The sequence below is a fragment of the Cajanus cajan genome, chromosome 11, assembly GCF_000230855.2.
Source record: "Cajanus cajan strain Asha chromosome 11, NIPB_CcT2T_4, whole genome shotgun sequence".
NCBI classification, from domain to species: domain Eukaryota; kingdom Viridiplantae; phylum Streptophyta; class Magnoliopsida; order Fabales; family Fabaceae; genus Cajanus; species Cajanus cajan.
In genome coordinates this window covers 26,682,690-26,826,868 of record NC_138527.1, presented here as the reverse complement: position 1 = coordinate 26,826,868, position 144,179 = coordinate 26,682,690, and the positions used below count along the sequence as shown (strand labels likewise).

Sequence of the window (144,179 nt, the reverse complement as noted above, 5' to 3'; positions counted from 1 at the left end):
GGAGTTTCCAAAAAGATGAAAATTTCATAATGTCTGCCTTGATATTAAATTACATGAACTTGTCAATAAAATTTAGACAATATTTTGCTTATTGTGCAATATTTCCCAAAGATAAAGAAATTGAAAAGTAATAGATTTTTGGATGGCTAAAATGGATTCATTTCATTTGATGAAAAATTAGATGCTAAAGATTTTGGAAATGATGTGTGGAGTGAATTATATTGGAGATCTTTTTTTTCTTCAAGATATTGAGACGAATGAATATGGCAAAGTTATAAGTTTCAAGATGCATTATCTTGTTCATGATGTTGCACAATCTATTGCAAAAGATGTGCGTTGCATTACAAATCAAAATGATATAATTGCTTCATATGAAAGAATTCATCATCTATCAGATTATAGGTCGATGCATAATTCATTTGAGGAAATTGATCCAATCCAATTACAACATATGAAATCTTTGAGGACCTATCTATTACCAAATAGAATTGAAATTGGCCAGCTTTCTCCTCATGTGTTGAAATAGTATTCTTTGCGAGTGCTTCACTATGAAAGAAGAAAAAAATTGTCATCTTCAATTGGTGATTTAAAACATCTAAGGGACTTAAATCTTTCTAGAGGTGACTTTAAAACTCTTCCAGAATCACTATGTAAATTGTGAAATTTGCATACATTGAAATTAGACTATTGTCGACATCTCCAATGGTTTCCAAATAGTTGGATGTGCTTAAAAGCTCTACAATAGCTATCTTTGAATAGGTACAGCTCACTGTCAAGCTTGCCTTCTTAAATAGGAAACTTAACATCCTTAAGGAATTTAAGCACCTACAAGTTGGCAAGGAAAGAGGATTTCTTTTAGAAGAATTGGGACGACTAAAACTTGAAGGAGATATACACATCAAGCATTTGGAGAGAGTAAAAAGTATAGAGAATGCTAGAGAAGCCAAAATGTCAAGTCAGCCACTTAGCTAGTTGGTTTTGTCATGGGACAAAAATGAGGAGTCCGAATTTCAAGAAGACTTTGAGCAAATTTTTAAAGTGCTTCAACCTAGTACCCAACAACTTCAAACTTTGAGCATAGAAGGATACAAAGGTGTCTATTTCCCTCAATGGATGTCTAGTCCTTCTCTAAAAGTTGTTTACAACTTCCAACTTTGGGGAAACTAACTTCTCTAAAGACTCTACGCATATCTAACATGCTTCATGTAAAATACTTATATGAGGAGTCCTAAAATGATGTAGTAGTTTTCGTGGCTCTGTAGATTCTGTCATTGGAGATACTACTTAACCTAATAAAGTTATCAAAAGAGAGTTGGGAAAACATGCTCACCTGCCATTCCAGAGTTGAAATTACAGGAGATCCTAAATTATTGGATTTTCCTAGCCTTCCATCTATTAATAGTCTACGAGAATAGAAGGGGAATGCAACCAAGATTTTCTAAGTTCAATTCATAAACTCAGTAGTCTCAAATCCTTGTGTTTCAAAGATAATGAAGAATTAACATGCTTTCTAGATAGGATGCTACAAAACCTTACTTCTTTGAAGACACTACATTTTGATTGTCTCCGTGAACTCATAATACTCCCAACTAAAATCACTAATCATAATGATATCCAAGAACTGGTTATCCGATGATGCATGAACCTAGAGTTGTTGTTGCAAGGACTGCACTCTCTCAAGAGATTAATAATAGACAGATGTCGTAAGTTCAATGCTTTGGCATGTTTTCAATGCCTTGAGTATATATGGCTTGAAAGATGCAAAGAGATGGAAGGTTTCTATGAGGCTTTACAAAATATGACTTTCCTTCGGGAGTTAATATTATGAGATCTTCCAAACCTAGAATCCTTACTTGACTACTTTGGAAATCTTTCCTTGCTTCGCCAATTAGACATTGTTGACCTCCAAATTAAGGTGTCTTCCAATGAGCCTAAGGCTTAGCGGTCAAAAAATATTGAAGATTCACTATTGTTGTGAGTTAGAGGAGCAATGTGAGAAGGAAATCTAAAAGGATTGGCCAAAAATAGCTCAAATTCCCATGTTCAAGTTTTATAATGCAAGACACAGGTATATTATGATCATTGATCCTATTCCTTTCCACACACAAATGACATAATATCTTTTCACAAAGAGTAATGACACACGATACAAACTTTTAAACAATTTATACAACATCAATTTTTTTTTTGTTTCTTTCCCAACATTTATTTATTACATTTCAAACATCTATCTCTTTTTTCTTTTTTAGTTGTAAAAATTTATTCTAGTATCATTTCTATGTCGGAAAACCCTGTCAACATGTATACCCAATTTGAAAATTGAAAGAATAAATTTTAGTGGCCATTCGGTTTAAGGAAAGGCTTTCTATTTTCACTTTAAATTTCCAGGATTTAGAAAAAATATGTTTGCTTTGACGTCACATTTCCCTTTTCTCCACCTGGGCACTTTCTTCTTTCTCTATCAACATGACTTGCAATCCAATTATTAACTAGAAATTGGAATATGTAAACATTGTCGCAGCACACAACAGAAGAGCATGAAGGTGCGAAAGAGAGGAAAAGCCACAGGCACCGCAACAAGGGAACTCAGCCAAGTGGGGACAGGGACTGTCATGGTGGTTGCTGGTCTGTTGTGAGATGATGTTATGATTTGTTCAGTTTTAATGGAGTTAGAAAGTAGTGAGGGCATGAGACAGACCACACTAGAGAGAATTTTTTATTTTTAACGTGTAAATTTTTATTTGGATAGTCTAACTGTGAAGTGTTAAGTTTGTGTCTATTCGAGTCTTCCTCCATATTTAAGAACCATTCTTCAACAAAAATCTTTTTAGCTTTTTTTTTTTCTTTTTCAAAATGTGTTTTTAAGAGTTTGTCTAAACCACTTATCTCTTTTAATATAATATATTTTGTTATTTATGAATTAAATTTCAATTTTAAAAATATTATAATATTACAACATATATTATTTATCGCAAATCTTATTTTGGAAGACCAATGACGCGTACATTTGGATGCACGTTGTATCAGGGCAATGCACGTATTTTCTTTCAAAAACGCGATTCTTCCTCTGGATGCATGTTTGGAATTCTTCATCTTCACATGATTCTATAGATAAATATCAATCTTAGCTAAAGTTGGTGAAGATTATTTCTACGTTTTGAGAAAATTAATTTTGGTAAGTGGATATTTGATTTTCTTCATTTGTCCTCATGAAACTTCAATGTTCCCTTTCTCCTCACCTAATTCATAAATGTTTTGATTCTTCTCATCAATTTTATTTTCACCGATTTAGGGTTCTTTCCTCCTCGTGTGATGTCCTGATTCTTCTCATCAATTTTATTTTTACCGATTTAAAGTTCTTTCATCCTTACGTGTGTACATGTTACACCTATTTTGAACCAGAAATTTTATTGGGCATTTATTTTCTACTTCAATGCTAACTAACAACCTCTCCAAGTTATAACTTTTATTCAAGTTGCATTTTTGATGGATTGTGCGTTCATGCTTTATGGATCTGTTGGTTTGGCTGGTATAGAACTCTGTTCTTGCTGGCACATGAGCTTCCGGAAGAGGTCCAAATTCATCTTTATTATTTAGGACCAATTTCTCTCTTTAATTTTTAATTTTTCTTTATTTTAATTTTGTTGATTGTATTACAGTGAGTAATTGATTGGTCCATAGATGATTGAAGAAATATTAGATATAAACTTAAGTTCCATTCTCTTGTTTTGCAGGTAGCAAGCATATTTGTTCCTTCGGTTGTTTTTTTTTTTGCATTATTGACATTATTGGGTTGGTAAGATCACCATAACTACTTTGCTCCTTTGTTGAATTTTGCGGGGACAAAGAATGATACAACAAGAAAATTAAACTCCTCGTAACATGTGAGATGCGCATTCAAAAGAAGAATAGAGAAATTAAAATATGTAATTAAGAGAGAGAAAAGAGCAAGAGTCTCACTTTTCAAAATTATGTATTAAAATTATCATTTTTGGTAATTTCAATTATTAAAGTGATACCTTTGTAATTTATGGGACTAATTTGATCGGTACTTACAATTTCAAAGACTAATTATGCGTATTGTTCAATCATATCAATTCTTAATCACTTCACATACACTGAATCTGACAGATAGTTCATAAAATCGGGCCAGAACAGATTACCCGGCCGAATACAGTAAAATTGCTTTTAAATTAGGCAAATATTGCAACTATTAGACTTCTACAAATGAACAATATATGAATAACAAAGCCAAGAACTGATTTTCTATCATATATTTTGCAAGACCAACAACGACGTTGTGCAATCCATGTAGTAACCTAATAGACTTTGTTGTATTTTGTGGAGAAAAAAAAAATGATATAACAGAAAATTAAACTCCTAGTAACAAAGAACTTTTGAATTCTTATCATAAATATTAAGTCACATTAAACATGAAGGTTTTGATAACCTTTTTCCACTTTAGCTAGTTGTGGTAGTCTAGTGGAGAGTGCTCGCCCTTCAGAAGCATTGGTATTTGGTAGCACATAAAAAGTACGCACTTCATGAGTTGGAAGTGGTATATATGACACTTGCAAGAACAAGTATTGTGCTATGAAATTGAAATCACAATTCACAAGGGGCTATTATAATAGTCAATCGAAGCTAGAAGGGTTAAAATCATACTCGTATGATTATGATCACTGGATTTTCTGCAGCAGCTTTTCAACCATAATTCTCTGCTGAGCACCACTCAATGTCTCTGAGTTCATAATCGCATTAGCTACGATAATAGTCGTGGGTGGAGATGCTGCATTGACCTAGATGGAACAATATGAAAAGGAAAGCTGAAATTAATAGAATGAAAATTCCCCCATCTCCATTTCATAAATGATGATGGTCAAGCATATGCTTCATACGAGACATGTCCATTTAAAGAAGCAAAGACAAAGAACATAATGTCATGCTAGAAATAGAGGGTGTCTGCGTACCCAAACACGTCCATTTAAGCCAACTGCTATCTCAAAGGACAGTTTCTTCCCTAAAGCATCAAGTACTGGACATGTGGGTGAGCTGAGAAGCCTACAAACAACACACAATCTCTCATGTCATGATCTATTAATTTAATGCATGGACAGCAAACAACAAATTCCACAGGCATACATCCTTGAGAGACCGGTTGTACACTCAAACATATAGCCATCTTTTAGAGCACCAAATTCTGCTGCTTTCCCACTGGCTAAACAAACACCAAACAAAATATAAGCCAAAGAATTAAGTCTGCAAAATACAACAGAAATAAATTTAACTTAACCAACAAAAAATAATTAAGAGGTACTCAAGAAAAAAAAAAAACGATGTTAAAATGAAGTTGAGAATAAGATGCCTACCATCAGTGCATGACAGCTCTGGATTCATTCCAGGGTTTGCTTTTACAACCCGCACGTAAAGCAAAGTACCTATCTGCAGTTAATACATTAGGCAAAATAAAATACAACCTACAGAACCGTGATACACCAATCTTACAAAACATTGTTTAACACTCGAGAGGGGAACAAGTCAAGGGCTATGACAGCCAAACCAATGAGAGGAAAAGGATAATGTAAATGATTTTTACACTTCATCTCTACAAGAATTAATACAACATACACTCTTAGAAGACACATCTTTGCTAATCTGTCGTAGTAGCAAAATTCAAAGATAGTAGTCCTATATTATAATGGAAAAGCACTCCTTTCATAATAATGCCCTCGTCAAATCCTCGAAGATAAATAAAATACAGAAATATTGTGCTGCTGATTTGTTCTTCCATATTCAATAAATCCATGGAATTTGGGTAGACTAAAAGGAGCTGCAACATGTGTTGTTAAGACGCATTTGTAAATCCAATTTGGAAATATTCTATTTTCATCCATGGCATAATTCATACCAAGAAATACTTATAGCCTGCACCACATCAGCCACTAGTAATGGTTTCTGAGTCTGGACACACGCTGAACTCACAATTTCGTCTAGCAAGCACACTCCCTCCTGAGCATCCAGCATTCAATCTTATTTCATTTTTTTTCTCGTAAATGATAATGCCCCAAAATATCTTGGCAATCTTATCTAGAAGGGTGATCATTTTTGTTAAAAATAATAACTAGGAAATATTTTGGCCTGTGAAAGCAGATGGATGCTGACAAATGGGGAAAAGTATTTGAAAAAGTAACTTGGACAAGAATGAGGTATCGAGAGAGAAGATAAATGCCAATATATTCAACATTACATTTTCTTTTTCAAACAAGTATATCAAGGCTAAAAAAGGATAAAAGCTTTAAGTCAAGCTCCATAGCTAATAACAATCCTACTAGTGAAAAAGTTGACACTTGGAGCATTGATGCAAAAAGAAAATGACCCAATGTTATATATATTGAAAAGTAAATTTTACCATTAAAAAGGAAGAAAAGTACAACTGTTAAATGAATAAGATTTCCACCAAATCAGATAAAACAAATACATAGAAAGAACATTAAAATAAAAAATATAAAATGCAACTTGGCTCAAAGATACAGCCATGATAGGTTTGGTTTAAAATTTCTTAACTAAACACAGTGACACGACACAACTTTTCAAGCAGACTAGTTAAGTTACTAAAAGGGCAAAAGACCAGCATCAAGATCATGGCTTGTAACTGATTTCGAAGATTCTTTGATTTTTGTCATATTAGTCAAAGTTACTAGTGCCTCCAATGGTTGACCTCTTTTCTACTCCACAGTACAATGCATAATAATAATACTATCCCTTCACCTATATCAGATTATTTATATTAATAATTGAGGACTATAAAATGAACCTTATATATCCTTTACTTCGGGTGCACTGCAAAAAACTCCTAAATTCCTCAACAACCATCGTGATTGCAAATACCATTAACTATAGAAAGTTGAGTGATTTGAGGTAGACAAGGCTACCACAAAAAGAAATAATTATGATCGTTTTATGCTTACATACTCTGAATAAACATGCTTCTAAATTTCCTCAAAAATAAGTTCTCAACCAGCAGATAAAGATATGAAGTGATTTACTGAAAGTCTAAAACTACACAAAAATTATTGCATTCTTCTACTTCTGAGTCATGAGAGACATCAAGGATAATTTTATGCAATTAGCATACAAACATGGTTTATGCGCACCTCAAATTTAGGTATATTTCTTCTTGTTCCTCCTTCAAATGCAAGCACCGGTAAAAATGCTATAGCTGGTCCTTTTATGTCCACAAGAAAGTTCTGCACAGAAATAAATTGAGATTTTTATCATAGAATGAAACCCAAAGCTAGGTAAGAAACAAACTTAAATTTCTTTCAAGTAAAAAAAAAAAAAAATAGTACAACAGTTGAAATATGATAGAACCAAGCAATCCATTCATTTTGTGTCACGCTAGTAAATTCCTTTTAACAACTTAATGTTTACAATGTGCTTGTGTCTTTGTAGGCAAAAACTAATGGTGGAAGGGTAATCCACTATGCCTTGGCTAATTCTCTTTTTTATTCCTTAGTCCTCATTAACAACTTAAGACAGTTAAATACTAGAGCCTACATAAAACTTGGAAGTCAGCATGAAATCTTGAAAAACAAAAATAGAAGACTTCCTTACATCTGACAACAACTTTAGACAGTTAAATACTAGAGCCTACATAAAACTTGGAAGTCAGCAAGAAAGCTTGAAAAACAAAAATATTCCTTACATCTGATCTGGAGTCTACAACAATTCCAAGAACAGAATCCTCTGCATGTGGCACATACTGAACAAAACAAAATAAATCAGAATACATAACAAAACAAAATAGCATTGTTCTATTCCTAGGGGGAAAAAAATTAAAATCATACTCTGAATATAAAAATTAGGAAAGTTACATAACATAATTCAATGCTGAAAAAACAATTGTATGCATTAGGAGATAAGTTTTCTGGAAGAATGCAAACTGCTATCCATCTTAACAGCAAGAACTTAATTCCCAAATATGGTATAGAATATGTATAGATCATGACAGATACTATCTTCCAATGTAATGAAAAACAAATTTTGACACTAAAAGTGACAATAAACTGAAAATTGAAATAATTGATTTGAGGATATTATTCACATCATCTTTGGGCTTAGCCATCTTGTTTCTCATCAAAAACATATTAGCCCCCTCTAGTAAAAATGCTCCAGGAATACATGTAAGAAAAACACACACATACAATTATAGCAATTTGACAGTAAATTCATACGGCACTGAGAAATAAGTATATTAACCAGTAACAATCAAAAATCAGCATTGTCATGTCAGTCAGCCATGCATTTACACATTATACATAGATCATGACCACAGTATCATACTCAATTACTCACCCTCTTTTGAGAATTTTCAACCCAGTATTTATTAGGCTTTGAGAACCTTAGTGTGCCAGCTTTCATTACAGAAATCACATCACAGTCCTAAAAAATTGACATAAGCAAGAATCCATTACTATTAATATCATTGAACAGGATAAACAAAATGCAAGAACTGTCATCATGTATTATTTCCGTTTTGTTTATAATATGCTAGATGACGGAAAAGAATCAACAAATACGAAGTCAAAAACAAGACACCCCAAAATTCTAGGTTAATAAAATTTTGAGTTCTGTATCCTTATCCCTAAACATAAGAAATGCCACTTCATAATTTCCAAGAGATTTGAAAATTCGAGAGCTGAGCATATCTGATATGAACCGTGTCCAGCATGCATATAACTAAAAATGGATTGAAGGTATACACAAAGCATCCTAAAAGTTGTTATTGTCGAAAATGAACAACTAAAAAAGGGAGACACGTGAATGAGAATATTAATGAGTGTTATAAATTATGGAAAATCTGGGGACACACCTGTCGTAGACCACCTCCAAGTTTAATTGTGTGGTTTGTCATGTTAGATAGGTCAAGAACAACATCTCCGGGAAACTACACAACCATTGAATAAATTATAATTAGCATAAAAAAAATAATATCTGAACACATGCATAAGGGGAAGGGGAAGCACTAACCACTGATTGGTCAACTAGGCTTGTAGAGGATTTGGTTTCCATTTATTGAAAGCAAAAAGATGCTAACTGTGAAATTGATTCAGCATCCAAATGTAAGTTTTCACTTTGCAGGTAGAAATTGGATATGAAAAATTGTAAACAGTTATAATAATGTAAGGAAAGAACGTTTGACATTGTATTTCATAACAAGAAAAACAGAGCACTGAAGATACCGAGATGAGGGAAGAGGGAGTGGGTGGCCGCAGGTGAAGGCTGCGGCGACAGAGGGTACAAATACGGCGGAGAAAGTTGCCGGAGAGGAGAGGAGGTTGCTAGTTTGTACACAGTGTGCGCAACGAAAGAGAATTAGGTTTTGTTTTGGTCTTCAAAATTGAAAAAATGTCACACTAATGATCCCGCTACTTCAAAACACTAAAGGGTGCAATAAATAAATGATTTAATTGAAAATATATATATTAAAATAGTTTTACTGATGGTTTAATAATAAAAATAAAATAAAATAAAAGGAAAGAAAATTTATATTTTTTGTTTTTAATTAAAAAAATATTTCAATTTATATATTCGATTTTCAAATATTTGTGCTGTTAATACTTAATACTGAAAATATTTGTTGTAAAAGAAATTAATTGAATATATTTGTTAATTTTTTTAATTTTTTTAATTTTTAAAAAATATTTTAATCTTTAAAAAAATTATCAAATATTATCATATAAAATTTATTTATAGTGTTATACATGTAAAAACATCACATAAATACAAAATTCGGTTGACATAACATAATTATCTCAATATTAATGATATGAGAGATTAAGATAAAATATTTAAAAATTATAAGACTGAAAAACAACTGAAAGATAAAATTAAATTTATTATATATTTAAGAGACTAAAAACATATTTAATTTTAAAATAAATAAATAAAATAAGGTGGCAAAATGAGTATTGAGCATTAAAAAGATAAGGTTAAATAATTTGTTGTGTAACCAAATAAATGTATACATATTCACCGTGTACTTGTTCAGTGGCAGTAGTCATATTTAATATCTTAAAATATTAAATAAAAAAGTAAAACAAAATATCCGAGCACGTTACCTATTGTGACTGCCAACGCTTTGTAATGTCAATTGTGCCACAGCTTTTTAACCGGTTTTGTTTCTGCTATGAAAATTTGTTCCCCCAAAGCTACTTTACATCCAATATTTTCATTTAGTCCATTTGCTAATGATACATTGACACTCATTTATATTTAAAACAGAAAAGTTTGATTAACACCTAAAAGTTTGATATTTCTTTATTTCCATAAATATTTAAGACGTGTTTGGTCTACATTATATCTTTGCATGAATATATATTATAATTATCAAAATGCGCTCACTATATTAAAAAAAATACTTCATTTTCAAATTTAGGAAGAAAATAATAAAAACAGAAAATTTTTATTTTTTTTATTTTTAAATATTTTTAATAAATAAATAAAACAAAATATGTTTTTAATTATTTATAAAAATAAAACATTTTCTATAACTAGTTTGCTGTACACTTGCAATTTCGTAAACCTGTAAAATAAATGGAATTTTTTTATTTTTAAATTTGTATCATTTTATATCCTTGTGCTCCCATCATGTAAAAAGACTTGCACAACAATCCAGCTTCAACTGAGATCAAAATCACCTTGAACTATATTCACAACTCATCAAACTACAGAGGAAAAAAATATAACATCATACTATTTTACTTACAGAGAAACTTATCAATTATTCAAAATTTAAAATAAAAACAAAGTCAAAAATGAATTCTTTCCATACACAAATAGACCCTCTTCCACTTACTAGAGAGAATAATGGACTAGGCAAATAATGAAGAAACTACAGTGATGTTCTTATATCAGCTGATGATAGAACTGCAGTTGGCATGTTCATGTCATGGTCGGTGATAAACATACTTTGTTCTGGGATCCACAATGAGACCCTTTCCTCCATTCACTTCTAAGTCATGCCTACCAGATCACAAGTACAAAATGAATTAGAACCTATAATCTAAACTACATTTACAAGGAAATAGAAACATCAAACAAAATATGCTACTGGTATCAAGCCCAAATACCTTCAGATATCAAGTGCAACATTTTATGAAAAAGAAAATGTTAATAGCGCACTCTTTATTATTGGTTGAAAACTTGAAATTTTATTGAGAATTATAACAGTCCACCTGTGCTTTGCACTGTCTATGGACATGCGAAAAAGCAACCCATTTTAATAAAAAAAAAGTTTATATATATTTTTAATCTATCAAATATGTAGTAAATTTATTTAGTTTCTTAAATTTAAAATTGATTTTTTTAGTCCTTGAAACTTGAAAAAAAAAAAAAACTTAATTTAATCCTACTGCACAAATGTTGTTAGTGAATTTGTAAAATAAAAACTCACCCATTACTGAATATTTTGCACAAAATTTATCCATTAGTGTCCTTGTTAGTGACAGCATCATACTAAATCCAACTAATGTTGTGTATAACTGACTCAATTTGACATTGTCAGTGATGCTATTAGTGATCTTGAGAGACTAAAATAAGTTTTTTCTTCAAATTACAGAGACTAAAAAAATCAGATTTAAATTTAAAAAACCAAAAACAAATTTACTTAAAAGTTGAAGGACTAAACATATTTAAGCTAAAACAAGTTCAGAATGCAAAGAGAGAGTGTGCAGTGTGGGGAAATTTGACACAAAATGCTGACACGGGAATTTCATTCATTCCCTAATTAATGAGTCTTGCTTATGATTTTGTAATTCCCAACAAATTTCAATCAGTGTGTTAGTGTCACTCCTCTTTCATGGAACAACCTTATGAAAAGGAACAAATGATTAGAACACATGAAAACATAAAGACTCAACTGAAAGACGAAATCTGGGATGGTCAACTGTTCGCGGGGTACATATCTGAAGAGCTGTAGTAATCTATCAACGTATACCACTTTCTTCCAAACCTAAAAGTTAATCGTCAATGACAATAACATGTATAGGATGTCCTTAAATATAGTTTTAAGTCTGTAAATAAAATCTGATTCGTCACGCACCAAATTGTCGACAAGCAACTGAAGCGCGAGTACAGTCAATTTTAGTCCAAGAGTTGGGTGAAGGACATATATTGCCTGCACATACCAGATTGAGAGATCAGAACAAAGACTACAAAGGCATAATCATAATGCTTTTAAGAAAAGAGAAATGTTGCATACATGTAGATTGTGCTGGTGCTTCCTTCCAAGTATTTGTTGCAATCTTCTCATCCAACCTAGGTCCGGTTGCCTATTTATACAAAAACATTATCAAGAAACCATACTAATGAACATTGCATACAAATCGGGAGCAACCAATGATAGGAGTAACATAAATTTCACGAAGCAACCTGCTTATGTAAAATATTATTAACCAAACATCAAAACACAATTGTGTTACTATGTATTTGTTTATTCAAGTATGCTTCTCCTCAGTGGCATGTCTTGAATTAATTATAGAACAATTTTCCCAAACACTGTCACCTAACCTCTTAAGTTTTGTTTCACAAAAATCTACCACTTAAACAGGCAAATCTGCTATCAGCATAATAATGGGTTCAAATTTAACAGAATAATGATCCTTGACAAAGGAGCATATATTAAGCCACAACACATCAAATCAAAGGACAGCTAGATTTAAATACGACGTATGTGCCGAATTTAAGAAAGAAAAATAATGCAGAACCAACCACAATAGAGGTACATAAAGTAACTTCAAGATTCTATGCCACTCATGGAAAAAGGTCATGCCGATGTTACCAGAAACTATAAAAAGAACTATTGATATTTGATACTGAGGGAGACGTTTGGCAATTAAATACTATACAAGCGCAAACAAAAATGTTAAGCCATATTTCTGACGCTGAAACTTGAATTTCCAGTTCCTTTTTTCTAATTGAATAAACACGAATTTAAAGAATTTTAGCAATGAAAGCCTTTTTATTTATGTAATAAAATAATTCACATAATATAAGAACTAGTTCACCGATTAAGGTCTACCATTAGCTCATTCATAACCCTTGGCATATTTCATACCCCTAAAACATAAAAGAAAAGGACAAACCTGTAAATCCAATAATTCCATTATTTAACACTTACACTTGCAGAGATGCAGCAGAGTGAAAGTATACAATAGTATAAGGCTTCTGTATTATAGGCTCAAACTCCTGAAATTTAACACCAAGATGATTCTAAGTATATTCAAATAGTAAAAAGGGTAAGCCAAAAGAATACGGATTGAAACTTATGGTTATAATGAATAAATGAGTTTTAAGAGAAGTACACATGCCCAACATTGAATTTATGCTTGTTAGCAGTAAAATATGTCGAGCTGAAGGGTAGAACTGAATCACCTTCACCACGTAAAGCACAAATCGCTCCAGATCAAGACATCTAAGCAAAAAGTGAGCCCCCACAACCACCATGACTGGACGACCCTCACTGTCTACCCCTCCGCGATAGCTGAAAAACATAAATACCTCTGAAATTAAATGTAAATATTAATCTGAACACATGCATGAAATCTTCATTTTGAATTGTTAAGTAATGCAAAAATAGTGGAAAATTTTAAAAGAGTAAAAAGCTTGGTTATTTGTTTATCTATGATTGAGATCTTAAAAGAATTAGATCATATCCAGAAACATTTTTCTTTTCTCATCTGCAAAAGCGTGTATCATCAATATTACCAGACAGTCACTAAATATATCTTCAAGTCAGTTGATGAAAAGGCTGACAAGGATTGAAGAATTTACGATTTCAATGTTCAGTTTATCTCTTGTCCAAATGGCAGAAATTTCTCAGCCCAGAAAGTTTACAAACATTATAAATTGAATTTCATTAACCCTGTTAGAATTAAGCACGTGTATAATGAGTAGTGAGTCATTAGTATTACTTCCTCATCTGTGATTAGTGCTGATTAGCTCTAACTTAGGAGATTTTTTTTTTATGGTTAATAATATTATTCATAATATAAATATAAGCATGTGTAGACTGGTTGGCCGTACATATTTTTCTCCAATTCTATAAATCCAAACAATCAAATATATAATTATCCCTGAGTAATTTAGGAAGTCAGAGTATGCATAAGCAATGAAATAGATAGATTACTTACACAATTTTCATCTCTGCAATTTCAGACAAATTTAAGGATTTTGCTTTAGAAAGATATCTAGAGTGAAGAGAATATTCTTCAGCAGCAGACAATGGAGGTCCACCTAAGTCACCAAATCCAAGCAATTTAGCAAAATTCCAGCCTCTTTGTGCTTGAACAGTTTTCTCCCATTGCTCTAGACGTCTTTCATCAGGGTCTTTAATCAAAGACATGAAGGCAGGATCCAGAAATGTATCTAAATATGATGAAGTCCTATAAAAGCCACATTAATCAGGAAAACTCTACAAGTAAAATTATAAAAAATGGAAGGCTCCTGTTTAGTCAAATACCATTAAAAAGGTTCAAGAAAATAAAAAAGAATGATAATTAATACTGTGAAATACAAACATATAGCCACAAGAAGTGATTTCAAGTGCTTATTTGGTTTACACCGTAAAAACGTTTGAGGAAATGAAAAAGTATTCTTTTTTTCTGTTTTTTCATCGCCAATCATACATTTAATACTGCTGAAAAAGGCTTTCAAACAAGTAAGAAGAAATATCCGTATCTGTTGATAATGCTCAACATTTTGCTGACAAGCTGAAGCACAGTTGTAGCATTGTAAAATTGCAACAGAAATTTAGATTATTGAGCAAAAGGCAAAATCATATTTTGGTCTGACATCTGCTTTAATTCTTACTTTAGCCTTCGACATTTCTTTTGTTTTCACCTTAGTCCCTGAAATTTCTACTCACTTTAATTTAGTCCCTCCACCTAGTCATCTAATAAACAAAAATCATTGTTAGAATATATAAGAAAACATCTTATCATATCTTCTTATCATATCTTAGATATCTTTTAGGATTAGTTTACTTATTTCCTTATTATCTCTTGTGATTGATTCAATTTTCATTATCCCATGATTTGTTTCCTCTTTTAGTTAGAATAATGAACCTGGGCTGGTGCTTTAGGTTTCATGAACAAATCAACACATTGTAAATATACATTTAAATACATTATAGAATATTGTACAGCGAATCTTTCATTCCACATTTCAAATTGCAACTGAAGAATAAAACAATGTGGTTTTAGATGTATTCATCCCAATATATCTATCAACTCTCATGTCAATCATAATGATGTCACATCATTTCTAATAGTTAGCCTTAGATAACTAGTATATTGGTAGATAGACTAAATAAAGTGAATTTATACATGACAAGGACTAATATAGGGTCCTGATCTAGATTGTATTATTATTAGATTCTGTGAAACATACTATTTATCTGTTTAGAATGGTGATGCACATTCAAATATTTGTATGTAGAACACACTGAGCAATCTAGAAAGAAATATAAATATATGTAAAATCGTTGTATTAAATTAAAATTACTGACCTGGGAACCAAGCCAACATCACTAACAGGAAGATCAACTGTAGCTTCAGGAGGTTTTGAAACATTTTTTTTAGGCAAAGGCTTTATTCGGATTTTGCGCTCATCTATGACAGTCTCACCATTCTCATCCCCAACATCCGCAGGAAGCTTTGACAGAGCCATCTCCTCCTCTTGTTTATCCCGAGGGAAGTAGAGTGGAAGCAACCTACATCAAGATTATATAAAAGGTAACGGTGAATAATTAAGTCCAAATTTGAAATGAAAATAAAACAAATTTACTTTTGACTTGGTTTATTTCATATAAAGCACTGCAGATGTCAATAACAAAAACAAATTACCTTTTATATATTTCGGTATCAGTTGTGCTGATAGTGCAAAAGACAACAGCCGTTATATTGTCTTTTTGCTTCTCGAGAAACCGCCGCACAGTTCCTGAATAAAAAGACCTTAGAAGAAAATATAAAAGAATACAAAGTGTAGAAACGTAATAATAATATATTATCCATCAGACATCAGAAAACATTTACACCGTAGAAAAACATTCACGATGTCTACACTAAATGCACTCAGTATGGGCATGAATAAGAATCCCGATGTTATGTTTGGATATCTAGTGATGATTGGGAAGAAATGAGCACTCAGCAGCAGATTCTTCCTCTCCCCTTCCCCCAATGATTGATTTCCTTTCTCTATTTAAGATAAAGTTAGCTCATTATTTTTTCTTGTTTTTGGCACTAAAGGCTGCTATTTTCTGTATGGATGGAAGAGCAATGAAATAATTTATAACCAAAAGAAGGGCAAGTTAATTCCTGAGATTGTCAGACAGAGTTAACCTGCTTAATTGATTTGGTCAGAATAAACATCACACTAACCAACATATAAACTGCAAAATATGAGGTAAAAAACTCACTTATAGCTACATGTGCAGCTGGCTCACGGGGATAGTTCTTTGTCTCGGTATAAATACAGCCCATAGCAATGCTGATCAATATATGCCAACAAAAAACAAGTTTTAGATCTTTAAAGTTGCACAGGAGATGCCCTAACAAACTGTTTCAAGAAAAGAACTTTATCGCATTAGAAACCAAAACCTTTTAAGCCCATTCTCAATTAAGAGTTCTAAGCAAGAACGATAGCAATGGCTTAACGCATTTTCTGCAGCAGTGTGGTACTTCACAGCATACTTTGGGCCAACAGTATGGATAACTTTCCTGCCAAAAATTTATTGAAGGCATAAATATGGGTCAGCAACTAAGAAAGGCTTAAAGGCATATTAATACAAATCTAACTTCTACCCAAGAGAATTACATGTGAGACGTGACTAAGGAAGCAATATAGATCAGCAACAAAGGGGCAGAAGACCAGAATATATTAACATAACTTGTTTTTGTGCAGCATGACATATGAATTAATGATCTCAAACCGAAACACAGAAAAGAGAAAACATGCTGTTTACAATTGTCCAATTATACACACACATCTACATTTGTGTATAATATACAAATCCCATGCCGATACAACTATAATTCAAAAGGGATCAAAGTTAGCATGAGAATGCACCTTTGCATCAAATATCAATGCAACAGCACTGACTAAAAGACATTCTAAGTATCTTTTCTCCTAGAAAGGAGGCAAAAAAGTAAACCATGATTGCATAGTGACAGGGGGGGGGAATATACAAACCTTGCAGGAAGGTCATAGGCATTGGTAACTTTGGCCATCCCTGTTCTACATCCACCCTGTCAACAATAAAGATATGTGATATCAATTTTATCATCATATTCATATTTCATTTCCAGAAAGCTGCTTTTCCTGGCACGACATTCCATGAATTGTTGAAACACAATAATGATACAATGCTGACATCTTAGCTCAATCTCCCAGCCAAACTATTATCTCTCACAAGAAATCCAAACCTTTATTGAAGATATAGTTAGTAATAAATTAATAAGTTCAAATGTTATCAATATGATACATCAAACACATAACAATACATCTTTGCAGAAGCAATTTATAACTATACCAAAGTTGCACATTCTTCTGCAAGACCAGGTCCAGCTGCAGCATGCAACCCAGGGCTGCTGTGTGCTTCGTCCAAGATCTGAAGACAATAAATAAAGCAAGCTAAGAAATATGAGACTATTAGATCCATTAAATTTATTGGAGGTCCAGTTCTAGCCTGTTATGTAGTAATCATTATATTACATAATCACAATTGACTAAGGTGCAAAATAATTGTAGAAATTGAGAGAATTTATATGTAACTCAATTTCGAATATCACAGTAGATGCAGGAGAGCAACAAGACAACAAGTGAACAGTGATAAGGGGTAAACAAAAACTGGTCTTATGTGATGTTAATTTAAAATACAGATCCTGCTTTATTGACATTAATTGAATAAATTTATGCAAGGATTCTTTCATAAGGGTTCAATGTTATGCAATTTTATTTTATCAGCAACAAAATCACTGTTAGCCTAAAATTTAATTGCATTCAAACACCAAAGAGCAAGTGCCTCTAAGAATTCAATGACTTGGGAAAAAGAAATATTTATGAAATTTCTCAATAGATGGGCTTCTTATATGTTGAATATTAGATTTTAGGTAGGGAAAGAAGAGAAAATAAAGACTGAATAATCTGAAATTCATATTGATTTGATGTGATACAAATACAAAGCACTAACCAATATTTACAATAATATTGGACTCCTAATTCTAATTAAAAAAGGAAACAAAACATGAAATATGGAAACCACTAAGAGTAAGAGATCATTTACAATGCTCTAAAATACCATGAAGGTATTATGAGATATTTTTTACATATTCTAAAACTCTTCCCCAAACTAAAATTTATTAAGATTCCAACTTGTTAATGATGAATATTTAACTGCCACAGGAAGGTGGCAAATACCAAACAGGGGCAAGGAGGCCTGATTTAACTAGAGACAGCTGCAGAAGATAATCAGATGTAGTGGTGGCCCAAAAAGGGGGAAGTACACACGAACACATACGAGAAAGGCTGAACATGTAGAATCTGGCAACTTTGACAGCGTGTCCCTGCTCTGGAAGCAGCAAGACTCTGGTGACTGGACAAGTTAGTTGGACTGGAGATGAGCACAGATTTAAGACAGAAGCTGTGAAAGGAGATAGACAAAAGGCAGAAAGAACATGATTTAGGATGTTGGAATTTGTGAACGACTGCATGGCCAACTAGAAAGAAAAAAATAAGAATCATGAAGATGACGACATCATCACAATAAATTTCTAGGTTTTAATTTTCATGGAACCTGGCAGCAAAATTGCAATGGGAAAAGTCAAGAAGTATGGTACTACCTCAATACCATGTTGAAACTTTAGGTAGGGAAGGATGAAAAGCTAGATTTGAAATTGATATTGACTTGATGTAATAAAAAAGACAAAGCATTAGCCCCTATTTATTATAAGACTCCTGGTTTTACTTAAATAAGCAAGAGAAATATAATAAAAAGTGGAAACCAATCCTAAGAAATCATTTACAACATTCTAAAATATCTTGAAATAAAACAATGACATTGTGAGATATTTTCTAGATATTCCAACATCACCAAAGCATGTTCCGAAATAGGATGCATGCTAAACAATAAATCTGAGCTTGAAGGATGATAACTCTTTCTCGATTGGAGAGAACATATACATGAAGAAAAGAATTGCTTTATATAATATAACAACCACTTTGCCTTTGGTGTCCTTTAGGGTCCAAACTCCCTATTACAAATCACTATCGCATAAAAGAATGAAGAAAGAAAAACAGTACAAAAATTAAAACGATCTGAAGCAGATTAAAGCCATTCACATTGCAACAAAGGTCATCAGGTTGAGGTTGAGCTGTAACTTAAAAGCAGCAATAAAAAATTATTAATTTATCAAAAAAGCTCACTGTCAATTTAGGGTATACACATATAAGTAAATAACATTAAGTTCCTTCACACGGTTCTATTTCCTGTTTTGCTTGCACTACACAAAAGTTGCAGTGCAAACATGGAAAACATGACTACATTTACTAACTTTGCAATTACCAAATCAATAAAAGCTAAACCAAACTACAGAAATATATAAAGAAAAATTAAACTCCAATACTAAACCAACACCCACACACTGACCTCATTTGTTGAATTTACCACAGCATCCACCTCAAGGTTCCAGGGGTTCCCCCTCCACAAGTATATCTTCGAATTAACTTCATGGTCAACAGGAAACCTCGACACTGAACCACCGCCACCGCCCTCCAATCCCAACTTGAACGTCAAAGGGTCAGGGAAGTATGAACTAGAAAATGATGAGTCTCCATTGTCATTCCCTAGGGAATGCTCAGCATCAATCCACCTTGGAACTTGATCCAAAGTCACCACAGAGTCCCCACTATCATTTGGCAATCCGCCACGGGGCGTGGCTGAATCTGAAGAGGCCACAGGCCTATACATTTCAGGAAATCTTATCAACAGCACCAATCCCTTTGTTGAGGCTCCAAATAACCTTTCCAAGTCCCACAATCACTACAATAGCACATCAACAAACCAAAATTCACACCTCAGCTATGCAATCACCACAACCTCAACAATAAGAACTCTCTATCTCTCTCGTTTCAAACCAAAAACAACTACACGAGATTCCAAAACAAATTTCAAGGGTAACCCATTTCTTCAACTATCATTTGTGCCACACAGGAAGAAAATGCAATAAATAAAAAAAAAAGACATAAATGGAATCTCAATTCTCAAGTTAATATGAACAGGAAAACCTAATCAGATAATTAGATAATTTCCCCTTCGAACAGAAAGTTGAAATTCTGACATATATGAAAAGGGAAAACGTCAATTTGATGGGAAAAAAACGTTAATTACCTGAAACTGAAATCTGGGTGTCGAAAAGGAACACTTTTTTTCGCTTCTTCCTCGTTAAAGTTTGCCTTTTTGGGATCAAATGAGCAAAAAAAAAAAAAAAAAAATACAAACGCTGTTATGGCTGGTTCCACGAGATGCTGCGCTTGCAAAAGTTTAAGTTTTAATTTTTAATTTTTAATTTTTGATTTTTAACGACAAAAGAAAATGATAATGTTTGTTATTTTATTTGTTTGTCTTTTAGCGGCTCGTATATCAATGAGCTTATGCTCAGAATATCTGATTGCGGTGTCAATGATTAAGCAACACCGGAATGGCTCAATACTAATTAATTAATAATACCCTAAGATTTTGATTGCATCGTTATTTACAGAAAATTATCATTTATGTTTACTGTTTATTTATACACATATTACTCTACTAATATTTTAACACCTAATATAAAATATTTATTATATATAACTAAAATTTAAAATTTAAAATTAATTATATATATTAATAATTATCATGTTTGAATATATGTTATATAATAATATTTTTATTTATTCATAATTTTTTTAAAATATTAAAATTTATTTTATAAATAATTAAATAAATAAAAATTAAATCTAATATATATATATATGGAATAGGCTAAAAAAGTTATATAATTATATTTTTTATATTACGTTATGTGTAAAACTGGAAATATTAAAGTATTTTTAGAATAATTGTTCTTTAATTTTTTAATTTTTTAATTTAAAAAATAAAGTTTGTTTGAAATCATAATTAAAATTATAATAAAAAAGAATATTTTTTTTTAACTAAATTCATAATTTAAATTCTAAATATTTTTATCTTTACTTTCTTAAAGTGAGCATTTTCAATATACATCAGTATTTTATGATCTATTTCGTTTTTTTTTCTTTCACCTTCTCACACAAAAGGCTTCTTGAAGAAGTTTATTTTATATATTGTAATAATTTGACAAATTATCACACTTTGTACAATATAACTATAATATATCATAAAACATAAATATAATATAGTCTGTGATTATCATCCAAGTAATCCCTGAATATTCATACAGCCTTATATATAAGGAATAAACACATAAATATTAGGTTGCAAAACATAAAAATTCGAAATTGTTAATCAAGTAACAACTAAAAACATGTTGTATCAGCTTAGCACTAGATCCTGCTTGCAATTTGGCCTAATCCTTCCTTGTTCGTGTATAATATGATTATTGCAAATCAAGAACATGGAAAAGTAAGGGTGAGCTAGTAACCAATGAAACAACATAATATAGAAGTAATAAGGCAACTATATAATAATTTTCACTCAACTCCACAACAACAGGTCAAAACTTAGCTTAGCAACACAAATCAACATATCAATTTATCAACATAATAACTCTCAACCTAACAAAATAATTTATCAACATAATATATAAACAACACAACAACGTTATGTGTCATCACAATTTCAACTAAGAGATCTTTTACAACACAAGTGAACAATTTAAGTAGTTTGACCTTATTGAATCATAATGTCTCATTCCTAAAATGGAGATAAAGTTAGTAACGTCTGGCATACCAATGCCAAGTCAAACACAACAAGTGACATACCAATGCCTATTCAACAAGTGGCATATCAAGTGCTATTCACTTTATGAGCTCAAATAAAGATTGCACTTGGGAGATGTAGTTAGATCACTTAAGTGAGTGAGTACTTGCTCTTAACGAGAGAAATTCCTTATAATGACCAAGTGAGCTTTCCAAGCGAGCTAAATCAGAGACCGCTCCTGAAATGATTGTACCAAGTCGCTTGAGCAAGCCCCTTGGGCACTCTTAGTAAGCAAACACAATAGATACAACCTAATTAAGAACATACATCTTCAAACATGAATAACTCAAATTTCCATCTTAAATTCACCAAATCCTTCTTCAATCCAACATGTAACTATCAACATATATACAAAATAAGCAACTCAGATTCATCAAGGATTTCAACATGCAACACTCAATACATCTCAACACCAATCATTCCTTTTCCAATCATCAAGAAACACCAAAAATATAACTCTTAGGGTTCTATCCTTCAATTTCAACATAGATCATGATTTAAGCATGAGTTTAACACAACAATTCAACATATTCCTCTTAAAAGATTAAACAACAAGCTTCTTTTACCTCAAATGTTCAAAAAACAAGGGAAAGAAAGAAGAACAACGAAGAACATGACTCCTCGAGCTCTCGTCACACAACAACTCAACTTATGATTCTTTGCTCTTAAGCTTTGGATCTCAATTCCACTACTACAATCACTCCGAAGAAGGATTAGAGCACTTCTAAGAAGTCAGGAGGAAGAAAGGTCTGTTTTGCCTCTATAGTCTCTTTCATTAGATGATCTAGAGTGTATGAGAAATAAACATATGAAATTCAAGTTTTCAAAGAAAAAAATTGATCAACTTTGACCTTAAGACAAAATAACCCCAAACAACTAAATTCGTAAGAATTCCTTAATTTTTATAATTTTAAAATATTAAAAGAAATACATCAACATAAATCATTTATCGAATAAAAAGTAAATAAACAATGATTCACAACACAATGTTACAAATGTAATTTTTCCTTTCTTATTTTTTTCTTACTTATTCTCTTACTTTTTTGTTCTCAATCTCTCCATCCATTTTGTTTTCATCTTTACTTCCATGTTTATCTTATGTTCACATTTTGGTCATGTATTTTATTCATGACTTCATTGCTACATAGTGTAAAAAATATACTTTTTATTTATTTATTTGGTGAATGAGTTTAAGATATTGTTTGTCTTCTCAATTTTTTTTATGGACTTTAGTGGTTCTTTGTTTTTGGGTTTCTGTTTGGGTGTTTTATGGATTGATTGATTTAACAAATAAAAAAGACTTCCTTCTACGCTTTTCCCTAATCGAAAAACATATTTCTCCATTTTGACTCCCTCTAATAATCATTTAACTATATAACAATCAAACCAAAAAAACATGATAAAGCTAATCCTTTTAACTTTAATAAAGTATTTACTTTGACAGTTAAATATGTTCACTATAAAATTTGGGTGTTTTATGGATTGATTGATTTAATAAAAAAAATTCTTCTACTTTTTTCCCTCGACAAAAAACATATTTCTCCATCTTGACTTCATCTAATAATTATCTAACTATGTAATAACATTGTTGATCAAATAAAAAAAATGTGTGATAAAATTAATCTTTTTAAACTTTGATAAAGTATGTGTTTGTTTTGATATTTAAATATATTAACTACAAAATGAGTGATTATTGACTAATTAAAAGATAGTTAAATTTTAAACATGTTAGTTACAAAAATAATCATCAGAATAATTATAAAATTTGTAAATCATTTTCGTTAAAAGATAATTCTATTATGATTTTTTTTAATTTATCAAATTATCTAAAATTTAAAATTTAATTATGTTAGTTACTAAACAATCGTTAGAAAAATTACAAGATTTATAAATTCTTGTCACCAAAAGATAATTCTATTATAAGAAAATTAAGTCCCTAAACTAAATTCTAAAGCCTAAACTTTAAAACCCTGTACCCGTAAATCTTAAACCCTAAATTTGAACCCTCAAAAATAAAATATTGTTTAACTTTATCAAATTATCTAAAAATTTATAATTAAAAATTGTAAATATGTCGGTTTCAATAAAAAATCACTAAGATAATTATAAGATTTGTAAACTCAATTTACTAGAACACAATTTTGTTATAAGAAAATAAGACAACTATTCTGAAAAAAAAAAAAAGATAATTCTTAGTGGACATGCCATCAATTTAGTTATAAATTAGCTATCCACAATATAGAAAGGAAAGAAAAGACGTTTACGAGAATATTGTTACGAGAGCATACGGTAAGAGATAGTTTTTCTTTCACACGTATTAAAGTTGTGGTATTTTAGTCATGTAAGTCTACAAATGGTGATCAACCCAAATAAAAACAAAACACATAAGGAGTGAGAATATATCTCATTTATGTACAATATATATAAAACATAAGGATATTTATACATACATACATCATAATTATATTTATAGATTTACATTAATCCTCATCCACACGTCGGGGATGTGGAGAAAAGATAAACATTAGAAGAGGGTTAAATAGTGTATATTAAAAACTCGCACATTTTCTACAGTGAAGTAGTAACCATAGTCAGATGAAGCAAAAAGAATAGACATATGAAACACTGAATACTTTTATACTTGTTTGCTTCAACCACTGAAATTATGTTCATTTAATAATCTAAGTAGATTGAGTTTCATTATCTTTAAACAAAGATACAAGTATTCTTTTAACAAGCCACTTTTGGCTCAACCCTAAATATTTTTGGACTTGACTTTTCAAGTAACTACCCAAGTATTCTTTTAACAAGTCTCTTCATGCTTAACAATCAAGTATTCTTTTATAAACAAGTCTCTCTAGACTCAAAATAAGTATTCTTTTATAGACAAACCTCTACATGCTCAACCTTATAACAATGGTTATAAAGGTTATTCAAATGTTGTGTTCGTCTCACTTAAATGTCATACAACCAATTATAGAGCAATGAATGTATATAGGAAATAATAGATTTTGAGAGAGTGTTTTTGTACATATGTATATGTGTCAATTACAATTGGTGTCTCTCTTTTTTTTATGCTTTGAATTTTATTATATAAAAGCTGGAAGAAGATGACTATTGCAATACTTTGAGTCCAACTCACAAGTTTGTTTCTTTTGTCTTCATTGTCTTTCCTTATGGTGATAGGTAACCATTTGACACATTTAATGTGAATATTAATGTATTTCACCAAATAATACCTCTTATCTGATCAAGGAAGCTACTTATCAACTTTCCATACCAAACGAAACTTGTAGAAGCGATGTCAGCGTAAAGTAATTATAGTAGTGACTTTATCTATTTTTCTCCATGATTTTAGGGATTTGGTTTTAGTGAAAAGCATGGTCCTTCTCTTTAACAAATTTATGAGTTTTAAGATGGTCTTTTGGTTTGATCTATTAAGAAACGAAACATTCAAAACAAACTTTGTCATTGGTCTCAATAAATGATAAATATTTAATGTATATGAGACAAACTGTATACTTCGTCTAATTAACAATCATCTTACAAATGATCTACATCTTACAGACAATCTATGTCTTATACTTCATTTGATAAACCTTTCAAAAATATGTTTCAAAATTATTTTTGTAGACATTTATTCTATATAAAAATACTTTACTTGTTAGCATTACAATTCTAAATTTAAGAGATCGTCTTTTGACTTAACACAAGACAACACTTCTTTTATTAACACACTGACAATGCATCTGTTCATCATCAATAATTAAAAAATACATACTTCAGGCACTCACAATTATCAATATAAACCCATGTGCATATGCATGTGCTTAACTCTACATACATGTGGTATCAAACCTCCTCCTCATCTTTTACTCAAAATAGTCTATGAGTTGTGGAATGGGACCACCCCATCTATAGTATAGGAACCACCCATCTATGGTAATTCTCCATGAACCACCTTCAACTAGGGGATGTCTATCATGGTTTTGTCAAAATGTTACAGTTGGCCATGATTACTTTCCATTTTTGGTAGTTGTTTCCCACCATAACACATCGAAGGCATAAGTATATGAAACATAAAATTTTTCCTACATAGACTCACATTATCCTACAAATAAAGTATATATGCATGGATTTTAATAATCACATCACATCATTACATATATGTACAATTGTCTACATTACTTGCCAGTCCACAACACTAGAATTAACCACCACTACTCATCTCATTACTCATAGTAATTCCATACAACAGACATCAATATAATTTCTCATACAACAATACTCATACATATTCACCAAGAAATATCATTCATTTACAAGGTTATATTATTCACTTAACTATTATGCATTACTATTTACTGATCAATTAATCACTTAAAATGCAAAAAAAATTTGGTCATGCCTCAATTTGAAATAAAATAGAAAGATAATTCACTTAACATATAAAAAATTAATAAACAATCAAATCAAGGTTCTAGCTCAATCTAACATGGTTACCACTACCCAATAAAGAAACTAATTCTTTATCTAAAAAAAGAAACACCTTAATCAAGGAGTTGAATATAAGTGATTAATATGTTAAACTCAAGGTTGAATATTTGAACAATGTTCTAATTCGATCCTTGACAAAAATAATCTTTAACTAGATTTTACTTACTTTCCGACGAGTTAGATTAGTCTAAGTCTTGGAAAGTTAGTGCGAAAGTAAAAAAAAAAAATCTTAAAATAAAAGAATACTTCATAAAAGTAATATGTTTTTTTTATCTAATAAATGTAAATATAAAATATCAAGTATGTATAATATAAGTATATTTTTTATTTAATTTTTTTATAAAATAAATAATAAAACTATAATATTAAAATAAATAATATAACATTACTAGTGTATTAAAAATAATAATAAAAAAGTTAAAGAGGAAATAAGAGACAAAAATAATGATTGTAAGGTTATATATTCTGTATGAAAATTATATTAAATAATAAATTTACTAAATAACAATTATTTTATAAATAAATTTATCATTTATTAATTTTAATGATAAATATTTTATTTTTATTTTAGATTTTTTATTATAGATTTATATTTATGTTTAGACACGATGTGTCTGTTTATTTGAACTAAAAAAATTATTTTTAAACAAATGTTTTCAAGAAAAGACAATTATAAATTTTGCTTTTAAAAAAATAAAAATCATTTATCTTAGAAAAAAATTTAAACAAATACATAAAAAAAAATATATGCTTATTTAAAATCAACGAATGCCACGTTTCAAAAACTAGGAAATAAGAAAACAAAAGTGTGAATTATGCATATGATTTCAATAAAACAAAATAAGTTATGCTTTATTAATTAAGAAGAAATTAATTTATTCCAACAATAAATTTATTTAGAATTAATTTTAAATAATTTTTAAAATTTTTAATTTAATTTATGTATTAAAAACTTTAAATTTAAAAATTAAATTTTTAAAATTTAAAATAAAATATAAATTATTTAACACAATTAGAATAAATGATTAAACTTGAGAATACTCAAAAAAATAAATTAATAAATTACATCCTGTTAAAAGAAGGGTAAAATTTAGTTTAGATCCTACAAGTGTTTTTTGCGTTATTCCACCATGATGATGATACACAAGCAATATCAAATGTTATTTCATTGAATAAAGTTTGAATTTCAATTACTGTGTGTGTGAATCGTGATGTATCAGTGGAGGAAGTTCGAGTTCTTTGAGGAAAAGTACGGCGCCAAATGCGCGATTCCCGAGGACGACGACGTCGTCGAGAAGAAGATCCAGTGCTGTTCCAGCGGTAGGGGCAAAGTGGTCACCGGCTTCGACGACGGCGTCGTTTGCTTCTTCGATCGTGGCTTCAAGTTCAATTACGCTTTCCAACCTCACTCCTCTTCCGTTCTCTTTCTTCAGCAGCTCAAGGTCTTCCGATTTTCTCAGATTCTTTTTGATTGCGTGTCGTGTTGTTCGAATTTTCTAGAATGCTAGTTTTGATTGTGAAAATTGGTCAAGGAATTAGCTGGATTGGTAGTGTGGAGATTTTGGTTTTTAAGGGTTTGTGAAGGGCATTTTGTGGTTTGATTGTTTTGTTAGGCGTAGTAGTTCAATTAAGCTTTGATTCTTGAATTCAAGTTCAATTATGCTTTTAGTTGTTGGAAATTAGTAGTAGTTCAACCTCTCTCTTGAGCACCTCTAGGTGAGATGGGATCATTGTTTGAATTTTCCAGAATCCGGTTTTCAATTGTGTCTGATTGCTGGTTGCTTTGGTGTTGGAGTTTTCTAGAATCATAATTTTAATTGTGAAAATTGAAAGAGTTACCGGGCGGAGTAGCTAGGGTTCTGGTTGCATGTTGCGGGAAATTGTGGACAAATGTGGCCAACGCAAGTGTGGTGGGGTGACTCTAAAAGTCTTGACGTTATGGATAAAACTGTAGTTGCGTACCCTTTTTTAAATCCTTTACTAAGGATTGGACATTGCCACGTTGGTGAAGGGCTTTGGTGGTTTAAGAATATGTTTGGATATTCAATTCCAATAATGCATACTGAGTTCACATGTTCCAAAGCATGAAATGGAGAAGCAGAAATTTATGTCATTCATGTTGATCATTGGTTTAGTTACTTTAATTTCAACTGATAGCCAAACACACTAAAAATATTTTGTTGGGTAGTCTAGGACTGTGCTTTGATTCTTGAATTGAAGTTAAAAGTGGTGTGTTTTATGTGTTGATTAACCAGCAACGCAACCTTCTGGTAACAATTGGGGAGGATGAACAGCTTACTCCCCAGCAATCAGCTTTGTGCCTCAAGGTTTTTGATCTTGACAAGATGCAACCGGAGGGTTCGAGCACGACGAGTCCTGATTGTGTTGGGATTCTGCGGATATTCACTAATCAGTTCCCCGAGGCAAAGGTAATGAATCAATGGTGCTGTTATGTATGCTTGTTACTCTTCATATTTTGATTAATGATATCCATATGGTTTTGGTAAAACTGGGTAGTAATGTAGTTTTATTATCTTGGTCCTGTGTGTTTTGATGGTTCTGGAACTATGGTGTACTGCAGATTACATCATTTTTAGTGTTGGAAGAAGTGCCTCCTATACTACTCATAGCTATTGGATTGGACAATGGTTCTATTTACTGCATCAAAGGAGACATTGCGCGGGAGCGTATCACCCGTTTCAAGCTTCAGGTGGAAAACAGCCATTTGGACAAAACTCTTTCTGCAGTAACTGGACTTGGGTTTAGGGTGGATGGTCAATCTCTACAGTTATTTGCTGTGACGCCAGGTTCAGTGAGCTTGTTTTCGTTGCACGATCAACCGCCAAGAAGGCAAACCCTTGATCAGATTGGATGTGGTTTGAACAGTGTTGCAATGAGTGACCGCTCTGTATGCTTTCTTTGTTCCTTTTTCTCTAAATTTTTCATTTCATAATTGTATTCTCTGTGAACGTTGAATGTTCCTATTTGTTAATATGACCAGGAGTTGATAATAGGTCGACCAGAGGCAGTATATTTTTATGAAGTTGATGGGCGTGGTCCTTGTTGGGCTTTTGAGGGAGAGAAGAAATTGCTAGGATGGTTCCGCGGCTACCTTTTGTGCGTTATTGCAGATCAAAGAACAGGAAAGCATACTTTCAACATCTATGACCTGAAGAATCGATTAATAGCCCACAGTGCATTGGTTAAAGAAGTTTCGCATATGCTCTATGAATGGGGTAACATTATACTTGTAATGAATGACAAATCAGCTTTATGTATTGGAGAAAAGGATATGGAAAGCAAGTTAGACATGTTATTCAGGAAAAACCTATATACTGTAGCAATTAATCTTGTACAGACTCAGCAAGCAGATGCTGCAGCTACTGCTGAAGTGCTAAGGAAATATGGGGATCATCTATATGGCAAGCAAGACTATGATGAGGCAATGGCCCAGTACATACATACTATTGGTCACCTTGAACCTTCTTATGTTATACAGAAGTTTTTGGATGCTCAAAGAATCTACAACCTCACAAATTACTTGGAAAAGCTACATGAGAAGGGTCTTGCTTCTAAAGATCACACTACACTTCTATTAAACTGTTACACCAAATTGAAAGATGTTGAAAAGTTAAATCTATTTATTAAAAGCGATGACAGCATTGGGGAACTTAAATTTGATGTGGAGACAGCAATCAGGGTTTGCCGTGCTGCCAATTATCATGAGCATGCAATGTATGTTGCAAAGAAGGCAGGGCGCCATGAATGGTACTTGAAGATCTTGCTTGAAGATCTTGGTAGCTATGAAGAAGCATTGGAATATATTTCAAGCCTTGAATCAAGTCAGGCAGGGATGACAATAAAGGAATATGGGAAGATTCTGATAGAGCACAAGCCAGTGGAGACAATTCAGATTCTCATAAGGCTTTGCACGGAGGATGGTGACAAAAAAGGGCTCTCAAATGGAGTGTATATGTCTATGTTGCCATCTCCTGTTGATTTTCTGAGCATTTTCATTCATCATCCCCAGTCCCTCATGGATTTTCTAGAAAAATATACCAATAAGGTCAAAGATTCACCTGCTCAAGTTGAGATTCACAATACCCTCTTAGAGTTGTATATATCCAATGAATTGAACTTTCCTTCAATGTCGCAAGTTAATGAAGGTGGAAATTACCTTAATGGAGTATCAGCAAAATCTATGATTTCAAGTGCTCAGTCTAATGGAAACATTGCTGGTCACAAAAGTTCAGAACAGGAAAAGGACCGTCTCAAAAGGCGTGAGAAGGGTTTACACTTGCTGAAGAGTGCATGGCCTCCAGAGACAGAACATCCGCTATATGATGTTGATTTAGCTATTATACTATGTGAAATGAATGCATTCAAAGATGGGCTTTTGTATTTGTATGAAAAGATGAAACTCTATAAAGAAGTGATTGCTTGCTATATGCAGGCACATGATCATGAGGGGTTAATTGCGTGCTGCAAAAGGCTGGGGGATTCAGTTAAAGGAGGGGACCCATCTCTTTGGGCAGATCTACTTAAATATTTTGGTGAGCTTGGAGAAGATTGTTCTAAAGAAGTAAAAGAAGTTCTGACATATATTGAGAGAGATGATATTTTGCCCCCTATAATTGTGCTTCAAACTCTTTCCCGAAATCCATGCCTCACACTTTCCGTGATCAAAGATTACATTGCTCGAAAGCTTGAGCGGGAATCAAAGATGATTGAGGAGGACCGACAAGCCATTGAGAAATATCAGGTTGGGTATTTTTTCTATTTATTTGTTTGTTTTTTGGGTATAACTGTATAAGGCTAGCTCTTAATTTTATTTGATGGTTTATATGTTTGTGTGTCCATCCATTGTGTCCATTGTACATAACAAATAGCTCTTGTAATTCATTTTATTTGATGCTTGAAGCCTGAATGCCTAAGTAACTATTGAACTATGAATGAAAAACAGTTGTTCGAAATTTAGAGCATTAACACAGTTGGGTGATTTTGATTATTGAATGTGAAGCAGACATCTGTCTTCTGTCATAGCATCTTCATGTCATAAAAAAGCATGCCACATGCTTTTTATTCATGTGAATTGAATTTCCATCGCCTAGAACACTTTTTGCTCCTGTTGAGGATGAAGACTAGTGTATTGTGATGATAAACTGGTAAATACAAATGATGATTTTGATAAGAAATAATTTCTTTGAATATATTGAAATGTAATTTATTAAGAAATTAAGAAATACTTCTCATATGCTCTTATATATAGATAATGTTTTTTTTTGTTTGCCTCATGCCACTCTGGTGACCTTCTTTGTTAATTGTTATTTATTTATTTATTTTTATGTAATTGTGTGGAGGAATTTACGGAAAGTATTTTTGTGCAGGAAGATACACTGGCAATGAGGAAAGAGATTCAAGATCTTAGGACAAATGCTAGAATTTTTCAGCTTAGCAAGTGCACTGCGTGCACCTTCACCCTTGATCTGCCTGCTGTGCACTTCATGTGCATGCACTCATTCCACCTGCGCTGCCTTGGTGATAATGAAAAAGAATGCCCAGAGTGTGCTCCTGAATATAGGTCTGTCTTAGAAATGAAAAGAAACTTAGAGAAAAATTCTAAGGATCAGGACAGATTTTTTCAGCAGGTGAAGAGCTCTAAAGATGGATTTTCTGTCATTGCTGAATATTTTGGAAAGGGGATCATCAGCAAAATAAGCAATGGATCCGCTTCTGGTCCCAGATCCGGAACTGTATCATCCACTAGTGGTTTCTAAAACTTGACATTTCGGCCACATGCTTTCAGCACTTGTTATCCATTTAACATTCAACAAGTTGGGCTCTGGATATTGGATGAAATTTGTTTATTTTTTGGGTTTTTTACTGCTTGTTGTCTGGAGTCCAAGGTTCATATTTTCCATAAGGTGTTGATTGTTATAAATTATCCAGGAGTGGTTCATTGACTTCATTCAATAAGGAAAGTCCCTGAATGGTCATCCTCTTTTGTCACAGTATTGACCTTTTTGGGAGGATTTGAAGTTTCGGGTTCTTTGGATCTGAACAGATCATTTTCATGACAGCCTCTCCTTAATGGAAATACTAGACAAATATTCTAGGCAATGCGAGATTTATTAGGTTTGATTTCAAGCGATACTTATCTTTTTCTTGTTTTTCAGTATGTAAAATTATGACTGATTAGCTGGAATCATGGAAATGATATTTTTATTTTGATTGATTTTAATTTTTTGAAGGCCATGACTCCATGAGCAATAGTAAAAATGTGAATTGTAAGTTACTGCGAACTGTCATTGATTTCGTGGATTTGATGTCCTTTTGTTATTTTCGGTTGTAATTAGAAATTCCATTTACTTTCTGCATTCACTCTGTTCTGCATGACACATTTCATGTGAGTGACTTCTGAATCTAATTTGGTTCATGCCAGAATTTTAAATTTTGGTTGACATTTAGAAGTTGATGCGGTTCTAGCTCTTTGATCTTGGATTTTGAAACTTAAAACATTTATTAGGTATCTTCAGATACTGATTTAAGAAAGTTAAATCACAGCACCAATTGAAAGTTAAACGTGTTCAACTCAACCCAACTTGTTTTTTTTGAGTTGAGTTGACTCATTTGACATCTTTACATTTGATTCATTTAAAAAAATTGGAGGATTAAAAGGAGAATTTTATTTTGTCAAAAAAGGAAAACTTTGTTTTTTAAGGGTTAAAAGGATAATTTAACCATTGTTTTTGGTCTCATTTTCTGATACATTTTCAAAAAAATGAGATATTAAAAGGAGATTTAAAAAAAAAAAATTTCATCGGACAAAATATATATTTAACACAGACACACATGTATATATATATATATGTGTGTGTGAATGTTAATATATTCCCACCTATTTTTTAGTTAGAGTATATTAGTAACTTATACCAAAATTTTAGGACAAAAAAACTACTCATTTCTTTTGATTTGGTTAATTTGTATATAAGATATTATAGTAATTTAATTTTAAATGAAAATAAAATATTTTTTCTCTCTTATTAACTTCATTCTTTAAGTCATTTCTCTCTCCTATTAGATTCTTTCTCCAACTTATTTCTCTTTTCTATTAAATTATTTCTCTAACTTCCTATTAAATTCTTTCTTTAACTCATTTCTCTCTCATCTCTAGGGATGACAAATATACCCGTATCCGCGAGTAATACCCGAACCCGTCCCAACTTTGACGGGGAATACCTGGTTTGACCGGGTACGGGTACGGGTACGGGTAAAACCCGATACTTTAAATCGGGTACGGGTACGGGTATGTACTTACCCGCCCCGTACCCGTACCCGCACCCGTCTCCGTTTTTATTTTTAATTTAATACACACTTTTAATTTAATTATATTAAAGAATTTTAATAATTTTTTATGTGTGATTATTTAATATAGTACGAGATAGAGAAATAACTTAATTATAATTATAATATAATAAAAAATAATAATTTTAAAATATCATATTTTTTTATAAAAAATAAAAAATAAAAAAATTGACGGGTACGGGTACGGGTACGGGTATACCCGATACCCGACGAGGACGGGGATGAGGATGAAAATCACATACCCGACGGGTACAGGTACGGGGACGGGGATGAGTTTGACTCGCGGGGACGGGGACGGGTATCATGAAACCCGTACCCGACCCACCCTGTTGCCATCCCTACTCATCTCTCATGATGTCTCCTATGAACAAATAAAAATTTAATTAATAGAAGAAAAAAAAGAAATGAATTGGAGAATAAAATGATGTTAATATGAGAGTGAAAATATTTTATTTTCTTTAAAATTAAATTAAATTACTATAATATCTTTTGTACAAATTAACCAAATCAAAAGAAATGAATGATTTTCTTGTTCTAAAATTTTGGTGTAGGTTGCTAACATACTCCAACTAAAAAATAGGTGAGAGTATATTAGCATTTCCCTATATACTCCCACCTATTTTTTATACAAATTAACCAAATAAAAAGAAATGAGTGATGTTTTTGTTCTAAAATTTTGGAGTAAGTTACTAATATACTCCAACTAAAAAATAGATGAAAGTATATTAACATTCCCTATATATATATATATATATATATATATATATATTTATAGATTAAAATAAAGCATAACACTATATAAGGTCAGAATCAATCATCAACCTCTTTGAAGATCTATAGTGGAATTACATATTGCATATCTCATTCATGGTGCCTATTCATATTGAATGATATAAAATACAAACAAAATCAAATTTAATAGAAATAAAAGTGAATAATATTATCTAATTTATTATTATGATATTCACCAAATTAAATACGATTAAGGTTTATTACAATATTATCATGACCTACTTTTATCCACTATTACTCTCCCATCACATTTTAACTCTTAAAGAATCCAGAAACTTTAGAATCGATAGTTATTATTTTTTGTGACATTTTGAGATGAAGTAATAAGTATGAAATCAATTCCTATATATTAAATACAAATGGTTATATTTTGCGAAGGCATTTCTAGCTATTTTTTTTCAATAAAACTTTTTTTAGGGATGTTTTTAATTTTTTTATATAATTTAATTTTTATTTATTATAATTATTTATGAATTAAATTTTAATATTTTAAAATAAATTATTTATAAGTAAAAACATATTTTTCTGTACTATGAATTATTTATTATAAATATAAAATATAATTTATATACTTAAAATATTTATTTATATAAATTTTTATATAATGTATATATTCAAACATATTGTTTATTTATGTGTATAATTATTATAAATTTTAGTTATATAGTATATATTCCTTCTTAACTTATATATAAAGTAAAATATAATCAATTTTATATAAATTAAGAAAGTTCATTGAGTGTATTTAATTTTTACAATTTTACATAAAATGTACATTATATTTCTTAAAATATTCTTAAAGACATTTATGATGGATGGTGTTCTCATTTGTTATTATAAGAATATTTTTAGATTAAAAATATTTAATAAAATTAACTTAATTAAAATTTATTTATATTTTAGTAATTTTTTTTAAGTATTTATTACTTTAAAAGGGAGTAATAAATATTTAATTTGTATAACAACTTATTGAAATACCGGTTGTAATTATTGAAAGAGATAAGTCAGTATATTAAATTATTACGTTCTCATAACATTCAGTCAAGACATATTAATAATCAACACCAACATCATATTTATTCATTTTCAAATATCATTTGTAGCATCATATTTATTCTAATCAATTATTTGATGTTCAAATTAAAAATATAGATGTTATTATGTATGTATGTAATTTAATAATTATATTTTATTTTTTTATGGATATATTCGTGCAATGCCTCAAATTATATATGTATGTATGTATGCATGTATATATTGTAATTCTTGATAAAGTTACTCTACTTAATAATTCATGATATATATTAAATTTAGCGATCATATATTTAAATTGAAAGTTTTTAATATATATATCAAATCACAAATTTTTTAAAATTTTGAAATTTATTTAATTTCATTTCATTAATTTAAATTTATGAATAATCATAAAAATATTTTTATATGTTGATTTGAATCTATATAACAAAATATTATATGATTCATAAATTTTTTAAAAATTTATAAATTTGATCTATATATTAAAAATTTTTAATTTAACAATTTAGTGGTTCAAATTCAACAAACATCATGAGCTATTGAATAAAGTAACTTTAGTAAGAGTTACTCTTGAGTAATTTGATCCAACCGTTGAATTAAAAATTCTTGATACATATATTAAGTCTACAAAATCTTAAAATATTTAAAAATTATTTAATACTCAATTTTATTAATTCAAATCAACGTATAAAATATTTTTATGATTATTCATCAATTTGAATTAAACAAACGGAGTATCAAATTGTTTTCAAAATTTTTAAAATTTTGCAAACTTGATATTAAAAAATTTTAATTTAATAATTGAATCATTAAAATTTGATATAAAACGTGAGTATATTAGTATTCTCTCTCTCTCTCTCTCTATATATATATATATATATTAAATTAGAACATTTATCACAAACTAGAATGTGCTTCATTCTTTAACAAGTGTTATAGTTAACTCAATTTAAAAACTCAAAGAAGGGTAATTAACTCAGTTTACCAACATATTAGTAATATTTTGCTTGACGGAAACTCCTATCATAACACAAGTCCCAAACATTATATTTTCTACCCTATAAGAAAATGTATTCACGTGTCATGTTCCACTGTTGTACTAAGTAAGTTGTGTCAATAGGACTTCTTATGTGATAGTCTACCCTATAATAATGTTTTGTTGTTATGGCATTGAGTGGATTTGTCTACCCTTTTGCACTATGTGTGTGGTTTTGCTTGTTTTTGTTGTTGTTATAATGTGTTCTGGCTACTAGTAGACCTACTCTGATTCCTACAGTGAACATGTTGCCTCAATCTCAATGACTACTAGCTTCAATTATTCTTTATCTTTTCACAATCTAATGTTTCTTACTCCGTCAAAATACACACACACACATATATATATATATATATTTTGGAAGATTAATTTAAATTAATATATAAAATAATTTTATAATTATCCATCAATTTAAATTAATGAAATGAAGTATTAAATATTTTTAAAATTTTAAAAAATTTGCATACTTAATCTATGTATTAAAAACGGCTTGATCATTAAAATTTGATATAGAACATGTATTATTGAATAGAATAAGTTTAGATAGACTTACTCATGGAGTAAACGGATCCCTCCTCATATATATAAATAATTTCATATAAATTAAGGAAGATAATTAAATATATTTATTTTTTTACAATTTATATAAAATATATATATTATATTATATAAAATATCTTTAATCACATTTGTTATAAACAATATTCTTATTTATTATCTTAGATGTAATTTTAGATTAAAAATATTAAATAAAGTTAATTGGGTTAAAATTTGGTTCTATTTAAATGAAAAATGTTTTTTTTTTTTCTTCTTCTTATTTATAGGTTCAGAAGGGTATCACTCAAGATTTTTCTTGATACTGCATTACAACTCCTAATATGAGGCATTGGATATGATCATATAATGTTAGTAGCAAGTATCAGCAAATCAACGAATTCGTTACAGAAGCCTTTCTCACGCCATCATCATCTTAACTCAAGGAGAGCCTAATAAGTGCATGCTTGGTTTCTAGTTGAAAAACACTAAATCCCTGTTGAAATGAAAAAAAAAAAATTTGTTTATCAATTTGGTGCATTGAAATGTGTATCTTTTCCTGTGCATTGATGCAAACAGTTCACAATCACACCTTAAGTAACACCATTTTTGGGACATAAGTTATCAATCTCTTATATTTGATTTTTGTCTGCATTAAAATAATATTTAATAAAAAAATACATTTTACAAACGCAGATTAATTATTAGTGGTTACTGGTTAGTTTTAATATATTATGTGAGCTATTTCCTTAGGAAAAAAACACACCCTGAGTGTGTTTAACAAATTTAAGACACAAACATTCTTTAATTGTTAATTTGTTATCATTTTATCATCTTTCACAAATATTGACTTGACCATCAGAGTGTAGCTTGACTCATGAAAGATCATCAGATATTCCAAATTCAACCTCAAATATTTTTTACCTTGGGCTGGTGCTCATAAGAATGTTTATCAGATTTTGTCAATAGCCAATTCACTTCAGATGCCATAAACTTGCACAAGAATAGTGGTAACAAAAGAGGGGCAAAAGCATTAAGGAAAACAAAACAAAACCATCTAAAGTAGGAATCAAGGTAGATGTAAGAGCTTTTCTTTCTCAATATCACAAATAAATCATGTGCAATTGTTTCAAAAACAAAATTTTGAAACTCTGCATGAGGCCTAATTGATTCATCACCTAGAGCAATTCTAAATGCTAAAGTTGCACTTGCACCTATTCATAGTTTATAAGAAACTATATATAATTTATTTGTGTTCTCTATGCTCTAGTGGCATCATATATATCACTCCACTCCAGCCTTCTGCTTCAACATTGCTATGAATTTCTCCCTCTCAGCTGGAGACATTCCCTCAGTTGAACAATCTCCAACTCCCCATTCTGCCCCACGTATGCAGTACTTGTTCTCAATTTCTTTACGGTTCCTGAAGAGTAAAACACAAGTGTTATTGTACATTGCTTATAATGGATGAAGAAAAATCACAAAAAAATGTCATGATTATAATAAGGTTTTAAATTGTGCTCACGGCCTCAGTTTTATCATGATGTTGAAGTTAGAATCGCAATTAAGGACCGTTTTTTAAAATCTAGATTATTATTAACCATCGATTATCCATAGCAGCATCCTAAGGTTTTGACTATGAAAACTGTCGAGCACTGGGGGATTACCACACATATACACATCTCCACATTGGTGAGATATTGTCCGCTTTGGGCCCAAGCCCGCACGGTTTTGCTTTTGGACACTACTCAAAAGGCTTCTCAACCAATGGAGACAATTGTGTGTATATAAACTCATGTCCATCCCAACATGTTCATCCTCTTGTTTGAATGATGTGGGACTTTGCTTGCATCCCAATAATAACAATACACAGAATTAAAAAAAAAAATTACTTCTCTTTATTCAACTTGGATTGTTCAAGCAGTTTCTTCATCAGGGGGGATGATTTAATTCTTGCATCATTCTCAGCATATTTCTTCTGGTTTTCTTCTGCAAAATAAAAAAGAACCCAATTTCAATTTCATCAAATTGAGTTTATAAGAGAAAACAGACTTCGCACTAACAATGTAAAATAATTTTACACTATCATCCAATCTTAAACAAACATATATAATACATTTGTTCACTTTTACAAAACTATCTTAAAAGTTATATTTATAGTGATTTCTGATTGGTTTAAGGTGTAAAATTATTTTACACTTCCAGTACTTTACAAAATACAAAAGTGCTGCAAAACAAAAACATAATAGTTTAAGTTGAGACCATTGAGACGTTTGATAAAGTCAATCTGAGGTAGCTGAGGACCAGGAATAGACTCTAGTCCAGAAATTCCTGACATGAACCCAGCATGTGCTGCAAAATAAGAAAATGCTCAACCTTTAAGATACAACTTAGTCCTTAGTAACAGTAATAAGCATGTTTATGTTTATATCCAATGAAGGTTCAGCCAACACAACAATCACCACATATCAAAGTGAAAAAACTGCATGCCACATAAGAACACACAGTATTCTCTTCATCGCATAATGTCTGCAGCTTAAGATTTCTACACACATATTAACACCAACAATAAATGTATAATTTTACTAAAATAACTTATTCTCTCAATAAATATATTACTTTTAAGTTTGGTGGTTGGATAATTTATAAATAGACAAATTAAAAAAAAAAAAATGGTTACAAAATAAAATATCATTTATTTTAAGACATTTTAGGAAAACTAAAATAGCAGCAGTAGTACCTGGGGTTGACCAGAGAAGAATTGCAATTGAAGCAGCCAAAGGAACTGATTTGTGAAGAAGTTTGCAAGAAAATTGTGTGTCTCTTGTAGGCATCACAATCTGAAACTTCTTTAGAGGGGTGCTGAGTTTTTGAGTGAAGGTGGAATGTGTGGATGACATCTGAATGGAAGATGGTAGTGAAGTGGAACCCATGATTGGCTTCTCCCTTCTCTGTTCAACACTCAAGGAGATAAGGGAGAGCAGAAACAGAAGGCTCTTATTGCTTCTCTTAAATATTCTCTTATATATGCTACTATTTTACCACTTTGGTCTTTTTTTTTTTATCTGTAGTAAAATTACTAAGTTGGTGCACTTTTTAAAAGTTTACTAACTTAGGGAAAGTGGTGTTGGTTTTTTATTTTTATTTTTTATTCTTTACGAAAATAATTTCTATCACCAATTATTTAATGAGTTGTATTTTATGTGTATGACTATGCAAACATAAGGTATACCCATAATTATTTTATAATTTATTTGATCAATGAACAAAAAATAATGTAAATTACTGAGATAAACTCTTTCTCTGTTATAAGAAATAGGGAAGATGGGTAGTCACACACGTTAATAAGATAAACTCGTAACCACTATTCTCTCTCCATATATCTATTAATTACGTGAAAAGTAATTAGCTGAAAAAAAAAGTATGAGACGATGTATATCAATATATAATCTTAAAAGTAATTTTAAAAAAATAATATTAATTGTTAAAAAATTTAGTTATTAACTAAATTTAAAATACATGCATTGTCAGCATAAAAGATTTTATACAATCAATCAATTAAAAATAAATTTTAGTGTGACTTTTAAGGTAGATTTTAATGTTACTAACTAAATTTAATAAATATACTATTATCGTAAAAGAATTTATACAATCAATCAATTAAAAATCAATTTTGATAGAATTTTTGGTAAAGAGGAAAGAAATGAAGAGAAAAACAGAGAAAATGAGATAAGAAAAGTGTAAAGGAAATGTAAGAAAATAGAGTAGAAAAAAAAATTATTTGGTAAGAGGAAAATAAAAGGAAAATGGAGTGGAATTTTATTATGTTTATAGATAATTTTTTAAAATAAATAAATAGATTATTATTATTTAAATAAATAAATATAATTCTATAAATAATTTTATTGAAAAAATAAATATTTTTATTATATTTATATTATTTTAATGAATAGATATAATATTCATAAATAAATTTCTTTTAAAATATAAATGAAAATGATTTTTTATTATTATATTTATTTATTATTATTATTTTTACTTTATTATATATATATATAACATAATCATCCCTTTATTTGAATATAATAAATAAAAATAATATTTATTTATTATTATTATTATTATTTATTTTTATTATCATTTTTATTTTTGTTTAACCAACATCCATACACTTATCCTTAATTCTTTTTTACCAAACAACTATCATTTTTTAATTTTCACACTTCTTTTCTCTTTCCACTCTTGCTCCTACTTTTTCTTTTCTAAACATACCCTTAAGGTAATTTGTAACGACTTGTCGTGGCTGTCACACTACGAAACAACACTACACACTACTGGAATATATATACTAAAATAGTATAATAAAATATTTACAACACAAGTTGCTAATCAAGCAACTAACAACAACCAGTTATATACAACAAAATATGCTACTATAAGGAAGCTTACAAAAAAAAATCCATCTCCAGGCACCTCCTAGGGCCTCTAGCAGCTATTTCCCAGCCTATCCCTGCCCTGCTCCCATACAACGTATGATCATCGCAGTCCAAATCATAGGGAAACATGTAAGGATAAGCTAGAGACAATAAACAACTCATAAATATCGAATATGAAACACAACTATATAATCATCTTCACATCCAACACAAAGATAAACAACACATATATTATACATCTTAACATCATTTCAACTTGATTCCACATATCAACGCTGTATCAACACTTCAACGCAACTACTGTACAAACCATTGAAATAGTTATCATATTCATCATAACAACAACCAACACATGTGTTACACACCTCTCAACAACACATGTTTAAAACAACTTACAACACAGGTAATCTAGCGACACTAGCATCATCATCAACTTGTATACAATTAAGCAACTTACAACATAACAACACTATCATTATCCTCAACAGGATCAACATACAACACAATCACAACTTAACAACACAACAACATAGATACAACTCTTATCAACAACAAATCAACTTATCAACAACTTATGCGTCGTCACGCATTTCAACTCGGAGATCTCCTACAACGTGGTAAGTAGTCTAAGTGGCTAGGTCCTACCGAACCGACAACACAGAACTTTTTTGGGCTTGCTAGGTAAACAACAAATTTGGATAGAAATCCACAACACAATAACGATTTCTCAGACTTTGCCACTTAAACAAGGAAGTATAGTACTCGGTTAGGAACTAAGTTCCCGATTTCGTACTATACTCAAATTGGTCGCTTTGTAATCCGTATAGCTCGACCTTGCCCCTGTACCGTGGTCGCTTTGTAATCGGTATAGCTCAATCTTGCCCCTATACCGTGGTCGCTTTGTAATCGGTATAGCTCGACCTTGCCCCTATACCGTGGTCGCTTTGTAATTGGTATAGCTCGACCTTGCCCCTATACCGTGGTCGCTTTATAATTGGTATAACTCGACCTTGTCCCTATACCGTGGTCGCTTTATACACGTGTGCCTCAACCTTGCCCAGACACGGGACCAACTAAGTCCTAGAGGAGAACAATACAACGTCCACTCCAAGGGACAACTTTCCAAGGAGGGTTTTCAACAAATTAGGCTCTCAGAGCACCACAACTATCTCAATCCGCACAATGGGATGAGCAACTTCGAAAACATGTCCTCTAGTCCTAGTGATCAACAACTTATCATCACAAATGAATCAACTTACAACTCAATAGCACAGCTCAACTTAACAACTTAAACAACACACAACTTTCAACTCATCATCTCAATCAACTTTCAACTTAAACAATATGGTATATCAGCACAACAACTCATCAACGCTGTTTAATAACACATTTTAGCAACACAACATCTCATTTGTACTTTAAACAACACAATCAACTCAACAACTTATTAGCTCAACTCATAATTTACAACTCAATCATCATAAAATAATATCTTTTCAACACATGACACAACATACAACTTTATAGCAACATACAACTCTTCTCTAACAACTTAACAACATGGTCTACTAATAAATTTTGTATAAATCTCAATACGTCTACACAATTCACATCATGCTTCTCACAACTCACAACATTATAAATAATCCACACATAAATATAACAACTTTAGCAACATACCATGTATTCAACGTATTTTATATTTGGCACAACTACTCATTTAGTTTACAACACTATACTCAACATGCATCTCTTCATTTCACTTTCTACTCATCATACATCTCAATGTAATTATACAACTTCATATGAGTTCCTAAACTCACATACAACCAAACAACATACAATCTAGCTTCCCTTACCTAAAGATTGGCTCAGAATAGCCAAGAACTAAGAAGAAGTAGAATTTCCTTTTCGAAGCTCAACCCGGGACTTCAATCCACCCAAAGTAAGCTTCCTAGTCCAGAGTCCTTCTCTCTAAAAATCTCTCCTTCTCCTCAACTGCACAACCTCTATTTATAAAAGTCTGAAGTGGCCAAAATGGCCCGTTTCAAATCCAGAACGGCCCGTTCTGGGTTCCTTCATCATGTGTAAAATTCACATGCAGAACGGCCCGTTCTGTCACGTCTAGAACGGCCCATTCTAAAATCGGAACGGTCCGTTCTGGAGTTGAATTTAACTCACAATAACCATTTTGGAGCGACCCGTTCCAGTCCAAGATTCATAGACCTATTTAGTAGTTTGGAACGGCCTGTTCCAATTTGGGAACGGCCCGTTCTGGGTTACTAAATCACCATTGTTTTAATAGTTTGGAACAACCCGTTCCAATCTGGGAACGCTCCATTCCAGTCTACTAATTACGTTACATAATTTATCAAAGTTGTCAAACATACCATACATAGTCTATGATTGAATAATTGTATAAAAATACTTTATATTTTTTTATGTTTTTTCCCTTTTTCTCTTTTAGTTAAAAAAATCTTTCATAAAAGAAGATAGATAGTACTTTTTATTCATTTATATTGTAGTCAAGTTCAATTATGATATTTAATATGTAACTAATCAATTTCATATACTACTTATTTGCTTTGCTGAAAAATATATACTATTTCACTCACATTTAAGTAACTATACGCACGTTAGTTTGAAACATTGGTTAGCCTCAAATGTGAGTTAAGGAAGATTTATTGGCATGAACAAAAATGAAAGTGCATAGTTATTTGATGAATATGCATTGTATTGATTTTTATTTTGAACCATAAATAATGTAATTTAATTTTCTCTCAATGTTCACCAATTTTTACACTACTCCATACATACCAACTCTCATACCTCGTCTTGACTTTCCACAAACCACCAATTTTGAATCAGCACGCAGAACAGCGACTAGTCCCAAAATTACTATTATGATATTATTAATATTGATATACCAATGATTATAGTTTTTTTTTATTTTTTATTTTTTATGAGATCTTAAAATTGAATTCATTTTCATATTTATCAATCTAGGACTATACCATTGACAAGACCAAAGGGAGTGTGTTGTAATTATTTTTATATCCATCAAAATTGAATACAGCATTAAAGAATTTACAACAACTTACAAATTTGAATACGGTATTAAAGACTTTACTACAACTTACTATTCTTCTCAACAAACTGAGTTAACTCTTTGGTAAAGGGAGTGCGTTGTAAACGGTAATGCGAGGAAAGACCACAAGAAAAACAGAGAGAAATTCTATATCTTTCTGATTTTAAAAGAAGACAAATAAAAAAAAAATAAAAAAAAACCAAAACGGATTGGTTTAACAACTGAGAATACAAGGGTAAAACTGAGCTTTTGCCTGTGTTAGATAGTTGTCAGAGAAACCATGATTAATGCATTGAAATATATAAACACCAGAACTCCACAATTCTGCTCTCTTTTGCATTAGTGACAATTTTCTCATTTTGTTATAGCTGTATCACTACTCAAGCATGGCCTTGGTAGCATCAATTAATATTGGTCTAAATTCATCTGTAGCTCGACCAAGCACTGTGTACCCTTCCTTGTCCTCCACATCTACAGCTGCTCCATGTCTTATCAGAAGGAGGGCTACCTGCAAACAGAAAAAAAGGGAAGAGACTTATGCACCTGAATTAATGTATGTTCGTCCACAATTACAAGCCTCCAATAACAAAACTGATTTCTCATCATTGATAGTATATAATATACTCTATAGCTAATTACAAAATTACTAATGAAGCCACCAATGTTTTGGTTGAAGTGGCTCATATTAATTGAGCATGTGGTCAGGGTTGAATCAAGAGATTCAGGAAAAAAGAAAAAACACTGACCCCACCACTGCATCTGACCATATCTCCGGAAATTAATCTCTCGCCATTCAAGGGAGATGACTTTTAGGGAAACCAAAGCTTGATGAAGTCAACTCCAAATCCAATGTACTCATCATTGACATCAATTTGTTATATATATTAATATTAATATTTATACTAAGGTCTTATTTTGGAAAAAACTTCTCCATGAGTACTTATTATAGGAGAAGATGGTATAAAGGTAAAACGAATTTAACTTCTCCAATAAGCTAAAATCAAATTATTAACTTTAGCCTATAGAAGTTAGATGAGAGGACTTTTATAAAAATTTAGTGCATAAGTTTGATTTAGCCTACGGAAAAGTGCAATTCATATAACTTTTCTATTTTCTTCTTTTATACGTGCTTATAAAGAAGTTTATCAAAACAAGGCCTAAAGAAAAATAACTAATGAAACAAACTTCAAAACATTCATTTGCAGATTCTATGCAAGAATTTGCAGTGTAACCCTCCTTGCACCTCAGTGCATCTAAAATCAAAAGTTAGAAATGTCATTTAATACTCTAGGAAATATAAAATGCAAACACTAAAAGTAATTATATTTCCATGATGTTTAAACTCCAAGTTTCTAACAGAACTCCAATACTCCATGAAGTATATCAAGTAAGTGAAAATACCTAAAGGAAACACAATATTTCAAGGGATGAAAAAGAAGTTTTGTGAACAAAACCATTAAGCATGGTGAAGTAGTCAAAATAAAAAAATTTATAAGATTCATACTAGTTTCATCTACAAAAAATATATACAGATTCCTGAGAAATACTGTATGGATGTGTCAACTCACACTTTTGCTGTTATACTGAATACACACATGTGTGCACACGCATAACATAAGCATACCTCTTTGTTACAGCAAATCACAGCATTCATTAGAGGGGTTTGGCCAGCTTTATCAACGGCATCAACCTCTGCTCCTTCTTCAATCAAAAGTTCACACATCTCAGATTTTCCAGTGCTAGCTGCTCGATGCAATGGAGTGCAACCAACCTGATCATAGTACAAGACATACACTAAATTATTATACATGTTACCTTTAACAATGTGATTAAGAAAAGAAAGTGGTACATTGAAACTGAAGTGTCACAAACATATCAAATGCATTTGTGCTACAACCTTATCCTTTATATTAATCTTGGCATCATGGGAGATGAGCATTTCAGCGATCTTCAACCAACCTTTGCTGGCCGCATAGTGTAAAGCAGTGCGACCCCCATCATTTTTTAGATTAACATCAACTCCTATCAAACATGAAGAACAAAAGCATTTGAGATAAATGATGAAACTTTGTACACTGAAAATGAAATATAGTCCTTAAAGGATTAGTTCATCATAAGAGCTGTATTTTATTACTAGTCTTGCTAATCTTCAAGATCAGTTCCACGAATTACAAAATAAAGACACTCAGACAGCGCACTAGCAGACTGCATATTCAATCAACATATTTATAAAATGAAAAGTAATAGAATACCACAGTTGACACCTGAAAGCACTCGACTAACAGTTATCATCTTTTACAATGACAAGGTGCATCAATTTAAAAGCTTCCTAATGCTAATCCATGATTTGAATGGGGCCAAAAGATGAGCACATAGTGGTGGAAGAGGCTTAAAGTTAAACACTTCGAATATGGAGAAAGATATACTTTAAGTCCTCAACTCTATTTAAATATTAAATATAATAAGAAACTGAAACATGCATCAGCATAGCTCCACGAAGATGATGATTATAAATAAATAATTATATACACACAAATAATACCAGTTCCTAAGGTTTTACATAGTGGTCGCAATCACATTACAATTTAGTCACAATACTTTATATAGCTGAGAATGCAAACAAATGTGGCTGATGCAATTGCAATTGCAACCGCAATTCAGTAGCAGATACCCTGAAAATCTTGACATTAAGGTCACAGTCACCAACGTGGACCTTTTTTCAAAACCATTGTATACAATTAAGTCTTACAATTAAGTTCAGGGTAATTTAAAACATACACTCTACTCTCATACTAATCACTTCCACCCTATTTTTCTCTTCCTATCTCTTTCTACCTTTCTCATCACATCACATATCATATCTATCACTTTCTCTCTCTACTTTTCTTTTTTCCCCTCTATATCCTCCTCCACCCCAAAACGAGCTGGACATTTAACTTAATCCATAGTTCAAATTAATCAAACATATCAGTCTCAGAAAACAGACATCAATTACTTATCCACTCAGCTTACACTTCAAGATGGTGACTGAAATCAGGAATAATATAAAAATTAAGTAAGAACCAGTATTATCATCGCTCTTCATTAGTACTTAAAGTAATCAAATTATATAAGTGATCTCTCAAGTATTAGAAATCACGCTACGTAGTCCCTGAAGTATCAAAAAAATCATTCAAATTAGTCCTTCAACATTAGTAAAGTATACCACAATAGTAACTAAGCCGATGGGTTTTCAATACTTTAGGAACTACTTATAGTTTCATTGAGTAAACACTAAGTTTGGTCCTTAAATTTGTAATGCACTATCATATTGGTCCTTGAAACAAAGAAATTGTCAAATAAGTCCCTAGAATGTTAAATAACTCTTTAAATTTAACTACTTATTATAAATTCATTCTGATGCCTGAATGTGGATCAATATTATCACTTGGGTCACACATTTTTTTTTTAATGTTTGGACTAACATGATTATCAATTTGCACTTTCAGGGACTTATTTTATAATTTCTTAGTTTCAGGGGCTTATATTTACAGCTTTCTCCAAATTCATGTATCAATTAACGTGTTTACTCTAGCTTCATAACAATTAATGGTTTCCTCAATAAAAATAAAGAGCATTTACCTTTGGTCAAGAGAATCTCGACAATCTCCGAATTCCCAATGCTGGCTGCTGAGTGAAGCGGCGCCCAGCCTTCCTCATCAGCAGAATTGACGACAGCAGCAGACCCATCACAGGATGAGAGGATCTCCACCACCTGAGACACTCATTCGCAGCCATGAAAACCCTAATTTGATGGGAAACGGGAAAAGAAGGTGTTTTGACGAGAAGGGGTACCTGGAAGTGACCGGAAGCGACGGCGACGTGGAGAAGGGAGCGGCGGTCGTCGTTGGTGAGAGAGAGGGCATTGGAAAGGGTTTGATGAGAGAGGGATTTGAAGGCTGAGGCGTCACCCTCTTCGGCAGCTTTGAACAAGTCCTTTGGTTGCTTCTTCTTCTCGCAGCTGTCAACTTCCATATTCTCCATCACTTCCTTAACAATCTGCTTTTCACCTTCAAACTTGCACAAATACACGCCACTGCACAAACTAACGTCTAAATCTTTTTTTTATTAAGCTTAATTACTCCTTAAGTCTGTCTTTTTATTATTATTTTTTTCTTCTTACTAATATTAGTTTAATATTAATTTTCTTTTGCCCTTATATTTTTAGTTTCTTTTTTATTTTTATTGTTAATTTCTTTTTTTTTTTCTCTAAAATTATTTGTTTTTTTTCTCTCACGTAATAGATGTCTTCAGTTTTATGAGTGTAAACAAATGGTATCATAGATGAGAATGCAAAAGAAATACAAATTGTTAACAAATTTCATTTTAAAGGTAGTTTAATAAAATAAATTTAATACCAGATAAATGAAGTTAAATTAAAATTTTTATTATATTAAAAAATAACTTAAAAAATAATGATAAGGATTAACAAAATTAAAAAAATAACAAGAGATTAAATTTTTTTATATTAAAATATAAAAATTAGAAAAGATTAAAAAAGACAAATATAGAGACTAATTTTTTAAACTATAAAAATTAAAATGTAAAGTAAATCAAACTATAAAAAATTAACAAAATATTTTAACCTTAAGATTTTAAGGATTTTTTTTCCTCACATTTTATCTGTTTTAATTAGTTTTGCATCACAATATAAGTCATGCATATAAACTTAAATATAAATTATAATTTAATATTCTTTTAAGAATTTTTTTTTATATTTAATATCATCTATATATATTAAATTAAATATAGAAGAAGAGATTCATTTATTTTATTTAATAATTTATATTTTATTTCAAATTTTAATAATTTAATAATTAAATTTAAAGTTCTTAATATATATATTAAAGTTTTTAATTTTTAAAAAATTTACATATTTAATTTATATTAAAAATTTTAAATTTAATTATTAAATCATTAAAATTTAATATAAATTATGAATTAATAAATAAAAAATTATATATTTAATTTATGTATTAAAAATTTTAAATATAATAATTAAATTGTTAAAATTTAATATAAATTATGAATTATTAAATGATAAACTTATTCTTAAAATTCATGAATCCGTCTTTTAAATATAATATTTATTTAAATCCTCCTGGTTGGTATAAAATAAAAAATAAAAAAATCCTTCCGGTCACTCACTCTGGTGACTCATCTCTAATTCACTTCCAAACGCTGCAATTTGTAAGTTTTCAGTCCTTGTGCTTCTGAGTAGATGTTTAGTTGTTTACCATTTTGATGATTTTGTCTCTTCCATATCTGTCGTTTTTGTTGGGAATCTAAGACTCTGAGTTTTTCAGCTGTGTTGGATTTATTTTAGCTGCCATTCATTCTCTGACTGTGCTGTTTATTTTTTCTGTTACTTGCAAATTTTTTCATGGACTGATAATTTTGTATATTTGGTAATTGGTACGTTAAGCTAATAGCAGAAAACGTACTGAATTGGTTTGCTTAAGCTGATATTGCTTCATATTATAAGTTTTGATATGTTCAATGGAGCTGTTTGCTTACCTTAGGAATCTGATAATATGATGATTAAGCCAATCCATTGAATCTTCAGTATAGTGACTCATTTTAATTCATTTGATTTTTTATGGGGTTCTCTTGGATGCATGGTATTTTGAAACCGCAAAGACGAATAATGACAATTCTGTATTCATTATTCTCGTATGAAAACACCTCTCTCTCTCACTTGATATGACCCCCTTATATACATACATACACATAAAGAAAAGAATGCACATCGCACGGTGAATAACAAGCTAACAAAGAAAGGTTGTTTTACTTTTAAAAGTCACATGCAAAAGCAAGTGTAATTCCCATTAGCATATTTCAAAGTAAGTCCTTTAGTCATTTGTAATATCTTAGTTATCACAATAGATAATTTATCTATTCCTGGTTTGATCTTTATGCTTGAGTTTTGACAGTACTGTAAAAATTTTCATCCTCCAGCCATGAACAACAACTTAATTACTATCGAGCTTGTTGAGCTAAAAAATTGTTCCTCTTGTTTGTTTTTTAAGGTATATATCACAAGGTTTTTCAATGCCATCTTATGTTAAATTAGATTTGATATGTTATCATGTTCACTAGATTAGCATGCTTTTAATTTAAGGAAATTTTTTATTGGTCACAAATGGTTGATATTATTTAGATGTGATACATTATTGCTGGCTACTTTCTAGTTTCTATTTCAAATAGGTAAGATCACTTCCTTTTACTGATTGGATTAAAATTAAATATATATTTTTTTATTTTTTATTTTATATATTCGTGTTTTATCTATTTTAAAGCATAATATGCCTGTAGTCCCCCATTCTATCTCTGGATGGCAAAATGTCCCAATGGCCCATCTGTAAAATTTTTAGTGAGTGCTGGTAATATTCTCATCTGCTTATTATCATAAGATTAATACAAATACTATTCTACTTTCTATGATGGTGTAGAGTTTTGATCTCTGTCTAAACTTCTTCTGGTATCATTTTGCTGATCTCTCTTTTTCCCTCACTGCTATCCAGTGCACACAATGGAGGAATTGAAGCTAACTGGAAACCAACTAATAGGTTCCCGTCCTATTTTGACATTTTCAGCAAATTTTGAAAAAATACACATTGGAAACTGTTAAAGGAGATATTGTTACAGGTATGTCATGTATGTGGTTGGTTTCTTTCCTAGAAAGTAGTATTTCTTTATTGCCCATAGTTTCATCTGGAAGAAAGACTAGGAAATATATGTAATCCACATGTTGATTACTCTTGTATCTACCATTTCATATAGAACAGTAAGGTTAGTTCAATAATTTCATATTAGATTGTTAATTCATGGAGTTGTACACCATGAATTGCTAGTCTATTTAAGAATTGTTTAATGTGCTCTTTCCTAATTTATTTGGGATTTTGCACTATGTTTGCCATATATCTGTCCAGGAGTATTTTATTAACCTGTCATTACTGACCAGAGAATTTTACTAATGTTATGTTCATCTGTTGTCAAAAGTTTAAATTAAGATGTGGAGATCTGTTCCATGCATATATTCCTATCCTCAATTTTCTCTTCTTATGACACTCTTGTTCATATATTGTATTTGAGTGTGATCAGTGGACATTTTGCTGTGTATATGAGTGTGCTTTTCGGTGAATAATTAGTAAAACTTGGTGCAATTTTGATTGTTGCTGATATACCATATATCTTTATTTCTTTCAGATATTTGAAACGCCAAAGGACAATAGAAAGTCTAAGCCATTCCATGATCACGCTTTTTTTTTTCTCAATAGTTGATGACAATATATGGTTTCAGAATTACCAGGTTTGTGCTTGTAGTACAAGATGTAAAGAATCTCCATATACATCCTTTACCTATTGCATTAGTTTAGATGTTGAAATCCAGAGATTTGTTGATTTTGGCATCCATTCACTGAAGAATCAGAGTTTCTATTCTTAACATTTCAACTTGAAGGATTTTAGGTGCATTAACGAATAGACTTGCGTACGAAAAAATAATGCTTAGCCACAACTTTGATGACCATGGATAAGGGACCAATTTGACAAGAGTTTAAATTTGATTTGCTACCAATGTAAAACATTTCATTCTATCAATGAATTAAGATATTCCACTGTTTTGAATGAGTGGCTGTGGTTCCATATGGTTCACTGGTAGTGCAAATTGCAAAAGTCCTAGAACTAGCAATAGGTCAAAATTGAATCCTTATTATACGTACATATCAGTATTTTTAACAAATAAGTGTATTGAGTCTTGTTGGCAGAATATGTAATAATATATATTAATGTTTCCCTCTTGTAACACACTGCGATATTTGTTGTGTTGCAATATTTGTTGTTGATGCTGTTTGTCCCATATGCTTTGGAAAAGTTAGTATTATTTTAGTCAGATTTGATGCCAAGTTGGGAGCAGGATATATATTTTGCCATTCAACTTTGAATCATTGTAAATCCCTTGTCCATCACAACAAGCTCTACAATATCTTTTTTACATTTTCTCCCAAATTCCAAGGTTGCTTACTTTCATTTTCTCCCATGATAGTATTTACAGTCAAATCATTATAAACAAACCCATCAATTAAATTTAAATTTATAATATAAGAAATCTGAACTAAATCTGGACAAGGTCATCATTTGTCATTGGTGTTACATGTAAGAATATGAACAAAAAACCACATTGACGTGGGTACATTAGAAAGGACCACCACAGTTAGGAGCAAGACACCCTCGCATTACAGGTCCTTTAATCTTCAAACTCAGCTCTTCGTTCAAATCCCTTTAAAAAAAACTTAATATTTTCTGGAGTTTAAAAATAAACTTCATCCACTGCAGTTTGATCCAACGACTTCCATTGACAGTATCCAACTATTTATTACTTTTTATTTTATTTTATTTATAAAAAAAACTTAATATTTTAAGGCCAATATGGATGCAATTTAAAAATTAAATTGTAGAGGATATGAATTTGATTCCACAATATAACAATATAATGAGAAAGAAAAGGAAAAAGATTACCAATTCCTAGTTAACACCTAGATAGAGCAATAGAGAAATATATGAAAATGCCTACATAGCATCACTGAATAAAAAAAATGTTTAGAAGGAGAATCAACTAACTACTAATACAGCCAAATTAGAAACAAAAAAAGTTCTTTTATAAAGAGCAAAATACAACAATTTAGTTCTTTTAAGATGTTGCAAAAGGTACCAAAAATCTTGCAATTGAATAAGGATTTTTTTTTCAATCTAATTTAGCAAACAAAAATGTCAGGAAAAAAGTAAACATTCAAACTGCACATTTTTTCCTTACATCCATCTATTCAAACAAAGTACAACAAAATGAACAAATTAGTTCACATTATACGCTTATAATTATCCAACGACCATAATCTCCACCCGCTACCTCCCCATCTATGATTTTAGTTTCCAACAAGATTCAGGGCAAACGTCATTTTAATGCATGTATATATTTGTTATCCATTAACTAGGTTCAAAAAGATCCTTAAAGGAAAGATCGAGAACAATTATCCACAACATGATTCATTGCCTATGAATATTTCAAAAAGTGGACGAATTGACAACCTTCTAATGTTGTGGAATGCTATTATTGTCATCAACTTGAAAAAAATCAACACTACTTCTCATTAATGGTTGTAGTTTGTGTTCGGTATGCCTTAATCAAGTAATTTAAATTTAAATCCTGAGCTAAAATAGATTATATTAAGAAGTGAATAGTTATCTAATGTGCACTCATAATTAATTTTTACTTAATGATAGATATTTTTTCATACAAATATCATGGTTAAAAAAAACTTAAAAATAGTTTCATTTCCTTACCTTTTCCTTTTGAAGGAGAAATGACGAGGGAAAAGTTATATTCCCTTACAGCATGCGACTGTTGAAATTGTGCAAATGATTGCAGCCACTTGCAATTCCACAATGCTGCTATTCTTACACGTCAATTTCTAAGATTTTCCCCTACAACTCCCTTTGGTTGAAAAATAAAAAAGAGAAATCCACTTTATTTCTCTCCCTTATTTTCTCTGATAAAAGAGAGGTGTAGAGGAAAATGACAGACAAAGAAAATGAAGTGTAAAATGTAACAACATTGATTTCTATACCATCCATTATGCAACTTTTCCTGAAATGTGAGAATATTATAACAGAATGTGGTGATAAAATATGAAAAGGGTTCATTATTTTTTGACACAACAGGTTGGCTCAAAGGGGTGACCTGAGAACACAAAGTAAATTCACCTTATAACATATATCATATGGCAGTGGAAATCAGCCTTGTGTTCTCAGATTCACTCCTCTGAGATAAACCATTTGTTAGACTATAGGAGGAACATTTGAATGAGCAAAAGAACACCTTTACTTCATAGGTTCAGGATATTTCTTTTTATATGGACATGGTTGGGTGACACAATGACCTTATGTCCTTTCATTCACTATGTTGTCATTCAGAAAACATCCTTAGTTTTCTAAGTTTATAATTTTCTTATGAGTTTAATTTTGACATATGTCATTATAACACATTCAACTAATTAAATAGTATCATAAGTATAACTTTTAAAAATAGCTATCACAAAAACTCTAAAAAATTGGTCGAATAGAGTAAGACAGAATCTCATCAATGTAATTTTGAATCCTATTTTGTTTATTTGGGGTGAGATAAATTTAAATACAGTTGTAAGAATTCTGAGTTTTAAGATGATTTTGCCTTGGATTGAGATATTGCCATCCCCTCTGGCCCTCTCCCCCAAGTTTAGTCCTATTCAATATTTTCCATGACAATTTATAATTAATATTTGAATTAAACAATTATTTTGTATGGATATGTTTGAGGGGATTGGTAAAGCCTTATATCCCGACATGGACTCACTATGTTGTCATTCTTTTTTATTTTATTTATATAACTATGTTGTCATTGTATCGACAGCATGAGAGAGATGTTATCATCTTTCCTACATTATTGACATTGGTGACGTAGCTTGCGTTAGGAAACACACTAAATCACTAAAGATGTTGTCATGTAATGTTCAGTGGCATTCCCGTAATTTCAAAATTAAACCAACTGAACATGATAAAAGAGGCCCAAAACATGGTAAGTTTTTGCATGGGGATAGCGAACATGTCTCCAAGAAAAAATGCAGTTGTAGGCTTGTAGCCGTAAATTTGTGATTTAAATTAAAAAGTAAAAAATTAATACATAACATACAACATATTTTTAATTTAATTCAAATATAGCTTATGGAAATTAATGTTTCTTATTTATAAATATTATTATTTTATAACATAAATGTTTTTTTTAATATATTTTCTTTTTTTGTCTTCCTATTTTTGATTGTAGAGATTTCAAACATAGAAATACAAGAAGCTAGCGAACAACACGTTAGGAACATAGAAAAGTGTTGGTGTGGACAAGGTCAAAAGTCCTAAAGATAAGGCCAAAGCCATATTAGTTATCCATTTCCACCTTAAATTTTCCAAATCTTTGTTTCCCTTTCCCTTACAAATACCCACCCCCACCCTTCACACAAACACATTAACCCTAACAAACACAACAAAAACTATACTTCTATTCTCATTATCTCTTTCTTGCAACAATGGATTCCAACTACAACTCCTCCTCCGACGGTCAAGAACAACAACACCGTAACTTCTCCCGCGACGAGAACCAATCTTCTTCCAAGTCATTGACCGGCAAGGTGGCCAACGCTGCTGGTGACATTCTCAACGCCGCCAGTAGCAAGTTTGATGACAAGGGTGCCATCGGCCAGTACGTTGACAAAGCTGCTGATTATCTCCACCAGTACGACTCCACCACCACCGACAATACCGGTCGAACCGGTAGCGGTCATGGTAGTAGTGACACTTACACCGGAAGTGGCTATGGTAGTAACAAACAAAGTGGTTATGGAGGTGGAGCCTATGGTAGTGGTGATGGTCGTTCTAGTGGCGGATACGGTGACAAAAGCCAATCTGGTGTAGGCTATGGTGGTGGTGATAGTCTTTCTAGCGGTGGATATGGTAGTAAAGGTAATTCTGGAAGTGGGTTTGGTAGTGATGGTCTTTCTAGTGGTGGATATGGTGGTGGTAGTCTTTCTAGTGGTGGATATGGTGAGAAAAAGAATTCTGGGAGTGGTTATGGTGGTAGTGACACTGGTGGATATGGTAATAAGAGCCATTCTGGTGTTGGATATGGGAGTGATAGTGTTTCTAGTGGTGGATATGGTGATAAAGGGCATTCTGGAAGTGGGTTTGGTTCGAGTGGAGGGTATGGTGATGGAGGACACTCAAATAGTGGGTATGGTTCCACTGGAGCTGGAGGTTATGGTGATGGAGGTCGTACTAATAGTGAATATGGTTCTGGTGGAGGGTATGGCGATGGAGGACGTTCTGGTGGAAGCTATGGTGGCGACTATCGTTCTGGTAGCAATAACAGTAGTGGTGATGGACGCTCTGGGGGAGGATATGGGAATGAGAGTTATGGGAATGATAGTTATGGAAGTGGTGGGTATGGTAACAAGGAGGGTCGTTATGGAGGTGGACAAGGTTATAGAGATTAGAAGAAGATTCATCAAGGTCAAGTTTGGAAGCTACCAGAGTTTTCTTGACCAAAAGTTAAAGACTGATTTCTTGAGTGGTGCTGGCTAGGGCTTGCAGCATGTATCTATATTTATGTATATTTTGTTATGAATAAGTTTGAGGCACACTTTAAATTTTGAGTGCTTTTTTGTTTAGGGTGGAAGGCAATGTATTGTTGTGGCTAGCTAGCTGCATGTTTATGTTGTCACGTACATTCGTCCTAGTTTTGTTTTGTTTTGGACTTCTACTATACTATATATATATGCTATCCCACCCTGTAATATTGGAGGTGATGTTTATGCCATGAAAATGTATATGCATTTGATCATGTGTTAATAAAAACAAGTTTATTTCATTTGCTTTTGTGGTTTCTTTGGTTTTAATTTGTTTTCAGTTGCTCTCTTGTCAACTTTAGGTGGCCTTTGTGTCTCTTTGATTTACTTTCTTAATTAGTTATTATTCTACACTTGTTATTTTTTTTATTTATTATAAATATGTGATTAATTATTACTCTGCACATAGTATTTGGTTTGCCACTTCACTTAACTTTTTTGTTTCCTCTCATTTCATTTAAATACAAAGATTGATTAAACATGGTCAAGGATGGAGTAATTATAATTCAAGCATTACATCTCTTGTTGTTATTCATTTTTCAAATTTATTTTTATGGTTTTAGTTCATTTATTTGCAATTCTATTATTAGGATGGTTTTACCATGTAGACATCCCCATAAGGATAATTAACCTTTTCATTTTTGTATCTAACATAATCCTGATTCTATTACTTGTACAACATATTTGATTTGATTGGATCATTGAATTTTTTTTTGTTAAAAGAATTCGATCATACTATATATAAATGTATTTTTACTTGAACAAAAAAAACTATAAGTTAGACATAAAAAAAATATCTTTCTTTATTCACTGTAGCAAACTCGGTCGCGACGGGACGGCGAAAAATAAATTGGAAAAGAGGAGTCGCCACCTATGTTTTTTATGGAAAAACATTGGAAAAACCATAAAATAGAAAATAGTCTACGAAAACCAGATTTTTAAGTTCGGGAGTCGATTACGTGTGAGGAAGGTATCAGCACCTCACAACGTTCGTCCTAAGACGATTACCTTTAATTAATTAAACTAATTATTTATAATTTATAAAATATTTATCTCACAAAAATTATCAAATATATTTTATTTAACTAATTTAAATTATGCATTGAAAAAAAGGTTAAAATTATTATTGTTATATAAAAAGGAGGATAATATTTTTTTTATTTTTTGGCTCGACAAGATTTAGTTCTTGCTCCTACGTATCTTCATGTGTAATGAAGAATCAGAGTCACGTAGTTCTTTGTAAAAAATATTTGTATGTTGATATTTTTTAATTAGATTTTATTTTTGTTAAATATAAGATTCTTGAACTGTCTCAGCTCATTCATCTTAAAAATATAAAATTAACTAAGGTGTACACCAAAGTCAATTCAATAAAATTTTAATTATAATTATTGCTAGCGATGTTATGATGTTAAAAATTCTTAGTCGGACATTTTTGTTTTTGGAGGAAAAATTTAAAGATAAGCTGTCACAACTTGTACTTTAAATTCAAAGGTTAAAAAGATGTCACATCTAATTAACCATTCCTCCAATAAAATTTTTAATACAATAATTTCATATATTTATATTAAATATTTTAAAACTATAGTATGATATTTAATCAAATTTTGAATTTAAATAAGGACTAAAGATATTACTAATATAAAAATAATAAAATAAAAAAAAGAAAAAGAAATGAGTTTAATATACTCACAATTCTTCGCTACAGAAGTGGGTCTCCTTCTCTGGGTTCCCTCTGGTCCAAGGTGGAGATGTGTGTGGGAAGGGTATCCTTTGAGAAGGCCAACGGGGAGAGATGTGTGTGTTGATGCCTTTGGGAAGGGGAAGGGCGCTATTTATAGACTTTCTGGAGGGACCGGTACGGCCCGTTCTGAATCCGGAACGGCCCGTTCCGGGGCTGCAATTTTACTCACAACGGCCAACTTCGGAACGGGCTGTTCCAATTTCGGAACGGCCCGTTCTGGACTAAAATTTTTAGGTATTTTGGTAGTTTGAGAACGGCCCGTTCTGGACTAAAAAATATAGGTCTTTTTGAAGGTTGGAACGGCCCGTTCCAGTTTGGGAACGGGCCGTTCCAATTTTTGGGAACAGCCCGTTTTGGGCAAGAAATATTAGGCTTTTTGGAAGGCTAGAACGGCCCGTTCCAGTTTTGGAACGGCCCGTTCCGGGCTAGAATTTATAGGTGTTTTTGGAAGGTTGGAACGACCCGTTCTAAATTCAGAACGGCCCGTTCCGGGCTAGAAATTTTAGGGCTTTTTTGAAAGGTTGGAACGGCCCGTTCCAGCTTTTGGAACGGCCCGTTCTGGGATATAAAGTTTAAGGCTTTTTGGAAAGTTAGAACGGCCCGTTCCAGATTGGGAACGGTCCGTTCTGGGCTAGAAATTTTATAAAAAATAGTAAATTACCCTCCATAAAAGTATAAACAATGAGGTGTTACATTTGACTTACGTATTTTTGTCTTTTTTATTCTTTTTTGAATATACCTTTTTTCTATTTTTTTTTAAACAAAAATTGACATTTCCCGGACGAAATTGGGTTACTACAGTTGCCCCTCTTTACTTAATTTTACTAGATAATATAAACAACTCTTGTTTCCATATTATCATAGTAAAATATAAGTAAAGAAAACACAAATTTCGTCCTTGAGCTTGAAACATTTAGGAACATGAGCACGAGGGACACGAAACATTAAAAAACATGAGCGCGAGAGCTCGAAACATTAAAAGACATGGGTGCGGGGGCTCAAAACATTAAAAAGGTGAGCGCGAGAGCTCAAAACATTGAAAAAAGTGAGCGCGAGGGCTCGAAAGATTGATAGAGTGAGCATGAAGGCGCGAAACATTAAACAACATGGGTGCGGGGGCTCAAAACATTAAAAAGGTGAGCGCGAGAGCTCAAAACATTAAAAAAGTGAGCGCGAGGGCTCGAAAGATTGATAGAGTGAGCATAGAGGCTTGAAAATTAAAAGAATGAGCACGAGACTCAAAAGATTGATAGAGTGAGCATAGAGGTTTGAAAATTAAAAGAGTGTGCATAGAAGCTTGAAAATTAATAGAGGCATGAAACATTAAAAGAGTGAGCACGGGGACTCGAAAGATTGATAGAGGCTTGAAAATTAAAAGAGTGAGCGCGGGGGCTCGAAAGATTGATAGAGGCTTGAAGATTAAAAGAGTGAGCACGAGGCTCGAAAGATTGATAGAGGCTTGAAAATTAAAAGAGTGAGCACAGGGGCTCAAAATTAAAAGAGTGAACATAGAGGCTTGAAAATTAAAAGAGTGGACATAGAGGCTTGAAAAGTAAAAGAGTGAGCATAGAGGCTTGAAAATTAATAGAGGCATGAAACATTAAAAGAGTGAGCACGGGGGCTCGAAAGATTGATAGAGGCTTGAAAATTAAAAGAGTGAGCGCGGCGGCTCGAAAGATTGATAGAGGCTTGAAAATTAAAAGAGTGAGCACATGGAGGCTTGAAAGATTGATAGAGGCTTGAAAATTAAAAGAGTGAGCACATGGACTCGAAAATTAAAAGAGTGGACATAGAGGCTTGAAAATTAAAAGAGTGGACATAGAGGCTTGAAAATTAAAAACGTGGGCGCGGGGACCCGAAAGATTGATAAAGGCTTGAAAATTAAAAACATGGGCGCGGGGACCCGAAAGATTGATAGAGTGAGCGTGGGGGCTCAAAATATTAAAAGACATGGGCGCGGGGACCCGAAACATGAAAGAGTGAGAATTTTGATAGAAACAATGTTGATGCCAAGTAGATAATAAACTTCAATGAATGTGTTATGCAAGTACATTACTTGATTACATGTGGATGATAAGTACCGAACTTTGGTACAAATGCTGTGGATGCTAAGCATGTATTGAACTTGAATGCATGAGTTAGGGATGGACCAAACTTTTGGTGATGCAAATGACAAGTATGCATTGGACTTGAATGGATGTGTTAAACAAAGTATTAGACATTAATGTGAACAATGTGGGTGTTGGACAAGTATTGGATTTGAATAGATGTACCAAACTATGATATAATGAATGTCAACCATGTGTTAAACTCAAACGTAGATGATATAGATGTCAGACAAGTGTGAGATTTTATATGCAAGTGATGAATTCGAATGCATGTATTAGGAAAGTACCAAACTTTGATGCAAATAAAGTGGATGCCAAGTGAGAATTTGAATGCACGAACACTTCAAACATATTAATACAAATGATGTAATGCTTGATTCGGTGTTAGGATGTTTATGAGGTGTCATTGACAAATTTCATTTTGTTTCTTTTTTCTTTTCAAAGAAAATCATAAAATGATTATTTTCTTTAGAAAAAGCAAATCTATGCAAAGCCCTTTCACCCTTTTTTTATCCTTTTCAAATTCATGAAATTCTGTTATTTCCTTTTTTGTCAATCGTCGAAAAATGATCTCACAATTTATCTTTTCAAACTTATCCCACCTAGAATCAAGTGAGACTCATTTGGCCTAACTTATCAATTAAGTGATTATCACCATCTTGTTATTCCCTTTGAAACATCATTTAATCAACATGCATAACAATGACACATGATTTTTTTTGGAAGACTATTCAAAAAGGATATTTGAACGTGACTTTATTTTGATATAGATAAAATAGAGCAAACTACCCCAAGATATGACAAAAATTGAGAACCTGGTGGGAATAAGAGATTGAGCAATTGCCCCAGTTTGATGTCAAATTAATGGAGTGAAAGGTGGAAGAATGTAGACTAACTTGGACTTGAACAAGTGAGGCAAATGATTTACATCACTTTAGACTCGAGTGGATAGAATCAAACAGTGACACATATGGGAAGGATAAACTGTATTTAGAATGGCGGAATATGGATGATACAGGCATTGACTTGATTAAACTTGAGACACATGATTTATATGGTTGAAATGAAAATGTGATGATAGTTGAGAACTTGTCCCGGTATAAAAGGAGTACTTTGAGTTGCCCTAGTTTATGAAGAAATAGGGAACAAAGTTGGATTAGACAATTATTCCAATTGAAAGTTAAGGTGATGAGATGGCAATGAGATGCTTTGCCCCAATGTGAAGTGGTTGTCCCAATTTAGTCTTGAAAGGAAGGGGTAGAATAAGAGACAATGATGAATGTGATTGCTTTGTTTTTTGACTCAGGGAAACGACATTGATATATGAATTGATGGAGGAATCAGACATGAAACAAATGTCTCATTTAATTGGGTAGGGGGAATCAAAGGAAGGCATGAATTGTGATTTGTTCCCAATCTAATCTTTTGAATGATTCTCATAATTATTGAGCATAGTAATCAAGGAATATTGATGAATAGAAGATTTTGCACTACATGTTTGTTTCTCTCCATGATGTAATGGATGTGCAAGTCTTATGAGCATTTGTATTTTTTTGTTTTTTTTTTAGCAATCGTGTTAACAATGATAGATGAGTTCAATTGTTTTGTCTTAAGACTAAACTTAAAAAAAGGAGCAACCAATTTTTGATCTGTATGGACTTTATCAGATTGTAACACTGGTCGGTGAGATGGATATGAAAGAAAAGATACAAAGGCCCAAATGTGTGTTTGGAGGTTATTCGAAACAAGGATCTTTGCTATAGTGTTGGCTTCAATGCTTTTTCGGTTTCTTTTCTTCGCCCCTCTTTTTTTCACCCCAGCTTTTGCCTAGGTTTTTCTTTTGGAGTTTGCAGTCTACCAGGTTGCTCTAACTTTTGCCTAGGCCGCCTTTTTGAGGTTTTCAGCCTAGCGAGCTCTTGTTTCTTTTATTCATTTTCATTTTTTTTAGACCTTAACTTTTGCCTAAGCTTCTCTTTTCGAGTTTTTAGCCTACCAGGTCGCTCTAAATTTTGCCTAAGCTGCCTTTTTAGGTTTTCAGCCTAGCGAGCTTTTTTATTTTTGTTATTATTTTGCATAATATTTCTTGGCTGCATCAGAATTTATTGGGTTCAATAGATCTTCCCGTCCACTTCCCTTTTATGATCTTTTTGAGGTGGTAAGAATTTCTTCAATACCAAATCACTTTCTTGAAGCTCTTGCGGGCGGACCTTTTTGACAAAAGCTCTCTTCAATTAGGTTCAACTGATCATAGCGAGCCTGAACCCATTATGCTTCCTCAAGTTTGCTTTCGGCCAATACTCTCAGAGAAGGTATCTCGACCTCAATAGAAAGGACTGCTTCCATACCATAAACCAGAGAATACGGAGTTGCCCCAGTAGAGGTGCGAACAAAAATGTGATATCCGTGCAGAGCAAAAAAGAGCATTTCATGCTAAATCCTGTAGGCGACCACCATCTTCTGAATAATCTTCTTTATATTCTTATTTGCCGCTTCTATTGCCCCATTCATCTTAGGACAATATGGTGAAGGATTGTGATGTTGAATTTTGATGAACTTAACCACCACATTACTTGTCACACTAGCATAAGAAGCTATCTTAACCAATAACATCAAGGATAAAACAATTCCTTCTTTATGCCTTTGGTTCATTTCTCTTCTTTTCCTTTTCCATTGTTTAGATGGTATCATGAACAAATTGAATGAAATGGGAACATTATGTTGCCCCTATTTTCAGGGTGAGCCTTATTTGAGGTAATTTTTGAGGAAAATTTTCACTTTTAGGCTCAAATTTGGGTGACAAGTGATGGTCATACATCATTTCAAATCTTGACTACTTATTTTTTAAAGGTTAATCCTAAGACAAAACTTAATGAACTCCATGTTAGTCTTTTTCTTTTTTCTTTTTTCTTTTTTTGTTTGTCCTAACTTTTGCTTAGACCGCCCTTTTGGGTTTTCAGTCTAACGGACTTTACATTTTTCACTCTTTTTTTGCTCATAAGACTTGTCTCCATTAAATGTGGTAGTTGGTGGGCCAGATACTCATAAAAATGATAAATTTGTCCCGATAAGAAATCTTCAAATTTTTGCCAAACTTGCTAATTGAGAATCATCTAATAGACTTGACTTTTTATGAGGACAAATTCTTTATTTTTGAAAGAATAATGAGGAAACTATGAGATGTAATGGGACAAAGACAATTTATGACAATGAAGATAACAACACAACTTGTTATGCAAGTTAATGAAATGAATACTTCAAAAGGTTAAAAATGGATTTAAAACCACGTCAATTGACAAGTTAAATGGTCAAAGAAGCTCATCTTCTCGATTGAGAATTAAATGTAAGTGAGAACAATAATTTCATGTTATTCCCTATTTTCTTTGTTTCCTGCTTTTTTCTTTTTCTTTTGAGACATTGCATAAATTTGTTGCTTGACATCCTCTTTAAAAGAAAATAATCAAATTAGATAGTTGTTATTTTTTTTTTAAAAAATGACATGAATGAGCAATCAATTAGACCTTTATTTTACTATGAAATGCATGTATAAAAGAAAAATGTTGGAGTGAAGAATTTGAAATGAAAAAAATGTTTTTTTGTTTTTCTTTTTGTTTTTTTTTTTTGTTTTTTAGAGAAACAAATGCATTTGATTCGGGATGATGAAATGAGAATGAATGCAATTATAGAGAATGATAAGAAAAGACGATGGACATGTTGATGAATATACCTAACATGATTACTTAATATAAATAATGCTTATGCGTGAATGTCATGGGAGATTATGAAAATATTGAATGTCATGAGATACATTTTAGACTAAATGCTCAAATGAAATAATGATCTTACTTTGAATTATGCAAGAGAGAACTGTATTCATTTTTTAGAAACAAATGTCAATGATGATCACAATTGCAATCTTTTAAAGTTGTATGCATGATTTCATAAAAAAAAAAATTTATGCAAAGATGTAAAATGTATATCATGAATAAATTATGAAATGTAGATGAATGCATGCATGCATGAATAGTTTTGTGGTGATGAATGTTATATTGAAGATGTGTGAGATATGATAAAAGTCAAAAAAATGTATGATGTGTATTATGAAATGGAATAAAATTCTCTTCTTTTTTTTTTTTGCGTCATTCGAACGTAAAGGTAGCATATTGCTCCTGTGATACTTAATAAGGACATCCTTAAGTTGAAAACTCTATGGACTACTAACACGTGTTCCTCTCAAAAGGGTGGGACTATAGTTCTAAAACAGGTTCCTAGAGCCAATAACCCTTCTTAGGATATTAGTCACAATAATAGGTAAACTATTAGAGGTGATAATACCCTTGAAAGGATCAAACTCTAAGTGAGGTCTTCATAATAACCAAACAAGATGTTCATCAAGATGGTTACTACTACTCAACATCTTACTATCCTAAGTTGCACTCAAGTCCGGGCATAGGACCCCACTCATAAACGTGTGTGAAATTGTGCAAGTGAAGTGTGTGAAGGGAGCAATCCTATACTATCCAATCTACAAAACACATCACATATGATATAGAAAATAAAATTCTTCTATCCTAAAGTTCAAATTCCACAACACATATTTATATAATTCATGCATATAAGACAAACAACAAATAAGGAACATAAACAAAAAATAAAATAAAATAAAAAGTGAGATAAACATTTAAAAAAAATTATTAATTAGTTTAACTAATTATTATAGGCTTGACTCTCAAAAATAGTTCCCAGCGGAGTCGCCATCTGTAGCAACCTCAGTCGCGACGGGACGGCGAAAAATAAATTGGAAAAGAGGAGTCGCCACCTATGTTTTTTATGGAAAAACATTGGAAAAACCATAAAATAGAAAATAGTCTACGAAAACCAGATTTTTAAGTTCGGGAGTCGATTACGTGTGAGGAAGGTATCAGCACCTCACAACGTTCGTCCTAAGACGATTACCTTTAATTAATTAAACTAATTATTTATAATTTATAAAATATTTATCTCACAAAAATTATCAAATATATTTTATTTAACTAATTTAAATTATGCATTGAAAAAAAGGTTAAAATTATTATTGTTATATAAAAAGGAGGATAATATTTTTTTTATTTTTTGGCTCGACAAGATTTAGTTCTTGCTCCTACGTATCTTCATGTGTAATGAAGAATCAGAGTCACGTAGTTCTTTGTAAAAAATATTTGTATGTTGATATTTTTTAATTAGATTTTATTTTTGTTAAATATAAGATTCTTGAACTGTCTCAGCTCATTCATCTTAAAAATATAAAATTAACTAAGGTGTACACCAAAGTCAATTCAATAAAATTTTAATTATAATTATTGCTAGCGATGTTATGATGTTAAAAATTCTTAGTCGGACATTTTTGTTTTTGGAGGAAAAATTTAAAGATAAGCTGTCACAACTTGTACTTTAAATTCAAAGGTTAAAAAGATGTCACATCTAATTAACCATTCCTCCAATAAAATTTTTAATACAATAATTTCATATATTTATATTAAATATTTTAAAACTATATTATGATATTTAATCAAATTTTGAATTTAAATAAGGACTAAAGATATTACTAATATAAAAATAATAAAATAAAAAAAAGAAAAAGAAATGAGTTTAATATACTCACAATTCTTCGCTACAGAAGTGGGTCTCCTTCTCTGGGTTCCCTCTGGTCCAAGGTGGAGATGTGTGTGGGAAGGGTATCCTTTGAGAAGGCCAAGGGGGGAGAGATGTGTGTGTTGATGCCTTTGGGAAGGGGAAGGGCGCTATTTATAGACTTTCTGGAGGGACCGGTACGGCCCGTTCTGAATCCGGAACGGCCCGTTCCGGGGCTGCAATTTTACTCACAACGGCCAACTTCGGAACGGGCTGTTCCAATTTCGGAACGGCCCGTTCTGGACTAAAATTTTTAGGTATTTTGGTAGTTTGAGAACGGCCCGTTCTGGACTAAAAAATATAGGTCTTTTTGAAGGTTGGAACGGCCCGTTCCAGTTTGGGAACGGGCCGTTCCAATTTTTGGGAACAGCCCGTTTTGGGCAAGAAATATTAGGCTTTTTGGAAGGGTAGAACGGCCCGTTCCAGTTTTGGAACGGCCCGTTCCGGGATAGAATTTATAGGTGTTTTTGGAAGGTTGGAACGGCCCGTTCTAAATTCAGAACGGCCCGTTCCGGGCTAGAAATTTTAGGGTTTTTTTGAAAGGTTGGAACGGCCGTTCCAGCTTTTGGAACGGCCCGTTCTGGGATATAAATTTTAAGGCTTTTTGGAAAGTTAGAACGGCCCGTTCCAGATTGGGAACGGCCCGTTCTGGGCTAGAAATTTTATAAAAAATAGTAAATTACCCTCATAAAAGTATAAACAATGAGGTGTTACATTTGACTTACGTATTTTTGTCTTTTTTATTCTTTTTTTGAATATACCTTTTTTCTATTTTTTTTTAAACAAAAATTGACATTTCCCGGACGAAATTGGGTTACTACATTCACTTTTTCAAGAAATTTTCAAGGAATCTTTGTATTAGTGACTATGGAAAAATTGATAAAGCACATGTCATTATGTTAGAGAGCAATACTTTTTTTTTTTCTATTTTATTGTTAGTCATTTGGTTTGTATATATATTAAATGAGCAAATTTTAATTTTGACGCTTTTATTTTTTATTTTCAGTTTTCATATCTCTAAAATTTAAATCCAATAACTTTTTTAATTCTTACCATTAAATGAAATTGACCAATTACTTATGTGTTTAACGAAAAGTCACACAGTTGTTACACAGCTATACCTCGTAATGTATATGTGGTGTCATGGCAACAAGTGACTCCTAAATATTATTTTGAACTTTAAAAATAAATATTATTTATCTATTCTAAAATAAATACTAGATAATATTATATAGATATTATAAATAATTTTCAAATTTTGAAAAGATAAAAATAAATATTTTTTTACAAGAATTACAACCAAAATTTATTTATTTTATAAGGATAATGAATAATGATTTTACATTTTATAAAAATAAAAATCAATACAAATATATATTTTTGAACAAAATTTAGAAAATAGTAATGATACATTAAAATAAAATTTGTATAATAATTTGTAAACATTTTATGAAAAAATATTTATTAATGATAGAAAAATAAAAAAAAATTATACAAATTGTTACATATAACAACTAAATTTATTTATTTTATAAGGATAATTAATAATGATTTTACATATAGAAATAAAAATCAATACAAATATATTTTTGAACAAAATTTAGAAAATAGTAATGATACACATTACAATAAAATTTGTATAATAATTTGTACACATTTTATGAAAAAAATATTTATTAATGATAGAAAAATAAAAATAATATTATACAAATTGTTACATATAATATTATACATAACATTACTCATTTTATTTTTTGATCTATTGATATCATGATAACGATATTAATACTACTTTCATTCTTTCACCACAGGACCAAAACCATTGGTTTATGTAACTTTAATTCAAAACCCAATAATTCAATCTGATTGGCTACTCTAGTTAATTTCATCAATAGTTAAACCGACAATAACATGTGGTATATTAAAATTTTCATACTTTTGCACATGTTGAATGTTACTTTCGAGTGGATAGTTTAAAACTCTAAAGTCTAATATTTGTGGGGGGCATTTATATCAACTAATTTTTTTTGTCTCCCTAGCAATTTAAATTTATAATCTATATTGAGAAATTATAATATGTAATTATTTTTAATCTTTACTTTTTAGTATATTATTATACTTTTTAGATGTTAATTTTTTTTGACAATTCCTTAATTTATTGGACAATAAAGAAGCAAAACATCATATCTTGCTCATCATCCAAAAATATCAAACTCTTGCTTCAACCACTTGTTAGTTACAATGGTTAAATTTTCTACTTTGAGATATGAAAATTTCTTGTTCCAAACAAGTTATCTTGTATTGTGACAATCAAAATGCATTACATATCGTAACAAATCTCATTTTTAATGAATGGACAAAACATCTAGACATTGATTGTTACCTTATTTGAGAGAAACTATAAGTTGGGTTGATGTGACTAATTCCTGTCTCATCCTCGAACTAACTAGCTGACATTTTCACAAAAACTCTCCCTCTAAGACTATTTAACTTAAACTTATTCAAGTTGAAGTTAATCAACATCTTTTTACCTCCAACTTGTTGGGGGCTAACATATAAAGAGTCCAATCCAACCCAAAAACAACATTGTGTCATACTAGAAATGGGTCATAATAGACACTCTACAACTTCACATTTTTGCATTCCAGAAATAGTTGAATAATAGTTGTAAATAGTTATGATTCTTCTAGAATTAGATGAACTGTATAATTTTCTTGTGCTATTTTTTATTATTTTTAATTCATTTTTATCCACATACCGAAGTTGTATATATAATGTACATTTCTTTCATCAATACACAATGAAATCTATTCCAATATCGATCCTATCTGTTTTCCTTTCGATCTTTCCCTTTTTAAACACTATTCCTTAATGATCTATGTGAGGCAGATTGGGGGTTGGTGATGGTTTTGAGAGCGTCCTGGGTAACTGATGGAGGGACCCAACATTCAGTGTTAATGCCGAAGGATAATGGTAGCTGTCATGTGTCATTCATTAGGATGAAGGTAAGGGGCTGTGTCCGAAAGTTATGCAATCCATTATATAATGGAATACATAGGTGAAATGATCTATGATAATGCCACGAGTCAACAAGCTTCCACACGTAGTGCCACGCCGATCACAACCTTCTGCTACGAAGCATGTTGTGGCAAAACTACCATGAGCTTGTTGGACAATACCTACCGTGGTTTGCCTGACGTGCTCCAATAATGTTATATACTTAGGGTCAAAGGTTAGTAAATTACCTAGACTAATGTGGGTATGGTTAATTTGATTTGGGAATTTGCAGAGGGTAAAGTATACTATTCCTAATAGCCACAAAATCTTGTACATGGGATATGGTACCCCTTTACCAATATTATATATATTTAACTTTATTTGCTGTTAAAAAAAAAACACTATTCCTTAAACTCTTCTAGGATAATCGGAACAGGGGAAGATGAATCCAACTCATCACTTGAATTCACCATTTCTTTGTCTATATTGAAAAAAACTCTCCTCTAGCTCATTCATTTTATTTAAAAGACTATGAAAATAAGTAAGCAAAAATACATTTTTGTCTTTTATATTATTTATTAATGTCAAATTAGTCTCACGTTAATTATTTGAATTAATTTAATCTCACATCTTTAAAATGTATCTCAATGTTTGATTTTTTGTCCCCTCTGTTAAAATACTTAACGGATATGTCTATGTGTCATGACAACAACATGACACATGTCATGCTCTCATGACATATATAAACATATCCATTAAGTATTTAAACGGAGGAAACAGAAAATCAAACATTGAGATATATTTTAAATATGTGAGACTAAATTAATTCAATTAATTAAAATGATACTAAATTGAATCTAATAAATAATATAAAGAATAAAAAATATATTTTTGATAAAAAATAAGTAAAACCTTTATCTTCTTCCATAACGAACAAACTTTCCTTTTAAGATTTAGGAGACACATGACAACTTTCTCCTTCATAGCATGCTTCTATGCCATCATCTTTCAACCTTTTAAATATCACACCATGCCATGTTTCATAGATTATATATTATTACTAGTAAAAGAGGCCCTTTATTGTCATTGCCTAAAGGCTTTTATATGCTTAAATATTGAGTGTAAAGTCAAAATACATATTGCATAAATCTTGGGAAAATAAATCAAATATCAGAATGCAAATACTAGTAATACATAAAATGACATTTATAACCTTAATTCTTAAAAGAATTTTTAAATTATCTTTTCTATAAATATTTTTTAATTATTGAAAATTTAATAATTATAAATATTTTGTATGAAAATAACACATATTTTTGTTAAATAAATTTTAAGTTTTATAGTTGGCCGACTTTCTCATAATTTGAATCTACCTTTTCCCTAATTATAATATAAGGTTACATGTAATTATTGATAGTTTCTTTCTTTAAATATTGAAATTTTATATAAAACTAAAACTAAAAATAAAAAAAAGATGAAAGATCGAGAAAATTTCTATATAAAAAAAAAATTCTTTTGTTGAAGAAAATTAGTCTAAAAAAATATTATAGTTTAAAATACCTACTCAAATTTTTTTTATATGGAAGAATTATAAAAATACTTTACACCTAAGAGTACATGAAGATAATCTATACTTCTATAATTCTATACTAATAATATATGCAATACATTTATTTCCTTACACATTTTTTAAACTATTTCACTTCTATAATAACCACTTTTAAACCACACCTCTTCCCAAGGACGGAGCCAAGGGGGGACCTACGGGTGCCACGGCCCCCCCAACAATTTTAATTTTTTTTTATATACATATATATTACTATATGGCACCCCCTATTTTTAATATAAACTCATATTTTTAATATAAACTCATATGTATATTACTATATGGCACCCCCTATATGGCACCCCCAGTATTGAAATCCTGGCTCCGTCCCTGCCTCTTCCATTGTCCTTTTCATTTCATTTATTTATTTTACAGGAAATTTTGTACTTCATTATTTTTAAATTTTATCTTTTTTATTTTTATTTTAAAACAAATAGAATCATAAAGTATTTCGTTTTCGTTAGTACTAAAAATTTTAAGAGTTAACTATAATTTTGATCCTTAAAAAATTGAGTCAATTTGATTTTACCTCCTCAACCATTTCTCTGTATTTTTAATCTTCCAATTTTGCATAATACCTCTTTTGAATCCTTTTTTAAACACCATTAATTTTTCTGTTAGAATTAAGCCACATCGGCTACCAATCACCATTAATTTTTTATGACATGAAAATTTGTTTTTTATTTTAAAATTAATTAATTATTTTTCAATTCAAACATAATCTAGAAACAGTACCAGGTTGCTGAGAACGAGGTAGTTGTTTTAGTATGGACTGCACAGATTTTAGGATACCCAAATTCAAGAAGTAATAAATAAATTTGCAAGCCGAAGTTCAAGAAAATTATAATACTAACAATAGTGAAAACAATGTGATGTGGGTTAAAAAGTGATAAATAAGGAGCGAAGCATGCTATATGCAAAGTTTTTAAGAAATCAACTTAAAGTTAGGTGCAATTAATTTTTTTAAGGTGTGATTGGTAGGGCTCTTTAAGTTTTATATCATCAATATATAATTTATATTTAATATAAGTTTTATTATTATATATTTATACATATTTTCGAAATAAAATTTTAATTTTGATTAAATAACAATGTTAATCACACTTAAGAAAAGGATTTTGTCCCTCAAAGACTTACATCGTGCAACACGTTCCTAATTCGTATGCCATATGTAATGAATAGCGAAAGGAGTCTATGTAAAATTAGTTTTTATTGCATCACTTAATTTAACTCTAAAAAAATTGATTATTTTTAAATTAAAAAATAAATAAATGGTAATTATATATATATATATATATATATTTATATATATACCTATATATATATATATTTATATATATATATATATATATATATATATATATATATATATTCTTTTTAAAAGAAAACGACAGTGTTAAGGAAGGACTCGAAAGAAGTATTATATAAGTTTAGAGGATTAAAAAATAATTTTTTTTCAAAGAATTAAATTGGATCAATTTTTAGAAGAATAAAATATAATTAATTATAATTTTAAATAAAATAATAAAAAAATACCTTTCAATCAAAACACGCTTCTTATTCTTTTATTAATATTTTAATTTACACATGTTAAATATTTATTATATATAATTATATTTATATTTAAATATATAAATTATATTTAAATTTATATAAATATTTTTTATAAATAATTTATATTATAAATAAATATTATTTTATTTATTGATTATTCATTTTAAAAATAATAAAATCTAATTTATAAATAATTATAATAAATAAAAATTAAATTAGATAAAAAAATTAAATTTTTAAAAAATTTATTGTAAAAATAAAAATTTCACTTTCATTCAAGATAAATATATGAATAGTTGATTCCAAGATTTAACGCGGTTGCATATACAAAGCAGATTTCGAACCCCTGACCTTGCTTAAGCGTGGATCAACCCCTACCGCTAAACCACACGCTTGAAGTTTAAATATCTATATATACTAATATAAAGGAAATATTCATTTTAATAATCATCTTGATTTTTATATTTTATTAATTATTATGTTTTAATTTTAATTTTTTTAAAAAATAATATTTTTTTTATTAAAATCTAAATCTTACAATTAATTTCCTCTAAAAAAAAATCTTGAAATTAATGAATTAATCATAACATTAATTAAATTATTATATTTTTATTACTTAATTTTAATTTTAATTTTAATTGAGAGTGTGGAATAATATTAATATATAAGTCCGTTGATAACGCAGATTTGACCGGTGTGGCGTTATGCAATTCTGTTTCTTTGTTGGAATCAGTTGTAAGGAATAAGGGAACTAGGGAAGGGCAGCTTCATTTTCCAACCAAACCTTCCATAACCCTCTTTCACTCCTCTTCCTCTTTCCCCAATTCCCTTACTCCATTCCCACGCGGTTAGTTACCTTTTCTTTCTTCTAATTTCATTTTTCTATAATTTTAATAGATCCTTATGATTCAGATTGAAATTTTCTTATGATGCTGTTTTAACTGCTTCACTTGCCCTTTCCTGTGATGAAACTGGTCGATCCGTGGTTGTCTTTGAATTGAAAACGCCACGTGAGTGAGCAATGTGAACCCAACACGTGATGTGTGCTTATTTAGATTCTGAGCTGCTCATGGAGTGAAAGGTTGTTTTTGCAATGTGGGTCGTGTCCGATTGTCGAAATTTTAATTTTTGTTTTATGCTTGGCCGGTTTTAGATTTGGTGGCGTGGTGCTGTGATATGATGGTCTTTCGTGGATTAACACTTTGTCTGGGTCAAGGTTTTAAATTATGGTCGCAGTTTTGTTGTGATGGTTGACATGGCTGCCACAGTTGCAGTCGCGGGGTGCCCAAAAGCCTTGATTTTACTGCCAAAATTGTGATCGTGGACTGTTTTTTTGAAAACTTTGGTTTGGGTTGTTAATTATGTTGTCTTACAAATTGTGCTTCATAGAAATGGGAGATCCATAAATACTGTGAACAACTTTGTCAGGCATTCTTTTATTTCATACGTTGTTGCTAATGATGCCCTTGATAACTTGTAAAAATTTCTGTCTTCTCTATTTTGACACAGGATTTTATGGTTCTGTTGATGGGTTTATTTTTGTCTTGGATGTCAGGCAATGCTTGATAGATTAATTGTGCTAGAAATGCTGTAAAATTTTGATATGTAGTACATACTGATGACTGATAGTAGTTGCAATTTCCATTTTTTTTTTTGTAGATTTTGATTGAGATAAAAGGGCTTGGTGGTCAACAGGGGAAGAGAAACTGCTGAGGCTCAGGTTCATGGGAAAGTGCTTCTGTTTTGACAATGACTTATGCACTGATATTTCAATGATTACTCCCTTTGCATTGTAAATTTGTTCGTCTTTCATGATGTGGAGGTTTGCATCAAATGCCCTTACATGCATTAGGAAGAAAAGAAGCTCCAAAGAGCCAAGTCATGATAATGCAGATTGCTCGGATGATGAGGTCTGCTCTAATGCCAGCAGAGATGAAGGGCTGGAATGCCCAATATGTTGGGAATCTTTCAACATAGTTGAGAATGTGCCTTATGTCTTATGGTGTGGCCACACCCTCTGTAAAAATTGCGTGCTAGGACTGCAATGGGCTGTGGTGAAATTTCCTACTCAGCAAATCAAGATCCCGTTCTTCATTTCTTGTCCATGGTGCCATTTGTTATCGCTCCGGTTCATTTACAAGGGAAATCTTAAATATCCTTGCAAGAACTTCTTCCTCCTGTGGATGGTTGAGAGCCTGAATGGTGACAGGCATAAGCTTGTTTCTACTTGTGCGGAGAACCAACCAATTTGGTCTCCCAAATGCAACCTTCTGGGAAGTCAAGTTACTAATTGTAACCTAAGAAGGGCGTCGATAAGTCATTGTTCTGGACAGTTGGGATCTAACCGTGATGTTGGTGTCAGTGATGGAGAGACACGCTACTTCAACCTTCTTAAATCTTTGGATTTCTTCTTTCACTTAACAGCCAAGTTCCCATTGGTCATCATTTTCCTTCTGATTGCACTATTTGCAATTCCCTGCAGTGCTGTTATTTTGGTCCTTTACTTGCTAGTCACTATTCTTTTTGCTATACCATCATTCCTCGTATTGTACTTTGCATATCCTACGATCCAGAGGCTGGTAAGAGAAATAACTTCTTAAGATATAGCCCTCAGCTGACCGTTACGTCATGTCAATCCGACTTCAGCAAATTCAGTATATATCTTTGGATTGATTGTTGAACTCTGGTAATTTCTTTGTTACTTTTAGGTTTTCATATTTTTATGGTTCTATTACCTTTGTAGTTTTTTTTTTTTTTTTGGTGCAATTTTCATGCTTTTAGTTGAAAATCTTGAGAGGAACTTTAATTTTTGGCAGTTGTAATTTGATTCTTAATTCCTTTTTTTCTTTTTCTGAATTGGGTAATTAAATATTTTGTACATAGAACAAGCTTCGCATGCTGAAAAGTTTATGTATCGAATTGCTATGGTTATGTGATTTCTTGTAGAAAATGTTTCATGCAATATCTATAGACTATAGGTCCGGGCTTGATTTGGACCGGAGCTTTGTCATTTCGGCCCATGCTTTTGCTGTTCAGTGACAACATGGTTGAAAAATTAGCCAGATTGTTCATTCGGTAGCATAATTGCCACTTTTTTATTTCAAAGAAGAAAAAAAATCTAATTAAAACATATACGTTAAAAATTATAATAATTATGCTAGTTGTTTTTGAGAGAATGTAACAACTTGAATAAGACTGTTTTGCTGCATTTCCAAGAAATTACAAATAGTAGTAGCTTGTTTAAAGAAAGCTTAAAAAACTGTATTATATATCACTTTTAAGCTTAAACAAATTGTCTATATTAATGACCTATTAAGGATCTATTTGTATAAACGTTTTTATAAGTATTTCTAGAAGAAAAAAAACAAGAAAAAAATATTTTTTCTTTTTTATAAGCTAATATTAGCTTATAACAAGTTGAAAATTATTTTGTTTAAAGGCTGATACGTAAGTTTTTCCATGAATAGTTCAATTTTAGTTTTTGAAGAAACTTATTCTTTATTTTCTTTATCTAAAATTGCTTATTAAGAAATTTATTCAAAACTGGCCCTAAGCTTTGGATTGCCACTTATTTATCATACATACCCATCTTATTAGTTGCTTTCTTTTCATAAAATCAGTACTACTTTCTATAGAGAATTACCGGTTGACTTTTGACGTATGTTCCACTTCACATACCCTGACATACGTGGAAAGTTACTTTGATTTTTGTTCATCTTGCCGTAATACCAAACACGCTTCTTTGAGTCCGATAAATAGGAGTGGCATGATGTTGATGATTAGCACCTTCCGCTGACCGCACAGAGTGACAGAAGCGAGCTATCCAAGTATCAGTTTCTGATACGAATTTCTGTTTGTAAGATTATTTCAGCTTCTACTTTAGTTCTACATATAAACAGCGCGGATGTAGTAGCTAGCAATTTTGGCATTTAATCCATGTTCATTGTCTGGATTTTCTTAAGTTCCATACCTTCTTTATTTTTTTCCTTGTGATGTTAAATACTAACTAACGTACCTACCCATGTTTGTGTCTTCCTCACAGTTTAACATGTCTAAATGCTGAAATCGAATGCTAAGGGGGAAAATAACAGTTTGGGTTAGCTTGATTAAACAATTAAACCCTGTAGTTTCATAACATGATAAATCATTTTATTGGTTAATAATTTGTCATTTCCTGAAAATGAAGTTAACACTCAAACTATGGTGGTAATATGTATAATCTTTTACCAAAACTAAATTCTAAAGCAAGAAAAACTGCAGCTAATTTACACAAGTAGCTTGTGTATCAATTCAACTTTTCAGTTTTTCTTTTTCCAATTTTTATAGGAAGGTGCCAGGACTACGATTTATATATAGATAGAACCAAGAAACATAAATTTAGATCTCTGTTTGTTCCCCAGCCTCTGTGATGCTACATAGTGATCTCAGAAGCAAAAGCAAATCCCTGGCAGCTTGCCTGTTGTTCGAATTACATTTGCCTTCTCTTTAGCTTTTAGTTCTTCATTCTTTCGGCTTTCTTCTGCCTTGGTTCTTGCTCCCTCTGCAATCTTATCTATAGCCGTAATCTTATTCTGAAAATCCTCTGAAGCTTTCATCCTTCTTTGCGCAAGTCCTCTCTGCAGTTTCAGAAGATCGTGATTAAGAACCCCATGCTAACCTTTTATAGATTAAATTTTTATTCACCGAAATTGTTTTGAGCTGTGTGCCACAGTCAGCTGTTATCCAAATTATACTGTTAGTTGGTTAGGTGATTGCTTCTCCGAAGCTTTGTTTTAGTTCTAACGCGGCAAATGTAGGTCACACTTGTAATTGTTCAATGCAAATTAGACTGTCTATTGTTTTGCACAAAGAATTATGTATTTAATTTTAAGTGTTCTAAACTCTAAAATGTTAGCAGACAAGACCCAAATTTACCAAGTTAGATTAAAGGCTTCATCTGAGTATGTGGAAACATTTAGAGGCATACTTTAGATAAAGTTTGATTACGGATACCGACAAAAGTATGTGGACTAAATTTTACTGTTCCTATTTTGCTTCATATTTTATGAGCATATCATGTTTTAAGCTGTTTGATAAAGCACATGCTGATATATGTCGTGGACGTTGCATATATCGTAAGTATACTTTTGGCAGAACAACTCTATTGAACACGCATGTCTGAAAATGTGATAACTGTTAGAAGAGTTGTTTCCTATAAAAGTATATGCGGGACGAGACCAGCATCCACACTATTCATCAGACAACTTGAAGCATGGTATAAACTCAAAATGTATATAGCACAGTAGAATCTTCCAAAACATAATGAAGTCTAATTTCAGATAGGTATAAAGAATGATTGAGCGAAACCTCTTCCTTATTTAGCTTGCGTCTGGCTTTCATCTTCTTCTTGTTTTGCCATGAATCTATTACCTCTCTCAAGTCATCGTACCTGACAATATCTTTTTAATTAGTATAAAACAGCATGTAATGTGCATGAATTAAGCACAGTAGCATTTATTCGAGTTCTAATTGAGAACTATTTCTTTAGTAGAATTTCAATGTATATAACTTCCAAAACCAAATACCTTTGTCTTATATCTTCAAGCTCGGCTTTCTCCCATTCATTTGCTTTTGTGTGCCTTTCGGTAACAATTGGTTGTCTTACAGGGTCAGGCATTGTAGTCTCAGGCTTTTCATTAGTGAAAGTTGAAGTCTTTTTCATTGATGGGGAAGGGGTAATGGCCTCTTCTGGCTTCTTCTCATCTGTGACTAAGGACTTTGGCACCTTCTTACCTTTGTCATCCTTAGATCTAAATGAACCTGAACATGAAGCACAAAAAGTTACTATACTTTGGGACCAAGCTACAATAAGTCAATAACAACAATAGTCTTATTCGACTAGCTACATGAATCACATGATGCCATTTGATCCGGTTGAAGACTAAATCTTCAGACATTATTTGTTATTAGATTCCTTCGAAAGGGTAAATATTATTAACTAGTGGAGTTCTACTTCTACGTTCTCGTCCTCACCTGACAATCGCTTCGATGCACTACTAAGTAGGGGAATTTGAGGTTTTGTGCCATCCACCTTGCTTTTGGTCTTTGTCAATGAGGCCTTCAGAGTCTCACTCTTCTGCTCAGAAACATCTTGCAAATTAATTGCAAATGCAGCAGCAGCTACTGCGGCAGCATGGTCCATGTCTCTGGAGTCATGATCCCCACTCCTCCTTGCAAACTGTTTCTGGAACCAATTCTGGCCACCCTGTTTCTTCTCTCCTGAAATTGTCACCAGAGTTTGTTAATAAATTGCTTCATTGATTTTAAGCCAAAAACTGACAGAAAAATAAGAACATCTTCATTCAAGTGTTTCAATCTTTAGTCAAATGGAATATTCATTTCTTTATCCTTTATTCTTTTAGTCTCTTATTACAGGTTTACAGAATATCACAAACTCATCTCCTTCCTTTTTACCTCTTCACCATGACACTCTTGCCTAATATGCTAAATAAAAATACAGATATACTATGACCTCAAGGGGAGGGAAAAAAAATTAAAACATTACCTTTGAAAGGTCGAGTTTTTTGTATTGGTATTTTCTGATCCCTGGGGCTACCAAGACCAGCTTTGCTCTCTTCTGCACCAGAAGTTTTCACCCTAACAGCAGTGTTCATGTAAACGAACAATAATTATGATCATCTTTAATTGTGGTTTAATACAACATCTGAAAATATATTTGTTGAAAGAAAAACCACTTTATGCAGCAGCCAGCTATTATCAACAAGGAAATCGGGAGATTGCAAAAAAGAGAAACGAAGATAATTTCATGTATAATGATCCATATTGATCATGCCATATTGATCATATCTAAGTTCGAATGGTTCATATTCAATTTATTGCAAACTACCCTTGATAACATAGCTAATGCAATCATGCCATTGTCACATGGTAAATACTGTACGAAAACAAAATTCTCTTTCTTTGTTAAGATTTCATTTCAGCCAGATATGGCTCGCATGAAATAGCAAAACATGTTTAGCAACCAAGATGTGTAGGGTAAAAAGTTAGAACTACTAACCTCATTTGATTAAAAAAATTCTCCATTAGAGTACAAATTCTGCTCTTAGGCTTCCCTTCTATGAGTATGGTGCCGTGTCATCCATTGGCCACATACAGGTGCTTTTTGAAATATATAGAAGAAACATGGAAGGGAAAGTTCCTTAAGGTTTGTCATGGACTGTTATTCCGAGGAGGGCAAGCAATATCAAAAATACTTTGCATGTGATACTTGGTTTGGAACTCAAGTGCCTTATGGGGGAAGACAGGTATTCTTTTCTTCTTTGGAGACTTGGCTGTCAATATAGGATCTTATTTGACCTTCTCCACCACTTTCTCTAATCCATATTTCTCTGCTGAAGATTTTTAAAGATCCCCAGTTGAGTTTTCTAGCGAAAATAACCAGAAATATTGCTTTCTGTTATGTCTTCAGCATCAATGGATAGTGGAAGGCCAAAAGCAAAAGAGAGCATATATTCCCAGTTGTGACTTTTTGTGCTGCATGAAAATGTTTCGTGATTTGATCTTCATAGAAAGAAGACAGTTTTGTAGATTTTCTCTGCTCCTTTCTTGAGAGAAATATAATGTATAAGACACGAATGAGGGCGGAGTTTATACTATGAGGAAATATATTTCTTGATCAATTAATAAAAATAGACCAAACAAAAGACTTGTCTTATATATTTTCAAAATGTATTTTTGAGACGTTAATACAAATTTTCGTTTCTATAATTTAAGATAATAATTGAAAATGAAAAAAAAAAAAAACTATCCTCTATGTTAATTTGTAATCGAATAATCATGTAAAAGTATTTTATGCCGCAAGTAGGTGTACTATTTAATCTAAAAATTATTATATATGAAATAATATATTATGTTAAATTTTGGCTAGTTTAGATATTTTTTTATTGATAAGGAATTATAATGACGATAATAAAAACCAAACCAAATTCTTTGCGTCTATCTCACATTTCAATTATTAGGTTGATCTAAGTCATCGTATTGATATATATTTATATTTAATTTGACTATTGTAATTAAAAAATAATAATACAGGACTCTTACGCTCACTTCGCAGTATTAAAATTTGATAAGGTACCATTTCTTTTTTCAATTTTTCTCTTTACAATTGACAAAATCAATATAAATTATATGACTTAACAATATTTTAACTTAAAATAATCAAATAATATTTTAACTTGTAAGTTAAGATTTTTACATTGCCAGCCATTGAAAATCATCCTAATAATTTTAAAATGATTATTACAATATTTAACCAGTTTGTCATATATATATATATATATATATATATATATATATATATATATATATATATATATATATAACATGATTGCATAATAATGTTAAAGTTTAATATATGATTGAAAAAAAATTGCAGAGTGCATACCCATTAAATTCGACATATAATAATTTAACTCTTAATCGTTATACTTAATAGGTGCCAAAAAAATTTATACTTAATAATTAACGATTTATTACATATTTACATTTAGTTAATAAATAATAATATTTAATGTTATTGGGAAGTTAAAAAAAAAACTACATTAAAATGATTATACTTTTTTTTATATAAAATGAGAAATATAGAAATTACATTACGAATATAGTTAATAATAAACTGTTTGATATATTTAATTAATTATAATATTTAATATCTATATTTGATTTTTTAATTATATTTTCAATTAAAAAGAATTAACAATTCATATCATTCTTTAAAAAAAATCACACATTTTTTCAAAAATATTATTTGTGATGAATCATTTATATATTAAATTAGAAATTAATAAAAAAGTATATTTTCATATATTTTTTTACATATTTAAATCATATTTTTCATATTCAATTAAATCAGTACAACACACTGATATTACATCTAATTTATTCGATTACTAACTAAATTTATTGATTAGATCATCGGTTAAAATAACACAAACGTGTTTTTATTAATTTTTATTTATTTTTTCTCCATTTAAGTACTACTATTTTTAGCAATAAAAAAATTTATCTTCTCCCGAATGGCATAAATATTAATATGAAAGCTTAAAAAATATATATGGTGAGATGTGACAAAAATAAGGCAAAAACAGTTTCTAATAAATAATAATTAATATTTCTGATTCAAAAAAAACAAATGACTTAAAAGAATCCTAAAGAAATTAATTATATAAACCTAGGAAAATGAAATTATATAACAGAACATGAACTAATGACCTAAAAAGCACAAAGAAATATTGTTTGCTGCTAGCTGATTAACTACATGCTGGTGCATCGAAACTCTTGCTATGCACAAACACAATTGAATCAGATTTCACAGTTATTGGAGCAAATGTATGAACCAACTTTGGCTTCATTTTTGGAATCTCCTTTGACTTGGTCAACTTTAGGGGAATTCCATTCAACAGCACTACATCACTTTGAAGATTTCCATCTTTAGGTGTCAAATGGTACTCTTCTCTCATAATCTTTGGTGTCTTTCTTTTTAGGGCCTCCAGAGAAGGGTATAGATTCATGTCATTGTCAAGGGATACTTGGAAGGAAGTGGAATTGGACATGTTTATAAGTAGCACACTGATACCAGGCTGAAAATAAATGAAGGCAAATTATAAAACTTAAAAACAAAAAAACAAATGACATTAACTGAATTTATATAAATTTTTTGGTAATTATTTGTTTTAACTATTATTTTTCTTTCACAAATGCCAATGAGTGATATACTAATTGAATAACATTTTTTTTATTAAAAGTGTTATGCTACTATTTCTAATGCACCCCAAAGATGTGATTTACAATAAAAAAATAATATTATTTGTTGATTTGTTAATCTATGGATTTCTTAACACATTTATGTCATTGTTAATTAAGACCCCTTTTTCTTTGTGCATAATTTTCTAATAAGAGAACTAAATTAAGTTAAAACATTTGAAAAGATAATTATTGGAAAGACTTCTTATAGTATTTGTGGAAGTTAGTTTAGATAAATACCAAACAATTTCTTTTAAAAAAAATGAATGAGCTTACCCCTTTCTTAGAACAATGAGCATATGCACGTAAATACGGAGAACCTTCATGAAAAACTGAAAGTACTTTACTTCCCATAAGTCGATGCCACAAAAGTGCTCTGATCAAAAGAAAAACAACATTAGAAAGAAATATTTATAAAAACCACTTAGGAATATATATGTGACTTGCCCATAATAATCTGGGTTAGGAATCAATGTTGTGGTGTTCAATAAAGCATAATTTCCGCCGACTAGAGCTTGTCTACAATAAACCTTGTGGTTGAATGTTGATGTCATTCCCAACTGATCTAGGTACCTAGTTATTCATTAAAATTATGTGACATATTAGTGAAATTTTGTAATGAAAAGAAAAAAAGGAAAGAAAAGAACTCAATTGAATTGAAATTACACATACCAAAAGCCATTAACAAAAGTATTTGAAACATCTTTGCCACCACTATTATAGGATCCACCAGATTCTCCAACCCATGCTCCTGCTGATGGTGAGTATTCATTGACTGCTACGGAGACATCTTTGAATGTTTGAGCAACTTTGCTCAAATAAAATGGGTTTTGAATCTTGTGGATAAGATTCTTATCATCACCTTCATTAAGTATAATTTATTTTAAAAACCAATCACTATGGTATATACACAAACAAAGTAGTGAAGTGCATATTATTAGATTAGACCAAAAAGGAGAATCCATTACATACCAGCACCAAGGTTGTAAATGTGATGGGTTATTCCATCAACCACACCAGGTTCAACATTCTGTAAGAAGCTATCAAACCAATTCTTATCATAGAAACCACCAGGGCCTAGCACCTTTGGCCTTGTATTCTCATTTGGGTATAGTAAATTAACTGCACGTTTTAGCTTAGTGATGTCTTTAGCATATTGAACACTATCTACTCTAGCACCTACTCCACCAGAGCATAACTCATTTCCTGATATGCAGTTTAAAAAACTCAAGTCAAAATATATCATCAAACAAAATAAAAATGTTTGGATATGTAATTCAAAGCTTCAATTTCAAAGACTTCAACTACCTAATTCATATGAATCAATTTTGTATCCTTTTGACATTGTGTACTCCATGAGACTTATGGCATTTGTTGGATCCCAATTTCCCACCCAGTTACCCTTGTGGGTCTGGGAATTTTTCTTTCCAATTAAGGCATTCAACCCAAAAGTGAATTTCACGCTGCAAAATAGAGAAGAAAAAAAAAAGAGAAGAAGAAGTGAGATTATAAATGCTAACAAGTTACATGCATAATCACATTGAGAAAAGGATATGAATTAATACTCAGTTTTGTTGAAAAAATTATTCATTTCATCCCATTTCTTTTTGGGAAGACATCCTTCACTGAAACCAAAGAGACCATTATGTTTCTTTTTCATAACGGGACATTCCTTTTGTTTTCCAAATTGGTAAACAATTTGATCTTCCAATGAACCTCCTAATCTGATTCTCAAGGGACTGAATGCTGCAATTTTTTTAAAATGATATAAACATCACAGTATACAAATAAGTACAACAAATTAAATTAAATACAAAATCTTTTTCTAAAAAATCTTATCTTCCGAGCCCAATCATGTCAAAACTAATAGTAATAACATTTTTCTGTGTATAAAAATTTCAAGTGGAACATTATAAGTAAAAGAAAAACATACCCTTGATGGCATTTGTTATAATTTTGTTACCAAAGTCCTACAAAAAATAAAAAAACATTAGATGAAAATATGCATGATGCTTACTTAATGATAAATACTAAACACTAGATTGAGATCTCAAATGAAAAAAAAGCTAAATACCATATTGAGAACACCTGCGTTCACCCAAGGACATTGATCGTAGTTACACTTATTAGAAGGCCACCAATCTAAAGTTGCACAAACAAAATTTTCATCTGTGGTAGCAATGGTTGTCACTGTTTCCACTCTAAGGTTCACATGTTCTGCTAAAGATAGACAAAATAATGAAAGGAGAACACAACAAAAGGTTACTTTGGCATCCATTTTCAATGAAAAATGGTGGAAAAGAAGAACTATAAGTTTATGTAGCTTTTGTTCTGTCACTCAAATTTATAGTCGTGTTTCCCAACACTATCCAACAACTTTGGTTAATGTTTAGTACTTTGAAGCACTATCCAACCATTATTTTTCTGTTAATATTTTTCTAAAGTAACAACTTTTAGGATAAATTACTTATTTTAAAATCTTCCAAATAATACTTTTAAGTAACTATAGTAACAAGTTTTGTTTATCTCAAATCTTTCCAGAATCTTTTAGTTAACAACTTTAACTGGTAACTTGTTTATATAACAGGATCTTTTAAGTAACAACTTAATGTTTATTTCAATTTTTCTCAAAATCTTTTATGTAACTTTTCGGATAGAATTGTTTGTCTTTATTCTTCCCATAATATTTTAAGTAAGAAATTTAATTAAGTAATATATATATATATATATATATATATAGTAAAGAAATTAATGTAAATGTTTAAAAAAATTTGAGACCAATAGAAAATATCTTCTTTATATATGGTATAGATTGAAAATAAATATATATATAAGTTACAAAAAATAAATTAATTGATATAACATATAGTTAGTACGTAAAAGGTAAAATAATTTTAAACAAAAATTGAGATCAAAAGTAGTTACTATTTTCATCAATATATAGTTACTTATTTTAAAATAATTTTTTCACTTTATCAATAAATGTAGAAAAAAATTAATTATTCAATCTATCAACAATAACTATTTACTTATTTTAGGACTATTTTTTATCTCAATTGTTGTTTAAAATTATTTTACCTTTTACTAATTATATATTATATCAATTAATTTACAGTTTGTAACTTATATATATTTTTATTTTCAATCCATACCATATATAAAGAAGAAATTTTCCTTTGGTCTCCATTTTTTTTTAAATATTTATATTTTTTTTTACCAACACATATCTTAAGGATAAAATAAAAAAGCATTTATATAAAAAATTAATTATTCACTCTGTCAACAATAATTATTTACTTATTTTGTAACCACTTTTCTCTCAATTTTACTTAAAATTATTTTACCTTTTACTAATTATGATTAAAAAAATTACTCATTACCTCAATTAATTTACATTTTGTAACCTCTATATATTTTTTTTATTTTAAATTAAATTCATAGGACTTGATGTGACTATTTTCACTCGTAATTATAATATTTTAAAAGAAAATTGTGCGTATAATAGATTATTCATTATTTTCATTTTATTTCATAGTTTAATTGTATTTTTAATACATCCATTTTATTAAACTAAAATTTTCTCAAGTCAAAATTTTAAAATTAATTCTTAGAAATAATAAGATTTATTTAATATTTTTTGTTTTTTTGGGGGTATATTTAGTTAAACACATTATTTGTCTTAAACTTTTTTATTTTAACAGAATAAATCTTTCTGCTACAATTTTAACATGCGAAAGGAATAGCTTAAAACACTTCCAAAGAAAATGTTTGTGTGTATATATAGTTACTATTAGAAGAAAAAAAACACTTCATGCATTTATAAATTTTATTTAAAGAATAATAAAATAAAGATAAAAAAATTACAATATGCAAACCAAGAGATATAAGATAATGTATAATTAGTAGGTGATAAAAATATACTCATACAGAAAATAAAAAGCAAAATCAGTTTTTAAAATGTATCTCTCCTGTACAATGATGTAGATTTTAATTTATATTGTACTTTTATAATATAACAAAAGTATCTTACACACCCTATAATATCAGTAAAGTTAATCACCTATACACGGTATAAAGTTTTTTATACTGATAACTAATCATATTTTTTAATAGTATCATATCAGTTATTCATTTAATAAAATAAAAATAAAATAAAATAATTTAAAAGATATGATTGATTGTCAGTATAAAAAACTTTACCCTGACAATGTATGGATGATTAACTCATATCAGTATTCAACCACTATTTTTCAGTTAATATTTTTCTTTTTAAGTAACAAATTTTATGATAAATTGTTTGTCTCAATTCTTTCTAGAAACTTTTAAGAAACAACTTTTTGGATAAAATGTTTATCTCAATTATTCTAAAAATCATTTTAAGTAACAATTTTTATGATCAACTGTTTATGTCAGTTCTTTCATAATCTTTTAAAGTAACAACTTATTGATAACTTGTTTATCTCAGCTCTTTTCACAAACTTTTAAGTAACAACTTTTATCATCAAATGTTTACCTCAGTTATTCTCAAAATCTTTTAACTAACAAGTTTTAAGATAAATTGTTTATCTTAATTATTTTCAGAATTTCTATTGTTACGAAATCATTTTCTAGCAAGATATTTTCATGATTAATATGATTATATGACTAATACTTTAACATCTATTTCATATGTTATATCGTCATGCAATTATTCAAAAGGAAAGTATTGATTAAAATTATAGTTATAAATTTAACCATAACTCGTAAAAAATAATAAGATAACTCTATTATCGTTTAAGTGTAAAGAAATTAAAAAAATGAATATTAAAATATGGTATTTCCTTTATTAATGTTATAAATAAGTATAATTTAAAACAAATTTCAACATTAAAAAAAAAAAACAAATTTACATATAAATACGTATTATGTTTAAATATATAAATTATAGTTAAAATTTGAATAAATAGATATTTTTAATATATAAATTATATTTTAAATTTATGCTAAATAATTTATATTATTGTATAAAATTATTTTTATTTATTAATAATTTATTTAAAAATATTAAAATTTAATTTATAAATAAAAATCAAATCAACCATTATATATTAAATTTGAATATCTATCTTGTACAAGAATATTTTTAGGGAATATTCTCTCACGAGAGTGTTTTTATATGGAATTTTTTAATTTCTTGTTAAATTCAATTTTTATTTATTATGAATTAAATTTTAATATTTTTAAAATAAATTATCAATAAATTAAAATAATATTGCATTATAATATAAATTATTTATCATAAATTTAAAATATAATTTTTATATTTAATATATATATATATATATATTAATACAAATTTTAAATATGATTTATATATTCAAACCTAATATTTATTTGTATATATAATTTATAAATTTTAATTATATATAAGAAGTATTTTGTTTGTGTATTGTGATACTCTCTACCATGCAAACAATTATAATATAAAACTGAAAAATCTCAAATAAAAAAAATAAAGTCAAAATTCATATATATAGGAAGAAACACATTTTAACATAAACTAGACTTAACAAAAATTAGGGGGTATAAGCGGGTTAAGTTGGACTGGATTTGGATGGATCCGTTATATGAACCAATAAAAAATTAACGGGTTTAGTTAGGTCGAGTTTGTGCAATTTTTTTTTTCAAAATCCAACCTAATCCAATTCGATTACGAACAACTTAGGTTGGATTGGGTTAATCAAGTTAGCATAATTAAATTTATTTATTTATTATAAAAATTTAAATATTTCAAAATATATGAAAATCATTTGATATATCGTTGCAAATACAATGCTATCAACCTATAAAGTAAACAATGACACAAATTAAATTCTAAAATAAATTTATTAATTTATTACATTATTATCAACTCAACAAACCAACATTTATTAATAAAAAATAAAGTTTAAAATAAATATATTATATTGTTACAATGTTATTAACCTAAAACACAAAACTCATTACTAAATAAGAGTGAAAATGAGTATTGTTTTGAGTAAATGATTATTCAAATACTATTATTATTATTATTATTGTTGTTTTTGTTGTTGTTGTTGTTAAATGATTGGATCACATCGAGTAACAGGTTAAAAACACAAAACCTGTTACACGATCCATACAGTGCTGAGTTTTGATCAAGTTAGGTTGGATCTGATCTTAACACTACAAAAATCGGATCTAGACTCATTGGATCGGTTTGAGTCAATTTTAATTGACAGATAATCATAAAATCAATTTATACATTTATTTGAATTAATGAAACGAAGTATCAAATAATCTTTAAATTTAAAAAAAAATTGCATATTTAATCTATACATTAAAATTTTTTAATTCAATGATTAGATCATTAAAATTTGATGTAAAACATGGATTATTGAACGAAATAAATCTAGATAGACTTATTCCTAGATTAAACAGATTTCATCATATATATATATATATATATATATATATATATAAGACATTACCATATTTTACTAAAACTGTGACATAGTAGGTTGGTTCAAGGTAAGTGAATGCTAGAGGGAATGGTATTTAAGGTTTTCTCTGAGAACAAAGTCTCATAAGCTCATTCTCAAAGAAACCTAGAGAGAGGTTTTAGAGAGAAGGACTTTGGTCTGTGAGCTTCTTTCTCTCCCAAACTTCTCTATTTGAATCTTCTTCTCCCCTAGGTCACTAATTCCATCTTTCTTTTCTTGAATTCAGGCGAAGAAGTTGGTTCTGGAGGGTTGAAGTCTGTGGGTTGAGCTCGAAGGGAAAATCTTTTTCTTCTTATTCTTGGCCATTTTGAGCCAATCTTTAGGTGAGGGAAGTTAGATTGTAGACTTATTGGTTGTATGTGAGTTTAGGAACTCATTTGGAGTAAGAATGTTGAGAATCATTGATTGATTTGAAGAATTTCTCATTTTTGGGGTTTCGGGAAAAAATTGGGAAAAAATTGAGTTTGGGAACTTCTCATGTTGAGTTTGAGGTTGCTTTTGAGTTGTATGGAGTTTATGTGTTACATTGCTTGGATTGCATGTGGTGGAAATCTTTTGATTTTCAGGTTTTTGAGGAAATTTCGAAGGTTTGGAGTTGGTTGTTTAAAGTTGCGTCGGGCGCGCATTCATCAGAAGCACCCAGTTTCAACTCACACCAGGTGCGAGGTTAGTTGCGCCGGGCGTGATTGAGACTGGAAGCCTCTAGATGAGTTGCGTTGGGCGTGGGAGAACCACACCGGGCGTGATATCAAATGGTGGTCCTGAATTTTGGGTTACTGGTGTGGCGCCAGGCGCAGGGAGGGTGGGTCGGGCTTGGAGACCCTTAGGGGGTCTTTGCCTGCTTTGGTGCCAGGCGTGAGCTGGGCAAGCCGAGGGTGTCCTAGGAGTCTCTAACTTGAAGACGTCGGACACGAGATGATTACGCCGGGCCTGGGAGAGATCTAGAGCTCTCAGGTTGGACTCAGGCTGGGCACGAGCTGATGTGCTTCGAGCGTGAGCCTAGTTGATAAAATGTTAAATGATGATAATTAATGTAGTATGATTAGTCAAAAATCTTGTTGATAATTGTGTAGTGAAGTTAAGTAGCGGTATAAAGATGATATATGAGTTAAAAAGTTGTGTGTTGTCTGAGTTGATGACCTGAACTGAGCTGTTGTGTTGCTATTTTGAGTTGTTGTTGAGTTGTATGTTGATTGTGCTGTGATGATGAGTTGTTGATCACTAGGACTAGAGGAGATATTTTCAAAGTTGTTCATCTCATTGTGCGGATTGAGATAGTTGTGGTGCTTTAGAGCCCAATTTGTTGAAAACCCTCCTTGGAAAGTTGCCCATTGGAGTGGATGATGTGTTGTTCTCTTCTAGGACTTAGTTGGTCCCGTGTGTGGGCAAGGTGAAGGCACACGTGTATGAAGCGACCACGGTATAGGGGTCAGGTTGAGCTATACCGATTACAAGCGGCCAAACTTAAGTAAAGTACGAAGTTAGGAACTTAGTTTCTAACCGAGTATCGGAGGGTTGTAATATTTGGAGAATAGTCGGTAGGCTAATCCCATAGGTGGCTTAGTTAAGCTAGCTAATGCCATGGTAGGCCTAAACCAGTTGTTCTATCTTGATAGAGTGCTATACTTCCTTGTTTAAGTGGCAAAGTCTGAGAATTTGTTATCGTGTTGTGGATTGACATCCAAATTTGTCGTTTACTTAGCAAGCCCAAAAAGGTTATGTGTTGTCAGTTCGGTAGGACCTAGCCACTTAGACTGTTCACCCATGTTGTAAGAGATCTCCGAGTTGTAATGCGTGACGACGCATAAGTTGTTAATGAGTTGAATTGGTGTTGCTATGAGTTGTATATATGTTGTTGTGTTGTGAAGTTGTGATTGAGTTGTGTGTTGCCATGTGTTGTATGTTGACCCTGTTGAGAATGATGATAGTATTGTTATGTTGTAAGTTGCTTATTTAAAATATATGTTGATTTTTTTCACTAGCTTACCCTTGCATGTTTTCATGTAATTTAGACTGTGATGATCATATATGTATGAGAGCAGAGTAGGGATAGACTGGAGATGAGTAGTAGAGCAACTGGTGATGCTCGAAATTGGATGTTACTTTGTAGTCTCCCGATTGTGGGTAGACATTTTGTGTAGATGCTTGTATGTAGTTGCTAGTCAAACAACATAATTGTTTATATATATATATATATGAGGAGGGTTCAAATGACACCGGTGTAACTTTTACTAAGTGTTACACCGTTCAATAACTTTATATTAAATTTGAATTTTGAAAATCCAATCGTTAGATTGAAAGTTCATATCTCTTAGATCATATATGTCAAATTTTGTTAAAATTGAACAACAACTTGAAGGTAATCAAAGTATTCATATTTTAGTATATTTTGAAATGTATATATTACGTCAATTTTGTTTTATAAGAATGAAGTATCAAATCATCTTAGATTAATATAAAATTTGATACATATGATCTAAGAGATATGAACTTTTAATCTAACGGTTGGATTTTCAAAATTCACAATTAATATAAATTTATTGAACGGTATAACACTTAGTAAAAATTACACCGATGTCGTTTGAACCCTCCTCTCTCTCTATATATATATATATATTATGGAGGTCTGGAGTATATATTTATATGTGCGATTAATATTGTCATTAATATTAATATATTAATTTTTTAATATATGTTAATATTATCATTTTAATCACACATAATTTTATATTTTGAATTAATATAATTATAAATTTATATGTATTTAACTATTTCTTAATTTTAAAGACTAATATTGAGTAAGTTTTTCAGATTTAAGGATGAATTTGAGTATTTATCCAGTAAAGTAAATGTGGACATAAAATTGCAGGGTGACGCGAATTGTTTCAATGTTGAACAGATGAACTTGGTGATCCAATGCAGTTAGTTCCATCATCCCATGTCAAGTTGCAGCAAGAGATGCCTAGTTCTATTGGAGAAATGCAAGAACATGAAGCACCTCAAGCAGGCCCATGCCCAAGTATTCACCTCTGGCCTTGACACCAACCCCTTTGCTCTTAGTAGGCTTTTGGATTTCTGCTCCCACCCTCATCATGGAAGCCTCACCTATGCATGCAGAGTCTTTGAACGCATTCACCACCCCACACTTTGCATATGCAACACCATAATCAAAACATTCCTTCTCAATGGCAAGTTCTGTGGCACCCTTCACGTCTTCACCAAGATGCTGCAGAGTGGTTTGAGCCCTGACAGCTACACCATCCCTTACGTGTTGAAGGCTTGTGCTGCCCTCCCCAGTTGTTCTTTGGGCCAAATGGTTCATGGGTACGGTTCAAAATCGGGTCTTGTGTTTGATATCTTTGTGGGTAATAGTTTGATGGCAATGTATTGTTTGTGTGGGGATGTGGTGGCTGCAAGGCACGTGTTTGATGAAATTCCTAGGTTGAGTGCAGTTTCTTGGAGTGTGATGATCTCGGGGTATGCAAAGGCGGGTAATGTTGATTCTGCTAGGTTGTTTTTTGATGAAGCACCTGAGAAGGATAGGGGAATTTGGGGTGCCATGATTTCTGGGTATGTGCAGAATAGTTGCTTCAAGGAAGGACTTCATTTGTTTCGTTTGTTGCAGTTGACTGAAGTGGTCCCTGATGAGTCCATATTTGTGAGCATTCTTTCTGCTTGTGCTCATTTGGGGGCTCTGGATATTGGCATTTGGATCCATAGATACTTGAATCGAGCAATGGTGCCATTGAGCACTCGTTTGAGTACTAGTTTGTTAGACATGTATGCCAAATGTGGGAATTTGGACATGGCTAAAAGATTATTCGATTCGGCGCCGGAGAAAGACATTGTGTGTTGGAATGCCATGATTTCTGGCATGGCTATGCATGGAGATGGAGCAAGTGCACTCAAGATGTTTTTAGATATGGAAAGAACTGGGATGAAGCCTGATGATATAACATTCATAGCTGTTTTCACTGCTTGTAGTTATTCAGGATTGGCACATGAGGGTTTGCAGTTGCTACATAAGATGTGTAGTGTGTACAAAATTGTGCCTAAGAGTGAACATTATGGTTGTCTAGTTGACTTGTTAAGCAGATCTGGTCATTTTGAAGAAGCTATGGTTATGATGAGAAGAATAACAAACTCATGGAATGCCTCAGAAGAGACATTGGCTTGGAGAGCATTTTTAAGTGCATGCTGCAATCAGGGACAAGCTCAACTAGCCGAAAGTGCAGCTGAAAGACTCTTATTGTTAGATAATCATAGTGGGGTGTATGTTTTGCTGTCTAATTTATATGCAGCATCTGGGAAACACAGTGATGCCAGAAGGGTGAGGGATATGATGAAAAACAAAGGGGTGGAAAAGGCACCAGGTTGTAGCTCAGTGGAGATTGATGGGGTTGTGAGTGAGTTCATTGCTGGTGAAGAAACGCATCCACAGATGAAGGAAATACACTCAGTTTTGGAGAAAATGCATATGCAGTTAGACTAGAATCATTTGATTATTCGTTCAATTATTTCAACCAGTTCCTTTAGCTTCTTGACTAGTTTGCAACATCAAGTCTAGTGGTCCATCAACAACTTGATTTAAGGCCGAAAGGAACATCCAAGTCTAGTAGTTTAACACAGGGAACTAGACATTTGGACTTGAAATTTGAAAAAGAAAAATACTCATTAGAACAAAAAGGAAAAAGAAATAAATTAATCTATAAAAGAGTAAATAGTATTTGATGTAAATATTTTTACATTATCATCTAATGACAAACTACTGTGTATATTAAGTTTGTTCAACGAAAATTTCTAATTGATTGGTCATGTATTACACTTATCGAGTTAAATTCAATATAACACCAAAACTTAGTCTTTAAGTGTTTAATTTTAATTTTTATTCAAAACATTTACATCTAGAAGTATATCAAAACAAAAATTTGTCATTGTAAATTGGAACATATTTTCAGGATTCGGTCTAAGTTTGTATTTTCTTAACATTAAAGATGAAATTCATTTGATAGATAGTGAGTGATAAATCTTTGTTAACCTTCAGTTCAATATGTAAGGTTTTTACATAATTTATATACGATCTCAGCATGTCATTAACTCGATCTTAGCATGTAATTAATTCTATTCAATATTCATGAATTGTCATCTTTTATTTATTATTTTATGAAAAAAAAATATCAAAAAAAAATTAAAAATATTTTCTTAAAATGCTTGTTTAAGATCATTTTTATATGTTTAGATGAAATTATTAAAATAATTAAAATCCAAAAAATATTAGATTTTAAGCTTAGACGAACAACCTATAATAACAATCACACATTAGGTTTCAACTTATATTTCCTCTTCTCAATGAAAGCCTAAATGCAAGCATGCAGCAAATCCCCTTTGTGTTTGTAACGGTTCTGAAAATTTAATTATTTCAATATTTGATTTTTAATATGTTATTATTTTTTATCATCATTGTTAAAGAAATGTAAATTTATTATTATTAAAATTCATTATATATAATTAATAATTATTAATTATTACAATTGATTGTATTCGAAATCAATTTTTGTTTAAATAAGTTTGCTAATTTATAAATAATTTTCATCGAATAAAAAGTTAACTTTATCACTATAAATTATAAAATAAAATGTATAAAAAAGAAAAAAAAAATATATTTAAAAAATTTATAAGTAACTTCGAAAAGTGTTTTAGAAAAGAAAAAAAAAACTGTTGAAGCAAAACAATTTTAAAACTCTATTGGACCAGTCGAACTCCGACTCAAATGTATAACTTCAATTTATTATTATTATTATTATTATTATTATATATAATATTTGTTATTAAATTGTATATCTTTTATATTTTCAATCAATATAAGAAATCAAACTGAATGTATTGTTTAATCATCTTAATAACTACAAAATCAACACATTATATTGTTAAACGATTGATTTAAATAATTTATGAAATATATTTAATTATATATTAATTTATTCAATTCAATCAATCTATAATTTGATTATTTAATATTATATTGACTACATTTTTTTTATTTCTTTAAGACATGAACATAAATATCTTTTTAAAATATTAATAAAAACCAAGTTACACTGTTTAATTAATCATCCACTGATACTACTCAACTCCCTGACCAGTTTTGATGATCAATTTCCTAAATAAAATTTCATATTTCAGATGACATTCCAAACATGATATTCAAACTTGCCTTTTCCTCCAAAGCTGAAAAGTGTCCCAAATAATCTGTCCCAAGCATGACAGGGATTCATTATTCACTTTGCGCACAGTAATATTACTTTTTCATTGAAAAAAATATATGAAATATCATCCCTCAATTTTTGAAGTTGATATCAAGATCCAATACTATCTATAATACAACATTTTGGAGACGTGAAAAGCTCTTAAATATTAAACTTAAACACTGTTTATTATGACATGACATATTAGACAAAATTGAATTACCTATTTGACTATTTCATTGGGATAATTAGAGGAACAATTGTTTCAGCAATTATACAAGTACACTTCCTGAAAAAAATATAAATATTTCGAACTTCATTAAACAATGAAGTCTGAATCAGAAACTTCAAGCACTTTATGAAAACCAATGGGGTTGACACCAGGCCGGAATGCATTTCCCTCGATGTACCTGCCAAGAGCATGTTATTACTCAGTTCAATTCAAAGAACAAGATAATTGGTATTTTTAACAACTTTGCTGGAAGCTCACATTTCTTTCAAAAATGGATGCTTGTAAAAGGGTTCTGGAATTCTCCCTGAAAACTGATTGTGATCCAAGTACCTGAAATTAAGATAAAAAAAATCTTGAAATTATTAAAACTTCACAAAGATACCAATCAAACTTCTTGCATGTATTTGAGAACATAATTGTCAATCTAACTAGCAGATGGCAAGGACATCATAGCAGAGTCCCATCTCCATAGTGTATTGTTTTGAAGCCCACAGCAACACATTAAGAGCATGTTTGGATACAACCTAAAAGTGTTGTTGAAAAGTTCTCTATAGATAAAAATCCTTTATTTTTAGTAGAGAAGCTCCCAAAACTCTTTTAAACTTGTATCCAAACAAGTTATATGACCATAATTTGTCAGCGAGAATTAATAAATAAAAGCTCATAAAACATGTGTCTCTAGTTCTTATACATTTGGATAACTCAATGCCTAAAAGTCAGGCAGGGATTGTACGTCCAAGACCAAAAAGGGCATTACATACACTTGCATCAATCTCTCTATGTATACGCTGATGTTGCAAACCTGCCCATCCCATTGGATTTTCTGTGATGCATCGGTTGTAAATACCATTTTTTGGGGCAAACCCATAGAACAGCAACAATAATAACCTTATCCCACTAGGTGAAGTGAGCTAAATAGATCACACAACACCGTTGGATTCAATTAAAAGCGAAACTCTCTGAACCAATAGCGCCAACAACTTTCCCATTATTCATCTTCTTAAAAGCTTATTTTACGTCTCCAACTCAATTTTCACAATAATAAGCCAAATTGTTTGTGCTCTTAGCATTCTAATCCTTCCATACTACAAGTCAATCCTCCTCACCCATCATTTGAAAAGCTTTTACAAGCATCCATTTGAGTTACCACCAATTAATTAGTTAATTCTTACATTTGTAACTAGTCAGTTTATCTGTTTAAGGTTTTTAAAATGAACATCAAGGATCAAGACCATAAGTTGTGTGATAAGACTTCCTCCTAGAATCAACCTTGCAATTCTTGCAACACTTATCAAAACTCCTTACCAAAAAAAAGGGCCTTACGATTCCAATCTTATAAGTGAGTAGATGTTCCTCTCGCTTCTTAAAACAAGTCTTCATAATCTTGAAATCATGACATCATGTCATAGAAATCAAGAATAGATTATTTCCTCAATTAGATCGCCAAAACCAAAACCACCATGAGATCTTACAAATTGTCTCACCTCACTATCAACATGTCTATTTAGATCCCCAACTATGAGAATCTAATCCTCCAATGGAAAATCTAGTACCAGATCCTCCAAAGCTTTCCAGAAACCTTTCTTTCAAGAGTGCTTCTGTTCCTACTTGTGTTGTGGTGGATATGCACTAATAATATTAATAGTCTTCCATGTAATTTTAAAGGTAATATTCTGTCCACAATCCTTTTTCATCCACCACATTGCTTCCAATCCTTGTCCACAATATTAGTCACTTCATTCTTTCCTCTGATTTTTTCAGTGTACCAATGTTTAACACGTGTAGTATCTAGCTCTTTAGTTTTTTCTCCAACCAATTTTGTTTCTCGAAGATACATGATGTTAATCCTTCTCAAAATCTATGGTATCCACTACATCCAAAGACAGCCCTATCAAAAATACCAATATCCCAACTACTAAATATAATTAGATACTCTAGGACTACTTTCTTTACCCACATCTGTCCAAAACATATGAGGACCTTGCTCATTTGGTAAACCATAGAACAAGTGCATAAATTAAAATTCTAAGACAGGTTAGTTGCAAAAAAAAAAAAAAAATACAAAAGTTGAGAGTTTCATGAAAAAATAATAATTGAATCCCTATTTGATGTACAACACTTTTAATGCAGATACCAATCAACTGCAGAAAGATAAACTTACAAGTAAGTCAATTTAGGAATATGAGCAATGCTAGATGGTATAACTCCTGACATTTTGTTGTAGGACAGGTACCTGCCTCCAACATATAATCAACACGTTATGGAAATTCGAAGGAATAAGAGATAGATCTTGAAAAAAAACAAAATTGTTGTATAGAAAAACTGTTCCGCTCTCTCACACACAAGAGAGAGGAAGAATGATAAGTGGTACAGAGGGAAAAAAGAAAAGGCAACACTCACAAGATTTCAAGACTGGTTAAGTTAGCAAGCTGTGCAGGTATTCCTCCAGTAAAATAATTATTGTTTAGATATCTGGTTACAGAACAAAACTTGTTAAAATTTAAAGAACACTGCATATTATTTAAAATCAAATGACAATATATGGAGGAAAATAATTCCCCAGCAATAACTTACAGATTGCGTAGTGCCGGAAAGCAACCTTCAATTCGAATGAGTTCCCTTATGGTACCCACCAAATGATTGTTACCAACATCCCTACAAGCATAACAATATTATAATTATAATTATAATGAGGAACAATTGAGTAAGATACAGATAATGTACTCTTCATTAGGAGATTATTAAAATGATTTGATTATTACATGTGCCGCAAGTTTTGCAGGGTGCCCAATTCTGGTGGTATTCTTCCGGTTAATCGGTTTTCATGGAGATAAAGGTAGCGAAGGTCCGGGAGATTTGCTAGCTCCTTGGGAATTTCTCCCTTGAAATTGTTGAAGCTTAGGTACCTGCATAAAGATATGACACCTCAAGTCTAACTAATATAAAAACAATGGTGAAAGAAAGACAAACAAGCCCAAAGATATGAGGAATGTAAAAGTTACTCACAGATGTGTTAAACTTTTAAGCTCACCAATTTCTGGAGGAATTGCATCCTGTAGTTTGTTCCACCTCAAATTTCTGTAGTGAACCATATATTTCACATCATAGAACTAAAATTATCAGTACGTCAACCACTGTTTGCATAAAAACGCAGTAAAAAAACAACAGCTTTTAACATAAAATATTTTGACCAAGTCTACTGCATCACATCAAAATATAAGTATCAAAACAAAATGCAAAGAGAAATCAAAATTGAAGAGGGATCATAAAATTCATACAGTATTTTAAGACGCTTCAACCGTCCAATTTGAGGAGGAATAGGCCCTGTCAACTTGTTATTATGGAGATCACTGCCATAAGCACACAGTAATTCAATTCATAAGAACTTCAAAGGGAGAAGCAAAATGGAAGCACTTCAATGTCACACATTGTAATTTAATATGAACAAAACAAAACCAAATGCGGATAAACAGCTGGCAAAGAATGCATCATCTTAACATGTGTATCTCAATCTTCGGTTCATAGTTTTGTATTTTGTAATAAACCAACAACCACCAACCAAATAAACAAGTGTATCTCAATCTCAGTAAGTGCATCTCAATCCTCCCTAGGGCTGTTTGGATACAAGCTTAATAATTTTTGAGACCTCTACCGGAAAAAACTCTTTATTATCAATAGAGAAGCTCTTAAATACTCTTCTAAAATTGGTATCCAAACATCCAACTCCAAAACCAACATAGGCATTAAGCAACAACATCACATATTTCACAAGCCGTTTCAAAGATCAACATTTAATGAAACATAAATGAATGAAAAACACTTACAGCCGTGTAAGATCCAACAAGCTGGTAACAGCAGTAGGAAAAGGTCCAACAATCGACACCGCATACACCTCACTGCAAATAACCAAAACCCAATCCCAATTATAACAACTCCACACCTCAAATCACATCCACAACATCTGAACTTAAAAACCAAAACTCTTTTTTCTTCATCAATTCAAAAAAAAAAAAAAACATTTTTTTCATTCTCATATATCAAGTTAAGAACTTTGAGATACGACGCTCACAGCTCGGTGACGACACGATAATCACCGACAGTGGAACAAGTGACACCCGACCACGGAGGAAGATCCCCATCTCCACAAGGATCATCACCGACCCACGCATACACCACTCTCCAACCAAGAGAAGCCTTGATCTCGTTCAAAGCCTTAACTGCAAAATCCCCCAAAAAAATAAAAATCACAAACGACTTCGACCCATCACGGGAAAAAGCTAAAAACGACAACCCAATGAACGGAATTTTCGAAATGTTAAGAGAAAACGACATGGGTGGGTGCGAGAAGAAGGTTACCATCACGCTTGAGGGTCTTGCAGTGCGCAAGGTGGAGAATTGACAGAAGAGTAATGAGGAGGAAGGGGAACGAAGTGAAGGGTGTCCGCGCCATTTTGAGGGCGCTATGAGAAATCGTCGGTGTCGCTATAGAAGGGGTTTTCTTTCTTTTTTCTGTTCCGAGAGTGGAAACGTAGATCTGAAGTGTTGTTGTTGAGTGAGATGTTTCTGTGTCTTTACTGTGTTTGATTCAGATTTTGGAAATTTGGGATTTGAAGGAGAGAGAGAGAAAGTGTGGGGGTTTGATTTCGTTTTGGTGATTGATTAATTGAAGTTGAGAGTGAGCGAACGCGGTATCAAGTTGGAAAATGAACATCCAACACACTCTTCCTCGTCGGCACTGAAATTTTTATGCAATTGTTTTTTTTTTTTCCACTCTCTTTAATTTGTTTATTAATTTTTACGATATTGGGTTTTGACCTGTTTTGTTGTCTGGTTGGGATAATGACTGTGACTCAGACATATGGGGTTGGGTTTCGGCCGTTAAAATGGCAAAATACCAGCACACTGGCCATTGTCAATGCCTTCTTTTTTTTTTATTTTATTTTTTATTTTTTTTTATAATAATAATCCTTTTAGTTAGATCTTTGAATTATAAGTGTGGATTAATTTAATTGAAATATAGCAACATTCGATAAAATTATGGTATTTTAAATATTTCCTTTTAGTGTCTTTTAATATTTAATCACGATTTTAGTTTTCCAATTTTAATGTTTAGTTTTAGAAGATTTGTAATTTAAATCATATACATCAAATAGACAGTTTAATTTGTGTTTTTTTACCGTTTTAAGTTATGATTTTAACCATATGTTAAGTAAATAATGTGATAATTAATATTTAAATTAAAATATGTTTTTAATTATTATTTTCATTTTAATAAAAGATGATGAAAATGAACTAAAAATAAGACTAAAAACTCAATTTAGTCGAAAGTAATTTCGATGATGATTATTATTAACAATTATTAACTAACAACATAACAAATATTTACACCAACAATGATAATTAAATTTTTATAAAAATATATATTTAGTTTCTTTACTTTAACAATTATTAAGAAAGTGTTCCTAAAATTAACACTTGATTCTTAATATTATAAAATTGGTCCATTTAAATTTGACAACTTTTTTTTAAATTTAATAACCATCGATCAATTTGGTTATTGACACAAAAGAAAAACTTCTGGATCAATTATTACATCTTAGAATTTTGCTACCCAAGGAGTGTCATCTCCTCTTTATGTCATTTCTATTATCTTTCACTTTGTTCATTCCATTGTTGCAGTTTTCTCTATAAATTTGTCAACATGCAAGTATTGTTTGGTATTTCATGGTTCTTGCTTGGTGATCCTCTTATTATTTCCATTTGCATTGTTAACAAAGACTATAGGAACACATTTTCTATGGCACCACGATGGGAACCAAATATACTTACTGGAAAAAAGTACTTTTTTGAAGTCTTCAATCCAATGTCTTTGATCCTCGATCTTTAGTCCTCAAGGTTGAAAATAGTGATTATGCGTGCAAAAAGGACTTTGATGCCAAAGTAAGCAATTATTTAGAGTGTACGAGTGTAATCTTAAGAGTAAACGTATTTTCTGAAGGTGAAATGCAAGTGTATATATAGTATAAGATAAAAAAAATATTACTATTAAGCGATACAATATTTAAGTGCATTCAAGACCTTTGATTGCTATGTAATGATCAAACATTACAATTTATTTCTCTCATGGGAATGTGCTCAACAGGTAAAGGACTACTCAGCCTTGGGAAATGCTTTGTTTGGTTGGACAAGTAATTTAGATCCTTGCTAAGTACGTAGTTGCAGTTGTATTATTATTATTATCAAGCTGAGAACCAACAGGTCCTTGGTACCAAAATCCTCAACCTATCTACTACAACTCCCAATAGTCTAGATTAATTGAATTAAGTTTGGTTTTACTACTTGTTGCATTTTATCTTTAGTTTGAGTTCCAAGTTACATAACAAAATTTGTGTCTTATGTTAATAGAATTGTGGATAGTAACTACTTGCTTAATTGGCTTGCGTGTAAAATCTAATCAATATTTGCCAAGTCCTATTAAGAAGACTCATACACTACTAACTAGAAGTTGATATTGGTATAGTTGTTAAAGGATCAAGATCAACTTATATTATTTCTTGAAAAATATAGTCAGTAATACAAGGTATCACATGATTAAAAGAATAGGGACAAGAGATGTTTTTAGAAGTCGTTACCAAAGCATGAGCTACTAAGTTTGTCTGCCATCTTGCAATGCCCACATGAAAGTGTGGTAAAGATTTAATAATTTTTTACATAAAGTCATGATATTCCCAAATTCAAAATAGTTTAGAGTGTCTCTCCTAACTTCATCTAAACATATGCTTACAATTGAGCTAAAAGAAAATTGGAGGCTCATCTTCCTTTATGATTCAGTTAATAGCCACTAGAAGAGCATAAGTTTCTCCTTCACACATATATCTATCTCAAAACTTTTGTTTTCATTGAAAAAAGTTGTAACACCCCAATTTTCAAAAAGGTTATTATTATTATTATTATTATTATTATTAGATGGTATTTGGTCATAATTATTTTAATAATTATAGAGGAATATTATTTTGTACGTTTTAAATAATTATTATTTTGGACAATTATTTTGTACGTATTAAATAAGTATTTTTATTAGTATTTTTAAATAAATATTTATATGTTTTAAGAGAAGGTTGATTTTATATGATATTTTGTTATTGAAATTATATTATTATATTTAGGGTCAGAAATATATTATTATTATAGAGAAAAAATATTTTATAATATACATGTATTTATTTTATTTAATTATTTTGAGGAAAATTAGAAGTGGGTTAGAAGAGAAGGAAAATGGGTTGGGTTGACCCAGTCCAATGGATTAATTTTAAGAAAGGAATCAGGTGGTGTTAACCCTATCTGCCTCATTTGCGTTCTGAAGGGTTAGGGAAAAAAAAGAGGAGAAACAAAGCGCTCTAAGGAAGAGTACTCAGGAACGATCTTAGATCACACCAAGACCATTCATCTTCTGCTCATCCAGGTACGGGGGAGATGGGTTTCTTCATATGTGAATATAGGGGTGTTCGGGTAGTGAGGGCAATCCCTAAGTCCCTCTAGGAACTCTATTTAAAATTCTGAACGATTATCTGTGCAATCGATGTTCTAAATTCTTAATTCATTTGGAAGAACTTATTTCTTGAATTGTCTTTGAATTCCATTGGGACTTTCTTGTTAATTCTTTATCCTTAAATTTGATGACTTGAATTTTATGTGTTAAGAAGAGTTTAGATTTTTTTTTGTAAAACCAATGGAAACCAATTTTTGAGGCTTGAGATGTGTATGGATTGATTTGGAACGTATGAAGAATATAAATGGAGTTAAACTGAACCAACGGGGTGTAGAAGTAGTGAAAATTGGTAAAAACCTTGTTGGAACTCGTAAAACGCAGGTTTAATTACACAGAGGGGAGTCTGGGCAGAGATTTGGGCGCTCAGCGCCAGTTTTGGGCATCGGGCGTCGGGACCCCGACATACGTTTGTAATTTTGCGATATCTTTCTGTGTAGTTATCCAAATCGAGTGCCGTTTGTTTTGTTAGAAACTAGACATCTGGGGCTACCATTTAGACACAAGAATCGTGTAAAAATATTAATATTTGATCAAGTTATGTGAGTTGCAATTTGAGCCTTCCAATCTGTGTGCGAACCACAACATCAATTTTTGTGAGCCCTGAATGGTAACCTAAAAGACTTTATTAGGATTTGTGTTCTTCATGAAAGTTGTAGATATTGATGTTAGGATTCTAATGGAGTTGGTATCACTTAGAAAGGATATGTATATCTCGAGTTATGGTTAAATTATTAACTGAATGTCATAGATATTGTGATGTGTGTGAAGAATTATGCAAAATTTGTGGTCTATAATGTTGATAACTTAATGATAGGTACCTAGCATGTGAGGATGATATTGCATGGATTGTTATTGACATGTGATGATGTTATATAATGGAGATGCATTAATTATGAGTTACGTGGGATGCATGAGTTGCATGAGACTTATGAGTTGCATGTGGTGCTTGAGAAGCCAGACGTGGCTATATTGCATTGGACCCTGGTCCCAGAGAGGGGTTGAGACAGGGGGGACCATGACGGGAGGCATTCCATGCGTGGGCCGTTGGGTGTTTAACTGCGCAGCTCACTGGCCACAGAGGGTTTAACGGTGGGTGGATTGCCTTTGCACGGGCCACTGGGTGTTTAACCGTGCAACATACCGGCCCTGGGAGGGTGTGAGAACGGTATGTCCGCATTGGCAACAACTAAGGGAATTGACGAGGTACGCCCATTGTGCGGAGTGCCAAGTTGAGACTCTTAGGAGAGGAGATGTGTATGAGCATATAGTGAGCATGTGTATGAAAGCTTGTATGATTGAAAAAAAATGATGTTTAGTAATTATATGAGATGTATTTGTTGTTTATAGTTAATGATGATATTTTGGTGCACGGTGTGGGGTGGGAATTGGGTAGCTCTATGTTCATATATGATGTTATCTATCTCTCACCGTCCTGTTTTTATGTGGTTTTTTTTTAGGTGAAGATGAAGGCACTCATAGTGTTGAGTTCTAAAGGGAAAGGGTTCTGCTCTGATAGGATGTGACATTGGGGCATGAATTTAGGATGCTTTAGTTATGAATTGTTATTTGTCGTTTGAGGAGACTTATTTTTAAGAGTTTTATATTCACCTTATATTTGTAAATTCTGGATCCCTTTCATTTTTCTTTAAAGACCTTGATAATTTTCTTTTAAGAGTAAAACTTTATTATTATTATTATTATTATTTCTATTTATTTCAAGACTTGTGAACCTATGAGTTTTTATTAAAATATGTGGACCCTTCTTGATGTTATATTTATTGAATTATTCTTATTGTTGTTACTTATCTATTATGGGGTAGAAGGGTGTCACAAAAGTTGTGTCCAATTAAATTTTAAAGTCCTAGGTAGAGCTAAGGGCCATTTGTAATGTTGCCTACAATGTGGGATGAGTCAAATCATTAACCTTTTGTTTAGCTTTCATCCATTCATTTAGAACCTCTTTAGCCTTGTGCATGATGCTCCTTGAATTGAGATTTTTGTCTACATATATTAACATGTTTATGTTCTTCCAAATGCATCAATGAGTTAAAGACAAAGTCTAAGACATGTTTTTTTTTTCTTTCTTGTCCAAAAAAATCAGAAACAACATCAATGAATGACAATTTTAGGTATGCAAGTTTGGAAGAGGTCCTAGAGGTCCATTGTGAGCCAAATTTTTTTTGATGTAGTCATAACTAAGGAATATGTGCCAACTATTCTTGAGGTTTGTTTCACAAAAGGTACAAGTGGTCAGACAACTTACACCATTTTTACTTGCAGTTTTGTTTGAGTAGGGAGGCAATCTCTATAAGTTTTCCCAATGAAAATTTTCACTTTTGGGGGAATTTATTATTGTTAACTAAGATGATAATAATATATTGAAATGACGACAAAACATTGAGACTATTGTGTGAGTTGACTAATGATCAAATCTCATATGTTATGAATTTGAGATATCAAGTCAGGCACACAAGTATAAATATTAGGAATAAGTATTTATATTAGATGGATCTACTATGAGAAGACCTCATAATAAGTTATACAAATTCTATATAAGCGATTCTCATGGTGATCATGGTAGAGTAGTCATTCGACTTGAAGTCACTACAATTCTTATATGTAAAACTTGTAGGTTTTAATGCTATCAAATGTTATTCATAATAGAATAATTATAAAAATGAAAATTGAGTCTGTAATGAATCATTTGAAGGGATGTGAGTGATGTAAAAAAGATTTTTCAATCTTGTATAATAAAAGTTGTGCCTTGGACCTCTCGATAAATCAAGACATGAAATATGTGTGGTCATGCATGAAGGGGCCAATATGAGATATTGTCATATTGGACCTATATATTGATGTTTAAAGGCTTTTGTTAAATACACCTTCACTAGTTAATAATACACCTTCAACCCTTTTTTTTATCCCCTAAATATCCGTTTCCAAAAGAGAAAAGTTTTAGCTACGAAAAGTATTTTTTAGAAGCAAAATAATACACTTCCAAAAAGTACTTTTTGGTAGTTAAATAAATTTGCTCTTCTATAAAGTATATTTTTCTCTTCCAAAAAATATGTAACGACCCGGCTGGTCACTACACACACCACTGTACACCAGAAACGCCAGACAGAAAGGACAAATATATAAATATAGGGTCTAGAATATAAATATATACAAAGTCCCTATCCGACTAGAATTAGAGTGTACAAAAAACAAAATACATTATCAACGGCTACACCAAGTAGCTGAAAACAACAAAGCATCAACAAGGATCCAGCTCCGCCTGCCAGATGCAGACTCACCACTAGCCACCCGCCTAACCCTGCTCTGCTCCCATACATAGTATGATCATCGCAGTCCAAACCACATGGAAACAACAAAGGGTAAACTAGTGAAAAGAAATAACATACATATATATAAATATATGAATAGTAAACAGCTACCATCAGCACAGCAAATCAACACATCAATCAATTTAACAAAATTCATTTAAAGTACCACATCATTTAGCCATAACAGCACACATCTCACATCATCAGCAAGCAACTCATCGATCTTACAGCGTAATCAGCAATAAGCACATAATGCGTCGTCACGCATATCACCTCGGAGATCTCCTACAACACCTCAGCCTTTCGGCCTACAACACCTCAGCCTTTTGGCCTACAACACCTCAGCCTTTCGGCCTACAACACCTCAGCCTTTCGGCCTACAACATCCAATATCAACACACAGTATAACACAACTGTACAGCTCAACATATCAACTCACAACAGTATTCAACTGATACAACTCAACAAAATCAACTTACGACAGCATACAACTGATATAACACAACATATCAACTTACAATAATTTACAATTGGCACAACTCAACATCAACAAGCAGCATTATCCACAAGTCATCAAATTATAATCAACAGCTTTTACTTGAACTCAACATAAACAACCTCTAACATCCATTAGTGAAGTTACATCTCCGTGCCCGGCGCACTCGTGGTTGCGCCCAGCGCAGTGCAACCAGAGAACACCAGGGGGCCAACGCGCCCAGCGCAAGCACGCCCGCGCCCGGCGGGACCCAGCCAGAGAGTTCAAGGCTCACTCGCGCCTGGCGCAATACCAATTGCGCTCGGTGCCCACAAGGCAGAGACTCCCAAGGAGTCTCACGCCCAGCGCGACAAGGGCCGCGCTCAGCGCAGCACATCAAAATCAGCATTCAGTACAGCTAGGTACTATACAACACAACTTACTACTCACAACTCAGCTCAGCACGACAATATACATATATATCCATTACAGCGTAACATTTCATCATCAACAACATAAAATAGCATGATCAACAATTTCATAATGTACGACATGTTCAACACATAATACGACCCAATCCTCTTATTTACAACTCATCTATCTTGTCAAATTACCCACCCAAACAACACCAATCAACCTAAGTACTTAGAACAACTTTCAACCTAACCAAATCACTAAATGTGAAATGGTAACCTTCACAGAAAACAGCACATCATGAGTTATACTACTCCTACCATGCTCATCCTTATCTCATATGAAATATAATCAAATTTCCTACAACTCTCATGAAGACACCAAGTCTTAATTCATTCATCTACCTTGTTAAATATTCTAAAAACCGCAATAGCTATAGGTAAAGCTGGCAGCCTGACCCCTCTTCACTAAAACGGCCATATCTGGAGTTCTAAAACTCCTTTTTGAGTAATTCCAGTGCCATTGGAAAGCTAACATCCAAGGCTACAACTTTTATGAAGACTATAAAGTCAAATTCTGAAACACAAATTCGCGCGCGGCGCGTTAAGTACGCGCCCGGCGCAATTCTCAACCAGAGACCTGCAAATTCTATTGCGCCCAGCGTGATTCACCCAGAAATTGCCCATTTCAAGTCGCGCCCAGTGCGAAGAACTGCGCCCGGCGCGAATTCAAACGGAAACCCTTACCTGCTATGAAAATTTCACCAAAACCTGCGAAACTTAACAGAAAATACACATGCAATCCAGCCAAACGTTCCTATTTTCATCAAAGAGCCCAAAAATACCAGCTTTTCATGCATGCAATCACAAATCATCAAAATCCCGAAATTTCTTCCAAACTTCCGAAACCCCCAAAATCCCCATTTTTCAGCAACCCCAGCTCAAAAGCCAGCAATCATCAAACAACAAATGAGTTTAAGCACTGAGTCACAGTCAAGCACAGTAAAATAACTAGCTTCCCTTACCTCGGCGCGAGAATCTGAGCTCCGGGAAGAAAACGAGCTTGAACGGAGAAGAAAAGGGGAAGTAGGAGAAGCTTGAGGAAGCTCCGCACGGCTCAGCAAGAAACCCAGCACCACTACTCAGCTCCTAAGATTCACCACAGCCACTCATGATCAGAGAAAGGAAAATGGGGAAGAAGAGAGTGAAAATGAGGAGTGAGTAAGAGAAGTGAGTGAAAGAGAGTGGGGGAGAGAAAAATAAGGGAGGGGGTCTCACAAAATACTTTTTTGAAATTTTTTTTTTGCTTCTAGAAAATATTTTTTAGAAGTATATTTGTTTGCTTTCGAAAAGTATTTTCCGAAAGTATGTTTTAGTACCCTGAAACTCCAAGAGTAAACATATACTTCTAGAAAGTACTTTTTAGTAGAGGAAAAAAATACTTTTGAAAAGTACTTTTTGAAAGAGAAAAAATATACTTCCAGAAAGTATTTTCTAGAAGACAAAAATATACTTCCAAAAAGAGCTTTTCAGAAGAAAAATATTTTTACTCTTTTGAAAAGTACTTTTTGAAAATGTATTTTAAGAATCACAAAATACAATTTTAGAACACTAACAATAAAAATTATATTGTTTCTAATCAATAATTTATCATAAACTCAATAGGTCATGCATTTGAAAATGATATCTTCATAAAATTCACAACCTTGTATTCAATGTATGCAATATTGATGATAAAGTGAAAATTTGGGGTTTAAAAAATGTTGAAATTAAAAGCGCAACAGAATATGATTAAAATTAATAAACATGAATTTATGAGTGTCTTGATTATTGGAGAGAAAATCAAGAAATAAAAGGGAGACGTATAAAAAGTGATTAGAGAAAAATATAGTGCAAATAATTAAAAAAAAGTGGATGAAGAAGGGGTGATGATGAAGATAGTTTTTGGAAATAAAATTATTTAAATAAGGAAATAAGTTAAGGTTTTTAAGGATTTTTTTGAAAAAAAGTTGAAATGGGGAGCATATCTATTAGTAAGGGGAAGTGTATATAATATTTGTTTGTTTAAACATTTACTTGGATATTAAGAAATGTATGATTGGACTTAATGAAAATGATACTCGTATGTCTTGTGTTCAATAAAAGAATATGGATGAAACGAAAAATTATCTTACAATAATTATGGTTGTAGAAAAATAAAATCGAATCACTAATATATTCTCATTAATCAGGTAACAATGATGTATTGTTAGCTATCAATCTTTGTCTATTATATTTAATATAATGATATTTAAATATTATTGTCAATTAAGTTAGAATATATGGGATTACATGCATAAAGTAAATATTTTAAGCTAAATCATTAATTTAAATGTCATTTAATTTAAAGGCTATTAATTAAATGGACAACTTTACCAAAACAAAAACAATAATTTTACCATAAAAAATTTAAATGGACAAAATATTAGGCTTGTATTGTACAAACCCAACAAGGAGGAAATTCAGTCAACAACAGCCTATTAATAAACTAGTTAGCCTAATCTTACCTATTGATCCATAAGAGAAATAGAGAGTCTCTTAGTGTTTTGTGTTATCTCACAAAATTAATCATGTCCGCCCCATAACTAGTACTAATTCTTGCTTCAACATTGTTCACATGATTTAAGTAGAGACACATGCTTTTAGTATTTAATGGTCAAATGATTATTGCTACCGCATCCAAACAAAAATTATTCAATAAAATTTCTTAAAGCATGTTTCAAAGCTAAAAATTTTAATCCTTAATGTGATTCATAAAAATGTGAAATTGTTAGAAGATGAATTATTTTACTCATGAGATAACATTATTGAGTCAATCGTTCGAACCAAAGGATCTAAGCCGATTTGATTACAATGTCCCTAATCTTTGTGTAAATCTCTAATGAGGTGCTAGGAGGGTTCCATACCACTGAACATAGGGAAAATTGGGTTGTTAGTCAAATAATGCCTCATGTACCTTTGCCCATTAAGGATTTAAAAACATCAAAATTTGGGTCCTAATTTGTTGAGCATCGGGGAGTTACCACACATATACACATGTCTCCACATTGGTGAGATATTTTTCGATTTGGGCCCAAGCCCTCACGGTTTTGCTTTTGGACATGACCCAAAAGACCTCTCAACTAATGGAGACAATTGTGTGTATATAAACCCATGACCATCCTCTTGTTTGAACGATGTGGGACTTTACTCTGATACCACATGTCTCCACATTGATAAGATATTGTCCGCTTTGGGCCCAAGCCCTCACGATTTTGCTTTTGGACATGACCCAAAAGGCCTCTCAACTAATGGAGACAATTGTGTGTATATAAACCCATGGCCATCCTCTTGTTTGAACGATGTGGAACTTTGCTTGCATCCCAACAATTCTCCCCTCAAACAACTCTTGCAGCATGCCAGCCATCTTACTCGTCGAGCCGGTTACTTAATTAGGTCATCGGCTCTGATACCACTTGTTGAGCATCGGAGGGTTACCACACATATACACATGTCTCCACATTGGTAAGATATTGTCCGCTTTGGGCCCAAGCCTTCACGATTTTACTTTTGGATATCACCCAAAAGGCCTCTCAACTAATGGAGACAATTGTGTGTATATAAATCCATAGTTTGAACGATGTGGGACTTTGCTTGCATTCCAACATAATCCCATTAGGTGGGTTGAAAATCCTGCTAGTTGACAATTTTTGGAAAACTTCGTAATGTTGGTGTTAATTAGGGGTGGCTTAGCCTAGGGTAGCCCACCCAGCCCACTAGTGGCTGCAAATGGTGTGTGACAAAACATTTGTATTTTTTTTCATAGAAAGTGACTATTTTATGTCTGTTAAAGCAACAATTGACGTAGAAATTATTAACTTTTTACATTAGTTCTTGCAATTAAATGTTTGTTTTGCAGTAGTGTTGAGCCGATGTTGAAGGCCTAAAATAATAAAGAAGGGCCTTGTTACATCAGTTGAAAGGACTTTGGAGACCTAATATCTTATCTTTGTGGATAATAATGTAGGCCATAATGTCATAACCACTAGATACAATGGGAGACAACAAAAATTAATATACACTCTTAATTAGCTAAATCTTATTTAATTTGCCATACAAACAATCACTTGTTTTACAACTTGTCTTATTGATAATTGTGTGATATGATACTGTGTGATTATATGAAAAAACACTTAACCCTTTCATTTTTGTTTTAAAAGTATTCCCTATTCAATGTTCAATGTTGTTGGTTGTCATAACCATATTAATAATAATTTCATGTGATGTGCTAATTAAATTGCACTCAAATTATATTAGGGGTGTGTTTGTTTTTAATTGAATAGAACTGAACCACTTTAATAAAATTGATTCTTAATTCAATTTGTTTGATAAGTTAATAAAATTGATTCTTATTTAAGAGAGAGTCGAGTCTTGTATTATTCAATCAAACGAATTATTAGCTCTTTCATGTTGACTTCAATTAAGATGATTCAATTCAATTTAGTTCAATTAGGTTTGATTTTATTTTTCACACGGTGACAATTTATTTCTTAGAATCTTTATCTTGCCTAGTCCAATCGTTTGGAACTATGTTTTTCTTTGGCTCTTGGCAACTACGTACTCAAGGCATTCATTCTACTTGCACAGTTCACAATGTTTGTTCATGCTAGGCATTAGGCAAGTAAGTGCCAAAGTGCTACATGCTTTTGTATAAGCTTGCATGTCCTTTTGCCCACATCTATTGTCATGCATTTGTTTCACTTTCTTCACTCCTTTCGCCACATATCTCATCAACATTCCTTCATCACTTTTCTCACTACTTATTTCTCCTTCAATGCCCCTTCTCCACTCTTCTATTTTAGTTGCTTGAGATGACTAGTTTCGAATCTACTTTCACAACTATAATATTCGTAAAGATTGTTAATTAGCACAATTAGCTGTGTTTTTTTAATTAAAGAATGAAGGTTGATCTCTACTTTTTTTTTATTATAAACATATCAATGCAGTGTTTTAAAGATGATAATTAAAAAAATTGATCTCTATTTTGAATAAAAGTTATAACTAATGATATTATTTTGTTTCTAAAGAGATCAATAAGGTGAGAAAAAAGTTATACCTTGTTAAAAATTTTTTGGTAAAATAACTAATCTTTTGTATTACTATATATCTTCATTACATGTATGGCTTTCATGCTTTCACTTTTTCTTCGAGCAGTGGAAATTAAACACCATCTTGTGTTCTCTATCAATTAAAAGCTGATATAGTTATATTTTCATTTTTTAGTAAACTAATCTCAATTAAATTAATTTTCACTTATAACTTTTTCTTAACTATTATTCTTTTTATATTTTGTGTTTTGAAGTAAAGTATGTGCACTGAACACTTGTTAATTAGCTATTAATTATTTTCCTTTATAAAAAAAGATATTATGAGTTGAGTTTCAGTGAGACACTGAAGTCAAAATAAACCTCAAGGCTAAAAAAAATATATGCTTATACCAAGGAGGTTCTTGCACCGATAGCAAGTACCTAAATTTATGTTTATGTGGAATGAGTTATATCCTTAACAATTAAACCAATTTTTATTGATAATTTCTCATTTATTTATTCACTACTTAAGTACTTATATCCTAATCAAAGTATCTCCCTTAGAATTTAAAATAATCCCATTCTAGTAAAAGAAACAAGGCAGAACAATTGTTGAGGATAGAAAAGTTACAGTAAAAGTCGCGACCTGTCCTAATAATGTTGGACAGATTTATTAGAATTATAAATTAGAGTATATTCTCTAATTAAAAGTGACTTAATCGCTAATCTCTCTTAAAAAAATGACATGCTACTCTTAAATATCTTGTTTAAATTTTAATTCTTTTGAATGAATTATAAGTATTTCGTGATATGACTCCATTAATTCAAATCATGGATAAGGCTAGGTGGGTCACTCGACTATAACTTTGTTCAATAACAAATCAACGAATTTATAAACATTTTGCCAATTAATAACCGAAGCATTAACTTTTTTATGTTTGACTCATTAGCTTTTAAGATAGTTCAATGTACAAATATAATAACATTTTTGAATAATAATAATAATAATAATTTAATATATTTAAATTTTAAGCGATTTAGTTTTACCAAGTTATTTTTAACCTCAAATGCGTTTTTATCCTTAATTAATAACAGTTATGTCATTGTAGTCTCTCAAATATTATTAATTGAATAATTTTAATTTCTTAAGTATTGTAATTGTGTAATTTTGGTCTATCAATTTTTTATTGAATAATTTTAGTCTCTAAAGTATTATAATTGTATGATTTAATCTCTCATTTATTGCAATTATACAAATTTTTACCTATTTAAGTTAGATATATTAGTAAATTTAGTATTAATAAATATATGTCATTTAATACATGAATGAAATTATAATATATGTAACTTAAATAGGTAAAAAAAAATATATAATTAAAATACTTGAGAGACTAAAATTGTTCCATTAAAATTTTACAGGTCAAAATCACACAATTATAATACTAGAAGGATAAAAAACACAATTAAACCTTATTTTTAACTACATAGAAACACTTATACAAGTGTGTGAGATAAAGATGTCAAAATGAGTTAAATTTAATGGTCGGGGTCGAATCAGGTTAAGAAAAAAATACTGATTTTGGATAATTTTTTATCTAGTTCACTTAACTCATGTGCCAAACAAGTTCGAGTCTAAGTGAGCTGAGTTAACTCGTTTAACCCACTATTAAATATATATATATATATATATATATATATATATATATATATATATATTATGTTTTATGTAATTTTTAATTGAAATTTTGATTGATATTTCCTTATATATTTGTATTTAAATCCATGATAAACTTGATTTTTATATATAAAAAAATTATTATTTTATTTTATTTATTAAAAATAAAAACATGTAATTAATTTTTTATTTTAAAAAAATTTGGTGAGTCAACCCATCTAACTCACGAATTTATGATGGATTAAGTCGGGTTAAAATTTTTTTTACTTACCAGAAAGTAAGTTAGATTAGATTAACACATTTAAAGTATCAATGTATGATGAGTTAACATGTCATTTAACATCTCTACTCTCACTCTCTCACTCTTTGTGTATATATATAAGATTTACTACGTTACTACTTCAAGTATAATTCATTGAGCATAAAATGTTCGATTAATAATACAAGACTCACAACAACTTAGGTGACTCGTTAGTTTAATTAAGATGAGCTTAACTGCCGATCATATGATTTCGGTTATTTAATGAGTTCAACTAAACTTAAATTTGACCTCAGTTATGAATTAATACATTCGGAAAATATTAAAAAAAAATGGTTTGCAACAAATGGAAATAAATTATAACATTCATGTTAAAAAATTCCAGAAAATTATTATTATTAGAAGTTATTTTTCATAACTTGTTAATGACCAGTTTAAACATATTTTATTTATTTATAATACTTTATCAATGAAATTCACGTCTCACTAACACATATTAATTATTAATTATCAATTTTGAAATATTATGTAAACTATTATATGTATGAGAAAAAAATTAGAGACACAGAAAATTTTGGCACCAAAACAAATTAGGATTACGGGGTGATTATATCCTAAGAATATGAAAACTCACAACACTTACCAAACACGAGATACCTCAAATCAAACTCATGCCAAGACGATCAAGTGCATGAACTCTTCACAACGTTTATCAGGAATGCTTTTACATATCCTATGTTACATTTTTAAACTTGTTATTATTTGTGCTTTGGAAACCTTGCTTCTTTTATATATATAGATATACATGCTGTTTGTCACTTACAAGCACAAATTAACTATTCTTGTTAAGTATATTTTCTTATCATCAATCTTTCCACTTCTAAGTATGATGAATGATGATCCTTTTAATTATAACCACACACTGAATGCCACACAAATATAAGACTTGTAATTTCTCTCCTGTTTCATTTTCAAGTCACAACTGTTCATATATCCATTTTAAAAACATTGCGTTCTTCATTTCCTTTTCCCGGTTTTTGCTGTTAACGATCCTCCTAACGTTTGTTGGAATAGAAAAAAAATAACAGCAATTCTAGGGAAAAGTACTCATACATACAAGTAGGAGTTTAATCATCACATTTAGAATATTTTCTATACGAAGAGTACCCGTAGATTGATGTTTCTTTTTTGTTTGTCCAAATTCACTTAACTAGGTAGCCAAGTAGGCCTACCCCTAAAATCCATATCCACATATTCTAGAGGCTAGTGCTGAGGTTCCACCTGTTTCTATGACCTAATTAAGCAGAAACTTGCAAACCACGTTTCACACCGAAATTGATTCCTATTAAGCATGCACCCATCTGCATTTGTTGGGAAGATATTGTATGAATTTTAATAGTGATTGATGTACATTTTCAATCATAGTGGACAGGAATTATACACACCCAACTGTATCAAATAAATTGAGAAATATGTATAACTTGTCAAAATAATGATAATAATAATATGATACACGTAAGCATAATAAAAAAACAACATAGGGGAAGCCATGCATATCCATTAAATCAAATATTAACTATAAAGGAATATTTAGAAATTAAAAAGACAAAATGTTGCTGACCGACATGGTGTAAAGAATGAGCCCAATTTGACCTGAGAAACAGACCGAAACCATAAATAGATACGTCCTTGTCCTTTGGTGGCTCCATATTAATGAAACTCATGGGGTCATCGTGACCTACAACTCCAACCATATTCTCTTCAAAGCTGCCCCATAAAGGACCATTTCCATGCTTGTTTTCAGATTCAGCCCTTCTTTTCTACAACATTCTCTATCCTCTCTCAAACCCTAGTCCTTAATTACATGACCACAAAACCAAAAACAAGCATGGAAATGGCCAAAAGGGTATTGCCCAATAATACTAAAGTGAAAAGAAAAAAAGTTAAATACAATATACAATTTTTGTCACACAAAAAATAAAAGACAAGCTTATAGAACCTTCATCTAAGTATCATATTAATCTTGGTTCTGAGCTTCTGATAACTCCAACATGTCATTGATGCTTTAATCGATAGTATATCGGATCTCCCACTTTTTTTTCAACCCAAAAAAAAGATAATATTAATCATGGTTCTTGGAGACTGAACAGGTAACCTCCCCAAAGATTGTTTCTTTCTGCATGCCATAGTAGCTCTAGCCATTGATACATGAATATTCCATCTTCTTGCCATGTGGGTATGCAAGAACTTGATGAAGATTAAACGTGTGTTTAGAGCCATAAAGGTTACCAAGAAAGGTGGTAGTCATGAACAGTGAAGAAAGAATCAAAGGGTTTTGACTTAATTCACAAAAGGGTGAGATGAAATTGGTTTATTGAAGTTGTACATGCTGGTTCTAGAACAAAGATATATATATATATATATATATATATATATATATATATATATATATATATGCCTAATAAGGATGTTAACTGTGGTGAAATTGGTGGCTAGGGAATTGGTATAATCAATTGTGAAGTGGGTTTGGCCCAGATGGAACTAGTCTCTTCTCTGCACCAAATCTTGGGTCAATTCCATTCTCCTTGGAGGGTGGAACTGCTTGAGTTAGTAGTCTTTGATGGATCCTTTGAAGTGAAATGCACAAGGAACGTGTGTTTCTCTTGGTAAAAGAGTCACAGTAACGAAAGTGGGGGTGATGGTTGTTACCTGAGGAAGTGGAAGACGATGGAACTTTGCAATTGGCTGAAGAGAAAAGAAAGAGGAGGAGGAGGAGCAAGAGGATCATAAGCTTGCCACATGTGGTTGAAGATAGAGAGCTCTTCATTTCCGAAACAGAGGAAAACAGGGGAGAAAACTAAAGTGATTGATACTTGTGAAGGTGTTAAGGGAAAAAATAGAGAAAAAAAAGGGGGTGAAGTGACCTTAGGGAAATGAAGAGTGTTAATGCAAAGCAAGAGACACATGAGGGTGTGTAATGACCGAGAAAACGGAGGGGCCTCACTCAATTAATTTTGGGTTTTGTGTATTTAGTCATCAATCACATCTCATCATCAAAGGAGTCATGAAGTTTATATGTGTATGTAGGAGGAGAGAGTTGGGATGGGGCTGGCTACATTAACGTGGAATTCAAAGGCTTGTGACTTCCCGGCTTAGCCAAACAAGGGAAAGTTGGAAGAAATGGAGAAAGGACCCATTTTAGGTTTCATGCTTTTAATGAATATAGTTATGTGTGTGGATGCTTGTGTTTGACTAGTTGGTAACCATGACGTAAACCTAAAATAATCTCTTACATTATTTCCTGATGTTATTGTTTGACTTGCAAAATAAAGAAAGAAAAAAAAAAGATTTTCTACTCTAGTAATAAAAGATGATTCTTTCCATACACACTAGACACTATAAATAGAGTGCAATACTAATATACTCAGTGTAAATTTATTTTATGTTGTCAATCATTTAAATGTTATTGTAAATATGATTGAGGGAGGGAGCAAATTTCCAAATTGTATGGGCTCCTAGTTGTTGGATTCATGCAGAGTATGGGTTTTTTTTATATATAATTTTTTTCATCTGGTCTACTGTATGGGTATGACATGAAATTTGAATAGGGTGCACATGTGCAATTAATATATGATGAGATGCAATATATAAGTACCTTGCAACACATCTTAAAATACAGAAAAACCTATCAAGTCAAATAACTAATGACAAAGCAAATGTTCATAAAATAGGAACATTTGTACTCTTTTACTCAATTCATCTAATAATAATAAAAGTTGTCGTTATGATTTTTACACCGCGCGAAAAGGTTAATGAATAAATAAAAGACACCAACAATTTAACAAAATTTGATTTTGGTCTGTAAAATATATATATTTTTAAAAATTTTATTGTTTTAAAATCTAATATTACTATTTTTAGTTCTTAACCTTTATTTTAAGGTAGATAAATAATATTTTTTAAATTTTTATAAAAAAAAAATAGAGATACCTCTTACTATAACGTGCTATCAATATAACTATGAACATTATTAGAATGGTCACACAATTTTTTAATAAATATATAAGTAGTTAACAAAAGTTTCATAATAGTAAAGATTAAAGATAATAATTTTAAATTTTAAAAAAATAATAAATAATTCTTTTTATCAAAATCAAAGTTCTCTCATTTTATAAAAGCTAAAATCATATTATAAAGATATAATATTATTAGAAGTACAAAATGAAAAAAAATAATTAATATTATATTAAAACGTTAAAATAACACTTATTTTTAAACTTTTTTTTATTCTTATAAAACACTTATTATGAGATTGAGAAAATATCATTTATATAATTGTGTAAAAAGTCTTTTTATTACAAGCATGAATATTAAAGGTTGGTTCCTATAAAGGAGAAGTTTTTACTTTCAAGTCAATCCTGAGTTTTTTGTGTCTTGAGTGAAGTGAAAGATAATATCCTCATAAATATTTAAATATTATTTATGATTCTAATTTCTAAGCCTAAAAGTATAATATACAAACAATTAAATATAGTTGCATAAAAAAAGTTAAACATACAATACATTCTTACAAGAGTATGAATTAACATTATGCAAAAAAAAAAAAAAAATCAATTATGATGACATATTATAAAGAAGTTCACAATTGAAGGATGAAGATTCATAATGAAATTTTAAGATTTAATCAGAGTTAATTAGGTCATGATTTAAAAAATAGAAAGAAAATCAAATAAATTAGAGATAAATAAAAAATAAATTAGAGATAAATAAAAAAGAAAAAATTAAAGATAATTTTTATTTATTATCTTACGTTAAATTATTGATAAATTTTTGTTGACTAGTGAAATAATTGATTTTAGTTCATTTTTTGTAATTATTTTACTTTATCTGATAGATTTTTAATATTTTTTTTTATATTATATAAACTAAATAATATTTTTTTACCCCTTCAACAATGGAACCCTAGATCCCAACCCATCTTCAGGAACGCCACTATTTGCTTTCACATGTTGGAAAGATGGACGAATTATGTTGCTCTTTGCAAACTTATATAGATAAAGAGTATAATATTTTCATTTATTTTATATATTAAAATATATAATCTAATCTATTTAATTTATATTATTAAGATAAATTTTATTTCCCTTTTTTAAGAAATATAAATATTATTTTCACCATTATCTATATTCATATGTTAAAATATAAATTAAATTAATTTTTTTATTTCTTAGAAATATTAATATTATATTATTTTCCTCCTGTTATATTAAAATATACAATTAAAGTATTTAACTTAACATTAATAAAAAATATTTATTACAAGATTTTAAAATATATTTTTTATTTAAATATATGTTAGTGTAAATGATATGATGGAAACTTTGTATTTGAGGGCAGTTAGTTTGTTTTCTTTCCTCTTTTTATTGTTTCTATTTTCTCACTAGCAAAAAAAATGATGTTTTGGTAATATATTTTTTTAATTGAACTTTAATGAAAATTAAAAAAATGAGTAAAGTGTCGTCCAATAAAATTTGCTGAGGAAATTGTAATTTTTAACATAAAAATGAGAACGAGGGAAGAGGAGTGTAATTTTCTCTCTCTATATATATATAATCCTTCAATTCTTTCTATATTCTCTTAGTTGTAATCTTTCTTACTATTGCTAGAATCGTAAAATCAAATTAAAATATCTATTTATTAGTCATCGCAAATTTCTTTGTAATATTTGTCACTATCATTATTTTTTTTTCTTTCATTACAAAAAATTGAGAGCTCAAGATGAATGTTTAAAAATAAACAATTAGGTATTATTATTTCATTTCATTATCATTTATTTAATAAAAGATTTATAATCATTTTTGTTCATAGACATGATTCATGAAGTATCCCAAAACTGTCAACTAATAACTTGTCTACACTAACAAGACAGAACGTGACTTTCATTGGTCGAACATTATTTTAGCACATATGAGAGATCCATAATTTGAATCATAAATTATAATTTAGTTTTTTGTCTATACTTGTCTAATTGTTTGGATTTGAACATGTTGTACAAAAAATAACTTTCTGATCAACCAAAATGGAAAAGAAATAAACAAATTAGACTTGATATTGATTCTCAAAAGGATGCATACTTTGATAAATTTTTTTGTTAAGCATCCTATAAATCTTGTTCGAAATGATGCAAATATATATAATCTAGATTCTAAAGCTAAAAAAATTTGAGAATTAAGAACTATACAATAATAATGAAGAATAAGATATTTTAGTTGAAAATAATGAAATGAAAATGATCATCATGATAAAATTGAATATATTAATGATAAAAATTAACATATTCACACTAACAACCTATTCAGTATAGTTAATCAGACACTTATGATCTAAGAACATAAAATAATCTTATAAGTGATTTACATGATAAATTACTAAAAAATATTACTAAATGAGATATGTCTATTGCAAATGGTCCTAAAAATATTTTTGATATCTTAATAATTTTACAAAAAAAATAAAAGAATAATACTTAAATAATTGGAAATAGTATATTTTTAGTTAATTTGTCAAAACCTTAAAAAAAATCAGGAGATCGACCTAAATATAGATATCATGTATGATAGATAAACATGTTCAAAATGAGTATAACTAATTGTTAAACATGACTTCTCGTTATTGAGCTATGAAAGTTTCGGTGAAGAAGAAAAGAAAAACGACCTTGGCAAAAGTCAGATACCTAAAAATTTGTGTAAGACTTTCTAATCTTGCATGAGTCTAACGTGCAGGGTCAAATTGTTTGATTAATATAAGGTTTTCTAAATGCACAAAAATAATAAATAAATCAAATTTGAAAGTTAAAATAGAGGGAAAATGTTTTGTGTGATTAAGTATACTTCAAATGCCATATTGTAAAAAATATATATGTGCGTGTGTGCGTGCGTGTGTGTAAAGAATTGAAAAGTTAACTCAAAGTATTAAATTTTAAAAAAATATTAAAAAAGGAAAATTTAAAAAGTTCAAAAAGAAAGAAGAACAAAATTATCAAAAGAAAACTCAAAGAAAATCATATGCTTTAAATACAAGAAATTAGGACATGAAAAAAGGTGAATGTCCTAACTCAAAATATAACAAGAAGAAAAAGAAGAATATAATGGCCATATGGAAAAATCTAGATAACAACAACTGTAACTCAAAAGGTGAAGAATCCAACATATGTTTAATGGCTAATGTAAACACAACAACCGAGTTAATTTAAAAAGTAATATACTTCAGTTAATGTGAGGAGGATTTTTTCTATTATACTTTTCTAACAATGTCTCACATGATATCTCGAGTATATAATAAACATAAAGAAGAAAAATTCAAAAACTTCTTTTTGAAAATGAAGCACTCAATAAAAATATGAAAAGCCTATCCGCTAAAAATAAGATTATAAAATAAAAAAATTATCTTATTAAATGTTTTTGTATAGGATTACAATTTTAAGAAATGAGAAATGCATATGATGGATGCCTAGATTTTATTATGAAGTACCATATGTTGGACTCTTGAGATAAGATTTTCGTATGATTAATGGGTGATCTTTCAGGTAAAACAACTAAATCTCAATGATTATAAATTTGAATTTACTATTGTGTACAAAAGGTCTCTGGCCAATCAATTAATACTATATTTTTAGTAATTTAAATTCGCATTATATCGCTTTGTTTATTATTTTTTTTATCACTTTATTTACAAGTTTCTTCCAGTTTTCCAACCATTCACAACACTTAATAATTGTGAGGAACATAGTCTCTTCCTCAAGTCAATCTCCTAAGGAGAATCGTTTGCTGGTAGTTAGTCGTTAGACATTCTCAAATGACTGAGCACATGCAAAATCCTTACCAATAGTATTAATGTTTTATTAACGCATAGGTATTTAAACTATCTAGTTAGTGAAATTTATTTTCTATTTTCACTTTTTATTGTTTAAATCTTTTAAAACATGAAACAAAGTGAAAACAAAGTATCATTTTAGTAATTAAAATAAAAACCTTAAACTAAACAACTTCAACCAATAAATCATATTAGTTTAAATGAAACTAAGTTTAAATTTCTTAATTAAGACTTCAAGATCAAGCCTTGTAGATTAAAAAAAATGGTTAAAGGAAGGAACCCTATTAAAAATAGTCGATCAATCAAATTTATTAATAAAAATAATAATCGATAAAATTAAAAGATACATTAGACACTTGGTTTTTCATTGTGCGTTCTTAGTCTTTTTTTTTTTTTTAAAATTAGTTTTAATTTGTTGGACAATTTGCTATAAATTGAATAACTACTACGGCATTATACCTATTTAAAAGCTGTAGCTTTTCCTAACATCTGTTTTCAGTTGAACCATTTTGTTAAACTAGATATGATACATTTGCCTACTCCTTTTTTGTTGTTTCTCTAAGGAACTGTTGGAAGGTAAAAAAAGAACAATTTCAAACAGGAACAAAATCTCTACCACTTTGCCATATGCTTTCGGTAATATACAGTGATGTGGAAAATTTAAAAACAAACAAATGAATCACAAACAATAAATAAATACATACAAATATACAATTGAGCAATAGTTTCAGTCTGTCATATGTCACTTCACTACCCAACTAACTTGCGTGCACGTTGGTTTGCACCTTTGACTCGAGAATTCAGCTCATCCACATCGTCACTAAGATGTTCAAGAGCTTTGTTTTGCCTGCACTTATCATAGTAGATTCAAAATTAGTGAATCAAGTAGTTCTCTCACATAAAACAACTATAAAGATGTCATTTATGACATCCATATCTTTCTTGATAATGACAACTGCTTCAACACTCATAGTATTTTGTTGGATAAAAAAATATGTTCAAAGTCCATCAATTTTTAAGTCAAAATTGATCTTAATTCTTATGGTTAAAAAATGGTAATTTTGATCTTTATGTGTATTTTACAATTGGTGAAATTTTATCTTTCACACTACAATCCTAAGTTCTATAATTATAAGGGAAATTTAGTAAGGAAAATACTAACAACACACTCTTTTAAATATACATCCTCTAATTAATTAAAATTTATTAAAAAAATATAAAATTTGATATTTCATACTTTATTTAATAATAAGTCTCTTTTGATTGAATAAATTCTAACTCTTCTAATTGAATAAATTCTAACCGATATTTAGATTTTAATAGTTTTTAATAAAATTTAACTAATAAAAATAAATACAGGACTAAAATTATATATCATGATAAAATATAAGTTCTAAGATGATAGTTAAACTACTGGTTGCTGTACTCAATGAATAAAACAAGGTAATTCCCAACAATGTGAACAGCCAAACGTGTAACACAAATTCACATTGGTAAGAATATTTATTGAAGCATATAGTAAAGAATTTACCTGTCAAGTTCAGATCCCATACCAATTGCCATACCCTTCAAATCACCCAAGATGTCACTTAGATCTGAGAGTGCATCGTCTTGTTTGGCTTTCTCAACCTGTTTTAGTAACACCATGAAATAATACAATGAAAAATGTTGTTTGAGAAGCCAATACTTAATAAGCATCATAACAAAAAAAAAAAACACACACACACACATGCACACATGCACACACAAAATACTTACATCAACTTTCTGGTAGGCATTGGTTGGTTCATTGGGAGGTGTGGTAGGGGCTGAGCGTCCCTTTGGTAAAGGAGCTAAGCCCAACTTCTCTCGATCTTCCTTATTATGTACATCCTTTTTAGATGGCTTATCTGTTCAGACACCACATTCTTATACCATTGTTTGTTGTCTGGTTCATGGAACCAAAATGTTGAGTTATATAAATGAAGGGTGAGAAAAAATACCTGGTGTAATTATAGGGCCTTGGATTTCCTTGGTCTTCTTTGGCTTCCAGGGTTTGGAGAACATGCCCCCAAGATTGTTTAGGAGTTTTTCACCCTAGTCAAATCATAGCATTACATTTTAATTTTAATTTTCTTTCTACTATTAATCCAATATAGCATGCATGCAGGTTTAAAAGTGATGCAACCAGAATTTGAACCATGATAGATTGTAATCACAAACTGTAAAAAAACATCTATAACCATGATTCAAAACCCTCAAGAAAAGTAACCTATATTCTCTACGTGGAAAACCAAGATTTGTTTAAAATGTTTATTATTAGCACAGGAATATGCCAAAGAATGCGCACAAGGTTGGTTAGTTACAATTTTTAATGTTATTTTTCAATCATAATTAATGCTTTGCCTTAGTAATACGTCTAATAAAAGTTTATCTTAAAATTTAATATTAATTATTGAGACATAATTCTAATTAAAGAAATATGTCAGAAATATTTAAGAACATTAAAACGTTAGTTACTGTTGGAATTAATAAAAATAAATAAATCAGAGAAAACACGATAAGAATGAAGACTATAACTCATACATTTCTGATCAGACTTACGATCTATAAATACAAGAAAAGCATAATAAGAAAAGCTACTCATAAATTTGTAACAACCCACAAGCTATTAATTGTACTATGATAATAACTTGTAACAAACAGTCATGACAGGAGAAATTTCACCATAAACTCTAAAAAAATCCAATAATAGATACTGATTCATATTCTCAATAGCTACCAAAATACTCCTTGTTAGAGATAAATATCACTTGAAACTTAACAAAAAGTTGAAACACAAAAATGAGAAACCAGACACTCATACCCGGCTCAAATCCTTCTCAGTGTCAACAACCATATTGTGGGTTCTGGTTATTTGCTCACCCTGCTGGTTCAACATGTCAAGGGTCCTTGTGGCATCTTCTCTGATGTCCTCAGCAATCCTCAAACAATTGTTAACAGAATTTGTTGTCTCCTCAGCCTTGTACACTGCATAGTTTTCTAGCTCCTGAACACTTTGATTCTCTAACCCCCCAGAGTTACTGAAACCATTCTTGTACCTGTTCTTGTCTTTTGATGCAGTGGAGGGTGGCTTCCTCCCCCAATCATCATCGTCCTCATAAAAATAGTTTCCTGTAGATTTTGGAACTGAGGGGATTGGTTCTGATGTAGTTCTTCTGTCTGCAGTAAGGGTGGTTGTCTTATCCGTTTCAGTTGGAGGTGGTGCTGCTTTCCTAAACCCAAACATTTTCACCTTCTTGCACAAATTAACACCATAAAGAAAAAGGAAATTAAGTAATTTTGATACAAAAGTCTAAAGATGTTTACACAGTTAATTAATTAGAAAATTAGAAATTTCCCTTTTTGTGATAATCCACAATCATATATGACACTGTAAAAGTTTACACTACCATTTTGTTTTATCCATCAGGATTATCACAGCATTAGAAATTGAAAACGAAAATTCTGTATATATTAATCCAACCCTTATCACCAAACCGAACCTATGGTTCAAGTTTTACATTATCATTAGTGTATTCTAATTAGATTCATTAACATGTGGCATTAAATTACATGACTGGAACTTACATTAACATATGGTTGACTAAATATGAGAGGGGTTTAGGAAACCTTAAACACAAAAGGACAGTTACTAAAATAAAAATAAATAAAACCAATCATAGTCTAAATACATGAGGAAATTTTCTCGACAATGGTTACTTGAAGGAAAAAATTAGAGTAAAATTAAAATGGATTATCTCACAGAAGCACAACATAGAGGGTAAGAAAATACAACACTCGAATCCAGGGAAAAAAATGAACCAAGTTAACCTGTTGGTGCATACTATACATGGTAAAATTTATTAACAAAGAAAAAATAACATTGAGAATGAACTCGTGCATCTAAATTTTTAAAATCACTAATTTACTTGCTGAAGGAGGTAATAATCAATGAGACCACACTATGATAAAGTTTCGTGCTTTCATGAACCGAAATGTTCATGTTTCTCTAAAGTAGTTAGACAAAGTAAGACATGCAATTAAAGAAACCCAAAATCGTGGCAGAGACAACAACAGTCAAAACCATCAAGCAGAATGCAACCAACCTTTTACAAAGTTATCTGTGAAATGATTAAACAAAGTAAGACAATGCAATCAAAACCTTATAAAATGCAATAATGTTAGATGGGCACCTAAAGTTTGAGGGCAACAAGGTTGTGGTGTGTGGTACACAAACCCAAATGTGGTGATGGATTTTTGTACAAGCGAGGAACAAGCAATAGAAAAGGAATAAGGGATGGTTGAAACAATACGAGTCTGAGAATTGTGTTCATTTTCGTTGAAAAATAAGAAACATATGGAAGGTACCGCGAGAAACCAGAGACCTATGTCAACCATAAACACCCTTTGACAATTTTAGACCGTTGTCTTGGGAAAATAACTACTTATATATATTATATATAGTATTTTATTTTTTCCATATTAAAAAAATTTATTGGTATTTGCATATATATACATTTTTATTTGGACTATTAGACACTCTCAACCAATCATCTAATGTCATACATGTCGGTAGTAATATTTTCTTTTTTAATAATTATTTAAAAGTTATATATAGAATACATTTTAATTAGTTATAGTGTAAAAATCCTTATTTACTGTTCAAGATTAAACTCTATTCATTTTTAGACCAAGATAAACTCATTTCCATTATAAAAAAACCTTAAATTTATTTTTAACTTTTATAATATTGAAATTGTACAATTTTAATTTCAGAACTTTTATATTGTACACTTGGTCTAACATTATTCTAATTCAACAATGTTGATATAACGTTAGTATGTCATCAAATTTTTAACAAAATTTGTTGACATGACATGTTAGTGGCAAGTTAGCACAACTATGTGTACGTGCATTACATAAAAGTAGGAATCAAAATTACATAATATAATATTTTAAGGATAAAAATCTCACAAACACGATATTTTAAGGACAAAAATCTCACAATCAGGATCCTTAATTTTGGATCAAAATTAATTGTACACTTAATTTTGTCTCAAATTTTATTTTTATTTTCTTTTATTTATTCATTTTGTAAATAATCATATTAAAATTTTAAAATTAAAATAATGTTCATAAACAAACAAATAATGAAAATGTAAAAAAATAAAAGAAAAAAGAAAAAGAAAAAGATTTTTTTTTGCAAAACTAAAAAATAAATAAATAAAAGAAGGAAGGATGTACAACATATTTTTGTTACGTGTGATACCCATTTTTTTGAATTAAAAATATTAAAAAGTTAAAAAAAAAAAAAGTATATATAAAAATGGATTATTCATGAACCTTTATTATTTTTCCTTCCACTCATCATCTCACGCTATTGAACCACAGAGTCAACATCACAGAGCTCCATCATAAAGCATGCAGAAATTTATAAATCAAGTCTCATCAAATCTTGTCATGAGTCTCAAACTAAGAGCACATCTCATATTTAGTATGAGATATTGTTCATGGGGCTAATGATTCACATAGAAAAATATAATGCTTATGGGGTGCTTGTTGTTGGGTGATGGTATATGCAGATAATGTTGATCTTGAATTCGTCTGTTGATTTAAGTGGTGACAATGATAGAAATTGATAGGCTAGCTTGATTTCTGATTTTAAGCTTTTGCATGCTTCAGGAAGACTACTTTTATATATTTATTTTAGATATTTTTATTTTTATTTACTCAAACAAAATTGGTTATCACACACACACAAAAAAAATGTTGTATATCTTTCATGTCAGCATGTTATAGTCATATGTCAAATGTTAGTAATTTTAGTGTGTGTGTTAGAATTATCTAAAAGTTTAAGCTTGTGTTAAAAATCAAATCATAAGATTAACTTATGTATTTTTTATACAATGGAAAGATAAACAACTAAAACCTTGATAATGATTTTAGAGAAAGTGTATATCTGAATTAAAAAAAATAATAATATTATACTGCGCATAATATTTTAGGGTAAATAATTTTTTATAATAATATTTTAGAGTAAATAATACTATAACTTTTTTTATTAACACTAATTAATACTATAAAAAATTTTAATTAAATGATTTAACCGATTTTAATCATTTGATACTTCATAAAAACGTTTCAATTTTTTATATGATTTAAGTCATTTAAAATTTTTGATATTTGTTAATATCATTTTTATTGATTAAATTATATATTAAAGTTTTTTTTTTGTCCGGACTGTAATGATTAGTAATTATTAACATAATTTTATCTAAATTTGACCTTTTATTTTGATATAATTGTTTTAATATAAATTTTTAAAATTATTTTTAGTAACACTTTATTTTATAATATTGTGTAAATTTAATAATGATTAGTAATTATAAAAATAATTTTATATAATTTTTATTTTATTTTAATATTTGTTTTCTTAATTATTGTCAGTAGTACTTTATTTTATAATCACTACAACAAAATTGCCATATAGTGACACACATCCTATAGTGATATTATACATGTCACTAAAAATTACTTTTACCCACATAATAATTACAATATATGTTGGTATCTTATTAAAAAGTGTGGGTATAGACTATAGTGACACACAAAATATGTTGTTAAATCTCATTCAAAATTAACACTAAAATTGTGTGTAACTATATGTCAAATAGACATATACTTACATATATTGTACTTATAGTGACACTTTTTGTATGTCACTAACATTTCTTGTAGTGAATATTGCATAAATCTAATAATGATTAGTAACTATTAAAATATTTTCATCCATTTTATAATATATATATATATATAATTATTTTCAGGATGAATTTATTTTATAATATTGTAAAAACATAATAATTATTAGTAATTATTAAAATATTTTTACCAAATTTTTTCCCTTTATTTTGATATAATATAAATACTATATAATATCCATTTTTCTTTTTATTTTGATATATTTGTTTATTTTTAATTTTTTTGGGTAGCAGTTTATTTTGTAATATTACTTATATATAAAAATATTTAGGAGAAAATTATTCGAGGAAAGTGTAACGACCCGACTGGCCACTACACTCACAACCACAGCACACCAGAAACACTAGACAGAATAGAACGAGTATATAAATATAGGATCTAGAATATAAATATATACAATCCCAATTCGACTAGAGTTAGGGTGTACAATACAAAAATACATCCAAAACCACTATATCAAGCGGCTGAAACAAACAAAACATCAAAAGGAGTCAGCTCCTCCTGCCAGCTACAGACTCACCACTAGTCACCACCTATCCCTGCTCTGCTCCCATACATAGTATGATCATTGCAGTTCAACCACATGGAAACAACAAAAGAGTAAGCTAGCATGAAAAGGAACAACATAAAGGAAGATTTAAGTAATACGAACAAAATACAACTATCAACACATCATCAACATACATTTCGTCGGTTTTACAGCATAATCATCAGCTTAACAAAATTAGCTTAAAATACCACAACATTCAGCAATAATAGCACACATCTCACATCATCAGCATACGACTCATCAGCCATACAACATAACAACAATAAAACATACAATGCGTCGTCACGCATATCAACTCGGAGATCTCCTACAACAACTCAGCCTTTCGGCCTACAACACCTCAGCCTTTCGGCCTACAACACCTCAGCCCTTCGGCCTACAACACCTCAGCCTTTCGGCCTACATCATCCAATATCAACACACAGTTCAACACAATTGTACAGCTCAACATATCAACTTACAACAATATACAACTGGTACAACTCAGCAAATCAACTTACAACAATATACAACTTACCAACATACAACACATCTCAACATCTTGCAACACAGCTAATTATAGCTCAACATTATCAACAACATTATCTACTAATCATCACATCATATCCATCATTTTCAACTCAGCTCAACAATCTATAGTACAACAATATTTTAATTCATGAAAATCATCAACAACAGCTTAAAACAGCATGATCAACAACTTCACAACGTACAACATGTTCAACACATAATACGACCCAAACATCTTGTTTACAACTCATCTATCTTGTCAAATTACTCACCCAAACAACACCAATCAACCTAAGCACCTAAAACAACTCTCAACTTAACCAAATCACTAAATGTGAAATGGCAACCTTCACAGAAAACAGCGCATCATGAGTTATACTACTCCTACCGTACTCATCCTTATCTCATATGAAAGATAAGAAGATTTCCTACAACTCTCATGAAGACCCCAAGTCCTAATTCCTTCATCTACCTTGTGAAAAATTCTAAAAATTGCAACAGCTATAAGCAATGCTGGCAGCTTGACCCCTCTTTACTAAAACAGTCATATCTGGAGTTCTAGAACTCCTTTTTTGGTGATTCCAGCGCCATTGGAAAACTAACATCCAAGGCTACAACTTTCATGAAGACCTTAAGACCAAATTAGGTCATCAAGGCCCACCGCTGCAGCGCTCAATCCAGCGCTTTAGCTGCAACTCTCTGCCAGTTCAGTTTCCCCTTCCACAGCTATGGCTGTAAATCCACGACCATAGCTGCAAGTTTCTGCCATTCTAATTAATTTCCACAGCTATGGCTGCAAAAGCACAGCCATGACTGCAAGTCTCTGCCCTCACGTTTTTCCTTCCCACGGCTATGGCTGTGAATCCACGGCTATAGCTGTGGGTTCCTGCAAGTGCATTTTTCTTCCACGGCTATAGCTGTGATTCCACGGCTATAGCTATGGGTTTCTGAACTTTGAAAACTCCATGGATTTCACCTTCGTTTTCACTCAAATCCTCCATGAACTTGCAATCCCAGGAGACCCAAATCATGCTACAACTCAAATGCACCACTATCAACCACATGCAACCCAAAAACATCAAGAATCACAACATGCATGCACCAAAATTCAAGAGATCACCCATTTTTACCCAACACCTTCAAGAACACCACAAGGTTTCAGCTTGTCAACATGCAACCATCGATCATAGAAAAACCCCAAAATTTCACCCTTTTCCCCGAAACCCCGAAAATGAAATTTTCATCAAAACAGCCCATCAATCTCCAAGAATCAGACAATCTGTGAGTTTCTAACTCACTCAACAAGAACCAGCACAAAATCCTAGTTTCCCTTACCTCGGCACAAGAACTCCGAGCTCCGGGAAGAGAAGAACGGAAGAGAATGGAGAAGAAGCTTGAACGAGCGGAGAAGAACAAGCTTGAGAAATCAGCTCACGGAGAAGGAATCAACTCACACACCATTTGCACCTTCAGCCACCAAGAGAACAAAATCAGCAAAAAGAGTGAGAAAGGAGAAGTGAGTGAGAGTTAGGAAAAAAAGGAGTTGAGAGGGAGGAAGAGGGGGCAGCCACGGGTCTCACAACCTCCCCAACAACAAGAGTTTTCGTCCCCAAAAATAGACTTACTTGGGAAAAGAAACGGATACCGCTCCCTGCACTACTGCTCCACCTCCTAAGTAGCCTCACCAGTAGCTGCATCCCACAACACTTTCACTAGAGCAATAGACTTTCCCCTCAGCTCCTTCAGCTTATGATCAACCACAGCTACTGGCAACTTCTCAAAAGTCAGATTCTCCTTCACCCGCACATCGTCCGGCTCCACTACATGACCAAGGTCATGAACGTACTTCCTCAGCTAAGGTACATGAAATACATCGTGTAGGTTTGAAAGGGACGGTGGCAAAGCCAACCGATAAGCAACCGGACCCACACGCTGTATGATCTGATAGGGACCAACCAACCTCGGTGTCAACTTCCTTGCCCTCAATGCTCTACCCACACTAGAAGTCGGAGTCACCTTCAGAAACACATGCTCCCCTTCAGCAAACTCCAAAGGCTTACGCCTTTTATCAACATATGACTTCTGCCTACTCTGAACAGTCTTCATCCTCTCTTGAATCAGCTTCATCTCCTCAGTAGTCGGTAGGATTAGCTCCGGTCCCACAACCACTGATTCACCATCTTGATACCAGCACAGAGGAGTCCTACTTCTTCTGCCATACAAGGCTTCAAACGGCGCCATCCCAATACTAGCATGAAAGCTATTATTGTACGAGAACTCAACCAGCGGTAGGACCTCCTCCCAGCTCAAAACCAACAGCCTTCTCGGTTCCCAGCAAACCAAGAAGTTTCACCAGCTCAACATCCTGCAACTACTTCTGTTCAACCTGCCTAAAAAACTCACTAGTTATGGTAATCATCCCACAACTAATGTGATCCTGAGCTAACTCCACGCAGAGGTTCAGATCTCTGAACTCCTCTACCAGCTCCAGCTCTCTCACCATCATACTAGACATGTGGATGGATTTCCTACTCAGCGCGTCCGCCACAACATTGGCCTTACCAGGATGATACATCAACTGGAAATCATAATCCTTCAGAAACTCCATCCACCGCCTCTGCCTCATGTTCAGATCCTTCTGATCAAACAAGTACTTCAGACTCTTGTGATCACTGAAGACGCTGAACCGAGCACCATAAAGATAATGTTTCCATATCTTCAAGGCAAACACCACAACTGTTAACTCCAAGTCATGAGTGGGATAATTCCTCTCATGATTCTTCAGTTGCCTTGAAGCATATGCCACTACTTTCTTGTTTTGCATCAGCACGCACCCCAGACCCTGGTGAGAAGCATCACAGTACACATCAAAAGACTCACCAAAATCCGGCAACACCAGCACAGGAGAAGTAGTCAACCTCTTTCTTCAGCTCATCAAAACTCCGCTCACAGGCATCTGTCCAAATGAACAGCTGCTCCTTTCTCGTCAACTGGGTTAAAGGTGCCACTATCTTGGAGAATCCCTCCATGAACCTCCTATAGTACCCCGCCAAACCCACAAAGCTCTGAATCTCAGTGACAGTTCTTGGACGCTCCTACTGCAATACCGACTCCACCTTAGTCGGATCAACAGCAATCCCCTCAGCTGAGATCACATGTCCCAAGAACTTCACCTCATCCAACCAAAAACTCACATTTTGAAAGCTTAGCGTACAGCTACTTCACCTTCAAAATCTACAGCACCAACCTCAAGTGCTCACCGTGCTCCTCCGGGGTCCTTGAATAAATTATGATGTCATCAATAAACACCACCACAACTTATCCAAGAAAGGCCGGAAGATCCTGTTCATGTAATCCATGAACACAGTCGGGGTGTTGGTCACACCAAACGGCTTCACAACATAATCATAGTGACCATACCTAGTCCTGAAAGTAGTCTTCGGTATGTCACCCTCCTGCACCCTAATCTGGTAATGGCCTGACTTCAAGTCAATCTTCGAGAAAACTGATGCTCCCTTCAACTAATCCATTAAGTCATCTATCCGGGGAAGTGGATATTTGTTCTTAATGGTCAACTTGTTCAATTGCCAGTAATCCACACAAAGTTGACTACCTCCATCTTTCTTCTTCACCAACAACACGGGAGCACCCCACGGCGATACACTCGGCCGCACCAACTGCTTCTCCAACAAGTCCTCCAACTGACCTTTCAGCTCAACCAGCTCAGCTGGGGCCATCCTATAAGGAGCCACCAACACTGGCCCCGCACCTGGAACCAAGTCAATGCTAAACTCCATCTCCCTAATAGGAGGCAACCCAGGCACCTCATCAAGGAACATCTCAGTAAAAATATCTCACCACATCAATCTCAGCAATGACCCTCTCGGTCTCCACACTCATAGCAGCAAGCAGAAGATAACACTCTGCTTCGTCCCTCAACAACGATTCAGCTTGACCAGCTGAATCAACAGCTCCTCCTCTAGCAGTAAGCATATGGTGAGTACCTCTCCACCAATGCTCAGCCTCCCCAACCAGCATGTAGACATCATATGCCATCCTCCTCTCTTGAGAACATTCCAAAACAATGAAGATCTTCTCTAGCTCACAGATCCAGTGGTCAACTACCCCTGGGTCTACATCTCCCTTGAACTGTGGAGGATGACATTTCCAGAACTCAGCTAGGTCCCGGCTCTCCTGTGACCCAACTGGTCTTGCTGCACTAGCTGCAGCTCTATCATCATCCATCCTAGCAAAATAAGCATTTTATTGCTGCATAGCCATAGCCATCATCTCTATGGCACGTGCTATCAGCTCATTGGTTATAGTCATTGTCTACAGAAGTAACAATATCTTCAGTATACAATAACTAAACCAAACAACCATCAACAACACAACAATCAATGAAGAAATCAACACAACAAAACAACACAACAAAGCAACACAACACAGAATTCAGCACAACAAAAGCCTAAAGGAACCACCCCCACAGAGTGTCCACTAGACTCGAACTGCTCTGATACCACTAAAGTGTAACGACCCGACTGGCCACTACACTCACAACCACAGCGCACCGGAAACACTAGACAGGATAGAACGAATATATAAATATAGGATCTAGAATATAAATATATACAATGTCCCAATTCGACTAGAGTTAGGGTGTACAATACAAAAATACATCCAAAACCACTATATCAAGCGACTGAAACAAACAAAACATCAAAAGGAGTCAGCTCCGCCTGCCAGCTACAGACTCACCACTAGTCACCACCTATCCCTGCTCTACTCCCATACATAGTATGATCATTGCAGTCCAACCACATGGAAACAACAAAAGGGTAAGCTAGCATGAAAAGGAACAACATAAAGGAAGATTTAAGTAATATGAACAAAATACAACTATCAACACATCATCAACATACATTTCGTCGGTTTTACAGCATAATCATCAGCTTAACAAAATTAGCTTAAAATACCACAACATTCAGCAATAAAAGCACACATCTCAAATCATCATCATACGACTCATCAGCCATACAGCATAACAGCAATAAAACATACAATGCGTCGTCACGCATTTCAACTCGGAGATCTCCTACAACAACTCAGCCTTTCGGCCTACAACACCTCAGCCTTTCGGCCTACAACACCTCAGCCCTTCGGCCTACAACACCTCAGCCTTTCGGCCTACATCATCCAATATCAACACACAGTTCAACACAATTGTACAGCTCAACATATCAACTTACAACAATATACAACTGGTACAACTCAGCAAATCAACTTACAACAATATACAACTTACCAACATACAACACGTCTCAACATCTTGCAACACAGCTAATTATAGCTCAACATTATCAACAACATTATCTACTAATCATCACATCATATCCATCATTTTCAACTCAGCTCAACAATCTATAGTACAACAATATTTTAATTCAACATGAAAATCATCAACAACAGCTTAAAACAGCATGATCAACAACTTCACAACGTACAACATGTTCAACACATAATACGACCCAACCATCTTGTTTACAACTCATCTATCTTGTCAAATTACTCACCCAAACAACACCAATCAACCTAAGCACCTAAAACAACTCTCAACTTAACCAAATCACTAAATGTGAAATGGCAACCTTCACAGAAAATAGAGCATCATGAGTTATACTACTCCTACCGTACTCATCCTTATCTCATATGAAAGATAAGAAGATTTCCTACAACTCTCATGAAGACACCAAGTCCTAATTCCTTCATCTACCTTGTGAAAAATTCTAAAAACCGCAACAGCTATAAGCAATGCTGGCAGCTTGACCCCTCTTTACTAAAACAGTCATATCTGGAGTTCTAGAACTCCTTTTTTGGTGATTCCAGCGCCATTGGAAAGCTAACATCCAAGGATACAACTTTCATGAAGACCTTAAGACCAAATTAGGTCATCAAGGCCCACCGCTGCAGCGCTCAATCCAGCGCTTTAGCTGCAACTCTCTGCCAGTTCAGTTTCCCCTTCCACAACTATGGCTGTAAATCCACGGCCATAGCTGCAAGTTTCTGCCATTCTAATTAATTTCCACAGCCATGGCTGCAAGTCTCTGCCCTCACGTTTTTCCTTCCCACGGCTATGGCTGCGAATCCACGACTATAGCTGTGGGTTCCTGCAAGTGCATTTTTCTTCCACGGCTATAGCTGTGATTCCACGGCTATAGCTATGGGTTTTTGAACTTTGAAAACTCCATGGATTTCACCTTCGTTTTCACTCAAATCCTCCATGAACTTGCAATCCCAGGAGACCCAAACCATGCTACAACTCAAATGCACCACTACCAACCACATGCAACCCAAAAACATCAAGAATCACAACATGCATGCACCAAAATTCAAGAGATCACCCATTTTTACCCAACACCTTCAAGAACACCACAAGGTTTCAGCTTGTCAGCATGCAACCATCGATCATAGAAAAACCCCAAAATTTCACCCTTTTCCCCGAAACCCCGAAAATGAAATTTTCATCAAAACAGTCCATCAATCTCCAAGAATCAGACAATCTGTGAGTTTCTAACTCACTCAACAACAACCAGCACAAAATCCTAGCTTCCCTTACCTCGGCACAAGAACTCCGAGCTCCGGGAAGAGAAGAACGGAAGAGAATGGAGAAGAAGCTTGAACGAGCGGAGAAGAACAAGCTTGAGAAATCAGCTCACGGAGAAGGAATCAACTCACACACCATTTGCACCTTCAGCCACCAAGAGAACAAAATCAGCAAAAAGAGTGAGAAAGGAGAAGTGAGTGAGAGTTAGGAAAAAAAAAAGGAGTTGAGAGGGAGGAAGAGGGGGAAGCCACGGGTCTCACAGAAAGTTTATTGGAGAGAATTATTGAAAGCAATATAAAAGGTTGAAAAAAATGTATCCATTTCATAGAAAATATTTAAAATAATCTAAAATCGTATAACACAATAACATTTATTGGAATTTTCTCATAATCCTTAATAAAAAAAATAATTATAAAATATTATTATTTGTGTTTAGCTTCAATATATTAAACTTATTTTATATTTTCTCCTCATAATATACGAAGGAAAATTAATAAAAAAAAATCCAAATTCAATTACTTGCAATGTGAAAAAGTTTTAATGTGGCCTTTTAATTTAAGGTCTAAGGCTCTAAGTTCAAAGGATCGTGGGCCAAATATAATTGGGTTTCCGCTTGGGATAAAGCTAACTGCTTTTATGCTTGGGAATGCTATTCGCACATTTTTTTTACTGTTTACACGGGCTTTATTTTTTCTTAATAATTTTTTTTTAATAAATTAATTTCCGTAATGTAAAACTTAATAAAAATCAGTTTGGTTTATATAAGGAAATTATTTTTGTAGTGTAGTCAATTTATTTATAATAAGTTCTAAATTTTTATATTTTGATTAAATAATTTAATAAATATATTATGAATCGAATAACCTGTTAAATAAATTATTCACGTTAATAAATTTAATATAATTAATTTTAACTTTTGAGTTTTTATTTTTTAAATGACTTTAATAGTTGAATAACTTAATTAATAAAATATAGGCAAAAATATTAAACAAAACAAAATAAGTTAACATACTCTCTTATATATTAAAATATATATATATATGGATGCTTGCGCAACTTTTAAGGCATCCTATTTGTAGATCTATGAAAAAAAAATAGAAATTAAAAATTAAAACCTCATTTATGAATTTGTAGTATTAAATATAAACATTTGTTTTTGGCAAATATATTATTAGTAGGAAGAATCTATCTATTTTGTTGATGATTAATCTTTATAAGAGAACGTGAGTACATTGGCTAGTCAATTTTAGTAGGTCTCCCAATCAAGCATGTTATTGGTAGAGGTGTTCATGGTATAAGTTGGTTCGATTTTCACCTTAAAGGTCACCCAAATCAAATAAAAAAATTAAGTGTGATTCGATTTGGTTCGATTTGAATGAATTATGAAATCCAAATCAATCTTTTGCAATTTAGTTTAGTTTTATTTTTGTAATCTTTAAAATTTGTTACTTAAAAATTTACTAAAAATATGCAATATTATGTTATTTGTTTAAGATCGTAAGTTAAAAATAAAACTAAAAGTATATAAATATTAAAATATTTTGATCACTTAATGTATTTAACACTAATTCTTATCTTATTATTTCAATAAAAGCATTTCTTTAATAAAATTTTAATTATATATTAAATATTTTTCTCATATATATATATATATATAGTTTGTCACTTAAAAAAAATATTTTTGAATGTTATAAATAATTCATAATATTTTATTCTAAGATTCAATTGAATAGCTTACAATTTTCTAAAATACTTTTAAATATTATAACATATATTTAGATAGAAAAACACATTTTAATCGCTTACAATTTTATAAAACACATTTTGTTATATGTCAATTTTTTATATTTGTGCTATGTATTTGGAGAAAAAAAAATGTTTATAAATAAGTGCAATTTTGTTTGATTTTGAGCTATTATATATTCCAATCCAAAAATCAAATAAAATTGTGTGATTTTGAAAGTTTAAAAAATGAATGGAACTGCTAATTTACGATTTTGTATCAGTTTTTGATTTTTTTAGATCAGATTGTGGTTTCTTTTGTTTTGGTTTGTTGAATTTTGAATAGTCTTAGTTATTAGTATAAAATATTCATCGATTTTGTTAATAACTAATTATCTTCGTCAATAAACCTAACTAACCATAATTTAATGGGATTTCTCCTTTCAATTACACATGTTATCAATACAAATTATCCATTATTTTTGTCGACGATTAATTTTTGTTAAGAAACTATTGGTTAGCCACCTTTAGTGGATCTTCTTTCTCAATCACATTTTTTTTCATATACAAGACTTGAACGCAATACCTCGCTAAAGATGATCAAGTTTATTACTACTCGGACCAAAAAACATTTTGGTAATCTCAACTAATTTTGCTTTATTCAAAAGAGACAAATGATTAGGATAAGAATTATAAAGATAAAATAGTCAATTTATAACCTCAAGCTTTTGTTCCATCAAGTGCACCGCAAATGTTAGAAGGAGGGGGAAGGGGGGCGGGGAGTTAAAGTTAAGTAATGAAATGAACTTGATCATGATTTATCTCATGATTTATCTTCTTTCATTAAGTTTTATTCATATTGTATTGACCAACTTGACCACGTCTAGTTGACCTTTTCTTGTTTGTCCACATTACACTTCCAACCCATCATCATAAAGTGAACTTTAGACAATTAAGTCCTAATTATTGTATTAATTTTTAAAAATCTTAAATTAAAGAGTATTATCAAATGATATTAAATTTCTAATAATTATATTAAATGATTATAATGAATATTTAGAATATCATGTTTTTAATTTTTGTTCATATATATAATTATTGTCGATAGATTTTTTAACTTTCACTTTTATTTTTAGGAATTTGTCTCCATTATATATCAATTTTATTCTTCCCATACCAAAACTAAAATATTACTCTTCAAGTATACATCCCCATTTTTTGTATTTACTTTCTCTCTCCTTCTATTTTATTCTATTTTAAAAATAATAAATAACTAATTATAACACTTATTACACATAAAATATGTAAGTGATATTTTTAATATTTTTATTTTTAATATACGGTCAAAAAATATTTATTGTTAATTGTTGAATAAGTATGATTGATAATGTTCTCGAAGATATTTAAAAATAAAAAATGTATAATGATTATTTTTTTTCTCTACCAATTTTACATATGTTTGTTTATGCAGTGAAGAATGTAATCGTAAAATCTATATATTGTATTAAATGAATATAATAACATTTACTTAGCAGTAAACAATTAAAAAATAAAAAACCATACATGATAATAGTTGCACCACAAATTTCTTATTAAAAGGTATATTATAATTCTTTTATAATAAATTAGTCATATACTATCAATATTGTAAACTCATCTTTTTAAAATAACCAAAATGTCAATATATAATCACAGATTTTTCTTATCAAAATTTCAAAATACACTACTACAAATTAATATATAAGCACATAAGTTTGGTTCAATTCAATTTTAATTAAAGGAGCCGAAAATCAAATTAAATTGCAATAAAAATGTGTGTTTTCTTGATTTTTTCTTTTTTCCATTTTTTATTTGGTTGAATTTTTTATTTTTATATTTGGATTGGACTGGTGATTTTAAATAGTTTCATTCAATTTTGAACACTATCGATAATTATTACTATAATTTAGCCTTACATTATTTTTTTAAAATCAAAATACATTAAATCAATAATTTTTTTTAAATGTAACTAAATATAATATTAGCATTATTATTATTGTTAAGGAAAGACATACATGGGATTAATTTGTGTCTATAAAATTTTTTAACACTTTTCTGAAAACAACCAAATAAACTCAGATCGAAGTAGTGACAACTCTAAGCATGGTCAAGGTAGAGAACTATCTAAGGTTCCATTTTTAGAATGGCACCAATTTTATTTTATTTTTTGTCTGTGTAAACATTAAAATAAAATTTATATAATTATATCATAAAAAATTATTATAAAAATAAACTAATCATCAACAATTAATTGATTGATAGGTAATGTTTTTAAATGTAAAGAGAAAAGTAAGATATATTATTGACTTATTTTCTTCTATTTGTTTTTACTTAAACATCTCTTAATGTTAACAAATAAAGGTGATTTTCTTGGTGACCCTTTATCCCTAGTTTCTTTGAGGGCATCATTTTCTTGGTTCCCATAAGGCACCAAAAAACTCAGGATAAGACATGGACCAAAGAAGTTGTGAAAAAATAGTGTACTATCCGTACCGCCATGCCGAGCTCGAGCTCGGCATCTCAGCACAAGGTGACCTCGGACACGCGCTAAGCGACGCCAGCTCGACATCTAAATAGGTCATAACTGATCTCGGGCCCAAGGCCCAACGAAACCCAAATTCACATAAGGTACGTGCATTACTTATACGAGACACATTCTCACACAAACCCTAACTTTAGCATCAGAGTCTCTTTTGCAGGTACCACCCCCATCTTGGAGCATCAAACGTACCAGTGAAGGAGGCTCACCGATTTTACCCAGCGGACCACCTCTACATCAAATCCCCGGTAAGAACATTTGGCGCCCACCATGGGGCTGATCAAGACAGCTCTTATCGGTCACGCTTATGGTTTTCACCAGAAGCCATAGCAGACGCGCAACAGACGACCTAGATCACGCAACTAGCATGGACAACGAAGCAGCATTGAGAAGGCTGATCGAGCAGGTCGAGTAGATGCGGCAGCAACACACAGTTTATCTGCAAAGCATGCGTGCCAAGCACGAAACTGACCTAGCAGCGATGCGTACCGCTAATGAGGTTGACCTGGCGGTGCTACGCGCCGAGAACGAGCGTATTCGCGCTCAACTTCCTCGGCGTCCCTCTGATCAACTCCCTCAACAGAGTAACCTACACGAGGAGGAAGGGCACTCGGTTTCTCAACCGCCAACAGCGACTAGGGCACCGACTCTTAGGCCTGCCACACATCGGTCTCACGTACCGACGAACAGGTCAGCGCATGATGTCAGCAACGCTCCTGCCCACGTCACGGGAAGTCAGGCGACCTCCCGCCGTCATCCTTTTGTGGACGGCATCATGGAAACACCTCTCCCTTTCGGGTGGAAGCCTCTCCACATCGACCATTACGACGGCACGACCGATCCGGACGAGCACATCGATCTGTATACCACACAGGTAAATCTTTACACTAATGAGGATGCTATCCTGTGTAGGGTTTTTTCGACCTCGCTCAAGGGGGCTGCACTCAACTGGTATACCCAGTTACCTGCCGAGTCGATCGACAGTTTCGGCACCCTAGTCAGATAGTTCACGTCATAGTATGCAACGAGCCGACCTCATCACATAACGTCAGCCGCCCTAGCCAGTCTCAGACAGAGCGACGACGAACCACTCTGGATGTTCATGGAACGTTTCGCCGCCATCTCGGTAAAGATCCGAAATTTGAATCCCGAGGTCGCCCAACACACCATGCTCATGGCACTCAAGGCCGGACCGTTCGTCGACAGTCTATGTCGTGAAGCTCCTCGCGATATGGACGAGCTCCGTGCCCGTGCTGTTGGGTACATCCAAATGGAAGAACACTTCGCCTTCCGTGACCAGGTTCGCCGAAAATCACAAGCGAAGCCCGACAATGGCCACAAAGACAAGATGAAGGTCACCAATGAGAGTCAGTTCAAAAGAACTGCTAAAACAAGCAAGGGGGGAGATACGACTTCTACACTCCCCTGAACACGCCTAGAGTTCACATCCTGGAGGAGGCCAGTAACAGCAACCTTCTCACCCTGCCACCACCAAGTCACACTCCCAACAGTGCAGACAAGTCCAAGCATTGCTAACACCACAGAAACCACGGTCACACCACTGAAGAGTGTCGCACGCTCCGAGACCGTATCGAAGAACTCATCCAGGCAGGTCATTTCGGCCAATATGTCCAACGACAGCAAGGTCACAGAGGAGGCTACGGCTGACGAGGACGAGGCAGAGGTCGCGGTTCAGGAGCCCGCACTGACCAATCCTCTAGCTCTCAGCAAAATGCCGGTGGGGCAATGCAAGCCGAGGTAAGCTAGGAAACAGGGTCAACTCCCCTACGGGGAGTAATCAACACAATTGCAGGTGGTTTCGCGGGGGAGGCTCCAGCAGCTCAGCCCGGAAGAGGCACCTGCGCAATATCAACAGCGTCCACTCCACTACCTCGGCCTCGCACCAAAGCTCACCGCCAATCACCTTCACCGACGACTATGCCGGCGTCAGCCCCAACCAGGATGACCCCATGGTCATCGCCTTGGAGGTAGCTAATTGGGAGGTCCACAAGACACTAATTGACCAAGGGAGCTCGGCTGACGTCCTGTATTGGCCGATGTTCCTCAGGTTAGATATCCCTCACTCTCTCATCCAACCTCACACAGAGCCCCTAGTCAGTTTTGCAGGAGAGCGAGTACACACTCGATGGTACGTGGACCTGCTGACAACTTTTGGGACCTCTCCGGACACAAGGCGGATTATGGTCCGATACCTCCTCGTGGAAGCCAACACCTCCTACAACATAATCATTGGGAGGCCGACGTTGAACCAACTCGGAGCAGTAGTGTCTACCTCGCACCTCACCATGAAGTTCCCAGGGAGTGACGGTAAGATCATCTCCGTCAAGGCAAACCAGAAGACAGCTCGGCAGTGCTACGCCGAAAGCCTGAAAGTCTCCTCACCCGACGAGCGCTGCCGAAGTGGTCCTCCCACAGTGGCTCACATCACCCACGTGGATATCACTGACCTCGACCCAAGGTCCGACTCCCATGATGAACGACCGAGCCTTATCGACGAGCTCGACGACCTCCAGATCGGGAAACTCCCGGGGCAGTGCACAAAAATCAGCATGCAGTTGAGCCTAGAGTTGCGGCAACAGCTCGAAGCTGAAATCCTCAAGAACGCCGACCTCTTTGCATGGTCCAGCGCCGACATGCCAGGTATAGACGCTAACTTCATCTGTCACAGATTAGCTATTCACAAGGAGGCGAAGCCGGTGGCTCAGAGGAAGCGGAAGGTCGGTGGTGAAAGGCGGGAAGCCATCATCCCCGAGACACAAAAGCTACTGAATGCAGGCTTCATCCGTGAGGTCAGATACACCACGTGGCTGGCTAACGTGGTTCTGGTGAAGAAGATTTCGTGGAAGTGGTGAATGTACGTCGACTACACCGACCTAAACAAAGCATGTCCCAAGGACTCGTACCCCTTGTCGAGCATCGACAGGCTGGTCGACGGAGCATCCATGCACGCCTTCCTCAGCTTTCTCGATGCCTATTCAGGGTATAACCAGATCATGATGTACTCGCCAAACAAGGTGCACACATCGTTCATCATCGACCACGCCAATTTTTGCTACCGGGTGATGCCATTCGGTCTCAAAAACGCAGGGGCTACTTACCAGCGGCTGATGGACAAGGTTTTCCACTAGCAGATCGGAAGAAACATGGAAGTCTACGTTGACGACATGGTGGTCAAAACCACCTCGACCGAGGGTCATGCTG

The 144,179-nt window shown here is 31.8% G+C and overlaps 13 protein-coding genes and 2 long non-coding RNA genes across 23 annotated transcripts; 5 read left to right on the top strand and 10 right to left on the bottom strand.

The window, feature by feature from the left end:
• Positions 1-4,239: 4,239 nt before the first annotated feature.
• Positions 4,240-9,437, bottom strand: LOC109801486 (uncharacterized). 3 transcript variants are annotated; one of them, XM_020362567.3, is made up of 11 exons: positions 9,243-9,437; positions 9,031-9,096; positions 8,873-8,947; positions 8,356-8,442; positions 7,706-7,762; positions 7,155-7,247; positions 5,370-5,442; positions 5,143-5,218; positions 4,971-5,061; positions 4,666-4,799; positions 4,240-4,498 (listed from the first exon to the last, which is right to left on the bottom strand). In XM_020362567.3, exons 2-10 carry the CDS (start codon positions 9,070-9,072, stop codon positions 4,680-4,682), a joined length of 714 nt encoding a protein of 237 aa, XP_020218156.1. In that variant the 5' UTR covers positions 9,073-9,096; positions 9,243-9,437; the 3' UTR covers positions 4,240-4,498; positions 4,666-4,679. The 3 variants fall into 3 exon arrangements, with proteins under 3 accessions (XP_020218156.1, XP_020218155.1, XP_029127400.1); XM_020362566.3 differs by having other exon boundaries at positions 4,240-4,799; positions 9,243-9,436; XM_029271567.2 differs by lacking the exon at positions 9,031-9,096 and having other exon boundaries at positions 4,240-4,799.
• A 1,248-nt stretch (positions 9,438-10,685) lies between these two features.
• On the bottom strand, positions 10,686-20,632 carry LOC109800325 (uncharacterized). Of its 3 annotated transcripts, none has more exons than XM_083067161.1 (15): positions 20,447-20,629; positions 19,706-20,098; positions 17,591-17,668; positions 17,251-17,306; positions 16,659-16,778; positions 16,478-16,548; positions 15,906-15,999; positions 15,569-15,772; positions 14,193-14,444; positions 13,435-13,543; positions 13,181-13,248; positions 12,263-12,332; positions 12,104-12,178; positions 11,922-12,004; positions 10,686-11,025 (listed from the first exon to the last, which is right to left on the bottom strand). In XM_083067161.1, exons 2-15 carry the CDS (start codon positions 20,024-20,026, stop codon positions 10,950-10,952), a joined length of 1,677 nt encoding a protein of 558 aa, XP_082923287.1. In that variant the 5' UTR covers positions 20,027-20,098; positions 20,447-20,629; the 3' UTR covers positions 10,686-10,949. The 3 variants fall into 3 exon arrangements, with proteins under 3 accessions (XP_082923287.1, XP_082923286.1, XP_082923288.1); XM_083067160.1 differs by having other exon boundaries at positions 11,922-12,013; positions 20,447-20,625; XM_083067162.1 differs by lacking the exon at positions 11,922-12,004 and having other exon boundaries at positions 20,447-20,632.
• A 7,021-nt stretch (positions 20,633-27,653) lies between these two features.
• VPS11 (vacuolar protein sorting 11) lies at positions 27,654-32,925 on the top strand. Its single transcript, XM_083066407.1, has 5 exons — positions 27,654-27,990; positions 28,804-28,977; positions 29,130-29,456; positions 29,550-31,310; positions 31,936-32,925. Exons 1-5 carry the CDS (start codon positions 27,760-27,762, stop codon positions 32,323-32,325), a joined length of 2,883 nt encoding a protein of 960 aa, XP_082922533.1. The 5' UTR covers positions 27,654-27,759; the 3' UTR covers positions 32,326-32,925.
• A 5,460-nt stretch (positions 32,926-38,385) lies between these two features.
• On the bottom strand, positions 38,386-40,319 carry LOC109801055 (uncharacterized). 2 transcript variants are annotated; one of them, XM_020362025.3, is made up of 4 exons: positions 40,051-40,318; positions 39,573-39,662; positions 39,203-39,299; positions 38,386-38,733 (listed from the first exon to the last, which is right to left on the bottom strand). In XM_020362025.3, the coding sequence occupies exons 1-4, from the start codon at positions 40,241-40,243 to the stop codon at positions 38,595-38,597; spliced, it is 519 nt and encodes a 172-aa protein (XP_020217614.1). In that variant the 5' UTR covers positions 40,244-40,318; the 3' UTR covers positions 38,386-38,594. The 2 variants fall into 2 exon arrangements, with proteins under 2 accessions (XP_020217614.1, XP_020217615.1); XM_020362026.3 differs by lacking the exon at positions 39,573-39,662 and having other exon boundaries at positions 40,051-40,319.
• Positions 40,320-44,955: 4,636 nt separating this feature from the next.
• Positions 44,956-48,919, bottom strand: LOC109799895 (Ankyrin repeat family protein). Its single transcript, XM_020360542.3, has 5 exons — positions 48,669-48,919; positions 48,456-48,588; positions 46,732-46,856; positions 46,459-46,605; positions 44,956-45,342 (listed from the first exon to the last, which is right to left on the bottom strand). Exons 1-5 carry the CDS (start codon positions 48,855-48,857, stop codon positions 45,211-45,213), a joined length of 726 nt encoding a protein of 241 aa, XP_020216131.1. The 5' UTR covers positions 48,858-48,919; the 3' UTR covers positions 44,956-45,210.
• A 486-nt stretch (positions 48,920-49,405) lies between these two features.
• LOC109799896 (uncharacterized) lies at positions 49,406-52,502 on the top strand. Its single transcript, XR_002239908.3, has 3 exons — positions 49,406-50,063; positions 51,398-51,521; positions 52,083-52,502. It is a non-coding gene; the product is annotated as an uncharacterized LOC109799896 (long non-coding RNA).
• A 279-nt stretch (positions 52,503-52,781) lies between these two features.
• LOC145953008 (uncharacterized) lies at positions 52,782-55,326 on the bottom strand. Its single transcript, XR_014430530.1, has 2 exons — positions 54,636-55,326; positions 52,782-54,519 (listed from the first exon to the last, which is right to left on the bottom strand). It is a non-coding gene; the product is annotated as an uncharacterized LOC145953008 (long non-coding RNA).
• A 569-nt stretch (positions 55,327-55,895) lies between these two features.
• Positions 55,896-57,324, top strand: LOC109801463 (uncharacterized). The gene has a single exon (XM_020362536.3). The coding sequence runs from the start codon at positions 55,988-55,990 to the stop codon at positions 56,948-56,950; it is 963 nt and encodes a 320-aa protein (XP_020218125.1). The 5' UTR covers positions 55,896-55,987; the 3' UTR covers positions 56,951-57,324.
• A 16,131-nt stretch (positions 57,325-73,455) lies between these two features.
• LOC109800906 (uncharacterized) lies at positions 73,456-75,720 on the top strand. The gene is made up of 2 exons (XM_020361825.3): positions 73,456-73,605; positions 74,418-75,720. Exon 2 carries the CDS (start codon positions 74,570-74,572, stop codon positions 75,356-75,358), a length of 789 nt encoding a protein of 262 aa, XP_020217414.1. The 5' UTR covers positions 73,456-73,605; positions 74,418-74,569; the 3' UTR covers positions 75,359-75,720.
• Positions 75,721-76,995: 1,275 nt separating this feature from the next.
• On the bottom strand, positions 76,996-80,422 carry LOC109801313 (uncharacterized). Its single transcript, XM_020362354.3, has 6 exons — positions 79,816-80,422; positions 79,303-79,394; positions 78,771-79,016; positions 78,323-78,557; positions 78,105-78,186; positions 76,996-77,374 (listed from the first exon to the last, which is right to left on the bottom strand). Exons 1-6 carry the CDS (start codon positions 79,839-79,841, stop codon positions 77,183-77,185), a joined length of 873 nt encoding a protein of 290 aa, XP_020217943.1. The 5' UTR covers positions 79,842-80,422; the 3' UTR covers positions 76,996-77,182.
• Positions 80,423-81,890: 1,468 nt separating this feature from the next.
• Positions 81,891-84,884, bottom strand: LOC109800324 (heparanase-like protein 2). Its single transcript, XM_020361115.3, has 9 exons — positions 84,634-84,884; positions 84,493-84,529; positions 84,125-84,305; positions 83,868-84,022; positions 83,532-83,765; positions 83,232-83,421; positions 83,007-83,132; positions 82,836-82,935; positions 81,891-82,396 (listed from the first exon to the last, which is right to left on the bottom strand). The coding sequence occupies exons 1-9, from the start codon at positions 84,835-84,837 to the stop codon at positions 82,067-82,069; spliced, it is 1,557 nt and encodes a 518-aa protein (XP_020216704.1). The 5' UTR covers positions 84,838-84,884; the 3' UTR covers positions 81,891-82,066.
• Positions 84,885-91,850: 6,966 nt separating this feature from the next.
• Positions 91,851-93,881, top strand: LOC109801499 (pentatricopeptide repeat-containing protein At2g20540). Its single transcript, XM_020362582.3, has one exon. The coding sequence runs from the start codon at positions 91,998-92,000 to the stop codon at positions 93,549-93,551; it is 1,554 nt and encodes a 517-aa protein (XP_020218171.1). The 5' UTR covers positions 91,851-91,997; the 3' UTR covers positions 93,552-93,881.
• A 1,460-nt stretch (positions 93,882-95,341) lies between these two features.
• On the bottom strand, positions 95,342-100,287 carry LOC109800965 (Leucine-rich repeat (LRR) family protein). Its single transcript, XM_020361906.2, has 11 exons — positions 99,893-100,287; positions 99,606-99,753; positions 99,361-99,432; positions 98,815-98,886; positions 98,543-98,614; positions 98,299-98,442; positions 98,111-98,191; positions 97,937-98,008; positions 97,698-97,769; positions 95,795-95,866; positions 95,342-95,714 (listed from the first exon to the last, which is right to left on the bottom strand). Exons 1-11 carry the CDS (start codon positions 99,984-99,986, stop codon positions 95,624-95,626), a joined length of 990 nt encoding a protein of 329 aa, XP_020217495.1. The 5' UTR covers positions 99,987-100,287; the 3' UTR covers positions 95,342-95,623.
• Positions 100,288-115,876: 15,589 nt separating this feature from the next.
• LOC109801408 (CLAVATA3/ESR (CLE)-related protein 9) lies at positions 115,877-117,676 on the bottom strand. Its single transcript, XM_020362465.3, has one exon. The coding sequence runs from the start codon at positions 117,163-117,165 to the stop codon at positions 116,848-116,850; it is 318 nt and encodes a 105-aa protein (XP_020218054.1). The 5' UTR covers positions 117,166-117,676; the 3' UTR covers positions 115,877-116,847.
• A 5,134-nt stretch (positions 117,677-122,810) lies between these two features.
• SNAP30 (soluble N-ethylmaleimide-sensitive factor adaptor protein 30) lies at positions 122,811-126,560 on the bottom strand. Of its 4 annotated transcripts, none has more exons than XM_029271937.2 (6): positions 126,425-126,560; positions 125,056-125,487; positions 124,193-124,286; positions 123,969-124,099; positions 123,742-123,839; positions 122,811-123,057 (listed from the first exon to the last, which is right to left on the bottom strand). In XM_029271937.2, exons 2-6 carry the CDS (start codon positions 125,476-125,478, stop codon positions 122,961-122,963), a joined length of 843 nt encoding a protein of 280 aa, XP_029127770.1. In that variant the 5' UTR covers positions 125,479-125,487; positions 126,425-126,560; the 3' UTR covers positions 122,811-122,960. The 4 variants fall into 4 exon arrangements, with proteins under 4 accessions (XP_029127770.1, XP_029127769.1, XP_029127771.1 ...); XM_029271936.2 differs by having other exon boundaries at positions 125,056-125,484; XM_029271938.2 differs by having other exon boundaries at positions 125,056-125,484; positions 126,338-126,436.
• Between the last annotated feature and the right edge of the window lie 17,619 nt (positions 126,561-144,179).

What these genes read in the sequence shown, in the direction of transcription:
- LOC109800325 (XM_083067160.1), bottom strand. Translation starts at nt 20,026, where the DNA reads ATGTATAGGCCTGTGGCCTCTTCAGATTCAGCCACGCCCCGTGGCGGA. An exon ending in TGGTAAATTCAACAAATGAG is followed by an intron (nt 17,669 to 19,705) that starts GTCAGTGTGTGG and finishes TATTGTCTTCAG; the next exon opens with ATCTTGGACGAAGCACACAG. An exon ending in AGCACCAGCACAATCTACAT is followed by an intron (nt 12,179 to 12,262) that starts GTATGCAACATT and finishes TGGTATGTGCAG; the next exon opens with GCAATATATGTCCTTCACCC.
- LOC109799895 (XM_020360542.3), bottom strand. Translation starts at nt 48,857, where the DNA reads ATGGAGAATATGGAAGTTGACAGCTGCGAGAAGAAGAAGCAACCAAAG. An exon ending in TCGCTTCCGGTCACTTCCAG is followed by an intron (nt 48,589 to 48,668) that starts GTACCCCTTCTC and finishes TGAGTGTCTCAG; the next exon opens with GTGGTGGAGATCCTCTCATC. An exon ending in CGAGATTCTCTTGACCAAAG is followed by an intron (nt 46,857 to 48,455) that starts GTAAATGCTCTT and finishes CATGTTTGATAG; the next exon opens with GAGTTGATGTTAATCTAAAA.
- LOC109801313 (XM_020362354.3), bottom strand. Translation starts at nt 79,841, where the DNA reads ATGGAGAATTTTTTTAATCAAATGAG. An exon ending in AAAAACTCGACCTTTCAAAG is followed by an intron (nt 79,017 to 79,302) that starts GTAATGTTTTAA and finishes TGACAATTTCAG; the next exon opens with GAGAGAAGAAACAGGGTGGC. An exon ending in CTTGAAGATATAAGACAAAG is followed by an intron (nt 78,187 to 78,322) that starts GTATTTGGTTTT and finishes AGATATTGTCAG; the next exon opens with GTACGATGACTTGAGAGAGG.
- LOC109801486 (XM_020362567.3), bottom strand. Translation starts at nt 9,072, where the DNA reads ATGGAAACCAAATCCTCTACAAGCCTAGTTGACCAATCAGTG. An exon ending in TTGTAGACTCCAGATCAGAT is followed by an intron (nt 7,248 to 7,705) that starts GTAAGGAATATT and finishes ATTTCTGTGCAG; the next exon opens with AACTTTCTTGTGGACATAAA. An exon ending in GAAATATACCTAAATTTGAG is followed by an intron (nt 5,443 to 7,154) that starts GTGCGCATAAAC and finishes TATTAACTGCAG; the next exon opens with ATAGGTACTTTGCTTTACGT.
- SNAP30 (XM_029271937.2), bottom strand. Translation starts at nt 125,478, where the DNA reads ATGTTTGGGTTTAGGAAAGCAGCACCACCTCCAACTGAAACGGATAAG. An exon ending in ATGCCTACCAGAAAGTTGAT is followed by an intron (nt 123,840 to 123,968) that starts GTAAGTATTTTG and finishes TTACTAAAACAG; the next exon opens with GTTGAGAAAGCCAAACAAGA. An exon ending in ATGGGATCTGAACTTGACAG is followed by an intron (nt 123,058 to 123,741) that starts GTAAATTCTTTA and finishes TGATAAGTGCAG; the next exon opens with GCAAAACAAAGCTCTTGAAC.
- LOC109800965 (XM_020361906.2), bottom strand. Translation starts at nt 99,986, where the DNA reads ATGGCGCGGACACCCTTCACTTCGTTCCCCTTCCTCCTCATTACTCTT. An exon ending in ATTCCTAAATTGACTTACTT is followed by an intron (nt 95,867 to 97,697) that starts GTAAGTTTATCT and finishes TCTTAATTTCAG; the next exon opens with GTACTTGGATCACAATCAGT. An exon ending in CATCCATTTTTGAAAGAAAT is followed by an intron (nt 95,715 to 95,794) that starts GTGAGCTTCCAG and finishes TGCTCTTGGCAG; the next exon opens with GTACATCGAGGGAAATGCAT.
- LOC109800324 (XM_020361115.3), bottom strand. Translation starts at nt 84,837, where the DNA reads ATGGATGCCAAAGTAACCTTTTGTTGTGTTCTCCTTTCATTATTTTGT. An exon ending in AATTGATTCATATGAATTAG is followed by an intron (nt 83,766 to 83,867) that starts GTAGTTGAAGTC and finishes ACTGCATATCAG; the next exon opens with GAAATGAGTTATGCTCTGGT. An exon ending in ACTTTTGTTAATGGCTTTTG is followed by an intron (nt 83,133 to 83,231) that starts GTATGTGTAATT and finishes ATGAATAACTAG; the next exon opens with GTACCTAGATCAGTTGGGAA.
- VPS11 (XM_083066407.1), top strand. Translation starts at nt 27,760, where the DNA reads ATGTATCAGTGGAGGAAGTTCGAGTTCTTTGAGGAAAAGTACGGCGCC. An exon ending in ATCAGTTCCCCGAGGCAAAG is followed by an intron (nt 28,978 to 29,129) that starts GTAATGAATCAA and finishes GGTGTACTGCAG; the next exon opens with ATTACATCATTTTTAGTGTT. An exon ending in TTGCAATGAGTGACCGCTCT is followed by an intron (nt 29,457 to 29,549) that starts GTATGCTTTCTT and finishes TAATATGACCAG; the next exon opens with GAGTTGATAATAGGTCGACC.
- LOC109801408 (XM_020362465.3), bottom strand. Translation starts at nt 117,165, where the DNA reads ATGAAGAGCTCTCTATCTTCAACCACATGTGGCAAGCTTATGATCCTC.
- LOC109801463 (XM_020362536.3), top strand. Translation starts at nt 55,988, where the DNA reads ATGGATTCCAACTACAACTCCTCCTCCGACGGTCAAGAACAACAACAC.
- LOC109801055 (XM_020362025.3), bottom strand. Translation starts at nt 40,243, where the DNA reads ATGGGTTCCACTTCACTACCATCTTCCATTCAGATGTCATCCACACAT. An exon ending in CTTTATCAAACGTCTCAATG is followed by an intron (nt 39,300 to 39,572) that starts GTCTCAACTTAA and finishes TTTATTTTGCAG; the next exon opens with AAGAAAACCAGAAGAAATAT. An exon ending in TCCAAGTTGAATAAAGAGAA is followed by an intron (nt 38,734 to 39,202) that starts GTAATTTTTTTT and finishes TTTACTCTTCAG; the next exon opens with GAACCGTAAAGAAATTGAGA.
- LOC109801499 (XM_020362582.3), top strand. Translation starts at nt 91,998, where the DNA reads ATGTCAAGTTGCAGCAAGAGATGCCTAGTTCTATTGGAGAAATGCAAG.
- LOC109800906 (XM_020361825.3), top strand. Translation starts at nt 74,570, where the DNA reads ATGATGTGGAGGTTTGCATCAAATGCCCTTACATGCATTAGGAAGAAA.